Raw genomic sequence first — 144179 nt, 5'->3', positions numbered from 1 at the left:
GAGCTTTTGCCGACGCAGCACCCAAATTATGGATTGCCCTACCACTGCACATTAGGCAGGCACCTTCATTGACCACTTTTAAAACTTACTTATTCCCTGGCTTTTAATTCAGCATGAAGACTCTGTGTTTGTTCCTTTGTTTTATTCTTTTGTTTTTTTTGTCATTTTATTTATTATTCGTTGTTTTAAATATTTGACTAGCTGTATACAGCACTTTGGTCAGCCAAGGCTGTTTTTTAAAGGGCTTTATAAATAAAGTTGAGTTGAGTTGAGTTGAGACTTTAGCCAGGCTGACAAAGATAGCTCTATTGAGCCTAGTATCCACTTAACTATCAGCAGAAATTCTTGAATGAATTTCTTTACAAATAAAAACATAACTGAAAAAAAAAAAAAGTAAAAACAACTGTTGGATCCTTTGTGCAAGTTGCAGGGATAGCATGTTCAACAGTTCTAGATTCATTGGGTAATACCTCACTTGCAATTAGACTGCTTCTTTCTTTCTTTAGATCATGCTAAGTTAATTTTAAAAGATATTCTACCTCTGATCAGCACGTCCAAATTAGATCAGGTCGATTAATCTTTACTCGCAGGCTACCTACCACAGGCTTTTAATGTTGCTGTTGTCAAACCTCTCCTCAAAATCCAACTCTTGACTCATGGGTTTTAGCCAATTCGAGACCAATATCCAATCTGCCCTTTATGTCTGAAATCCTTGGAAAAAGTTTTTTCAAAGCAAATATGTGACCACCTGCACAAGAACAACCTGTATGAAGATTTCCAGTAAAGATTCGGAGTGGGCCTACATCATAGTACAGAACAGCACGGGTTCAGGTCACTAACAGTCTCTCTCACAATGCCTGCCTGATCCTGCCCCAGTTTGATTTATTTTTATCAGAAAGCATGTACACTAGTAGTGTACACTATAGGGTATGAGAATTCGCTATGAACATTTGGACACCACTACTAAACTAGAATGTGCATTTTCTTTCAAGAAAATGCCTGTGTAATTGCTGAAAACAAGCTGTCACAGCTTCTTGCATCTTAAACTACTGGAAAATGTAAGCACAGAAAGTTTGGAAGTTTTCCCAAACTCTCCAGCAGGTGACAGTAACTAAAACCTGATAGCTCAGCTTCAGTGTGGTTTGCATTTACTCACTGACAGCGATATTTTGCTATTGCCTACGTTTAATAATAATTTATAATAAGTTTAATATTTGCAGTTCCATAATTATCCAATTAATATACATAATTGGTAACTGTAATATTTTAGTATGTTAAGCATATCAGCAGATGGTAGAACTTTAGGGAATTTTAAACCTGTGAAATTACAGTTTTTGAGTTATAAAGATGAAAACATAAGGCCCCTTATAGCGCCCCCTGGTGGCCATTCTGCGTGAAATTCTACAAGGCTACATAGATTAATATTCTACAATAATATGCAATGTTTGGTTTCCTGGGTAATTGTATTGGGGAGCTATACCACTGAAATTCCCAAGACCCTGCCCAAACATTTTCAACAGCAAATTACAGAAAAACAGTGAGAAATGTTGCTGAATGATGAATCCGGGGTGGTCCAACTAACAGCTCCTTGCAACTGATATTACTGGAAAGTTTAATCATCAAAGTTTTTTCAATACTCTTTAGCAGGCGGAGTATAGTACATTGAGTTTGTTTCTTTTATATACATAGATTTACCATTTGCGTTTCCATAACTAGTTCTGTCTAACTATAATATTTAAGTATGTCAAGCATGTCAGCAGGTGGTAGAAATTTAAGAGATTTCACAACTGTGAAAATTACAGTTTTGGAGTTCTAAAGGTGAAAACATAAACCTTTCTTATAACTCTACATACATACATAAAGTATATGTATGCATGTAGAGTTAAAGTCCTCAGGGCAACGGTGGGAACTGTTGCAGAGTGAGTGATATAATTGAATTCATGGTGTTCCAAATAGACAATGTACCAGATTGGAAGAAGTTTTGATACTATAATATGAGGAATAGGAAGTCAAAAGAGTATTTTTCCAGAAAAATTATACTGCATTTACTTATGGTTTTAGAGTTAAAGAAGTTGAAGTCAGAAACAAAAACAGAAACAACTTTCCACATAGTGGCGTTGTAGAGGCATGTTTGTAGCATGTGTAGCATTCCATCATGTTGGCAGCTCTCCATAAAGTTTCATTGCTTTAGCCTTTGTAGTTCATGAAGTATTCACCATTTTTGAACACTCTCATGAGCATCTGATTAAAATCAAATAAAATAATAAAACAATTAATAAAAACTAAATAATAATAACTAGAAGCACTAAAAGTAATTAGTTCAAGATAAAAAAAAAATTGTTAAATGCACTGGAGAAATCTAATCTACTGTATCTTCACAACACCCCTCTACATCAATGTTGGCCCTCAATGTGCCACGCCTAGGGAGAGTAGCAACAGCGCTGAACTTTCTCCATTTGTAGACGGTCTGTCTTACCGTGGACACATGAACATCAAGGTTTTTGGAGATACTTTTGGAACCCTTTCCAGCTTAATGCAAGTCAACAATTCTTGATCAAAGGTGCTTCCTTGAAACCAGTAAACCCAAAACTAGTGTGTGTTTTTAAAGGGCAGGACAGCTTTCAGCAACACATCCAAAATCATCACACTGATTGGACCCAAGGTTGGCTCACTCCTGGCTCCAATTAGCTCTTGGAGAAGTCACCCTGCACTGTGAATGTGTGAATGTTATGTTCAATAAAAACATGAAAACATATATTGTTTGTGTACTATTATTTTCAGCAGACTGCGTTTTTGTATTGTTGTGAGTTAGATGAAGATCAGAACACATTTAATGACCAATTCATGCAAAACTCCACGTAATCCCAAAGGGTTCACATACTTATTCTTGCCACTGTAGCACCTCTTTCCTCAGTAGGCTTCACATTTGAGCATTGGAACCATGGTTCTAGCTGTTGGCCTTAAGGATTTATTTGCAATAAACAAGTAAAATAACAATTATACAATAATATAATAATAATAATAATAATAATAATAATAATAATAATAATGATATTATTATTATTATTATTATTATTATTATTATTACTACTACTACTACTACTACTACTACTACTACTACTACTACTAATAATAATAATAATAATATGTAGCTACATATAATATATAACCCCTAAGATACCAGGACACCTGTTATGGCCCATCTTCACATATACATTAGCTTTTAATTAAACTACAGGAGGTCTCCTGGTGCATGGCTGCCAGCCTTTTCTCCTTTTATCAGTGTGTCCTATTAAGATACTGCAATATTGTAAGATATTTCTTCAATGATAGTAGGTAAATCTATACATATTTTTCACCTTTATAAAGAGACACTCAGACACTCACAGAAGTTTTCTCAGTTTGATTTTACTTTATTAACACTTAAAGAGCACACATTATATATAATCCTGGGAAACCCAACAAGTAAATGAAATTTTTAGTACCTGTAAATTTCAAGTGAAAAATATGTCCACGGCCCTATTACCCAGTATAAGAAATTAGGTTCAACAAAGGAAACTTTTCCTTCCACTGTCAGGTAGTTTACTGTAATAATAGCAGGCTAATATCAATACATATACTTGTGTCAGTACAACAGAGCTGAATATGCACAACCAATTAAATACATAGTGCATTTTAGGAATCATGGATGTAGTACAAAATAATGCCAAATCACCATAGTATTTAAGACTACAGAACAAGAGATATTAAACAGATTAAATCTTTTAGACTTACATCTAAAATTGTTTTCATAGAATGTTTACATTCACTTGCTCTTTCCTGACACCATTACACCAAACTCCTGAATGGAGATTTCTTTATTTATGTATTGCTGAAGCTGGCGAGGTGTGATGTGCCCAAGACGCAACGCATCATCAATGGAAAACTTTTTCCCTGATTTTCTGTCATGAAGAACCGAGGATTCTCCCTTGGGGCCCTTGACTGTAATCTCCTCCCAGTCACACTCCTGGCTCTGCAGGTTGACAAACATCTTCCAATCGATCAACCCTAACTTGTATGCCTCCTCTGGTCGCATTTCTTTGCCTGTATCTGGATCAATGACAACAATAGACCTGCGAAGATGGCTCTCCCTCTGTTCTCTCTTCATTCTCACTGCTGCCAGACTCTTCTGAAGCTTCTCAATTTCTTCATCCTTCTGGAGGGTTATGCTTGAGAGCTCTGCAAGTTCCCTTTGTAGTGAATCAAGCCTCAACTCCAGGTTCTTACCGTCTTCCCTTGGTGCAGACTCAGTGATTAGTCGAGTCTCTTTGCTTGTGATCTCAATCTCAGAGCGAAGTTTGCGAATCTCATTCTGCAGCCTTTGGTTTTCTTGCTGGAGACGGTTACTTTCTTCCCGAATGTAGTCCAGTTCTTTTGAAGATTTGGTGTTAGAGAATTCCATTTCAGAGAGTCTGGTAGTGAGGGTTGATAACTCCTGGTCAAGTTCTCGTCTTCTCCTTTTCTCCTCTTCTAGAGTTCTTCTTAGGTTCTCAATTTCAATCTCAGCCTCCGGGTCCCTCTCAACTTGGACTTTCTCAGTGCGGACAACCCTTTCTTTGACATCTACCTTTTCCAAGGTGAGCTGCTGCTGGATGAGGACATTTAACTCCTTCTCAAGCAGGGTACGTTTGTGCCTTTCTTCATCAAGCTGCAGTTTGAGGATGGAGTGTTCTTTCTCCTGCTGGGGATCTTGCTGCAAGACTACCTTCTGTTTGACAGTCACCTTTTCACGGTTTTCTTTGTCAAGGATCTCCAGCTCATTAAGTCTGACCCGAAGCCTTTGGATCTCCAATTCTGCATCACGCCTTGCCTTGCGCTCATGCTCCAGTTCTTCCAGTTGCAGGTCCAGCTCAGTCCTCTGTTTCTGTAGCTGGTAAAGCTCTGTTTTCAGAATCTCCCTTTGTTTCTGCTCATTGCTGATGTTCTGTGTAAAGGTGTTGCACTCAGATCTAAGGAGAGGGTCTTCTTCCATCTTGACCACTTCTTGCTGAACAATTTTCTCACGGACCTGAGACAGATCTATCTTTCTCAGTCTGATCTTCTCTTCTTGAGCCAACCGTTCTCTCTCAAGGTCGAGGCGTTTTGTCTGTTCATCAGCCAGCTTTCTTTTGAGAGTCTCAATCTCCTCCTTAGTCTTGGGGTCTTCTCTGTACTGCAGCACTTCATTGACCACCTCTTTTGTCTGCACTTGGGGTTTAGTATCCTTCCATCTTTGAATTTCATCACGAAGTTGGCGGATTTCCATCTCAGATTTCTCAGTCTGGTGGGTTTTATCTACAATCTCATTGCGGAGTCTTTCCAGTTCTCTTTCAGTTTGTGGATCTATCTTGTATTTGATTACTTCTTTGATGATCTCTTTGACCTCTACCTGAGGCCCCCTATTCCTCAGCATGGTCAGCTCATCTTGTAGTGATCTAAGCTGTATCTCTGCATCTTTATAGCGCCTCTGTTGCTCTACAAGTTCAAGCCGGAGATTGGCCACCTCATTCTCAGCCTTTGGGTCTGGGCGGACAATTTCCCTAACTTTCTCCTGAATAACAACCTTGGACTTCTCCTCCTCCAGGCTGGTAATTTTCCTCTGAAGGTCAGCCTTTTCTCTTTGTGATGATCTTCGTTTGGCCTTTTCATCTTCATATTGCCTCCTCAGGTTTTCTACCTCCCTCTCAAAGGTAACATCTTTCTCTACTTTCAGCACCTCCTTGATGGAAATCTTCTCTTCTGCCATTGCTTTCTCCTTCTCCAGCCTTCGTAGCTTCTCCTGAAGAAATTTCAGTTCATCCTCCAGCTGTTTTCTGCTATCTATTTCTTTCTGCTTCCGATCAAGGAGCACCCGGTACTCTGTTTCAAGTTGGGGGTCATTCTGAACTTTAATTACCTCCTCTTCAGTTATCACCTCCTGTTCCTTGTTCTTCTCTTCAGCCAAGAGTGTCACCTGCTTTTGTATCTGAATCAGCTCATTATCTTTCATCAGCTTCTGCCTTCTTAGCTCATCCAGTTCCTCCCGTAGCTTGCGCACCTCTTCCTCCTGACCACGGTCTCTTTCTATACGCAAGACTTCCTTCACTGTGTATTGTTGTGCCCCTTCTTTAACCTCTGTCTCAAGACCACGCAGCCTCAACTTTAATACTTCAAGGTCATTCTCCAGCACATGGGTAGTGCGGCGCTCTTCTGAGAGTTTCTGCTGGACCTTGTGGACTTCCTCATCCAATTGTGGGTCAGGAACCTTTTTAATCAACTCCTTCTTAACAATTGTATCCTGGGGCTTCTGTCCTTCAAGGACATAGATTTCACTCTGGACATTTTGAGTTTCTTTCTGTATCTGCTCTCTCCTTTGGATCTCATCTTCCAACTGCTTCCTAATTCTCCAAGGCTCCTCTCCTGGGGCAGCAGCATTGACTGACTTGACATTTGTAGCCTGGATCATAGTGATCTCAGGTTGCTATACAAAGAAAAAACATATTCTATTGTTATATTTATGTAATATTAAAGTAATTGTTGTTAATATTGTGATAAAATATTTCACCTGTTTGAGAAGACTCTCTGCAAATTCAAGATTCTGCAGCCTTTGCTTATTCACAGCATTCACCTCAGTAAACTTGGACTCAATAGCAGCTTCCTGTAAGCAATTAAATAACATAGAAGGCATTCCTGCAGTGGTTACATTTACATTTAGTTATTTGGCAGAAGTTTTTATTCAATATATATTGTACATATTATTATACAAGGCAAATGCAGGTTGGGCATAAGAAGGTCTTGCCTAGGGACCCCTACTGAAGGTAGGCCACAGCCAGGATTCAAACCCTAATTCTACTGCTACACTATACAGCTGTGTTCATGATTCTCAGTGTTAATGGCTTATTTAATTCAATTCAATTTGTATAGCATCAAATCAAATCACAACACTTTACTTGACTTCACAATGTATGAAGAAGAAACCTTGAGCAGAACCAGGCTCAGGGTGGGCAGCAAAAACACTGCATTCTAGAAATATACAGCTCAAAGGCTAATGATACCTGCAGAGCCTTAAATGCAAAGCTACTGTATGTCTACTTGCCACCTCATGCTGCATGTATCTTTATGTTGTACACTGTCAAGAATTTTTTCTTCTTAATGTGTTTGACTTTAGTAGTTTTAGAAGAATAAAGAATGAAGGAAATTAGTAATCTGAAAAATGTAATAATTCAATTGAAAAATAGTTTTTTTCTCAACCTTTCATTTTTCAGCATAGAGGATGGCAGCAACTTGTGCCATTTGTACTTACATGAAGGTCATAAAAGCTTGAGTGTTATGCCTAACCTCTGCTTTGACTGCCAGAGCAGGTGATTCCAGTTTACTCTTCTTATACGTCTGAGGTACGAGTCCATCCTCAAGGTCAAGGATATATCTGAACGTATCTGTTTCTGTCTCGTAGTCCTACACAAGAGTCAGTAAAGCATTAATTAAATGTTAATCTTGATGTATTCATGCAAATAAGAGTAGTGATGTAATGGTACAAACAATGTAGAATGTCTTACTTTGACAGCTTGTTGGTACATCTGGGCATTTTTCGAGACATTGTTCAAGTCAGACTCCTTTCTTGCAATATCAGAGAGCAAATTCTGCATAAAACAGATAATGTTATAAGTTTTCTACAGCATCACTATCAGTTTATTCCACTCCAGAAGAAATATGCATAGTATAAATCGCATTTCTGTTCATCACTCTCACCCTCTGATTCTTGAGCTTGGTCTCCACCTGTCTCACATCATCAGTTTCACGGGGCTCGTAGTTTGGGATACGAGATAGCCAGCTGTTCAGATTATCATAATCATTGCGATAATTGTTATACGCCATCTTAGCTCTCTGCAAGCTTTGAGACCTGCAACACACAGCATAAAAAATACTTTGAGACAGATGGAGAGATATCTTAATAGACCAGTATGTAGTATGTGGGTATAAAATATTTTAGAATAACTATAAATGCACAGTACTTATGTAATTTCTCCTGTTTCTCCCAACCCCCTCACCTGATGTCAATCTGCCGGTTAAGGTTATTAAAGCGCTTGTTAAGCTTCTGGACTTCAGCTTCCTGCCTCTCAATGTCAGGGCAGTGCTCTTGGAATTTGGTGGCCATGTCGTCACAGCTGCTTTTGGCTAATCGCTGGTTCTGTTCTGTCTCAGTGATCACTGACCTCTTGGACCTCAGGTCTGAGGCAATATCCTGCCAGAGTAATAAATTATAAAAATGGTAAATTATAATGTTGACATGCCAATAACAGAACGATATAGTGTGTGTGTGTATATGTGTATATCTGTATAAAGAGCCCTGCAGAGGATGTACTACCACACTAACTGCTAATCCAGCTCTAATCTGCTATGATTGAATCTGAACCAAAAGTGACCAAAACTGATTTTAGCGGTTGATTTCAAAAGCAGAAATAATTTATTTGTATTTTTATTTATTCTTATATAACTGCTGCATTGTTGCTACTGATATGATATTGTTGTACATGCATTTTTTGTCCTGTATGACATTCCTATAATCCTATATTCCTACAATGAACACTGAGATATTATACATATTTCAGTACTGTACCTGTAGTTCTTAAATAGCCTGTATTGTGTTTATTGTTGAACATATTTGATATTGTCCTAGAGAGTTACCAACAACTGGTAGCAAATTCCTCATATGTGTTAGCCTAGGAAGCCAATAAATCAGATTATATTCTATTTCATAGTTTTATTAAAATCAAATGCCCTGTCTTTGGCCATAAACAGAGGCATGCAGCTATGTGGTTACTACATATGATTTTTCCTGGTGTCAGTATTTCCTGTAATACTCAACAGTCAAAGACTGGAGTGCACTTAGCACAATCAGTTTAGCAGTTTCTCACTATTTCTCTAATGCAACTTGTCAATGCAATGAAGACTTAATTACAAGACAAATGAAGTCAACTCAAAACAGGCCAAAATTTCCCATAAAGCTTAATTTTACTTAAACTTTAATTTTCTCTGCCTTTTGTTGACATATTTCTATGTTTGCTGCTCTACCACCATACATTTTTTTGTGCAGTACCACAAAACCATCAGCAGGAATATTTACTGGTCTCCCAAAAGTGTGGATCAAAAAACTGCTCCATAGCGCAATCACTGCAATCAGTGTAGAATATTATTTAATGTGTGACAAAAGAAGTAATGGTTTACTGCAAGCTCCCGCTGGGTTTTCTCCAGTGAGATGATGTCGGCTGGTGCAGCCTCTTCCCTAGCCAACCTATTCTCATAGGTTGAAATAACATTCTTTCCATTTTGAAGAGATGCTTCCAGCTGGTTGGAATTCTTCAATCTAAAACAAAGTAAAGGAACAGAATGTATTATTGTGTTGTATGTTTTATTAAGTGACTAAAAATGCCAATCAAGAAGTTCAATTTATTGTATGTGATTGATTCAAAGATTTCAAAACATTTTATAAACAGAAAGTCTTATACTGCTCCTACTTGTGTATACTACCTCCAGACATAACTAATAACACAGACAATGAACACTGAGATACTATACATATTTTCCAAACTATACATAATTCCCATACTTCTCCTGAGAGCACCGGAGAAGCTGTTCAATTTTGGTGTACTTCTTGTTGGCCTCATCCATCTTGCTGTGAAGCTGAGGAGCACTGGCACACTTTGAATTTGAGTCCAAGAAGCTCTTTGCTTCCTGTACTTTAGAGGACTTTTCTGGTTCAATCTTACTGACAGCTGCAGCAATATCCTAAAGGGAAACATCTGGATTACTGAATAGAATGAATATTCTCTCTCTGAGCTAAATTAAGAGATTTGGGGATGTGAAAAACAAAGTAGTTAAGTGGAGGTCAAACCTTCATATCCTGAAGACGGTCAGCGCTGTCCTGCAGTGGCCTGTTCTGCTCCAATGGCGGGCGCACTCGAGTGTAAATGGCCTTTTCCTGTTTGTCCAGATCACTGACAATTTTATCAAGACCGGCCATCAGCTGGCGACACTGCTGCTCCTGTTTGTCTGAGATCACACACAATGACACGGAGCAAGAAGACCTTCATTATATGCTTCATTTTTTCTGTGCCTGCTTTATAAAGTCTGTATAGAGTATACATATAATTTCAATTTGAAAATTTTGGCACCCAATTTCAAAGAGTTTTAAAGTAATGGAATTGTAAACTGTGATGGATGTTTACAGCAGACAAGTTCTCAGTCACATTTCTATCCGTTTATAATTTAGCTTCATTTAGCTTTCATATGAGAGCACTCTCTGTGCATTGCATATTTCTATAATTAGTTCTGAAACTAATTGGCAACACTGTAGTGTTGGAAGTAGGCCACAAGAATGCTTCATAATTGACTGTAATGTATAACAAAAAATAACATACAATAACTAATAATAACAATAATGACATACTTTATCGATTCCCTTGGGGAAATGAGGTTATAACTTAAGGATGTGCCTTAAAGTCTGCATCATTTCTTTAGAATGTTTGCAGCTTAAGAACAGTGACAAATAGCACAGAGTAAAACCAAGGCTTTCACAAAGCCCATGGGGCCTGGGTTGATTGTTCAGCCCTGTTAAAGTTGTGCTCTCAAATCACAGCTACTCATTTGTTCTTTAATAAAATATAGTGTAGTTATCAATAAGCAACAAAAAAGTTTCCAAAAAATTGCATGAAAGCAGAACTGGATGCATCCTGCACCTGTAGCTGTGCCAGTCCCACTGTCCTTCTTTAACTCATCAAATCGTTTCAGCAGAGTTGCCTTGCTGCTTGCCATCTTCTGTTTGACAGCCTTTTGCTGGCTGACCAGGCTGCAGGCACACAACAGAACATACTGTTAAAGCACCTGTACTAAATTATTTTCTAAAGTCACAAGTTTTTCCACACATGTATGTTTGTAAACACTTACTTGTCAGAGATAGCCACTGCCTCAGGGTCGGTGGGGGGGATTATGAAGCAGACAGCCGGGGCAGTAAGTTTATGTCCAGCTGCATCCTTCACATCCCACTTAGCCCCATTGTTCCGGAGAAGAATGTATCTCTCCCCGCGCAAAATCTGTCCCTGCACACATCCAAAAATTATAGTCTTTTATCTGCTAGAGAAACAGATCATACACATACAAATGAATGAACACATGTGTATCAAGTCATTTGCTACAGTATATTGTAGCGTGTGTGATCACAGAGAAAATAAATTTGTGTTTGTCAGGCCAGATGTTCTTTTCTACCTTTGAGAACAAAAACTATTAGGACCATTGTACTTAAAATCTGCCCGCATATGTCCAAGGTATCATATGCCCTAAATATCTGGTAGCCTCTTTCACTGTCACTTGGTGGCTGTGACTCAGATGTAGTGCGGTTGTACCAATCATGAGGTCGGTGGTTTAATTCCCAGCTCCTCCTGTCAAATGTAGAAGTGTCCTTGGGCAAGATACTGAACCCCAACTTGCCTCTGGTGAGTGTGTGTTTATGTGTGTGTATGAGAAGCAGTAAAAGTGCTTTAGGTGCCAGTTAGGTAGTAAAGTGCTATGTAAATGCAGACCATTTATCATTTAAATGCTCTGCGCTTGTGAAAGAGGCTACTAGAGTTTTGTATATAGTATTACTTGGTATTACTTGAAGTATTACTTAGCGTATATAGTTATATCAATGGCAGCTGCTTTCCATACATATTGATTTCAAAAACATGGACATACCTCATCTGTGTCAAACTCACACAGAGCATCAATGGGTAGCAGCTTCTGGGGGGTTTCTTTGCGGTACTTCAGTGGCAGAACCTGAAGGCTGCGTTTTTGAAGAGCCTTGACCCGTTCATCAAAGTTGTCCATGGCCTTGGCTTGGTCCTAAATACACGCACAAACAGGAAAACATGTTTTCCACTGGTGTAAAAAGAATCACACTGTCATCCATGATATCCATAATCAAATAAAGAAAAACTCACATCCAGCTCTCTGATCAGACCCTCAATCTGATAGACATCCTTGAACTCTGGGTTGTACTTCTGGTTGACTTCTGTGTCTAGTCGCTTTAGCAGGTCCTGAGTGTCACGTGCCTCCTTGTAGAACTGAACACACACACACACACACACACACACACACACACACACACACACACACACACACACACACACACACACACACACACACACACACACAAACAAATCCACATACAGACAGCGATGAGCTTCATCTGCTTAAAACTGAGCATATGTGTGCTAGTGAGGAACTTTGATCTGTTCCTGGTGTTTTACCTTATGGTACTCGTCCATTTGTTTAAGGTGGTTTTCCTCACAGATTAGCAGGTTCAGGTACTCCTTCCAGTCTGCATGGACTGCCTCCATATGAGCCTGGCAACAATGTCAGTGGAAATTGGATTAGTAAAAATTTTAAAATGTCATACAAAGTATATTAAATATGAAACATGTTACTGTTGACAGTATGCACAATGCAAATGGGTAGTTTAAGTATAATCACGAGGGGCATTTTTCTTCTGTGATTTTATTTAATTTACGGTGTTGTCCATTAGTCCAGTCCAGTATGCATATATAATAATATGCAGCAACCTCTCCAGGATGTACCCGGTTTTCAACCTGTGACAGCTGGGATCAGCTCCGGCATCCACATCAAAAGATATTATACTTATATACCATAACAGTGTATTAACTTATACAGAACCTGATTTGGACATGTTACAGCAATGTAGCAAGATGGACACAATTAGCTAACAATTAGCTCTGCACTGCAGAGGCTGATTAAACATATCAGCTCATATAGAAAATCAGAACCATAACAAATGGAGCACATTAAGCTTTCAGCTAATTTGAGAAGTACCTCAATAACATTCTTTCCTGGATGCTCAGAGGCAATCAGCTTCTCTCCATCATCATTCAGACTGGTGATGGTGGCCTCCTTGGACTCCAGACATTTACTAATGAAGTTCTGTTGGCAAGAGACAGATGTGCTGATCATGTTTAATTTCCTTGTGATCTATGCACAGCTTGTTTTCAAATGAGGTGCATGCCCACCCCCCAGCTACCTCGTACTGCCTCTGGCGGGCTGGATAATCCAAGTTGGTGTCACTCCAGTCATAGTTGATCCTCTCATCAGCCTGCTGATCCATCCAATACAGCTCATTGGTGCAGCGCTGCATGTAGTCCCGTAGACTCAGCAGGTGGTGCTGACGGGCAGTGGAACTGGCCTAGAAAGGTATATTTATCAAAATATTTAAAAACATAAGCAGTGCTAATCTGCTGAACTGCATTGCAAGTAAATGGTGGATTATAGAAAATGTATTTTTTAAATGAGTTAAAAAGCTGGGTATTGTCACATTAAAGCTCCTCGGTAACCTTTATTCGATCATATCACCCTCTGAATTGCAGTCTAATTATGACTTTACCTAATGCTCCTTAGGTGCCCCATTGCACTCCTATCAGATAGTGTTGTTTTTCAAACTACCACATCCAACATTATCTTATTCTGCTTCCTAAGCCATATGAATAATATAATATGAGGCCTAAGATTTACAAATGTCAGATTTATAAGAAAAAATGAATTTTGTTAACTTGTAGTGTTGTTAGCTGGAAGCAGCTACAAACACAAGCAAACCAGTAACAAGTAGCTGAATACACAAATGCACAAGAGCAGATATATATAATATATAAACACAAAGAGTAAAGAGTAAATACTTCTCAGTGAAGAGAATATGTGTCTTTGTGTGTGTGTGTGTGTGTGTGAGTTTATTACCAGCAGCTTGTTGTACTTCATTTGGAGACCACTGACATATTCCTAAACAAACAAAGGGTCAGAATGAGGGTTGTAGGAGTGACCTACACATTTACAACATTTACATATTGAACTCTGCTTTTATGGTCAACATAAATAAAATTGCTACTACTTCTAAGATCATAATCATATTGAATAAATGTATATGCTATAACAATAATAAGTTCAACCAATAATTAACTAACACAGTTCAATTACCATTACCACTCATAAAACCCAAACTTAAAATCCATTTTTATGGTCATTATTCATCATCAGAACTTGTACCTTGTCACCACTGGTGGAGATGTGGCTAGACAGAGCCTCCACTTCACTGTGGAAGATATTGTGTTCCTCTACCTCGTTCTCCACAGATGGCAGGTCCTGGCCAAAGCCCTTGTTGTTCAGGTTGTCCTAGGTAGGCAGACAAAACACTTCAGCTGACTCCACCACATGACAGTTTGGAGTTAACTTGGTCTGGTTACTACTGAAAAGTACCTGTCACTGATAAAACAGAAATATGTTTATGTAAAAAAAAGCATTACTTGTTTATAATGACTGAGATAAGTTCTTGCAGACAGTCTGTGTAGACCCAATGTTTGTTTTTTTTTTTTTTTACATAAACTTGTACAAGTGACACATCAACATATATCAAGAAGACACACAGTATCAAATTATACCAAATTAGTATCAGGTATCAATTTTGCATATTGTATTTAATTTATGAGTCAGAAGTCAGAAAACAGCTATTAATATGCACTTTCAGGTTAGCAGTAGCTCATGGTGTGGTAGAGCAGTCGTCTGCTGAACCCCAGTGTGAGTGGTTTGATTCCCGGCTCCCCCTGTCTACTTGAAACTCTGTAGTAGCGCCAATGTGTACTGTCTGCCAGCTGTCCAACCACAATTTCCCCAAGGGGATCAATAAAGATCAATTTCTTTATTATCATATTGGACAGAGAAGAGAAGTGGTTTGATAGAGGAAAAAAAATATGCTGGGGACTCCTGTTCATTTGCACAGCAACACCGTTTTCATTATTTACGCTATGTATTTAATGTTAGAGGATTGTCAAAGACGTAAACTGCATGTAAGGCATACAACCATTTTTATACATTTGACAGCTCATTAGGGTCAAACTGTCTTTCTGTGGAAGACCATGCTTATGCTCCTCTCCAGATATATGTGCACTGGCTGCAACAATCAGGGTCTACAGTACATGCATGCCATGAGCCCTACTGTCATCAATGTTTTTGACATCAATACTGGATACTACAGATGAATTACAGAGAGTACTATATACTGAATTACTATACTAGCTTTGGAATAGTGACATTTATCTAATTATTGAGACAAAAACATGCTCTCAGGTGTCAGGTTAAGAACGGTGCCAGGTCTCTTTGCTTTGAGGTGGTAGTTGTTTTGCAAATCAGCATCCTCAATTAGTATGCATCATGATGCCACAACTCACAATGAAGCTCATAACATGTATTTGATTATGTAACTTTTATTCTCTAGCACACCTGATATCACATCTGATAATGTCCAAACAACGTCAATCTGGCCTCTCATGACTTTTTCTACAAAACATCTGACATGGGGTGTCCCTCTGATGTACTCATTCCTGATCCTATCCATCCTCGCCACTCCCAAAGAAAGCCTCAACATCTTAAGCTTTACCTCATGTTGTTTATTCAGTGCCACTGTCCAGCATCACAAGTCCTGAACACCTTTCCTTTCATTCTCACTGATACTCTTTTATCACACTGTATGACATGCCTAACACAAATTACTGTTTGGTTCCCTCTCATTCACAAACATATCCTGTCTTGCTGCAGCTAACCTTCATTCCTCTACCTCTCTAGATTTACCTCCACCTGGTCCCTGCTCTTGCCACGGATCACAATGTTATCTGCGAACATCATAGTCCGTGGAGATTCCTGTCTAAACTCATCTGTCAGCCTGTCCATCACCAGAGCAAACAAGAAGGGACTCAGAGCCGATCCTTGATGCAGACCCACCTCCACCTTGAACTCTTCTGTTACACCGACAGTTCACCCCATCACTGTCTCACAGCTCTCATCCTCGTCTTGCACTACTCTAAAATACTTCTCTGCCATTCCAGACTTTATCATACAATACCACAGTTCGGCACCCTGTCTGGTTTCTCTAGATCTTAGAAGACAAAATGCAACTCCCTTAGCCCATCTCTGTACTTCTCCATCAGCATCCTCATGGCAAATACTGAATCTGTTGTACTCTTTCTAGGCATTAAACCATATCGCTGCTCATAAATGCTCACCTCTGCCCTTAGCCTAGCTTCCACTACTATTTCCCAGAACGTCACTGTATGGCTCATCAGCTGTATTCCTCTGTAGTTGCCACATCTCCTTTGTTGTAAACAAATTGGCACCAGTACACTTCTCCTCTATCTCTGGGGCAACCTCTCACTCTCCAAGATCTTGTTAAACAAACTACTCGGAAACTCTACTGCCACCTAACCTAGACACTTACATACCGTTCTTCCTTTATCAGCTTTAACCAATTCATTCTCTGCTCTGCCTTAGTCCTTTTCATCTTCCTCACCACCATCCTGTGTTTTCTGGCTACACTCTCCCTTACCAGTACTTTGCAGTCACTGATCTCTTTCCGATTACAAGATGTAGTCTACCTTAGTTCTTCTCCCGCCTCTCTCACATGTTATCCTATGTTCCTGCCTCTTCTGGAAGAAATTATTCACTACAGTCATTTCCATCATTTTTGCAAAGTCTACAGCCATCTGTCCTTCTGTGTTCCTGTGCTGAAGACCAAACCTGCCCATCACAATCTCATCACCTTTGTTCCCCTCACCAACACTGAAATCTGGACCAATCACCACTCTTTCACATCATCTCTCCAAACGTTCTCCTTTTATTTTAAATCACATCACATCTTAAATTTTCAGTTTCATCACTCTATCTGATACTCTTTTCACCTCCAGAACATTCCTGACAAACTCCTCTTTCAGAATAACTCCTACTCAATTTCTCTTCCCATCCACACCATGGTAAAACAACTTAAATCCTGAACCTAAGCTTCTAGACTTGCTACCTTTCCTTTTACTCTCAGCATCATGTCAACCAACTCTCGAGCCTTCCCTGTCACAGTCCCAAATTCCAAAGACCCTACTAACAGTCCTACACTCTTGCTTTTCCTCTTCTCTATCTGCCTATGAATCCACCGTCCTCCTCTCCTTTGACTAACAGTAGCCCAGTTTCCACTGGTGCTCTGTAGGTCAACAGTAACGTTGGCGGTCATGTTAACTCAGGTCACGACTGATGGGGTAAGGAAGTCATGCTGATGATTCACATGTTTGGTCTGAGGAATGTTTCATGTCGGATTCCTTTCCTGATACAACCATCTACAGTTAACCAGACTTGGGACTGGCACATGATATCACTGGATTGTGCCCCATTGTGGTTGCATTACCTTTCACAAAGTAAAATGATTAACCAATAAATTCATTGGAAAATTATAATGAAATTAATCGACTAAGTTGTTAATAATAATACAAAAATAGTTAGTTTTAAATACAAAAATAGTTAGTCGCAGCCATTACAGCAACTCATTTGATCTAGTGTTAATAAACACAATTGATTAGTGTAGCTTTAAGCAATAAAAAATAATGTCCTCCATTCGCTTTTATTAATTATTATTATTATTGTCACTTATATTTGTTACTCAAACAGTAGAAAAATATGAAGAGCCAATGAAATATGTATTGGTTTCACTAAACCATTTGTTTAAAAACCTAGGAATGATGGGCAGTAACAAAAGTAAAATTCAGTTACATACTACATGTGAAAAATATTATATAATTTAGGTTTGACATCTATTTTTATTCACAGTTGTTGCCAGTGACTAATGGGAAACATTTCACCAGACATCAACCATGATTTATGCAGGATACTTGACACATCATTGCCACAGTGGCATTCTATGTGAGTATAGAGACATGCTTCCTACCAGTTTCTCATCCATCATGTTGCCCCAGTTAACGCTGGGCATCCCCTCAGTACGGACCAGGTGGTATATCCGGTCATGGTCCTCTTTCAGCTTCATCACTCTCTCACGCAGTTGTTTCATGCTGATACACACATGCATTATAACACATACATACATATTTGTTTTCGGACACTTAATAGATAAGTAGTGTTCATTAAACTAAACATTGCCTATCACTCATGCATAGATCACACAGCTTGATTATGTACTTATGATATTTCTTTAAGAGTAGAATTCTGTCACTTATAATACATATAAATATAATACATACATACATTACTTCATATTGTAGTTTGGATATTTAATAATTATTGGCACATATTTTGACATATGTTCAATATATCCCTTATGCGGTACAAGAGGCCAAGAAGATGTGTACTACTCACTCCTGTCCTATCATCTCAGCTTGTGGATGCTGGAGACGCTTGGCATTTACTGCATCCTCGTCCAGGCTTTCCAGCAATTCCAGAGAGTTGAGGATTCTCTTGTTGGTGTCCTCCTGATATAGTGGCTGCTTCCCTTCATTGATCTTACTCACATCCTGCAGCAACAACACATTGTATGTAACAAAGTCAGCAAGGTGCAGTCAGACAAAGACTCCTAGGTACTAACTTAAGGTTTTAGCCTGCATGTGCATTCTTCTCTTTTTCTGGCTTTTTGGTTTTACAATTTATGTTATCTTATATACACTGTTTTCTCACAATACAATGAAAATGAAGGAGCTGCTCACAGCTGAAAAAAGTTTAATATCAAAATCCTCTTTAAAAAGATTGATTAATATAATGATTAATATATGACAGTGATTAAACTAATACAAATAATACAAATGTCAGTTCAAGTATTTTTATGAATGAATTGTTTTTATTTAAATGAGACTTTGAATGTTCTAAAACACAGTTATCAGTTACCTTGTTGAGGTTCTGCTCAACATCATAAATGTTCTTTTCCACTTTATCAGCATTCTTCTGCAGCTTCTCAATGAGCGTGCTCAGTTCTGTTGAGGGAGCACTGGAGAGAAACACCAGAGGTTGTTTAAGTACAAAAACTACTTACCTAAAAGTAGTTTACCTTACAAAGTAAAGTAAATTTATTAAAGTAAATGTACAATTCCAGATTTGTTTGACAAATGGTCATAATTTAAAGTAATTAATAAAGAATAAGGTCAAAGATTTCAGTTATGTCACATCATTGTGTGTAACAAAAAGTACAGTAACTTCTTTACCCTAAGGTAAAGAAGTTACTGTTAAAGCTGTCAAATAAATGTAATGGAATAAAAGTTAAAGTAATATAAAATGCTTCATTAAAGTATAAGTACCTCAAAATAATATTTAAGTACAGTACTTCAGTAGATGTACTGTAATAAACACATATCTGAGCTTTGTCTTACAACCACAATCAATCACTCTTTCCCATCTTAGCTTAAACAAGAGACTAATCTTGTAACTTTTAATCTGTAAGTGCAAGGTGCTAAAAATTGATCTGACTGGATGGAACTGGATATAATAGTTTTTGCCTTGACACTGTAAAAATACCACACAATATCTTGATCACGCAGATAATGATATGTCTATAATGATACATAAACTAATGTGTGGAAAGGAATAGAGAAGTAGGAAAAGCCCTTTTAGTGATCTGTGGCAGACAAAACGCTGTATATAATTACTCATAACTTCACATGATACCAGTTCAACCATGACACCAGAATATGCATGCTCCAGATGAACTCAGACAAAAACAATTAAACACAAACAAAACATTGTTGTGTGTGTGTACATGTGATGTTGTTAGACACAGCAAATAAAGTCTGTATTTGTTGATGTTAATTCACCAGTCACCTCCTTACTTTCACATCCACACCCATTCATCATTTATACACAAGTTATGTAACGCCTGCTGACTGTTAGGGCCCATCCAAATGAAAAACATCCTGAGGGAAATTACGTTAGAACACACACACATACAGAGCTCTTTCCTTACTGAAACCATCAGGATCTTCTGTAAGCACAACAATCATTTATAGACAGTATGTCCTAATCACATATATTTCTATCATAACTATGCACTTCAACCATAGTGCACGAGTAAAACAAGAAGTTTTCAAGTGATTTAATGCAAGACATACACACAGCTGCTAATAATATTTATGTTTTTGATGATTAACAGCACTGTTTTGTACAAAGCATCCATGCAGGAAAAGTCATGGTCAACGCAAACATGCTTTTGATATTGTCATAGATTCCAGGGAGGCCTAATTGTCTTGTTTTTGATTAATTTGATTCATGTTATGATGCTCGTGAGAAAAAAATGGCACTTATGCATTAGCTTGATAAAAACAACTCACAATTCCCCAGGACAAGGATCAAATTAAAACCACAATACAGCACTAAGTCATTGAAGCTGTTGCAGTCAGTGAGCATCATGGTAAAACCAAAACTTGCCTGGTCTCAGCGGTGTGGTTTTCTACCATATTGTAATTTTAAATCTCTTTGTGAACACTGTATCCTTCTTTTTATCACTTTGACTAGCTTTGTAGTTGTGTCCATGGGGCCTTTTCAGTAATGTCCTTATTTACTGTTTTACATGTGGGCCACACATGTGGGGTTACATCCACTTTCTCACGCCAGACCTTCAGTACCTCAATTAGCCCATATCCATGTGCTATCTGGGCACTGAGCTCACTGCTTTCACACACCACTTAAAATGAGAAGCGCAGCATGGGGAGAGGGAAGAGTGGAAAGCCTGTTAAAGGTTATATCTTATCTTCTTTCCTGCAACCAATTTAAGTTGCTGTTTTGGTGGCATAGTACATTATCTTTTCATCCTGAGAACTGGATGAAAGCATTTGTTTAAAATGAAAACAAGATGTCTCGAATTTCTCATTTCCAGGGTGAAAAATCTAAGTAATATTTCACCAGTGGAACAAACCTAGCAAAACACTAAAAGCAATAGAGACTGGGCTTAATGGAACAATTCTGTAGGGCTGCAAGCAATTCCCTATGCACAACCTTTCTAGAGAACAGCCTAATACTTATCAAACCAGATACAGCAACTTTACTGCACAGCCGATCGGCCACACCCTCGTTTGAGTTGGAGCCTCCATTATGCAATCACATTTACAACTTTGTCATTTCTGTCTTAAACACAGGTCATGCAGACACCATTCCATTTTCTTCACGCGAGCCTACATGCCAAGAATTCATATAGTCTAGTGGATAAAACTGTTTTAGGTAATGCACCAAGAAGTGCATTGTTTTCTATAGCTGTTATTAAGAAGGTTGTCCGGATAGTGCACGACAGAACACCTTGTTGTCGTAGTACATTTAGCATATGTACCATACTGCTTTGTCTGTACAACAACTATAATTTACTAAACTGTTATATGAATATATATTGTGTTCAATTCGTAATCCATTTTTCATCACAATTTCAATGCATTTATGTATACATTTTAACGCTTTATTTAATTAAATGTATTTATTTATTTTACAGAACTAATAAAAGAAAAAGTTACTTTACTGATAACTAACCTGCTACTGAAGCAAAGACAAACTAATGGTTTCAGGTAAAATTAGTACTGATAGTATGTCACTTTAAAGAGAGACATTGTTGCTTTGAGCACAAGAGAAGAGAAATATACAAGGAGAGCAAACTGTTTCTAGTAGACACTATAGTGGGCTGTAAAACAAGGTCTCTTACTTACGTTGATTTTTGCTGGGTTATAGCAGTTGACTTGCTCTTTCTCTTCATCATTTTGACAGGTAACCTGTCAACGGCTCCGGCAAGAAAATAATCTTAGCAGGACAGGTGAATTTCAGCGGTGTGTGAGTTCTCTACTCGTTCCACTGCTCCTACTGTGAATGTCTTGTTGCGTCAGGTATGTCCACACACCCTTCTCAATGTCAGAGCTTCTCCGCCCACAGACACTTTACCAGCAAACTGGACTTGTCACCTGAAGCATTCACTTTTTAGTCAACACACCCACCCTCTGTGTATCAGTCAGCCAGCAGAGGACAGGCGTGGCCACAGAGCAAGGCCCCGCCCTACAGCTAAACTCCCAGGTATTTACAACCTAACAATAGCAAGGTACATTACTTGATGGAATATGCTACAGTCACCACTGACATATGACCTAATTGCAAAATGGAATGTCCTCAAACAAACATATTTTAAGAACAGTATCTTAACTGCTCTCACTAAATACAGTTTTTTGCAATGTCACAAAAACAGTTGGAAAAAATACCAGATAATGTTATAAGTTATTTAACACAGATCAACTATAAAGTCCTTTTAAAAATATGGACACACCTTTAGTGTGTGTGGGTAGGAGAGTTTCTTGGGAGAGAGTGAGAGCATGTGTGGTAACCAGGACTGGCTGAACCAGTCAGACTTGACTGGTAAGACTTGACTCCTTCTAAGTAAAGGCTGTCTGTGTGTGTGCCTATGTGCACAAATTAGTGTGTGCTTGTTAGTCATTTTAAGGTGAGTGATAGTGATACCAGGACTCTTGGACGTCCAGGCGAACTAAAAAGAAATGGAACAACAATTTAGATACAGCTCAGGTCAAATGCCATGTAGCAATACACTTAACAAAGTGCTACTTTTACATAATACTAGCATAAAAAAATCTCAAGTGACTTTAGTTAATTTTGAATTTTGATTACTATATAAAATCTTTTAACAACAGCCTGTGACAGCCGCTGAACCTGTAGATCCACCTGGTTCTGATTGTACCTAGGTGAACCTTTAAGGCACCTTTCCCACCTTGTTAAAGCAGGCCCAGATTACTCAACTGTTAAAGAAGCCTTCTCTGGATCCCTCCAGAGAAGGCGACCGAATAAATGGTAAATGTTCTGCACTTATATAGTGCTTTTCTACCTAGCTGGTACTCAAAGCACTTTACACTGCATCTCATTCACCCACACCAATGGCAGAGCTGCTATGCAGCTGATCTGACTCACCGGGGGCAACTTGGGGTTCAGTATCTTGACCTGACCTGAAGCTCAGTAACTCTTCTGTCCTTATTCTATTAGACCTATATGCAGCCTTTGACACTGTGAACCATCAGATCCGTATGACTGCACTCTCAGACTTGGGCATCTATGTATCAGCTCTAGCCTGGCTTCGGTCTTACTTGTCGTGACGAACCTTCAACGTATCCTTGCAGAGGTGTGATTCTGACTCTCATAACCTCTCCACTGGTGTACCACAGGGCTCAGTCCTTGGTCCTCTTCTTTTTTCCATCTATACTTCTTCTCTAGGCTCTGTCATCAATTCACATGACTTTTCCTATCACTGCTATGCGGATGACACACAGCTCTTCCTGTCCTTTCCGCCTCATGTCTGCCTGTGTCTCTGACATCTCTGCTGGTGTGAAAGAAAGACATCTTCAACTTAACATTTCCAAGACTGAAGTTCTTGTCTTTCCTGCCAGACCGTCGACACAACACAACATCAGCAAATGGTCCAAAATGCAGCAGCACGCCTTATTTTCAATCAACCAAAAATGTCTCATGTCACACACTCTTCAGATGTTTGCATTGGCTCTTTGTGGTTGCAAGGATTAAGTTCAAAGCTCTGTCTCTTGCCTACAAAGTGTTAAACTCTACAGCTCCAACTTACCTCGACTCAACCATTCAGGTCTACATCCCCTCCCGTCCACTGCGCTCAGCCAGTGAACGACGTCTGGCGGTACCAGCACCACACGACAGTGGCAGCTCATTCCAACATTGTGGGATCACTATGCTGAACATAGTGATCCCACGATGTTGAAATGAGCTGCCAAAGTTTGCACGCTCAGCCACCTCACTTTCAATATTTAAAAAACTGCTCTTCCTATGCGCTTAAAAAAAATAAAAAAACTTTTCTGCTCTCTTGTACTTGCATCTCATGAAACAGAAACACTTTTTGATAGCACTTTGCTTTGATGTTTTTCTCCTTGTGCATTTTTACTTGCCTTGTTCCTCACTTGTAAGTCTTTGGATAAAAGCGACTGCTAAATGACTAAATATAAATGTGAAGGTGTCCTAGCAGATACAAATATCCAGCTCTCACTGCCACTCTCCACCTGAAACCCTTGTTGTGTGAGGGTAACCACCAACAACTAACGATGCAGTATGTATGAATGTTGCACTTACATAATGTTGAGGGACTCATGAAAAATTAAAAAACAAATGCCAATACTTTTAATCTCTGACATGGCTAGAGAAAGTTATGGCTAGCATGGAGCTTCAAAAATGCTGGATACCACATTTTCCATAATATAATTTCTGTTTGACGTTATTGTTTGTTTGTTTTTGTACTCTTGTAGAAAAAAGTTGCAAGAGGTGTCTTAAAAGTGCACTTAGTCACTTCCTCTAAGTAATGAGAGTAAAACATTGAGCCCACTAGGGCTTTCTCCTTACCTAAGCCTCATGAGGCATTTTTTCATATTGTGTTTAAAACTTTTTGAGACAATCACTGTAATTAAGTGATTTCTGTAATGCTCACTGAGACTTCTGCACCTGTTTACAGGTATTTTGGCTTACCCCTCATGAGCTAACTGCTCCAGCTTTCTCAGTTTTGAGAGGTGCCTCCTCCAGACTGCATGTTTCAGACCTTTTCACAGAAGTTTAATATGACTTAGATCAGGTCTTCTAGAAGGCCACTTGAGAATAGTCCAATGATTCGTTCTTAGCCATACTTAGGTTTTTTTTAGCTTTTTATGATGTTGGTGGACCAATAACCTGCAACTGAGACCGAGTTGTCTGACACTGGACCAGAACATAAACGAGCCTCCTCTATAAATCACAGTACATACAGTGTTTTCTTTTCTTTGTATGCTTCATGTTTGCATCTGTGAACATAAAGCTGATGTAACTTGCCAAAAAGTTCTCATCTGTCCAAAGGACATCACATTTGCACTTTTTAAACCTAGTTTATATATTATGGTTTATGGTTTATATGATCTTGTATCAATACAGCCCCAGAATAAAATATAAACACATAATATGGTCACTTAATTAATCAGTGTTATTCTTAGATTTCTGTTATTATATTGTGCAATTGTAAAAAAAAACTGTGATTTTAAATACAGTTTTTATGTTCATTTTTAATGTAATGAATATGAAATGTGTGTCACATTCTTTGTATGTTTACTACTAACCCTGGTGTTTGGTGGGGTTTAAAACCTGTAATATCAGAAAGACATTTTCATGACAATGACATTGTACTTATGCAAATACACAAATAAATACAAAAATTTTCATATGTAAGTTAAACACTGTTATCATACCTTGAAAAAAGTAAGGTTATTTTAGATGCTAATGTTTCTAAAGCTGCAGTAAAATTCAGAAATTCATTCAGGCTGTTGAGCAGATGCTGGTCATTCACAGAGTGGGGGGCTCTAGCTTGTAGTTGGTGATTGCCTTAAGCCCTTTCCAGACAGAGGCAGAGTCGCTGGCTGAGAGTTGCTGTTCCATTCTCTCCTCATGCACTGATTTTATCTTATGAGCTTTTATCGCCTCCTTGCTAAATCTGTTTTTGGCCTTTTTGTATTTGTCTTTGTCCCTGCTTTTAAATGCAGCCTCTTTCTCTGACCTCAGCTGTTTTAGTTTTAAATATACTTATGGTAACAGTGCTCTCATAATTTATCACCTATCATAGTTACTCCTTTAAGATAGGTCAGCTGTTTTAGTTTTACCTTGCTAGAATGATGCTGTCCTCACAGAAGTTAAGGTAGGATTTCACAGTATGAAAGGCTTTGAACATCCCCTGGAGTTCCGTGAAATACATCATCAAGAAATGGAAGTAATATAGCACATGTCTAAATCTGCCTAAGACAGACCGTCCACAGAAACTGAGAGACCGTGCAAACAGGAGACAAGTATGAGAGGACACTAACACACCGATGACTACTCTGAGGGAGTTACAAGCTTCAGCAACTGACATAGGAGAGACTGTACATACAACAACTGTTGTATTTAATTGACATTACTTTGTAGAAGCCTGTTCACTTTGACATTAATGAGGTATTTTTACGAAACTTTTTGTAAACTTTTATTAACCATGGTTGATTAATAATGTCAATAAAAGGATGAAACCCATTTCTGGGCTGAATACTTTTTATTGGTACTGTAGGTATCACCTCGTGCTAGTAGAGACACTGACCCTAGCCAACTGCAAAACTAGTGAAGAAACAGTCAGATGATGAGGGAAAAATGTCAGTGGCTTTCACCTGTAAAACCTTAATCTCATGGTCTTCCTCTTATGAAAAAAGTATACTAAAAGTTTATTTCTTCAAGTACACTAGTAGTGATGTAAGTATACTGCCCTAGCATACTTTGTGTATTAAGTATACTTATGGTACCAGTGCTCTCATAATTTATCACCTATCATAGTTACTCTCTTTGAAAGACAAAGCACCATGTCACAGAAGAATTTATGACACATTCTTAATGTGAAACATAAATTATTTGTTTCATGGTTTAAAGGTATGCTGGGTATGTCTGTATACTTGTTAGTATACCTTAAAAATACTTGAGTACAAGTGTAGGCCAAATGTACTTTTACAAATGTACTGGGGTGGCTGTGGCTCAATAGGTAGAGCAGTTGGCTACTAATCATAGGATTAGTGGTTTGATTCCCAGCTCCTTCTGTCAGATGCCAAAGTGTCCTTGGGCAACATACTGAACCCCAAGTGTCCTGGTGAGTCAGTGTGTGTGTGTGTGTGTGTGTGTGCAAATGGGTGAATGAGATGGCAGTATAAAAGTGTGTTGAGTACCAGTTAGGTAGAAAAGCACTATATAAGTGCAGACTTTTCTCTGTATTTGTCACTATATTGCAGGTATACTTAAATGTAATTGTGTCTTGTGTTGTTTCTTAAGTAAGTAAGTAAGTAAAGTTAACTGAAGGTATATTTAATTATCTTTAGTTTAAAAGAAGTATACTAATAGTATACTTCGATAATAAATATACTTGAAAAAACCTTTTCGCAAGGACATAGATGAAATGTGAAGAGTAAGTTCTAAATGTCTAAACACAGTCTCTGTCAAGATCAACAGAGAATTTAAAAACCAAAAACAATGTGATAAATAAAACAGACAAGCCAAAACTGCTGAATCAGAGGTTTTGAAAACCTGGGTTTTAGATCCATTCCTAGCTCTAGAGTTTCAATGATGCAAAGTCTCCTCATCCTCTACTTTTGTCAGATGCCCCATTAAAAACCTGTTTTCATAAGCTGAGTAGTACCCCTTATAACAAATAATCTAATCCTAATTAAAATATAAAAGCAGGGAGATGGTCAAGTCATAAAAATGAAGAGTGTGTTAAATGAACTTTTATTAAGGGGTTTATCTATCTGCAAAGTTCCCCTGCAGTTTTTAAGCAAATAATAATGTGACAGGGGTGGCCTGGCTTTGTGATGCATGGTAAAGCATTTCAGCAGGGTGTTGAATGGGAGGCTAAGCCATAACTTGAATGTCTGGCTGGACTGTTAGACTGGTGCAGCAACATTCTGATCATGAGCAAAGGTGTGATTCAGCTGTTAGGAGATCACCCCCAATGATCCACTAATGAAGGCATTAGTACAAAAGTATTAAAGTTTCAGACAAGTTCTATTAGTGTGCATGTAATGTGCTACTGATTACCACTGAGAGAACACTGTAACATCAGCAGTCTTTCAGCTGTTTCTGTTGCCTGGATAACTGAGGTGCCTCATGCTGTGCTGAGGAAGGAAATACAGACTTTCTCATGATACTTGAACTGAATAAGCAGAACACTTCAGCCATTAGCTTCTATAATAACTCTCTCATGCCACAACATGCTTGCTAACAGACAGTCTGTCAAAGTCATTCCCAGGTTAGCTGCTCCACCCAGTTGGTTTTGCTTAGTTACTACTAAATATGTCAAGCTGCTAAATCTGCTCAACTGTAGGGTTTCAATACCTGTGCAATAATTGCAGGATAATTGAGTGTGTGTATGTGTGTGTGAATGGGTGTGTGACGTATTTTAAAGTTTTAGTTTATTATTTATTTAGTTGTTCTTTTAGCTTACACCAAAAGGATTGCATTCAATTTCTTTGTACTTGTGCAATTACAGTAATGATTGTATTCTATTCTACAGGGAGGGGAAGTGTTGCCAGAAGACCTCACTCTGCACATGAGAAGCATGCTCTTTCATTTTATTGAAATTCTTTATAATTCAGGTGTGACTATTACATCCTTCACAACCTCCCCTTCCATTGTTTCACCTAACAAGCCTATTCAGGCCAAGGGTGAAGTAAAACCAAACCTGGAGCAAAAAATTGTGGTCTCCATCCAACTTTGTTCAGACTGAAGAAGCTATATATAGACATATAGAAAAAACCATTCAAATGGGCAATTTAGAATAACTGTTGTTCAAAATTTACCCCAGACTGGTCTCCATTGTCTCCAGCTCTCCTCTTTATGCTACAATTTCAGTAAGAGACAGATGAGGATGGCTGTCTTGAGCCTGGGCCCAGAGACTCATTCAACTCAGAACTAACAGCTTTCTTTGTGCATAGCACAGTTTTTGCATTTCTAAATGAATGCAATTAAATGATAACAGTTTTATAAGGTATCACAATTTCTCTTGCAGTGCTGCCTGAATGCTTGAAGGTCATGCGCATTTTCTCCCTTGGACTTTATGCAATGAGATGCAGAAAGTCCAACAACAATACAATTCAAAATTTCACTGAATGGAAGAATGTCAGCTTCTATACAAATGTTTTTAAATTCTCTCTCTAATACTCAGCCAATGCATTTACAGCTTCTGATTGGCTGAACACACCTGATCCAGGTAATCAGCAGTGGGTTGGGATGGAATAGTTCCAGAGGACAGCATAACAGGACAGCATAAGGGCACCAACATAGAACTACCAGCCCACCCCACAATGACAACTCACAAAACGCAGATATACTGGTTTTTAGAGTACTCAACCATGTTTCCTCACCTTTACAGGACCCATCTCTTTGCTCTAAAAGGGCACATAATCCAATTTTCACATAGTCAACTTATTGGGCACATCATCCTAATTTATCCATAACTAAGCCTTTAAAATGAGGTACATACTACAAAAGTGCTTTTATGCTGAAGCATGTGTGTCTGTAGCAATGCTGTAAGGTGAGAAAAATTCTCAAAATGGGTACAGGTATTTATATTGTAGTGATACCATGTAAATTAAGGTTTACTTACATGACATGCACCAGTGCAAGTGCATTCATGCCTTTGTTAAGCCCGTACCCACATTCCCAAGGTAGGTGTGACCAGAATAACTTTAAGGTGTGTCTGGATGTAACCAGAGCTTTAGTACCTGGTGGAGGTGGGTTGATAGCTGGTATGACAAGTATGACAACAAGACGCGGTAGACGCATTGTTGCCTTGGGCGGTGCCATACAGTGGTACAGCTTCTGAGGTGAATACTGAAACTGCAGGTGTGAGGTGACACATTTCACCTTGTGTGTTGATTCTGAAGTGCATTCAAAGTTTTAGTTTGGGAATAGGTGACAGCTGATAGAGGAGCAGTATGGTTACTTTGGATGGATCACATTGTTATGCATATAATTTTCCAGAAATAATAGTGATATTAATCCTGTCTATCTGATTCAAACGATTGAGTGAAACTCATCCTTTTACACTGTAATCATCTGTAATAGGCCTATGCATTTTTGCATAAATGTAGCACACCTGGCATATACTGTCTGGTATATTTTAATTAAACTGTCACGGCATTGTGCAAACATCTATTGTACTTCAGCTTGATATCAATGGTGTAGGAGCCTTTGGCATCTATGTATATTTAATTTAAAAAGTATACTGTATATCACTATTATTATGAATAACATATTTAATTCATAATTATGGATCTAGTTGACATTTTAAAGTGGTGACGAGGTTAGCCCCACTAAGATTTTCAAATGACCAAAGCAAACAACTTTGTTTTCAAACTGTAGGTTACTATCTCAAACCAGCTAGTGCATGTCTCACACATTAGGAGATGCACAAATGCTGAATTTTACTGCCTGGAGATGTCATTCCAGTTTCACATCACTGCTCAAATGAGCCAAACACAGACTGAGTTTAATCTGTGAGAAGAGTAAAGTGAGAAAGCAGCAGGTTCAAAATATGTTAATGCAGTCACTGTAGGTCTGGGGCCTGTTTCAGAGAGTGGATTTGGTGACAGCTCTGTATTTTTAACCCTGAGTTAGGGAAACTGAACTCAAAGTTACCCCCTAATCAGTCATCTGTGTGAGGACAGATGCAGTGATCTCTGTGATCTCTGTTCTCACATTTAAACAGGGCTTTCTTGCAGTGTGATGAATAGTTTTTTTGCAGTGTCTATATATATATATATATATATATATACTGAAGTATATGTATTTAAAGTTAGCTTTAAAGCTGCTGCTTCTGTGAGGTATTTTCACCAGACTTGAAGGGTGTGTGCTGCAACAGCTTGTCAATGGCAGGAGTGTCCCACTCTTCCGGTTTAAAAGAAATATGTCTTACAGCATACCCTGTGTTTCCTAGGCAGGCATTCCTACAAACACTCATAACACACATACATAAAAATAATGCCAAGCCCTTTGCTGCATAGCATTAATAAATAAGTCTGTTGGCAACCAGGCAACTCCACCCTCGCCTCAAATATGCGATTCACTCAATAAACAATTCACACACAAGAGTAATTGCTTGATTAGCCTAGAGACACGGGAGAAAAACACACCATCCACATAAAAAGCGGATGATGAGTCGCCTGGGTAGAACAGTCAGAGAAGTCCAGGAATCCAAAATCCAAATCCAATCCCAAAATGTTTTCCTCTTAGTACACACCAAACAGTCTGAAAACCACAGAGTAAATCCAATCCAGAAATCCACAATCTAAAAGAGATATGCAAAGAAAAGAGGTCCAGAGCAAGAGGGAGACCGTCAAAGCCAAAGGACAAGAGGCAGATATCCAGGGACAGGCAAAAGTCAGAACCACACTTACTTCTGATTGACTGGGCAGAGTCTTCAGATGAAAAATCAGGACAGAAAGTCGCTACTGAGAGAGACAGAGCAGACAACTTGGCAAAATCTGAGTGACAACCAAGAACTTATATTGGGGCAGACACAGGCGCCAAAAATTCGTCTGATGAAGCATCATACTGGACATTAAATAAAATGACCCAGAGCTCAAGACCAATGGTCAGAGTTGGAAAGTAGGTTGACTGAGCCTTTCGGTTTAGCTCCTTCTTCACCATGACAGACCAGTACATTGACCGTATGACTGCTGCCTAAGGATGGATCCGCCTGTCAATTTTACGCTCCCACCTTCCCTCACTTGTAAACAAGACCCTGAGATACTTAAAACTCCTCCACTTGAGGCAGGCTCTGTCCTGCCTAGAACCATGGTAAGAACCATGGCCTTTGACTGGGAGGTGCTGATTCACATCCCAGCTGCTTCTGGTGGCAGAGCTCTTGCTGAATGCTCTTGAGCCAGGCCCAAACTGAAGGAGCGACATGGTCTGCTTTCCGTAGGCCAACCACCTGCAAAAAGGAGCATAGAGGGCAGGTACATTGTGGATTGGGTGGTATCTGTGGGAGGGTGCCTCGGCGACCCAATCCCTGGACAAGGAATCTGGCTATTCGGACATGGAATGTCACATTGCTGGTGGGGAGAGCCTGAGCTGCGGGAGGTTGAGCGGTACCGACTAGAGATAGTCCAGCTAGCCTCTAGCATGGCTCTTTCAAAGAGGTTGGACCCTCTTCTACTCTAGAGATGCCCATGATGAGAGAAGGCGGGCAGGAGCTGGCTTGCTTATAGCTCCCCAGCTCAGCTGCCACGTGTTGGAATTTTCCCTGGTGGATGAGAGAGCCTATTCTTCAAAGTAGAGAGGGTGTCTGGGAGAGGAGCTTGATAACCAAAGGCTCTGTGCTTCCCATTCTACATGTGAAGTGTAGAAACTTGAAGTAGACCTTAACTCTGAGAGTGTTCTGCTGGGATAATATGGTATTATGAGATATTTAAGATATGAGGAAACCTAATTATTAAGGGCTTTATTTTATTTTTATTCTATTCTTTTTACAGGGAGCCAATGGAGAGAAGTTAATGTAGTTGAAATTTGATCTTGCTTGCTGAGTAGAAAATTTGAGGATATCCAGACTTTGTCTATGTCTTTTAAGCTTCTCTGAAGTTTGACTAATTGATTTGTTTCATCTGGTTTTAAAGATCTATATAGCTGGGTGGCATCGTGTTTCATTTTACTAAAATAACTTGAAGTTAAAAAAAAGTAATAATAAAGTAATAATAGAATTAATAAAAAATAAATAAAAAAATACCTCATGAAAACACATGCTTTTGAATTATGGTTCAACAGAAGCATTTTACCAAGCAAGCTACTGAAACTCGGCTTTATAAAAATTATGGTACCCTTAACTTAATATATTGTTTGTCCTCCTGCCTGGCAGCTCCATCTCCAACATCCTTCTACCAATATACTCACTATCCCTCCTCTGAACATGTCCAAACCATCTCAGTCTGGCCTCTCTGACTTTGTCGCTAACACAGGCAACGTGAGCCTCTGATGTTCTCGTTCCTTATTCTGTCTAACCTGGTCACTCCTAAGGAGAACCTCAACATCTTCATCTCTGCTACCTCCATCTCAGCCTCTTGTCTCTTTCTCACTGCTACCGTCTCTAACCCATAGAGCAGAGCTGGTCTCACCACTGTCTTGTAGACCTTTCCTTTGAGTCTTGCTGACACTCTTCTGTCACACAACACTCCTGACACTTTCCTCCACCCGCTCCAACCTTCCTGCACTCTCCTCTTCACTTCTTTTCCACACTCCCCTTCACACTGAACTGTTGACCCCAAGTACTTAAACTCCTGCACCTTCTTCACCTCAGCCCCCTGTAACCTAACGCTTCTACCTTGATCCCTCTCGTTCAGACACATGTATTCTGTCTTACTACGACTGACCTTCATGCCTCTTCTTTCCAGAGCAAACCTCCACCTCTCCAGCTGTTCCTCTACCTGCTCTCTACTCTCACTGCAAATCACAATGTCATCCGCAAACATCATTGTCCAGGGAGATTCCTGTCTGACCTCATCTGTCAGCCTGTCCATCAACATAGCAAACAAGAAGGGACTCAGAACTGATCCTTGGTGTAGTCCCACCTCCACCTTGAACTCCTCTGTCTGACCTACAGCACATCTCACCACCGTCATACTTCTCTCATACATGTCCTGGACAACTCTAACGTACTTCTCCGCCACTCCCAACAACCTCATACAGTACCACAGCTCCTCCCTCGGCACCCTGTCATACGCCTTCTCTAAATCTACAAAGACACAATGCAGCTCCTTCTGACCATCTCTGTACTTTTCATCAATCATATCAACATTCTCAAAGCAAAAATGGCATCAGTGGTGCTCTTACGGGACATGAAACCATACTGCTGCTCCATACTGATCTCCACCTTCTTCCTAAGTCTGGCTTCCACTACTCTTTCCCACAGCTTCATTGTGTGGTTCATCAACTTTATTCCTCTCTAGTTGCTGCAGTTCTGCGTGTCACCCTTGTTCTTAAAGATCGGAACCAGAACACTTCTCCTCCATTCCTCAGGCATCTTCTCACTCTCTAGAATCCTATTGAACAAACTGGTTAGAAACTCCACTGCTGTCTCTCCTAAGGACTTCCACACCTCCACAGGTACGTCATCAGGACCAACAGCCTTTCCACTCTTCATCCTTTTCAGAGCCTTCCTCACCTCATCCTTTCTAATCTCTGCTATTTCCTGCTCCACAACATCCACATCTTCCTCCCTTCTTTCCCTGTTATTTTCCTTGTTCATCAGTTCCTCAAAATACTCCTTCCATCTTTTCTGCACACTCTCCTGGGTTGTTAGCACCTTTCCATCTCTGTCCTTAATCACCCTTATCTGTTGCACATCCTTCCCATCTCTATCTCCATCCTTCCTTTGTGTCTAACTTGTCATACAGCTTATCATAAGCTTTCTGTTTGGCCTTTGCTACCTCCCTCTTCACTCTACGCTGCACTTCCTTGTACTTCTGCCTACTTTCCTCAGTCCTTTCTACATCCCACTTCCTTTTAGCCAACCTCTTCCTCTGGAAGCATTCCTGTACTTCCTCAGTCCGCCACCAAGTGTCTTTACCTTCTTTCTTCTTTCCAGGTGACACACCTAGCACCTTCCTACCTGTTTCCCTGATAACCTCTGCTGTAGTTTCCCAGTCATCTGGAAGCTCATCCTGACCACCCAGAACCTGTCTCAACTTCTGCCTGAATTCCTCACAAGCTTCTTTATTCTTTAGCTTCCACCACTTGGTCTTCTTTTCTGTCTTCCCTCTCTTCTTCTTCCTGACCTCCAGAGTCATCTTACACACCACCATGCGGTGCTGTCTGGCTACAATCTCTCCAACCACCACTTTGCAGTCACTAACCTCTTTTAAATGACCTCCTCTACATAGGATGTAGTCCACCTGCGTACTCCTACCTCCACTCTTGTATGTCACTCTGTGTTTCTCTCTCTTCTGAAAGTAAGTGTTGACTACAGCCATTTCCATCCTCTTAGCAAAGTCCACCACTATCTGTCCTTCCAGATTCCTTTCCTTTAAACAAAACCTGCCCATCACCTCCTCATCACCTCTGTTGCCCTCACCAACATGGCCATTAAAGTCTGTTCCAAGAACTGCTCTCCCTCCTCTGGGGATACTCTCTATGACCTCATCAAACTCAGTCCAGAATCTCTCCTTCTCTTCTAACTCACAGCCAACTTGTGGAGCATACCCACTGACTACATTCACCATCACCCCTTCAGTTTCTAGCTTTAGGCTCAATACCCTGTCTGAGACTCTTTTCACCTCTAGAACACTGTTTACAAACTCCCCCTTCAGGATCACTCCTACCCCGTTTCTCTTCCTATCCACACCATGGTAGAACAGTTTGTATCCTCCTCCAATACTACGTGCTTTGCTGCCCTTCCACCCTGCACACACAGAACATCTACCTTCCTTCTCTCTAACATGTCTGCCAGCTCTCTGCCTTTTCCTGTCATTGTGCCAATATTAAGAGTCCCTATTCTCCAACCTATGCTCCTGCCTTTTCCCTTCTATCTCTGACCACGAACCCTTCTGCTCCCCCCTTTCTTCGACCAACAGTAGTCAAATTTCCACCGACCGATCCGGATGAAAGACTTATGGATGATTCGCATGGTTATTTTGTCAATGTTTACGCCGGATGCCCTTCCTGACGCAACCCTCTCTATTTATCCGGGCTTGGGACCGGCACAGAAGTCACTGGCTTGCAACCCCTGTGGCTAGATTAGTTTTTAGACGTGTATTCTTGGATATTATCCTATTGGAGGACCCATGACCTGCAACTGAGTCCAAGATATCAAAAAACTAGAGAGCACATTTTGCTCCAGAATTCCTTGATAGTTCTGAGATTTCATTGTACCCTGCACAGATTCATGACACCCTGTGCCAGATGCAGCAAAGCAGCCCCACAACATAGCCATGCCTCCTCCATGTTTCACAGTAGGTAGTGTTTATATAATGTTTATATCTTTGTATGCTTAATTTTTGTGTCTGATGTGACTTTTGTCTCATCTGTCCAAAAGAGATTCTCACAGAAGCTTTTTGGCTTGTTAATAGGCATTTTGGCCAATTCCAGTCTTGCTTAAATGGCTACAGGCTAACCCAGTGAACAAACAAGACAAAACACTCTGTTTTTGTGACATGGCTTCAAACTTCGAAGAATCGGTCCATATCTGGTTTGTTTGTTTGCTTATTCAAAAACAAATATATCCACAATTTGTTCAGATCCTGAGAGGATTGGAGGAAGAAGAGAGACTTCTGTGTTCATTCATACATACAACAAGTGAGCATTGTGTGTGCTTTGTGCTCTGCTGCTACTTTTTTGTTGTTATTTTTTTCAATAATTACCTCTTTTGCAATCATTTTTTTCATATGAAATTTAATTATAGTTCAATTTGCCAAGCATTTAATTTTTTGTAATTGGCCTCATTGATCTTGGGCTTTGACTAGACTAAATTTGTAATTCCTCAATATGTTAGCAATATTGAGAGTTGTACTAATTTTTATACACTACATGTCTTTTTTTGTGTGTGTATCTGTGTAGTGATGCATATATACATAAGCCCTGGTATCAGCAGCAGCTAAAACCCTCAAAATCCTGTCAGCCCTGTCTAACAGCTTAGCAATTCAGAAGTCTGGATTGCTAAGCCATACAGATCCATCTCTGGTCACAGTCACCCCACACACATCTTTACAAGGGTAAAGACTTTGCCTCAGTGTATGGCTCAACAGGGTTCTCCTGACTCTCACATTCCGGACAATGTCTGGAGAATTAGGCCGAAACATTGTGCCATGCTATGCGGTCCCACGCGCAGCACACAGCAGGGGTAAGGAGCTGTGTAAAACTTGCAGAAGGCAAAATGTGGCACAAATGCACACTACAGAAATCAACAGTGTTTTATTTACAGTCTATCAGTAGGTCACATTACATTATTAGAAATGACATGTTGTGGCTATAACTCAAGTTTCCTGAAGAAGAAGAAGAAGTGTGATCAACAGAAACAATCAATAGTGAATTGTGCACAGCAGCTGGTTAGTGTAGTGGTAACATCCCTGCCTTCCATGTGAGAGACTGGTGTTCAAATCCCAGCTGTGGCCTACCTCCAGTAGAGTTCCTTAGGCTTAGGGAAGACCCTCCCTACCATTGTAAGTTTCTTTGGGGAAAAATGTCTGCTAAATGTAAATGAACATATACATGATAAGTTATAAGCTTTATGGTACTGTGCTGGGCTGATTGGCTACGCTTGCAATGAATACTCCCGACTATTACCTGCTTTATTCTCACATGGGCTTACACAGACATTGTGTGGACTTTGTACTAGGGTTCCTCGCGGGATAAAGTCAGTAATCTCCAAGCCTAATAACACATTATATGACATGACATTTGCAGATCACCTGGGTAAAGTCTAGAAAAGTTCAGGGTTCTAATGCGTGTGAAAGCAGCTTAAGGGCCTGATTTACTACATTAGATGCAGAGATGAGCCTGAAAGCAGCATTGCCATTCCCTGGGCATCAGCTGAGATCTCCCTGTCTGCATAGGTTGGGGCTCTCTTCACCTCTCCCTTAGCCTACAGTCAATGTGGGTTACCAGGTCGATTAGGCCAATAAAGTGTATGGGGAGATTGAGAGAAGCTAATTTGACTTTCAGTGGCTCTGTGAAGTCTAGCTACGGTTTCCCCTGTATTGCTCAGGTGGAGAAGATAGGAGGTAGATTACAGTTCCCTTTATTGCATCCACATTTTCCTCATGTTAATCTTTTCCTTGCATCTTAGTCCCTCCGACTAAAGACACTGTACATATATGGATGCAAGGAAAAGATTCCTCTGAACAGTAGCTGTCAGTCGGACTTTGTGGTTACTTTTGTTGGACTGGAGATATTATTTGTCCAAATTATAAGTAAGACACACATTTAACACTGTCTCCTTTGTGGGTTTTATTTCTTATAAATATAAACATCTGCTCATTTGTTAAAACCTGCTTCAGTATTTTTACTGTCCTCAGTGTGTCATTTATGCAAAATCCATTTTTTTGTAATTTGGGTACATTTATGACTCAGTATAGTGTATGTAGAGTATGTTAGAAGTGCACTTCTTCCTTTATTTATATTTTCCTGTTTGTAGAACCCTGTCTTTAACGGACTGTTCAGAAGGCACTTATCTACTTATCTATTTTATCTTTACACTGTAAAGTGCCTTGAGATGACTTCTGTTGTGATTAGGAGCTATACAAATAAAATTTAATTGGATTGAATTAATTCAATACACCCTGCAGAGGCAGGTGCAAGTCTGTCAACTTGACCCCCTTTATCAAATACTAGTGGTATAGCTGTAACATCTTGGCCAATTTTTATGCCTTAAATTTTTACTAGCAAGATTATTTTATTCCACACAGCTAATTGGGTGGAGATGTGTGTTTTGGGGTATTGCCAGACTGTATGTCAGTCTGAGTCTCTTGCACTGATTGTTGAATATTTGGCCATGCCGCCAGGCCGACACCATAGTCAGGGTCAGGTTCAGGTTCAGAGCAACTAGGGGGATTATCCTGACGACATTTTGGAACCTTCTGCTTCACTTGCAAAGCACTGTGATATTTTGGATGCTTTGGTGGTTTGTAGAATTGAACAGGGAACACTGCCAGTGTGTGTTATCAGTGACCCCTTAAAGAGTGTGATGAAGGTAGGGACGTTGTTTACTAAATTGAAAGATGAAGTAGAACAGTGTGATGAGGGTGATGGGGAAGATACGATGTAGCTCTCTCACGACAACACAGACACAGGTCGGTTCTTTATAACGGGCGTTTATTTCTTCTCTTCCTCTTGTTTCTTTGTCAAACTTTAACGCCGTGAGAACTGCATTTTGAACAGCATACAGTACATTAGCAATTAGCCATTTACACGACACCTAGCATGTTCGCACAACAAATAAAGACATTTTAAACACATGAAACAAAGTACATAAACAAATACCTCGTTGGCCGCTTGTCATGAAAAGAGTTCTTTGAGTCTTTGAGATGTCTGTCTTTGGCTTCAGTGGTAGACAACTCAAACTTAATGTATAACACAGCAGAGTCCCGATGGAGCCGTCTGCTCACCTGCAGTCCATGTGGTGAGATGCTCACCTGCCTACTCCCGCTGCATCTCCAAAGTCCCGCGAGACACATCACCCCATGATAATGTCCCCTAATCACGCCAGAGCAAGTGCTCGGCACACACAAGTACCACATTACAGCGAACAACACACTGTGACATCAACATTTCAACACAACTATTTTCATTTAACCATTTAAACAAAAGCAAACAATCTGCACCACACAATAAACTCAACACCATGAACCAACACAGAGGCACTTACACTCCCACCAAAATCACTCATTAACTCAAAATGGGATTTTCCTCAAAATAATATTAATTGACAATATTTCTTAGTTCGTGTGTGAATGATGTAGCCTTATATATCTGACTTATTTGGCCTCAAGTAATGTGACTACCTTGTGGATAGGCCTTTCAAGATAAACTGATCTAGTGAGTGTTTTTCCTTTATCAAATGAAGTGTCACTGACTAGTAGTTTCACCTTTCGCACCTTGCCGTCTGAACTTGGTTGAGCTTCTACAACTCTAGCGAGCTTCCACTCGTTTCTTGGTGCACTGTCATTTTGTAGAATGACGATGTCATCTATTTGTGAGTTCCGTGATGTCTTTTGCCATCTCTGTCGTTGTTGGAGGTTTAACAAGTATTCCCGCTTCCATCTTTGCCAGAATTCATCAGCTAAAAACTGCACTCTTTTCCACCTTTTGTGCAGGTAGAGATCTTCTTTGCAGAACTGTCCAGGAGGTGGCAGAATAACTGATGATTTAAGGGTTAGTATGTGGTTTGGAGTGAGGGGTTCTGGGCCAGTAGGATCATGAAGGTGCTCGACACTTAGTGGTCTACTGTTAATTATGGCCATTGTTTCATAAAGAAATGTCCTCAGACTGGTGGTGTCAAGTCTGCTAGCTGACTTGTCGAGCATAGCTGTCAGAATGCTTCTGATTGTTCTTATCTGGCGTTCCCAGACTCCTCCCATGTGACTGGCTGATGGAACATTCAGCACAAATTCACAACCAACTGCTCGCTGACGATCTTGATCCATCCCTTTGAGCAACTCAGATAGTTCCTTCCTAGCACCAACAAAGTTCGTTCCTCTGTCGCATCTTAATTGTCGCACAGGTCCTCTGATAGCTATGAATGCTCTGAGTGCATTCATAAATCCATCTGTTGATAAATCATCAAGTGTTTCTATGTGCACAGCTCTGGAGCACAAGCAAGTAAATAACAATCCGTATCGTTTTAGTTCTTTTCTTCCTTCCTTCACCATGAAGGGGCCAAAACAATCAAGGCCACAATAAGTGAAAGGAGGTGAAGTCTCAGTTCTCTCTTCAGGCAGGTCTGCCATTTTCTGAACCTCTGTTGTTCTTCTGTATCTCCTGCATTTTACACATTTGTAAATGTGTGAGGAGACCACATTTCCACACCCCAAGATCCATATGCCATTTGCACGCAACTCATTCATGGTCATGCCTCTTCCTTGGTGGTGTATGCGCTCATGATGATGTTTGACGAGCAGAGCTGAGACATGAGATTTCTTTGGCATTATTGCAGGGTGTTTTACTTCATAGTGTAGGGCTGACTTGGATAGCCGTCCTCCCACCCTGAGAACGTTGTTTTGGTCTAGAAAGGCATTCAGCTTGTTTAGCCTGTTGTGCTTGTTCAGGCGGCCTTTTCTCTGGGCCTGAATATTCTTTATGTCTTCAGCAAAGGCTTCTTCCTGCACTTGCTTAATGATGAAGATTTCCGCTTCTCTTCTTTCTTCAAGGTTAGTCGATTCATTTGTTCTAGACTGAGATCCCTTGAAGTCTCTGATAAATCTTTTGAGCTTGGCAACAGCTCTCACCAACCTAGACCAGTCAGAGAATTTAGTGAAGCGGTTCACAATTGGATTCAGTTCTCTTGCCTTGACTGCATGAACGTGGACCTTTCGAAGCTCTGGATCGGTTGCTTCTACTTCTCCCACCATCTTGTCTCCAGGAGGAAGCTTTTGCTGCCACAGAAAGTCGGGTCCTTTCAGCCAGTTAGACTCCTTCAGTTGGTCTGCAGTCAATCCTCTTGAAGCATGATCTGTGAAGTCTGACTCAAAAGTTTTAATTATGTCTGATGGATGGATCTCTTTGTCTTGAGTTCTACAAACAAAGTGAACTTCTCTCTTTAGCTGAACTGATGCTTGCCCAGCTGGTGTCACTTGTCGCACTATGATTCTGTGGCTGGTTCCTATCGCATCACTATCATCACTTGCTGAATATGAGCAACCAACAATACTCCAGCCAAGATCAGTTCGTTGTGCATATGGGTGATGTTCTTCACCAGACAGGATCTCTCTTGGGAGAAGGGCTCGTTGGCAGTTATAGCCAATGAGAAGGCCTACTTCACAGTCCAACTGTGGTGGGATCTTTTCTGCCAATTGTTGCAGATGAGGCCATTTTTGAGCTGTTTCAGAAGTTGGAATGTGTAACCTGTTGGCTGGGATGAACTCTCGTGTGAAAACAGGTGGCAATGGGATTCTTTTGTTTGAGTTGTATCCTCTCACCTGTAGATCAGTCAGTTTCTGACACGGTATGACTGTCGACCTGGCAGACATTGTGGATAGCCGCAACCTGACATTCTCTTTGTTTGCGTTGAGGTCTTGTGCCACTTCATCTAGGATAAAGGTTGTATCACTCTGCGTGTCTAAGAGAGCATATACAAGGACTTCATTTTGTGGCTGTTTGGTGGATGACACCCAAACTGGTAAGATAGGGGATGTCTGTGTGCTTAAGGCATCTTGTATGACTCTGTTAGTAATCGCTGTTGCAGCTCTTTCTGTTGTGTCAGCCTTGTCCTTTAAAGTGTCAACTCCGTTTTGGGGTATTGGCCTTTGACGTTCTTTGATTTTGTCATCATGCAGACATGTCGGATGTCTCCTTTGACACTTCTCACATGTGCTCTTGTTATCACACCTTCTTGACTGATGACCAGTCCTTAGACATCCAAAGCAAAGTTTCTCTGTGTGCATAAACTTCACACGATCTTGAACAGGTTTTTCAGCAAACTTTCTGCACTTATTGAGGATATGTCCTGTCCCTTTACAGAAGAAACATGATGGAACATTGCTTTGTGTTGTGTTTGTGATTAGCGTCTTTGCTTGAAATACTTGGTTTCGTGGATACTTTGGTTTCTCACTTTCCACACTCTTGAGCGCTTGTATTGAGGATATAGGATCACAAGCGAGGTCTGCTTCCTTCGATAGGAAATCGACAAACTCCTTGAAAGATGGATATTCTGCACTTATTTGCCTTGCTTCCATCACCTTACGATTCCATCTAGAAACCAACCAATCTGGTAATTTCAGCAGAATCCTTTGACTCTCAATGCAGTCATTGAGAACCTCCAATGTTTTAATGTGGGACATTGCAACTTCACAACTCTTAAGAAAGTCTGCAAACTCTCTCAACTCGCAGCCATCCTTAGAGCTTATCTTTGGCCATCCATGCAGCTTGTCTCTGAGGGCCTTCCCAATTATGAATGGATGCCCGAAACGTTTCTCCAGCAGCTTCCAGGCTGAGTCATATGCTCCCTCCGTGCCTAGTATGAGAAAACCTTCTACAGCCTTCTTTGCTGTGCCACCTAAGTATTTTCTCAGGTAATAAAGTTTCTCGTTCTTTGGAATGTTTTTTCGTTCTATTAATGTTTCAAAGGATAGTTGCCAGTCTTTGAATTTCAGGGGGTCTCCAGTGAATAGTGCGGGCTCTGGTGTTGGAAGACGATTAGCACTTATAGCTTCTGCTAGCACATTAAACAGATCTGACCTGTTTTGCTCTTGAGGTGCAAACACTGTAGCTGAAGGTGGCTGAGTCAACATTTGTGGATGAGGAGCCGGACCTGTAGCTGCTTGAGATTGAGGAATGAATGAGGGACTTGCACCAAGAGCTTGGGTTATGATTGGCTGAGTATGAGGTCTGAATGATGAACTACAAGCATGTGGGGTATGCGTTGTGAGTGGTAGAGAATGGGGTATGAATGGAGGGCTGGAGGCATAGAGGTTGTGTTTTGTACTTTCTGGAAACTGAGGCATGTATGGAAGATTTGAAGCACCAAAGGTTTGTTCTGTGAGTTGTGGGATTGTGTGGTTAGGAACTTGAAGCTCAGCTGCTACTCCAACATCATACAACAAGTCAGTAGTTTCAACTTTCTCTTCAACTTCATCATAGACCTTTACTCGAGCTCTTGCAGCGTTGAGTTTCTTTACCTCTTCCAGTCGTGCAAGCTTCCTGTGTTTGTCTTGTATTGCTTGTTGTCTGGCTAAGTTCTCTGATTCAAACTGTGCCAGCCGTTGTTTGTTTTCAGCTTCTAGCCTTTGGAGTTCCGTTTCTTCTCTTTCTTGTTCCTCCAATACTGCCAAGATCTCCTGAGATGCAGCAGCTTCAGCCACAGCCTCCATTCTCTTGACTGAGTGGATGCTAGAACGGGCAGAACCACATCTTGATCGATGAGACAGTGGACCTGATACAGAATCTGTGGAATCTAAGATTGAACCAACATCAGGCCAAGGCTCTTTGTGTGCATCTGCTCTATTCCCTTTAATCTGTCCTTCTGCACTCTGTATAATGACTTCTGAGAGTGACATGCATGCATCGACTCTGCGCCGTAAGTCTGGTTCAGGGGTTTTTAACCTACGTAACTCTTCATAGATTACCATTACTTCAGAACTAGCATGCTTCATGTTCTTTATAAGCTCATTCAGCTCATCCTCAGAGGCATTGTCATTCAACAATTCCTTTCCTATTCTTGCACAACACCTCCACCTCTCATAGATGATTTTATACCGACGTTGTATACCTTTCAATCTTTCCTCTTGGAGCTCTCTTCCCTTTTCTGTTAGGGTTCGAGTTCTTTCACTTCTTCGTAGTCTTTCTACTTCTGTTGCAGATTCAGTGTCATTAGCTTCAACTTCAGCTGGTGGTTTGACAGTTTTATAGTCGGTCTCGGTGCTTGTGTCAGACATCTTGAAATAACTTCAGTGGTGAATTGTATTCTAGGCTATGTGTTAGTGAAAGTATAGTTGATATAGCCAAGAAAATATAGTCCTGAGTTACTTGTAAATGTGTGTAGGGATCTTCTAAACACTGTTGAAATATATTGCACAAATACAATTACCTTCACACAAATATGAAATATAAAACCTTAATCACAGTTGAATTGAACTTAGAAAGACATTAAATCACTTAACAACTCAAATATATCGATATCAGTATAGTCTCTCTTTAGACTTCAAACCCTTTTAGTAACTTGTAAATTACTTGTAATGATATCACTTTACTTTAACATTTACTGAAATTCTTGAGCTTACCAGCTAACTATTAGACCAAGGTACTCTTAAACTTTGCCAAACATGAACACATGGACATTAATTTTATCTCCTTAACGAGAACAGTATGCACGGTTAATAGAGCTGAGTTCTTAATTACACTTTCCAAACTTAACCACTTCTCACACCACCTTACTTAATGGTTGTGGTAGAGCTCTTCTTGGCTTTGGTCTGAAAATGTACACTTTCAACAGTCTATTCACCGTATTTTGCAACCGATATGCCGACGTTGCGTTAGGGCCTCTGCTGATCTGATGCGTCGGATGCTGCGCCGTCATCCGCCGCGGTCCTGTCGTCTCTCCTACCCGTGTTGAGCAGTCGAGTTCTCACTGTAGCTCTCTCACGACAACACAGACACAGGTCGGTTCTTTATAACGGGCGTTTATTTCTTCTCTTCCTCTTGTTTCTTTGTCAAACTTTAACGCCGTGAGAACTGCATTTTGAACAGCATACAGTACATTAGCAATTAGCCATTTACACGACACCTAGCATGTTCGCACAACAAATAAAGACATTTTAAACACATGAAACAAAGTACATAAACAAATACCTCGTTGGCCGCTTGTCATGAAAAGAGTTCTTTGAGTCTTTGAGATGTCTGTCTTTGGCTTCAGTGGTAGACAACTCAAACTTAATGTATAACACAGCAGAGTCCCGATGGAGCCGTCTGCTCACCTGCAGTCCATGTGGTGAGATGCTCACCTGCCTACTCCCGCTGCATCTCCAAAGTCCCGCGAGACACATCACCCCATGATAATGTCCCCTAATCACGCCAGAGCAAGTGCTCGGCACACACAAGTACCACATTACAGCGAACAACACACTGTGACATCAACATTTCAACACAACTATTTTCATTTAACCATTTAAACAAAAGCAAACAATCTGCACCACACAATAAACTCAACACCATGAACCAACACAGAGGCACTTACATACGATGCAGCCTTGGACAGTTGACACACTTATAAAAGTAGTTTGGGCTGGAAGAGAAGGGCTTTTTCTCAGATTAACTGAGGCTAGTTAGACAACTGCTGCATCAGACCCTACCGGTGTTTAGTCAGGGTAAGACTGACCCACTTGACGTTTCATAAAATTGATACAGGAGATGCAAAGCCTATTAAGATGCATCCACAATAGTTCTGCTTCATTTTACAACAAAAGGTGCTTGTGTGACCTAGGGTGATAAGAATTGGTATGTAACTTCTGAACACCAGCCATCTCCAAAAGTTCTTTAATAAGCTGGCTTACAAAGTTGGCTCCCTGATCTAAATGGATACGTTTAGGGAATCCATAGACAGAAAAGAAGTCATACCAGAGGCGAAGAGCAACCTGCTTTGCTGACTAGTTCTTGCAAGGAAATGCATGCGCCAGTTTAGAGAAATGGTCTGTAACTTTTCTCAGTTTGTTCAGCAGTCCAGAAATCTATACAGACAAGTTCCATAGGTTCAGAAGTGCGGTACTTTCAAGAGGAGCACGATCATTGGGGTCTGAAGTCTTTCCAACCAAACAGCGGAAACAGTGTTTCACATGGTAGATAATGTCTTTTTCCATTCCAACCCAAAAGAATCTTTGTCTGGTCAGAGAGAGTGTACGAGCTTGCCCTTGGTGACCAGCTGAATCATGAAGGCCGTGGAGAACTTGTTTCTTGAGACAATTTGGGACAAGAAGCTGGTTGATTGTCATGTTCATTTGCTTATCCTTCTTAACTTTGTACAACATGCCGCCTCTGATAATGAGCTTGGGCCAATGTCTTAACAGTGTCAATACCCCACGAGGCTCCCTAGTGCGCTCACATCTGGTTGGTCTACTGTGGCGCTGGACATAGTAGAGCACTCTGCTTAGAACAACATCTTTTTCTTGAAGATTAAACAGTTCACTTTCAGCCAAAATCAGTAACCAGAGGGGAAGAAGGCACAACACCCCTTACTTGGCTCACACCACCAGAGCTATGAGCATCGAACACTGCCTGAACTTCATGAGCTGTAAGGGAACCCTGAGGAACCAATGAGTGAGCAGTCTCTGACTGGTCAACAATTAACTGACAGTTAGTAGTGCACCTAAAAGCATCCTGCACTGTCCTACCTGCCATTCCACTCATCTCATTTAACAGCGTGGTATATGGCTCAGTGACCAGGCAGTGGCCCACACATGACCGTACAAATGGCTCCCTGCTCAGTGCATCAGCGACTACATTCTTTGTGCCAGGAACATAATTCAGGTAAAAACTGTAAGGGGCAAGCTTTGAAACCCATCTCTGCTCACATGCATCTAACCTGGGCTGTGTCAAGATATATGTTAATGGGTTATTATCAGTCCAGACCGTGAAATGTCCCCCTTTTAGCCAGTGGCTAAACTTATCGCAGACCCATTTCAGAGCTAGGAACTCCAGACGGTGGACAGGATAGTTCAGCTGTGAATAAGAGACTGTCTTACTGGCAAAAGCTACAGGTCTGGCTACTTTTCCATCAGAAGGCAGCTGTGAAAGCACGGTGCCCAAGCCATCAAAGCATCAAAGGCATCGATCGCCAGAATGAACGGAGCATTGAAATCTGGGTGAGCCAATGTGACACCGTGCACCAAGTCATATTTGAGTGTGGCGAACCCTGCCGCGCACTCATCAGTCCAGTCATTTGGGGAGAGCTTCATGTGACTCTTTTTCATCCTTGGCTTGCGGCCTTTGCCCTTCTTCTTTTAGTAGTAATCTTCTGTGAAGATTAAACAGTGGCCTAGCCTTAGCAGAGCACCTCTCCAGAAAGTGATGGTAGTAGAGGACCATGCCCAGAAAAGATCTTATTTTCCTCCATCAAATTACTCTCCTGCACATCATTTATAGCCTGCACCTTGCCAGGATCTGTTTTAACACCATCCTCACATATGATGTGACCCAAAAACTTGACAGATCTGCGAAGGAAGTGGCATTTTTTAGGCGAGAGCTTCAGGTTATTGGCAGCGAGGTGAAAAAAGACCATCTGCAGTCGCTAAAAGTTGCAGGGCTGTTCGTCAAGCCTTGTGGCATTCTGTTATACTCATGAAGACCAAGAGAATGCTGTACATTTTTTGTCGTCCTCGTGTAGTGGCACATTGTAGAACCCTGATGTGAGGTCCATGGTAGAGAAAAATGCATTGCCACCAAGAGCTGCGAGAGCGTCCGCTTGATGTGGTAAAGGATTAGCATCCCTCACTGTTTTTAGCATTCAGCCACCTGAAGTCATTACAGATGCGAAGGTCACCATTAGCTTTGACAACCAGAACTAGGGGCGAGGAATATTCACTCTGGGATTTACGAATAATCCCCAATTCCTCCATATCATTCAATGGCTTGTCATTCATCAGGCGGATCCTGTGCACAAAATCCTTGGCCTCACCACAGTCAATTTTGTGCTTGGAAAAGATTGACTCATACTGTTGAATAAGCAGCACAAACTTATCTTTCCACTCCAGAGATATGAAATATCTAAATCCTGCAGGCCCATTTCATTCAGGGCACGAGATCTCCTCCTCACTCTTTGGTTCTGGTACTGTGTTGTTTGCATTTCATTTTATGGTGAGTTTCTTTTCAGTTGGGTTCAAAATCTTAACAGGGACCCAGCCATCACCTGATAACAAGGTGACAACCCTTCCTACCATCATTTGTGCAGGTCTAGACTTAGATTGGGTCGGTTCAATGACAACAGCGCCATTTATTGAAGAGGGGTCAGGTGGAGGCAATTTGGCCCACACTTAATGTTCAGACTTGGGCTGCTAGGTCAGACTTCTTTTGAGCTTAGCCCCGCCTAGCTTTTGTAATGCAGTGCTGACCTTCCATTCTGTAGAGCTTGAGAGCAGAGACATCAGACGTGGTATTTTGTCATTCAACTCACCAGTCACAGGGGATGGGGCGTCCTGGTGCTGGATGGTGAGATGAGCCACTTAATAGTGTTACTACCAAGAATCATCTGATCACCCTGGCCTGGCACAGCTAGTACAGGGATGACCACCTTGTAACCATAAACTGACACTGTGAGATCATACATGACAGATGGTGTGACAGGGTGACCACCACAACATACAATGACAGTTCTCAGCTGACTTTTTCACAATGCCAGGAACAGTCTTAGAAAGAACCTGACTTGAAGGTAAGAGCCAAATCTCTATCAGGACAGTGTCTGATAAACATGTGCCTAACCTCAACACTGGAATTGTCAAACGTTTTGCCCTGTTCTTTCAGACAACCACTGGCAACATCAGCAGCCCTATTCAGTCTCAGCAATTATTCATATGGATCTTCTTGTTCTTATGGCAAGGTGCTGTAAAAGTCAGCCAGGGGCACTGACGATCACTTGGTGAAGCCAAAATTCCTGTGCAAGAGTCCATAAATGGCCTTGGGGTTATGTCGGATATCAGTTTCTCCATTCCTTATTCGAAATCTCACAACATCCTTTGCCCTGCCTCTCAGGTGGATGAGTATTTCCTCTGCTTGATCTGTCTTTTGAATGCCACTTTTCCTGATGTATGTTTCCATTGACTCCACCCACTCATCAACAGTTAGTGTGTTGGAACTCTCACCACGGAATACAAGTGGGTCTTTGATTTCCCCTTGAGGAATTGCTGAACTTAGGTGAGGTCTAACTTGGAACTATAGTTGGGCTGTTTTTCATTGAGTGATCCATTTGGGCTGGCATTCACACTGGCTGTGTAAGCTGATGTGCTGAGGTGTGTCATTATACTATCTGCGAGTTGTTGGCCTATCTGCTGCACAATGGTGCTCATCTGATCAGATAGCGTGTCATTGTGGCAGGGAGGATCTGAGCCCGCTGTGATAGAGCATTGTGGCTGGTGTAACTCACCATTAGTCTCCCTGTTTTGTGACACACTACTGCTGTTGTCTATAGGAAGTTGCACAGTATTAGCATTAACTGCAGCGAAGTTCCCTCCATGATCACCCAATGTGAATGGGAGAGGCGTTCTTTAACCTCTACCTCTACCTATAGTCAGAGGAGTCATTTCAGAGCTATCGAACCCACTAAAACTCATGCTCGCAGAAGTACAAAATCAGTCCCGGAAAAGAAATACAGTTCACCTTCATAGCTTGGATAAACCTGACATTCACTTATACTAAGCCAAAGAGTGCAGCTCCTGGTGATCGTGCAGTTGAGAAGACATGTTCCCGGTCCAGCGTAGTCATGAACGAGTCACGGCACCAATGTGACCTGTGGTATCATGTCTTCTGTCTCTTTCCTTTTCTTTTTCAATAACCACTCGGAGCTGCTCTGGATTATGGTAACAGCAGGTTTATTCAGCAACCTGTTTCTATCCCTGTGTTGTGGGCAATCTGCTCGTTTGCGCTCCGTCTCTCGGGAAATCATCTGCGTATCTCAAGATAACCCATTCATAGTTCACATCTGTCTGCATTGTGATCATATAGTGGTCTATGTGTTTGCGAGTAAGATAAAAATAAATACAAACAAAAATTGTCCTAACCTTATTACAGTAAAAAGAAATTCATACAAAATAAAAACATATACCTACAGTGTAGCTTACACTGGACTATTCTCATATTTTCATTAACAATATGAAACAACTATCAGCCTCATAGTGCTGGTAAAACTTCTATGTACTTTTAAATAAAGTTAACACACTTTGCCCACGGACACATTCACAGGCACGTTACCTCTCAGGAAATCCTTCGTGCTTCTGAAGATTACCCATAATCCCTTGCATTTACTACCGAATGTAGGTACGATATTTTACCAACGGATGGCGAAGTACCCCTTTAGCTGGATTTAACCTGCATACATTTTAACTATGTTATACTTGCACATGATATTATTTGTCATCCCTCTCTCTATACAGGGGGAGGAGGTGGAGGTTGTGTCCGATTAAAAATACCTGGGAGTGTACCTGGACAAAAAACTGGACTGGACTAAGAACTCATCAGCATTGTACAGAAAGTCTCAGAGATGTACTTTCTGAGGAGACTCAGGTTCTTCAACGTCTGCAGCACCATAGAGAGAGGGATGACAGGACTCCCAGATTTCCTGAAATCCATCACCAGCTCCTTTGTTTTATTGATGTTGAGTTGCAGATGGTTGAGTCCACACCAGTCAACAAAACTGTCCACCTTCGGATGTTTTATGAGTCTGTGGTGGCCAGTGTCATCTTTTATGCTGTGGTCTGCTGAGGCAGCAACATGAAGGTGGCAGACACTATAAGACTTAACAAACTGATTAGGAGGGCTGGCTCTGTTCTGGGGGTGGAGCTGGACCCTCTAGATGTTGTGGCTGAAAGGAGGATGCTGTCCACACTCCTCTCAATCCTGGACAATCCCTTCCCACCCACTGCACAGTGTGTTGGTTGGCGAGAGGAGCAAATTCAGTCAAAGACTTATTAACATTAAATGCTCCACAGAGCGCCACAGGAGATCCTTTCTACCTGCAATCAATCTGTACAATTCCTCCCCCCTCTGTAAGGGGTGGGGGAAGTGAAATTCTCATATACTTGCTGTGAATCTATATATTTTGACCCAATTTCACTTATCTATTTTACATATTCTGTATATATATTGAGTTTTTCTGTATTGATGTTATTGTGTATTTATGTTGGTGTTGGATCTTTCCTGGTTATGGTTCCTTTTCTTTCTGTCTGTTTTGAGAACAATGGTAATGTGGCAAAATAATTACCCTCTGGGATTAATAAAGTTTTTTGAATCTTGAATCTTGAATCTTGAATCTTTGTGTTGATTACAGGAGGCTCAATGAAGTCAGTCGGAAAGATGTATATGTATTTTCTAGGACTGATGATGCCCTAATAGTCTACCAGTCTAGTCTTACACAGGCCTATTGGTTTTCTACTCTCGATCTTGCTGCTGGTGGAGGTGGACCCAAAAGTTAGCCATAAGACTTCTTTGCCACACGTTAGGGATTGTTTGAGTTTAATGTTTTAGATTTTATGTTGTGCAATGGACCTAGCAAGTTTCAGAGGTTGATAGACTTGATTCTTGTTGACTTGCAGTGGACTACTTGTTTAGTTTAGTTGGATGACATAATAGTATTTGACAGTTCTTTTCAGGAACATCTGATTTTGTTAAGTGGCATGTTGTCAAACACAAGAAACACAGGAAACCAGCAAAATCAGCCTAGATGACAACAGCACACAAGGTTTCTTTGGGGGCCAGCCAGGTTTACCATCGACAGCATTGTCAGGGTGTCCATACTGGAGAGAGGGCAATGCCATCAATTGGAGCTCATTGGAACTTGGATTTGGAGGATGCTGAAGAATGGCGAATGCTTTGTTGTCTGTTTCTGATCTAGTTCCTTCAAGGAATGTAAATGTATTCAATTTAAGGGAACACAGAAACCAGGGGTTCTCAATGGAGGGGGCTCGCCAAACACAGAGAAAATTTACCCTGCTTCAGAGAAGGAAAGAAGCTACTGTGCAGCTAATGTGGCTATATTCAATGAGACAGGAAATAAGACAGCAGATGTGTGTGTCTTAGAGCTAATTGTCATTCAGTAGACAACAAGTTAACACAGAAAGAAATTTTGTTGTTGTGGCTTAAAACAATAATGATACAGGACTAAATGGTAAACAGTCTGCACTTATATAGCGCTTTTCTACCTAATCAAGGTAGTGGCACTCAAAGCACTTTTACACTGCGTCCCATTCACACACAAGCACGCAAACTCACACATCGAAGGCAGTGCTGCCATGCATCTGATCTGACTCATGGGGTGACTTGAGGTTCAGTATCTTCAACATGTAGCAGGAGGAGCCAAGAATCAAACCACCAATCCTACAACTGGTAGATGATTGCCTTACCTCCTGAGCCATGCCACAATGTCACCATGTTAATATTAATAAATGTTCCAGTAACCAGCCTCCCCAATGTCACCCTGTTTATAATTATCAATGTTTCACTAACCATTACAATGGCAGACATCTCAGAAAGAGTCTCAGCCATGAAGAACTGGGCAGCACCAGACCCTGACATGAACTTTGGACTTTTGTTTTCTGTTTTGTAAGTTGTTTGCCTGCCACTGAGCAGTGATTTTCTGTTGTACTTTGGGTTCTTGTTACTTATTATTTTGTGTCCTGCCATATTGGTAGTTTTATGTTATTACTTTGTCATTGAGTGTTTGTCAGCTTTTGTAGTCCATTGACACCCCCCTTGGTGTCCCGTTTTTGTATTTTTTCTATAAATAAATCTTGTGTCCGTTCATCCCTGCCTCGCCCCTTCCCTTAATTGTGACAGTAAGACCAGACATACCAACCTGTGCACTTCCTAGTACACTAGTAGGCTCTACAACATTGACATGGGAACGTCATTGGGATTGTATAAGTATAACAAAATGGTGAAAATGAGAGCGTAGGTAGTCAGAACTGGATGAAGTAGATGCAATAGTCAGAGATAGAGCAAGCCCCTTACAATGCACAGAGGGTTCCACCCCAAATCCAACACCTTGAGACTCTATACTAAGCAGATGGAAGGAGGTCTAGTGAGCAGTAGAGCCACTATCCAAGATGAAACAACAAAGATACATGAATACATCAGGAAGGTGGCCCCAACAGATGACCTGATTAGTGAATACCTTAGGCAGCAGAAACCCAAGGAGGAAGAAGGGCAAGAACAGGAACCTTCATGGAAGGAGAAACCCCTGCATGGCATGCACCACCCTACCAGTGGCTGAACAATACTGGACTCAATGAAGTCTCAAGGTGGAGACACCTCCAAAGGTGGTTGAGAATGAGCAAGCTAAGATCTTGTGGGACTTTCAAATAAAGACCGACAAACTGGTGATGGCCAACCAACCCGACATAGTAGAAGCTGACAAACAGAAGAAGGCAGTAGTGATCCTGGAAGAAGTAACATAAGAAGCTCTAGAAATAACAAAGGCTGTGACAAGAGCTAGAAAGGATGTGGAATGTGAAGGCAACAGGGGTGGTAATTGGAAAACTTAGGGCAGTAACCCCAAAACTGGAAGAGTGGCTCCAGCAGTTTCCAGGTAAGCCAACATAGGACCCTCAAGCTCCCAGCCCTTTGGTAGGGGACCTAAGCTTAGAGTGCCCACAATGGACAAGTGGAGATTTCTTCTTTTTTTTTGTTACCTTGACACATGATTGGCTATCTGCTCCTCAAGTGCATCTAATTTCAGCAACACTAGCCAGCAATACTACACATCATTTTAGTAGCTGTGTGTTTCAAAAACCTGCCACCACGATAAGCAATATAAATATTCCTTTGCTTGAAATTACCATGAGCATTTGCAACAAATGATTTATGGACTGTTTAACAGGACTACAGTCTTAATCAGTGTATCTGGGGCATTGGAGGGATTTTTGTTAACCAGCTGTAACTTATTTACTTGTTTCAACAATCTTAGGAATCAAACACCTTCTAAAGGTCAGATCACAATGTAAAAAATGAGAAAAGTGACATCATATTCCTTCACTCTTCATTTCTGTCATTACACCTGAAACCTGACAGTGCGAGAGGGCCGCACCTCATACAGGTATGTGATGAAAAGCTTCTGTGTGCATAGACATTTTTACCTGGTTGTGTAAACCCGCTTTGTCAGACCTACAATAGTCTTTTTTTACCAGTGATAATTTGGTTTTCTGTGTCTGGCATTCACTTAGTCTGCAAGCTAAAGCAGAAAGTGCGAAACAATTTTGCTGTCAGTTTTCCGACCCTTATATCACAGGATCGAAACATTGTATCCCTCTCGCCAAAGTTCATTGTTGCTCTTTAACAACCATGACTGCAGTTACCTACAGAATGTAGCATTAAACAGGTTCTAACCCGTCAATCTGCCATTAAATTTGGAATATGCATATTCAGTTTTACTAATAAATTATTTTATGTGATTTTGCTGACATTTTCAAAATGGGTCATACCTTTGAAAAGTTGCAAACTATTTTTTAATGCAATGTGATGTTAAAACATTGGCGGCTGGAAAGTGTAGAAGTAAGCAACCAGGGTTTGAAAAGCAACTCTGGCCTACCTCCAGTAGGGGTCCTTGGGCAAGACCTCCTTACACTTACCCTGCTTACCCTTGTGTATCACTTATAAACACAGTGATGGCGACCTCTGCTGTCAGCTACTCAGCAGTGCATTGGCAGCTTACCTCTCTGGTTGTGTGGCTGACATGATGTTCATCTGTATCTTCACTTCAAAGTGGTCTTCCCACTTTATAAATCTACTCTAGGTTTTTTTTCATTTTTTTTTTAAAAAATGGGGAAAGGACCAAATTTCTCTGCCATAGAGTAACTTAAATATGGAGCGGATTTTACCACCTTTATGTACTGAAGTGGTTAATCCATAATAACATATATTTATAAAGTAAAATTTTCATAAAATGGAAACACAATTCCAATTATTGAGTACATGTGTTTTTGGTATATGTCAAAAGTAGATATTTAGCTTTAATTAAAACTCTAAATATTTGAATCTCAGTGAATTATTTTTTGTTTAACCTCTCAGTGTTACAAACGAGGTAACTAGTGGACCCAGTTGCAGAATGACAGCAAAACAACAGAGAGTGATTTCCCACACAAGATTTATTAACAGAAATAATAACAAAAATGCAGAACAGAGGGGATGTAATGCAAACAAAATCAATAGAACAAACCAAAATCTCCAAAGGAGAAACAAACTAAAGAACACTGCAAAAGGCAGGCAAACCAGGAACTCACTAGGTTATATAATAAACAAAAACCCTCACAGCAAAACACGATCCTAAAGAAATCAAAATCACAGCAGAAGCTGGGACAAAACCTAACACTACACATACAAAGCTGGACCTAGAAGAAACAAAAAAACGCAGCAAAATGCTGGAACAAACTACAGAGCAAACAAACTGACTAGACTAACAAAACTTACAAACCGTGGAGAACAAAGCTAGAGGTCGGGGAAAAGGTAAATGGAAGAGGCAGGGAACAAACGAGGTCGACAGCAGACACACTAGCAAATAACAAACACACAGACATGGACTTAAATACAAGACAAACTAATGATTAACAACAAACACCTGCTAAAACCCACACCTGTTGCCACTCCAATCAGCCAAGGCCTGGAAGTCAGGGAAACAGAGACCTCCGGGGACACTGCCTCAACTGGCTGGAGGAGGGAACTGTAACACTCAGCAACCTTGAATTTTTCCTCCCAACATTAGTACAAATGGTGACAATAAAATGATACAGGATTTGCAAAGCAAAACATCAGTAATATCAAACTGTTAAAATAAAATTTACAGCTCAAAGAGGAACAGCAAAGTAAAGTGGTGTATGACCTTTACTGTGGAGAATACTGCATTTGTGTCAACACCAAAAACAGATAACATCAACTTTTAGTGACCAAAAATGACAAATCTGTTTGTCATAAATAGTTGAGTAATATATAGTACATTGCACAAATTTAGAATTAAAAATTACTTATGTGGTTCTATTGTTAGGAAACAAACATACCTTTTAGATGTAGTTCGAAGGTAAGGCTGCCGTTCTGTATTGTTACGCTGGGCTGCCAAATTTTCTTGAATGTAGACAGTGAGATAAAACTCATGGTCCACCCTGACCTGCTCCGCATGCAATATGTCATGGTTGCAGTTCAACAAAAACAAAAACAAAAACAAAGAATTTCAATAGAATTTTCAATTCATTAGAACATAATTTTTTATTTGAGTAGGAAACAATATCAAACTAAATGAATATGCCATTTAGTTTGGATCAGACCAATCAATCAGATCAAAATTAATATTGAAAAAGATCAATCTATCTTTGCTAACAGGCTACATGCTTTTAAAGTTGCTATAGTCAAAAAAAAATTTTTTTCAAAGCAAATTTATGTCCGCCTGCGCAGGACATAATATCCCCTTTCCCCTACTTATTGCTATTAAAAGTCAGGCACTCAAACCACTAATGCTAAATTAATGTTAACCTCAGATTTCTCCCACATAGCCAGGAGAAACCCGGAATCAATCCACTTACCCTGGGGCTGATAGTGGACTGCTCTACAAACTGAGTTACTTGTCACCTCTTACTAAGTACAACTATAAATGGTACCAAAAAGAACATCTTTGCCTTGACATAGAACTGATACTTCCATACGTGCAAGTACTTCCATTAATTTCCTTCTTTGATGTAAACAAGTTGGTGATATCCAATTTGGTAAAAACTGTCATCTTGCTGCAAAAGCTCAAATGCAAAGGAAATGAGTGTAGTAGCCAGTGTACTGGCTTGGATATCTGTCCTTGATAGTGATACTATAATAAACAATGTAGGGAAAGAGTTTTGTCCCTATACAGGAGGAGGAGGTGGAGGTCGTATTTGAGTACAAGTACCTGGGAGTGTACTTGGACAACAAACTGAACTGGACAAAGAACTCAGCAGCACTGGTCAAATATTATATATAATTCAAAAGAATCTCCCTGTGGAGATTAATAAAGTATCAATTATTTAAAATATGATTTATAATTATTTTGAAAGATAGAAAAATCTGTTGCCAGGCTTTAGGTCACCACTGGGTCTTTCACCAAGCATCATGCATACATTCAAGATGGCCCAAAACCTTCAAAGCACACCAAAATCAAGGTCCTGGAATGACCCTTCCAGAGTCCATATCCTAATCCTTCTGAGAATCTGTTGTTGAAATGATTTGTGATTGTTAAAGACCTAATTAAAATGCCAGATGCAGTAATGCAACCCCCAGTAATGTGACTAACTTAATCCAAATGTTTCCTCTGATACCTCTTCTCTAGCACCTGCACAGACCTGAAACTGCAGATATTAATGGCGTCACACTGGTTGACAATATTTAAGCGGCAAGTATACCTTAGTCCTGACTTAGTGACACAATTTTCTTTTACATCAATGAGTAGAGGCTACGGGTATTTTAAGGAAACCCTTATTAAATAACAATTAAAGCAAGGAAGTTTAACTGTAGATGTACTTTATTTAGCAGATGAAAAAGTTAACAGCAAATAAAAACATGTTCAAAAATAATGAAATCAATAATACTAAAATCATTCAGAAATGTCTGTTCTTTCCCTATATTGCCTATAAATTTACTTACAACCTCGTTGGTATTTGAAGAATATGTTGAAGGGTATAAAAATAAAAAATGTAAAAATGAGTTGCTGAAAGTCTTTTGTTAAAGGCTGATCCAATCTTCAGTTTCTCTCTGTGATCTAGTCTCACCTTCAGGCCTGATGGCCTATAAGCCTCTAACAGTATCAACTAGTCAGGTGGCTCCTGGGATGTCCCCCACTGATCTCGGGGGAATCCTGGTTGTAGCAAAAATCTTGATGAAGGCTAACAGCTTCCCCCAGCAACTGAAAAATCCATGTCAACCAGCAAACCAGGGTTTTAAGATAATCTCTCCTGCATTTGGTAATGCTTACTTTACAATTGAGAGAAGAATTTTAAATTCAATTTTGGATTTTACAGGGAGTCAATGGAGAGAAGCTAACGTAGGAGAAATATGATCTCTCCCGCTAATTCCAGTCAGAACTCTGGCTGCAGCATTTTGGATTAACTGGAGACTTTTTAATGAGTTATTGGGACATTCTATTAATAAGGAATTACAATAGTCCAGTCTGGAAGTAACAAATGCATGGACAGTATTACTTGAGGCCAATACTAAGTCATCTAGGGTAAGAATGTGATTAGACATAGTGAGACATAGCAAATTTAAGTTTCAGATTCTTCTTGGTTAGTATTAGTTCACTTGGAATTTAGAATGGAGGTAAAACAACAGTTATTAGAAACATTAGGACAGTCTGCTACATACATTATTGTCTCTAAATAATAGGGCAGAATGCTCTTGAATGCATAATATTTGAAGAATATCTAAGAAGTGTGTGTGCATGTGTGTGTGTGTGTGTGTGTGTGTGTGTGTGTGTGTGTGTTTGTGCCCACCTAATGTTTGGTTATATTTGGTTCAGAATTTGCATATTTATAGATAGGCTATTACTTCAGCAAAGCAGAACTAGATGTAATTTCAAAATATTTAACTAGGTAATTAACCTTTATGTAAAGATTGAGTCAGAGATAAATTGAGTATATTCTATATATTTTAGTCTCTAGCTTTAAGGTGTTTTTACCTTTCCTCTATGAAGAAGACAACTTAAATGACGTGATTACCTCGAATTCTTCAGGCAGACAGTCTACTTGGCCAGCAGGTAGTATTTCTGTCATTTGACCTTGAATGCAGCGTCACTGATCCCCGGAGTCAGAGGCTCCGTGTGTTCCCACTACCCGGGGCTCTCACAGCTGTTCTGAGCGTGCAGAGACAGAAATTCTGTTAAGCAGATGGGTTAAGATCAGTCAGCAGTAAAAAGGCCATGTGTCGGTCAGATTAGAGTCGGGCAGACAGATCGTCCCGTTACAGGCGAGCAATGTCCGTGTCATTGATTTGAAGAGGAATGAGTGCTGACACATCCACACAGTCAGCGCAGGCTCGCTGAAGAGCGCATGGAGGGATGCGTTTGTGGGACTGCACTGTTTCCACTGGGAGGTTGAAGCAGAAGCAGCGTGAGGGATAAAGAGCTGCAACGCATTTGGATAATATGTCTCTGCTGAAGCAGCGGGGGAGGGAGCTAGAGCGTTTCGACGGGTTGTCGCTAATTTACTGGTACGTAAAAAGTCAACAGGCAGGTTTCCAACACTGAAAACATGGAAGGTTAAAGGTTTCATTGAACATGACTGAAGAGGTTTCAGTTCTGTGTGTTTCACTGATGGATTAGGTACTCGTAGCCTACTTTTATTTTCTTTTATTTTTTAAAGGTCAGACCAGGTGAAAGCACACCTGGTCGAGGTTTTGCAGTGCAGGCGTGTGTGCTGTCATTTGTTTGTCTTCACATCTGTCTCACTGAATGATAATACAATACAAAGAGATGTGAATGTTTCAAAATTCAACTTAAACTATTTTTTTTTCTTTAAATTGTATAGCTGTGGTTGTGGACAATTACCAATCAATTTAAAACACTGCTAATAAACACTAACAGTACCTCATAATAGGCAGTTGGATTTAAGTCTTGCAAGCATTGGATGAAATCTGTGTTTTTAATTTATGTTAATACTGTTGGTATAATGGTAGATAAATTAAATGTATTCTTAGACCCTGAAATGCCATATTTAGATTTTTGCATCAAATTTCATTTTGCTTTACATATGCTACAGTAAATGAAATACGATATGATAGAGTTTCATAAGCCTAATTATTTAATTACCTTATTATGAAAAAGTTAGTAAAAGATCAAATGTGAATGGTGCCAGGGGATAGTAGGTCAGTTTGGAGAGGGTGAGTTAATTTAGTGCCTACATTGTATCCTCAGAGGAGGAGTCAGTCAGCTAAATGTAAGTGCTGAGTGGACTGTTGGGGCTGGGTGAGCCAGGAGCATTTAAATGCAAGCTCAATGTTAGGGTCCCCCCAGATGATATCCATCTTGTGCTGCCTCTCTCACAAACAGAACCATCCGTAGTTTCCCTCATGATTCTCTCCTCCCAAAAGCTTCCAGAGTTGTGGGACTACTTTTTGATTTATGTCTCGGGAGCCCTAGAATTTAATCCTGACAGTGACGACATTGATTTGGGGCTGTTTCCTCTCAGGATGAACCCCACCATTAAAACCAGGTAAGTGTGACGAAGACTGGAGCTGGATTTTGGAGAGAGGATTATGATTCTTTGTGAGAGAATGATAATCTGAGGTATTGCTGCTGCTCCTAGAGAACATTCAGTTAAAGTACTCATATTTACTTGTTGATCAGTTAACTTCAGAGATAATATGCAATATGCTGAGCACAGGTGGATGCTTTGTAGAAAGAGAAATCTTTTGAAATTATACATACAAATCATATCAGATTTAGTTAAGTCAATAGTAAGATTAATTATTTAAGACTAATTTAGAAACATAATCAATATTGAGAATCAAATAAAAACTTTATTACAGTTTTATTTTATTCCAGTTTGTTCTACAGTAACCACAACAGTGCAGAGGGAAGTTACTGGGTGGTATATATAATTATTCTTGACCATCATGGCTTTTTTTTTTATTATTTCTGAATGGCTGCCCTGTAGTTTTAAATTTATCCATCCAAAAGCCATTGTTCTAATAGTTGTTTGTCTCAGAAAGTGGTTATATTAAATGCTCCAAATCAGACAGCACTCTGTTTGGCTGGTTAAATTACCTATATAATTTCAATTATGCTGGTCATGTAGGCAAAATACATGATATTAAGGCAGTGAGACAAATGGTGTACTGTACACTGTTTCTTTTGTTTTCTATCTCTGTCTCTTCCACATATATTTCATATTTTATTTTTGGCACTGGATATTCAGGGTAGATGGAACCACATCAGGCTAGTTAATTTTTCAAAGATATGCAGCAGGACAATGATCCAAAGCACAGTGGTCTAGACAAAGTCTGGAATTAAATCCAATTGGCATGCTGTGGCATGACCATAAACTGGTAACTTGTGTGTAGCTAAATTATTTATTGAAATAATTATTCATTAATATTCTTATTATTATATTATTATTAAAATTAATTTAGCCACCGTCTTTACATACACTAGAAAGTAAAATATTAAAAGTGTTACTGGAAACACCGAACAGGATACATAGAGAAACTTTATCAGCCAAAATAAGAGATGCTACTTATACCACATACTGTAGGCTTTCACAAAGAAATAGAATGCCCTGCTTATAATGTAGCACAACAACATCATTCTACTTCACTAACTTTACTGGTAGATAAATGGGCCAGGCAACTGTAGAATGGGATGTAATGAGGAGGATGTCTGTATATTAGGTACTGACAGAATCCAGATTAGCAATGATAGGGATATTGACTGAGAACATGAAGCAAACTGCAGAGGAAAGCAAGCAAGCTTAATTGAAGGTGGTGCTCTCCCACCATACCATCAAAAGGGTTTTCTAGAAAATTCTTGAAAATACAACATTATCATTATTTTTATTATTATAAGTTTTATACCTAGTCTACTGCACTACAGCTTTGACAGCAATCAAAGTAGATGTGGTGTTCACGTTCATGAAATACATAAATCAGGGGGCAGTAGCTCAGGTGGTAGAGCAGTCACCTACAAACCCCAGGGTTAGTGGTTCTATTCCCGGTTCCTCTTGGCTACTTGCTGAGGTGACATTGGACAAGACACCGAAACCCCATAGTAGGGCTAACATACCGTTTAGCAGCTGTCTAACTGCAATTTCCCCAATGGGATCAATAAAGTATTCATATCATTATCAAATCTCAGGTTTCTACAAGTTAATTTTGAGTTGAAATGATGAACAGAAGGACAAGAACAGGAAGGACAAGACGTATGCATTGCAAAACAGACATATATATATATACTAAATGTGTAATAAATGTAAAGATGTAAACGTAAAAAAAAGTCAGTATACCGTGGGTAACCTCACTGTAAATTACCTGGAAATCTCAGATATAGCACGTTTGTTTGATGAGATGTCCTTGACTAGATTTTTTTGTTGTAAAGCTTTCCACAGGATGTGGCAGTGGTGGCAGATGTGACTGGATGCACTGTGACAGGTTATTTACTTGACTCCCATACTGTGGAATTCACAGGCCTCTGGGGGCAACAAACATCACGTTAGTTCTGCTGTGACAGAAAAACAACGTGCTCTCATTAAGTCACCTAGCCTTAGTGTCTTTAACCCCTTGGCAAAAAAATGTATGCCCTTTATTCCTTTTTAGGCATTGAAAGGTCATTACTGAATAAATCTAACACAGGCATTGATATTTTATTTTTATATTTTTTAGACAGTTCAAATATATCCTGTAGAAAAGCTTAGAGATAGCCTAGAAATGTTGAAATATTTGTGTACAACTGAAACGTTGTATTTGAAAACATTTCTGATAGGGTTGTATGGCCTTGTTTGGGTTTTTCAAGTAAGATTTTCTGTGCAAAACCTTCACTGCCTCACAAAATTGTTGTGCATGAATAAATAAAACCATCATTTAAAAACTGCATTTCTGAAAATGATTTCTTACCACTTGTGATTCACTGTGACTGGAGAGCTACACTGCACCCATTCCATGCTTGAAAACAAACTTTGACAAGTTTTACAAAGTGAGATTAATGCTTACTGTTATGTGTTTTACATGACACGGCTTAAGTAATGACAGTTAACTTGTCGGATTTAAAAATGCATGTCTGCTTAACTTCCCAGGCTCTGACGAAGAGCAATTCACACCCAGTTCCGTAATGTGTTAATGTAACAGCATTACCATAAACAGTGCAGTGGAGTAGGCAGCTGATGTTTAAAGGGGAACCTACCCAGTTTGATTTTATCTGACAAGGAAGAATGGACCTGATTCTCAACCACCATTAATGGGATTTCACTTCTCTTTTGACTGTTTTTGTCACATTCCTTTTAGTCACAATTAATTTGCTAGGAATGACTTCATTGGCTTTGATTTTCTTTCAATAGAAGATGTGGATCCTTAAGAACAATGCTGACTTGCTTTGCCTCTGGGGAAGTTTGCTTGTTGTTGATTTTTTTCCCCTCTCCTTTCCAACCTATTGATGTTTACTTAGCTGACTTGTCTCTTTTGTCTGTCAAAGAGTGTCAAAGGTGTCAGTCTATTCTGTCTCTTCAATTTTAAGTAGGAAGAAGTGTATACGTGTGCTGCTGTTGTGTGCCATAATAGATGTAATTAGCTGAGCCAAGCTAATTGCCTTTCAGGCAAATCATGGCTAATGAAATAATTAGGAAGACCAGTGACCATCTATTGTGTTTGTAGTACGTATGTCTGTGGTGCTGCAGCATTCACTTCTTTTGTCTTCAGTGTTGCATCTTTTCAGTAGCTTGGAAGGATTACTGAAAATAAAGGTCCTGAACCAAATTTTGTAAAATCATATAATGTTGACATTTAATAATGTAATGTTATATAAAATACATTCACAGCAGTAATGATTTACAGTGCCCTTCATAATGTTTGGGATGAAGGCCCATTATTTGCCTTTTGGCCACATACATGATAAACCCAAAGCACTTTACATTTCTTCTCATTCACTTATTCACACATTCTGACACACACACATACACACAGATAAGTGCAGAGCTGCCATGTCAGAAGTTGGGCTGTGATTCAGCCCTCAGGCCACCCTCACGAAGTCTGTTTCTGATTGTTGTTTGGTCAGAGACACTCACATCAGTGACCAGCTGGAGGTCATGTTATAGGGCTCTGGCAGTGCTCAATCTCTTCCTCCTTGAACAAATGAGTCTCCTGGAATCTCCTCCATGCTCATAAGTCTGTGCTGGGAGACACACATTTTGGCAATGGCACATTTTGATGTGTCACCCTGGAGGAGTTGGACTGTGATAGATAGATAGATAGATAGATAGATAGATAGATAGATAGATAGATAGATAGATAGATAGATAGATAGATAGATAGATAGATAGATAGATAGACTTTATTCATCCCACGATGGGGAAATTCTTCTGTCTACAGCAGCAAGGTGACATTAAATAGGACAACAGTATAGAAAAAGCAGTATAGACTGGACAGCATCACTATTAACTACACAAGAAAAAAATACATTAAATTACAAGACAATTAAGTTAATTAGTTAATTACACACCAAACAACGATAATATAACCAAAAATAAAGTTAACACCAGTATAAAAGCAAATGACACAAACAACAACAGCAACAACAAATGAAATACACTGTGTAGGTACATAGTGTGTGACTGTAGTACTGTGTTGTAAAGTCTGATGGCTGTGGGGAGGAATGACCTGCGGTAGCGCTCCTTCTTGCACTGTGGGTGTAACAGTCTCGTGCTGAAGGAGCTGGTCAGAGCCTCTACAGTTTGGTGCAGGGGGTGGGAGGGGTTATCCATGATGGATGTTAGTTTAGCCAACATCCTTCTGTCTGCCACCTCCTCGATGGACTCCAGTGTGCAGCCCACGACAGAGCCGGCCTTCTTAACCAGTTTGTTAAGTCTCAGTTTGTTCCTGTCTGTGCCTGTACTGCCCCCTGCCCAGCACACAACTCCATAAAGGACTACTGAGGCCACCACAGTGTCATAGCCTTAGTCCTTAGCAGCTGTCTGCACACACCAAAAGACCTCAGTCTCCTCAGCAGGTGAAGGCGACTCTGGCCCTTCTTGTACAGAGCGTCTGTGTTGTTAGACCAGTCCAGTTTGTTGTTAAGGTGAACACCCAGGTATTTAAATGTGTCCACAGTCTCTCTTCTGAGCCCTGGATGTTCACCGGTGTATGTGGTGGAGGGGACTTCCTGAAGTCAAGAACTATCTCTTTTGTTTTGGTTGTGGTTATTTTCACACCAGCCCACAAAGTCAGAGATGACCCCCCTGTACTCCTGCCCCTCCCCCCAGAATACACAGCCAACAATGGCACTGTCATCTGAGAACTTCTGTAGGTGACAGTGGTGGGAGTTGTATTTAAAGTCAGATGTGTACAATGTGAACAGAAAAGGGGAGAGCACAGTTTCTTTCCCGTGCTGCAGCCTACCACATCACACACACAGTCACGCAGCCTCACAAACTGTGGCCTGTGAGGTAGTTGATGGTCCAAGCAGCCAGATGTTGGTCCACGCCTGCCACCTCCAGCTTCCTCCTCAGCAGTTTTGGCTGGATGGTGTTGAAAGCACTGGAGAAATCAAAAAACATGACTCTCCGGTGCTCCCAGGGGACTCCAGGTGAGACAGGGCCTGATGCTGCAGGTAGATGATGGCGTCATCCACCCCGATGCCTGGTCGATATGCAAACTGCAGCAGGTCCAGTGCTGAGCTCACCTTTCACTTTTCAATTTAAATTTTTAAGCCAGCCTAGTGTTAGTTCCTTTAATCCCAATATGTTCCAGTCTGTGTAATAAAATGTTGTGATCTATAGTGTCGAATGCAGCACTAAGATCTAACAAAATGAATATAAAGAGTCATCTGTCTGTCGCTAAGAGAAGATTGTTAGTGAAGCATACCAGCAAGTCAAGAGTAGGCTTTCTGAGTAGAAATGGAAAAAAAGCACCTGGTCTGTCCCTTATTGTAAACAGCCCCTTGCATTTCCAGTCCTGTCTGTTGTCAAGGCAAACTCCCAGATATTTGTACCCCTCCATTTCCTATCCCAAAATGGAGACAGTATTAAAGCTGTCTGTATTTCTCCTCAAGTCCATAGCCTTCTCTTTGGTCTTTGTCATGTTTAAGGTCAGGTGATTGTTACTACAACACTTTACAAAACACTCCATCAGGCCTCTGTCTGCCTCCTCACCGCCACTGATGCATTGCATGACTGGATGACAGGATTCAGTTTAGTACTGAAAGTCAGAGGTAGGTAGAGGTAGAGGTAGTCAACAATCCAGGAGACTGTGGGGGAGTCAACCGTCATCCTGAGGACCTTCTCTCTCAGCAAGACAGGCTGGATTATACAATCCAACCCTAAAGGCACTGGAAAAGTCAAAAACATGATCTTAACATTGCTGCCTGGTTCGCCCTGGTGAGAGAGAGCTGAAGCAGGTATGATGGCATCATCTACTCCAAACTGGGAGGTAATGGGCGATAGGCAGTGGCAGCAGACATGATGTCTTCCAAATCCTTGTCACAGGTGCTTTAGGATTCCACAGAGCTGATTAGCACAAGCCTTCAGGACTCTGGGGCTGACCCCATCAGGTCCTGCAGCCTTATGTTGGTTCAGCCTCTCTAGATTCCTCTTGATCTGGCTGCTGATGCAGTTGGAGTCCGGGATATGTTCCTATATAGAAAAAAATACAAAAAAAGAACAGATTTAATTGGAGCTACTGCAACAGGCTGCCAAGGCAGTGCCAACTGGTAACTCAAGAACAGAGAACAGAGACCAGAAAGAGCAACTAGAATAAGAAAGTAAGGAGGCTTGACTTAACATTTGCATCAAAATACGTGGCTTCATTCTTCACTCTGAAAACCACACATTTATGCCATAGACATGCAATGCTTTAGAGATGTTGAGCAGCTTTGACAATTAGATGTTTTAGCATGTAGGAATGAAAAACTGTAAACAATTCAAGTAAGTTTTTTAGAAGAAAAAAATACTGAGGGTGAGGATGAATGGAATATAAAGGTATGCAACAACCCTTCTATGAAACTTTGAAATGCCACCCACTTTGCATGCCTCTCAAAGAAAAAGCAGTTATGCCCCTGTTGAGAATCACAGAGACGACGCTGCTCAAAGTCAAACTAAAAAATGCTGGAGATCAAAATTAGACAACATCCTAAATTACCAAAGTACCAAGGTCACTGTAGTCCTATTTGACAGGAGTAAAATAATAGTATTTTACGCATATTTCTGTAGTTACATATATTCTGAAGCGCAGTTTAAAAAACTTAAATGAGATATTTGAAAAAGAACACTGATCAAAATTGGAGAACACTTTCAGGGTGGCTGTGATTGGGTGGTTCACAGGCGTGGTGGTTCGATTCCCGGCTGCCACGTCACATGCCAAAGTGTCCTTGGGCAAGATACTGAACCCCTAGTTGCCCCCGGTGAATCAGGTCAGCTGCATAGCAGCTCTGCCATTGGTGTGTGAATGTGTGTGTGCTTGTGTGTGTGAATGGGTGAATGAGAAGCAGTGTCAAAGCGCTTTGAGTACCAACTAGGTAGAAAAGCGCTATATAAGTGCGGACCATTTACCATTTAGATACCTCCTAGTTATTGGTAATTTAGCATGTGGTAGCAGTTCCTTCCCTGAATTTGGTAACCAATCAGCTAATAACTTTTCATGCAGACAATGCCCCTTGTCACACAGGGTACGGGTAAAGCAGCACCTTGAAACTGAAAACATTAAAATAGTGAAATGGCCAGCCCAGAGTCCCAATCTAAACCCAATAGAAAATCTTTGGAAAATCCTTGGGGACAAAGTTATGGTTAAGAAACCCACTACAATCACAGAACTGTGGAAGAGACTGGAAGAAGAGTGGACCAGAATCACTCCAGAGCAGTGTAAGAGACTAGTGACGTCCTGTGACTGCATGTGTGCTAAAGTCATTCGAAGCAAATTTTTCTCTGTAATACAGTTGCTCTTCTCAAATATATTGTGTTCTTTTGCAAAATGAAGTTTTTTTGTTGAAGTTCTTTGTTTATTTTATAAAACACTGTTCTAGTAGCATGGTATATCCACAACAAAAATTCCTTCAAATGTTGAGCAGTGAAAATGAGATTATTTCAGGAAAAATCAGGTGTTCAGAAATTGTTGATCTAATTTTGATCTCCTGTGGATTTGAGAATTTTCCCTTTGGCACAACCTGCAGCAAATGTTGTGCTGCCCTTTAAATCCTTTACATAGGAGGGATTATCTCATATCTCAAATTCAGTTCAATTGAATTTTATTTGAATGGGGCAAATTCACCCCCAAAGTCATCTCAAGGCATCTCAAGGTTTCTTCCTTTAGAGGAAGAAACCTTTTTCTTCCTTTAGAGGAAGAAACCTCCAGCAGAACCAGGCTCGGGGTGGGCGGCCATCTGCCTCGACTGGTTGGGGTGAGTGAAAGGAAGGTATGAAGGAGCACTTCTTTTGGATTAGGATTAAGGGAAGTTGAAAAAGGGAGTTCAGGGCTAGAAGCGAGTGTCAAAATAAAAGCATGGGACAGGAAGTGGAAACCAGGATCATGACAGAAAGCCAGCTGTTGAAAACACTAACAGACCTATTTACTCACATCTACTCTTTAACAAGGAGACATGCATTTACTTTAAGATTGTTAAAAAAGAACAGAGGTGTGAGTGTCAAAGAATTATCATTAACATTAACATCTTGTATTTTACATACAATATGCCTAGATAAAAAATATTGTATATTGAACACATTACGAAAAGTAATGACAGCCATGACAAGTTAGCTGCCATAGTAGTCAAGAGTTAGCCAAGCTTACATCTGTGCTCTCAAAGCCTGTCCCTGGAATCAGTACAATACCACAGCATTAGGTAAGAGCCTGGACAGTGTCCAATTTCTAATCTCAGCAACTGGGTAAACATCCGAAACATTGGTCTAGCTTTAGCAGAATTATAAGTGTGCAGTTGAAAACTGTTACAAGCTCAGTAGTTTCTTTCTTAGTTTAGAAAGAAACGTTGAGCCAAGATTCAGCAAAGTAACGGTAACATTACAGTTCTAAAGTCTGATGTACAGTGCTGTGAAAAAGTATTTTCCCCCTCCAGATTTTGTATCTTTTTGTTTGTGCTTAATGCAGTTTTGAATGATGATTTTATTTATACAACCTTAATACCATTCAGCATTTGTTTATTATTGCAGCAGTCCTGGGGAATCTGTTTTTTTTTTTATGTCTGTTTGTTAGATTTAATTGTCCTCTCTGAGGGTAATAGTTGAAACAGGTTATGTGCAGGATGGGATTAGTCTTTCAGGATGCTTCTGGCTTTTCTATGGCAGCGTGTCCTGAACAGCTCCTCTAAGGAGAGGAGAGCACAGCTGAGGATCTTCTGTGCTGTGTTTATGACCCTCTGAAGCTCTGTCCTTTACCGTGCAGTGTAGCTGCACTGGAACGCAGTACGCCAGTACACTCTCGACAGAACATCTGTAGAAGTACACCAGCAGTTCTTTGTCTAGGGTGTTGTTTTTCAAGACTCTAAGAAAGTTAAGCCATTGCTATGCCTTCTTGATCAGCAGTGTTGGTTTTCCAGGTCAGGTCATCGTTCAGGTGGAGGCCTAGAAATTTGAAGTCAGAGACCCTCTCCACTCAGTTAATGTATATGGGTTGGGGGTCAGATCTGTTCCTTTGGAAGTCCACTATTATTTCCTTTGTTTTTGTGGTGTTGAGGACCAGGTTGGTTTTGCTGCACCATGATGATACTGACATTGTCATGTCAACAGCTAACTTCACAGTAGAGTTGCTTGGGTTGGGTTTACAGTTATGTCTGTAGATAGTGTATAGTCTGTAGATAGGCGGCTGGTTAGTGTAGTGGTAACATCACCGCCTCCCATGTGGGAGACTGGGGTTCAAATCCCAACTATGGCTACCTCCAGTAGGGGTCCTTAGGCAAGACCTCCTCACGCTGCCCTGCCTACCCTTGTAATGTAATAGTATGAGACTCAGCACACATCTCTGTGGGGAGTCAGTGTTGAGGCTGAGTGATGGGTAAAGGTGAGGCCTTACTTTGAGTCTCTGTGGGCAATTGCTAAGGAATTCCTTAATCCAGAAGCAGGAGTGTGGGACACCAAGGTTTTTCAGTTTTCTTAACAGTTTGCTAGGGATGATTGTATTAAATACTGAGCGAAAATGGATCACGGTTGTGTGGAGGGCTATGGCCATAGCATCCTTTATCGGTTGTCCCTCCATTCAAAATAGTGGGCATCAAATGTGGGTGGAAGTCCATGAATAATATGACTTCTGATCAGTTTCTCGAAACACTTAACAACAACTGGAGTTAGAGCCACTGGCCAGTAGTCATTTAGGCTGCTAATGGTGGTCCTTTTTGGGATGTGAATAATAGTTAAGGACTTCTCTTTTCCAGAGGGGGGTGTACCAGGAAATGGTAAATGTGGTCTTATTAAGTAATCCTGATTAATGTTGGAGTAGACTTTATCAAGTAGGTTATTCCACCATGTAGCGTAGTGCACATGGTGATATGAATGAGTTAATTGTGACGGAAATGAAAAAAAAAAAATTCACAGCAATCTAATAAAAATTTTAAATTACTTAGCATATACAAGTGAACATAATGCTTTGTATGTGCTGTGGTTGTTATTGTTTTTAAAATGTTGCCACATTTCAGCAATTACTGCTACAATTTGATGTAAAGTGAAGAAATAAAGACACATTATTGCTGTTTTTTTTCTAGCCATCTAGGGTGAAAAGTCATCTGCTCAAAACAGTTGAGAGAAACTTATGTTGAGCTGCAGATTTAGCAATGTTAGCATTAATCTAGACCACTGTTCTGTAGAGTTGAGTAGCGCCACAGAGTTGGTGATAATTTTGTGTTATGCAACTTTAAAGCAAACCATAAAAAGCATGAATTAAGAGAGCATTCTGTGCACGAAAGATTAGACCATTTGTTAATTCCTTAACCTAAAGCAAACGTGTTTCCAAAAATATATTAGTGTAAAATGTTTAACAGTAGACTACAGTACATTGGAGAATAATCTGTGCTCTCTATTTGGAGTAGCCATCTTATAAAGGCCTATTTTTAGCAAATTGTTGTGTCATATGGATTTGTGTGTATTATCCGTTTGCCATAAGCTTATCATCTCTAGCAATAGGTATTCTTCGTATCTGCCTGCAGCTGCACTGAAGCAGGACAGGGAATACGTAAAGCCAGTGAATAACGAGAATCAGACCTCTAGGCTTTTCCACAAAGAAAAGGCATAGGCAAAGGTTCAAATGCCTCTGGGTTTTGCCAGGTATGTTTTCAACAGTTTAACATTTTCACAGTCTGTTTGGCTAAATTTACTCACAGATATTTCCTGTGCCTGCATGTCTGGGATTATAAGGCTCTGCTGATCTGATGTGCTATTCTTGGATATGTTCTCATATATTATGCTTGGCAGTGAGAATATTGGTTACTTGTGTTTGTCAAATTTTACTACAATATGTAGTAAAAGTAATAGATGCTTTTAGTTCAAAATGTAAAATGTCAAACCTAATTAAGCCAAATGAATAATTTAAAAGGTAAAACATTTAATCATCCTATGTGCCCTCAGGAGAGGGAGGAAATCAAAAGGGCAATGACTATTATGAAATTTGGCAAATTTCACAATACACACATTTACATTTTACACAGCAGTGAAGCACAGATGCTCACAGACCTAAATGACAAATGAAAATAATAATAGATGCCAACTGAGGATTAAATTGCTGTTTCTAAATGGAAAGTGGGGCATTAATATGTTTAAAGGCATCTAAGTCCCTCCTGCTCTGTTTCAGTTCTCTTTGGCTCAGCTAGTGGTTGTTAATGGTGTGGGTTGGCACAATAATATACAGTATTTAATTTCATTTTGTGCTAGGATTGTGTGCTCTTATTTTGAAACTAAGCAATAATGTTTAGATCAAATCTGCCTGCAAAAATCTAAGAATAGTAAGCTCCCATTCATATTAACTGTGTATATTTGGGTTTAATTAGAGAAAGAAGTATTAAATGTACTATTTTCATTAAAGATGTCACGCATTTAAAAACATCAATGTAACTGGATATGTTTTGCTCGGCACTATCTCCATGTAATTCTAGTTTCAAGCAAAAAATAAATTCTCATAGTAGTAAAAGGCACAGAAATGTCTGTGTGTGGTCTCAATAACGTGGAACAGACAAACGTCGTCAGATTCTCTGCAGCCTCACTGGTCTACATACCCTTCACGACTTTAGTTATGTAAGGGATTAAACGTGTGGGTGAAGGTGGAGATGTGTAGAGCGGACGCTGTTAACCGGCATTAGACGCTGCCCGTGTACACAGATCATCATGTGGCTGAGGGCTGAAGGCTGAAAGCTGGGAAAGCTGCCTGTCTGCCTCCCCGGAGAAGAGGGCTCCGTGTCAAGATGCCAACCTTTTCGGTCATGTATAAAGGAGCTGTCATCATTAGCAGGTAAAAAACGCGGGCGGCAGCGTCGCGTTAGTGCTGGATGCTGAGTGCTGAGTGGATGTTGCGTGGGAGTCATCTGTATGGCTTCACGCTGACGCAAATGTTAATGGGAAAAACAACAAAATGAATTTATAAGACTCTGGGCTGTTGATTCTGTGTTGAAGCAAAACGCTTGTGCGCTTCGTGCTGTGGAGTAATGGACGGGCTGTGTCGGAACGCGTTTCCTGTGGGTATTAAGAGCAGCTCATTCTTCATCAACACTTGCACAACCTGGCTATTCCTTACAGTGTGGATGTTGACTGGAGCTATTCTGGTGACAGTTCAAGAGAACAAGACAGACAGCACACCATCTGTCAGTCCAACTGAGTAGTTTACATGAAGAGAAGTCTGATCAGACCAGTAATAGCATGATTCCAAATCATTTACTAATGATTAGTGCTGTTCTATAGAACACTTTGTCTAAAAAACATCAGAATCAGAAACCTTAAAAAGGGCTCTTACAGTAAATAACATGTTAAAAGATGAAAGATTCCCACACACTGTCTCCTTTATGAGTAGCCTATATTTATAGAGAACTTTGTAGCCACTCTGTTCCAGATTCAATTCAATTCAATTCAATTCAATTCAATTCAATTCAATTCAATTCAATTCAGTTTTATTTGTATAGCGCCAATTTACAACAGAAGTTATCTCAAGGCACTTTACAGTGTAAGGTTTAAGACCTTACAGAAAATATTTATACAAAAAACTAAAGAGAAAACCCAACAATCCCATTTGAGCAAGCTTTAGGCAACAGTGGAGAGGAAAAACTCCCTTTAGAGGAAGAAACCTCCAGCAGAACCAGGCTCATAGTGGGCGGCCATCTGCCTTGACCGGTTGGGGTGAGTGGAAAGAGAAGAGAGAAAAGAACAGCAGGTAATAAGACAACATCATAACAGATAACATCATAACATGTTTAATCTGGCAATTAGTTTAAGAGTCACATATTTCAATTGTAACGGTGAAGCCACCTTTGTTTAATGTATTGTCGTCCTATAAATATGTCTTTAAATATACAGTATGTTTTAAGTCTGCAAGCAAATCCTGTGTATGATAAATTAATCAAAAAAAGAAAGGGAACACTTTTTAATCAGATTTTAGCATTAAGTAAATTAAACTGCTGGGATATTGATCTGGTCAGTTAAGCAGCTGATGGTATTGTTAATCAGTTTCAGCTGCTTTGGTGTTATTGAAATTAACAACAGGTGCAACACAGGGGCAACAATCAAACAACACCTAAAATAGGAATGGTTTTACAGATGGGAGCCGCTGCCATTTTTCCGTACCCATCTGTACTGACAGTTTTTTCACTAGTTTTGCATTTGGCTAATATCAGTATCACTACTGGTTGCATGAGGCTATACCTGGATCCTACAGAGCTTGCAAAGGCAGTTCAACTTCTCCAAGATGGCACACCAATATCTGCCATTTCCATGTCTCCCAGCACAGTCTCAAGAGAATAGAGGAGATTCCAGGAGACAGGCAGTTACTCTAAGAGAGCTCGACAGGGCCTTAGAAGGTCCTTAACCAGTACAAAATGACCTCCAGCAGGCAACTGGTGTGAAGGTCTCTGAGGGTGGCCTGATGGGCCAAAATCCTCCAGTGGGCCCTGTGCTCACTATGCCCGGCACCATGGAGCTTGATTGGCATTTGCCATAAAACACCAGAATTGGCAGGTCAACCACTGGCAACCTAAATCTAATAGAACGCCTCTATGTTTCAGACTGTCCAGGAGCTCAGTGATGTGCATGGGGGCCATACTGAGTACTATTTTGAGTTGCTGCAATAAAATTTCAGCAAATGGACTAACCTGCAGGATTTTTTTTTTTACTTTGATTTTCAGGGTGTCTTTGAATTCAGCCCTTTGTAGGTTGTTAATTTTAATTTCCATCAAACAATGCAGCATCGTTTGGTTCCTAACACATTATCCAGTTCATATCAGTAAAAATTTCCAGCATTGTTTTTTTGGACAGTGTATTGTGTATGTACTGTATATTCTACTCTATAGTCTAACTCTGGTCTTTTTAATAATCTGGTCCAGATTTGAAAAAAAAAAACTTTAACTTTAACAAAAGCTCAGGATATCACTTGAAAGTCTTCACGTCACTCAAGCCCAAATATACAACTTGCTATTGTCATGTTATCATAGTACTGAGGTCATGTAATAAAAACTGTACATGCTCTATTCAGTAATGAACACTGTAGAAAAATAACAGTTTGACAAAACAATAGTGATAGAACTTTGAGCTTTAAAATTTGAACTTAGATATGTGGGATATGTGTCAAGATTCAACACATTCTTAAATTACATACTGTGCTATTATTCATAAGTACAATATATAAGTTTGAATGTTCAACATGTCCTCAGTTGGCATTATCTTTGGATTACAGGAGTAAGGTTGCCGAGTTAGTGACAAGTAGAGAACACTCTTCTGCTAAAAAAACTGATAAACCTTCTTGTTATTTGGGTGACAAGCAGAGAGAGAACTGTGTGTGTGTTTCACATTCCCAGAATTAACATAACAACATCTTTAATTTACTATGAGTGTTGCTAATGTTACAAATAGGTAATTTAAGGTGTGTGCTGGTGTATCTTGTCAATGATTAGTATTTTACATTATGCTTTGTACAGTCTGTGCAAAATTCTTTTTTATAAATTTAATATCTACTTAAGCCAGTGTTAGATGGATTAGCAAACTAGAATGTTCTGTTGTTGTGCAGCACTGTTACATAAGAGTAGAATAATTTATGCCAAACTCATATACTGTACTAGAGACTTTAGAGTGGTTATGCTCTGACCAATATGCTTTTCATGTTTTTATTTTATCTTATTCAGCTGATGTTTACTGATCGTGGCTCAACTTCTAGTACCCTCCTTACCTCCATCAATAAAGCTGAACTCAAAAGAAAGCTCATGTGACTGTTTCTGCAGTTTAAAGCTCCCTTGTTAGAAACAGTATTATTTCAAATATCAATCACTAAAGAATGAGATGAACAACAGTGAGGGAATAAAAGCTGACTTTATTATATTATACTAATACTTAAGTGAGTTTGTTCTCTCAACATATTGTTCATCATTTATCCAAAGGCAGTCTTCAGTCTTTTTGCCCTCTTTTTTGCACTATGTAGCGGTAACCTAAAGACCAAAGCTCAGTGTCTCTGTGACTCTTGCAGTACTTTGATGCTGCCCTCTGAGGAGGTCAGGACCACAGGCTAGATCTTCATAAATCATCTTATATGTGAGAACAACTTTATTATTGGACGTTTTAGCACTTAAATAACTAGGTATTGGCAAATTGTGGTGCAGTTTTCACAGGGGATCTCTTTGCAGCTCTGTAGAACTTTCTTGCCTCTTTTACTTCACTTCAATTCAAATCAACTATCCCCAAGCACTCAGAGGAGAGGAAAAACTCTCTTTAATGGAATAAACCTTTAGCAGAATCAGACTCAGATTGGGTGGCCATCTGCCTTGGGGTGTGTGGACAGTAGAGAGACAAGAGAATAGTAGACAATAATAGGGAACAGATAGGGTACAATCAGGGAGAATGCCAGCAGTTTACTGGTGCATCCAGCCAGGAGCACCTGAAACATTCAGACTTCTCCCATGATAAGGACCTAGAAGAAGGATAGAAGGCACAAGGGAGAGAGGGAGAAGGAAGAGAGAGAGAGAGAGAGAGAGAGGCACACAGCCTATGTGCTTGTATGCTTGGAAGAGGAAAACAGAGGGTTAGATGAAGCATTTATTTTCAGAATTAATGGTGTGTCATCTACAGGACTTTAAGAGCTTCACTTGAATACTGGGCTTATTAGTTCGTAGAGACTGAAACCTTTGTATGAATCCCCTTCTAATAATTGAATGTTAGGGTGTATAAATGCATTTTAAGTTTATATTTAAAAACATCTACTGAGTCGAACTGTTTGATGTCAGCAGGTAGATTTTTCCTAATTAGAGGGGCATGGCAGCAAAAGGCCCTGCAGCCAGCTGACTTCTTTTTAACTCTGGGGACAGATAAGAGACCTCCATTCAGAGGGCAAAGGGTGCAAGGTGGAATATAAGGGTTCAAGAGATCAGGTATGGAGGGGATTTTAAATGTCATCACAAGCATCTTAAAATCTGATCTGACTTTGATGGGGATCCAGTTGATTTAGGTCAAATTCGAGCAGCAGCATTCTGAACCATTTGTAGACTTTTAGTGCTAGAAAAGGGGTATCAAACTCAAATTGGCAGTGGGCCAAAATTAAAAAGGGACGAAGTCGCGGGCCAAACTCAATCTTTATTGAATGCAATCGTGCATGTTTTCCCATCTCTCCAGATATGTAATGTTGAAACTTTTCATATGGAAGCAAACTTTAGTCTTGCATAAACATTGAATCTGGAGCAAGAAGAAATGAAATTAAATTTGAAATAAAACACACATCAGTGGTATTCGTTTCTTATTATGTCTCTATCTGTAGTCTTTCGAGTTCCCTTTTAATGAAAATCTTTTCTCACAATAATAATAATAATAATAATAATAATAATTTACTTCAATGAAAATGCAGTCTTTCAACTATTAACAGTCCATGCCTTGGAGTAGAAAAAGTGCATAAAGACAGCATCATTCAAGCATCATTCAAGCATCATTCAAGTCATACTTTGACTTTAGAGGTTGGTGCGCTTTCCACGTCAACCGCAAGTGGATTACTGAGCAGTTCAAATCTGCATTTCTGGGCTTCCAAGTCGGCAAATCGTCTTGTAAACTCGGAGCGGATTTTTTGTATGCGCTGTATACTCGGGGGGCCGCTCTAATACACATTTGATATAATCTCGGTGGCCAAATATAATTACTCTGGCCTGAGTTTAACCCCTCTGTGCTAGACTGTAGCAAGCCTGAAAACAGAACATTATAATTATGTCTGGATGACACAAAGACATTAATTAAGGTCTCTGCATCTTCCATGGGAAGATGAGCCCAAATGTTACGTAGGCATCTTTAATCTAACATCTTTAATGTGGTGTGCAAAAGAGAGGCAAGGATCAATATGACTCCAAAAAATCACACAGTTGTTAGGAGTTCAGGGTAATTGATCTAACTTATGTCTGTGTCATTGTGGGCCGATGACCAGCATCTCAGTTTTATCTGGACTGAGGAGTAGAAAATCATGTGAAATCCAGCTTTTTAGCACCGACAAGCAGGACTCTAAATTAGTAATGGTAAGTAACAAGTAAGGGTCATCAGCCTTCACAGGGATGTAGAGCTGCGTATCATCAGTATAACAGTGGAAGTTAATTCCATGAATTTGTATAATTTGGCCTATTGGTGAAATGTAGAGAAAAAACAAGAGAGGGGTCAAGAGCTGAGCCAAGCCCTGTGGTACTCCATATTTCACATTGGTACATGTTGACGTGGTGTTGTTGTAAGAAATTAGATTGTGTTCTATCAGATAAGTAGGATTTTAGTCATACAAGAGCCAATCCAGAGACACCAAATTTATTTTCAAGTCAGGTAGGAGCATACTATAATCTATGGTGTCAAAAACTGCACTAAGGTCAAGGAAGAGAAGGAGAGATGTTGAATTAGAATACACATTTTTTAGAAGATCGTTTGGTAAGTGCAGTTTCATGTTTTGGTTTCCTGTTCAGCAAAATTAATTCAGAATTTCTCCACTCTTCACTGTTGCCTGATGCCTGCTCAACTGGGATTGTTGGGTTTTCTATATAATTTTTTTGTACAATTATACTACATTAAAACCTTAAACTGTAAAGTATATTGAGATGACTTCTGTAGTGATTTGGCGCTATACAAATAAATTGAATTTAATTGAATTATTTTCTGAAAGTATTAACATCTGAAACATCAAACTTTGCTGCCTGTTGACTCTGTTCAGATCACAGAGTACCTTCTAAAACCAAAGCTCAGAGATATACTTACAGTATGTTTTACCAAAAAGACTGTATCTGTCCAGAGTTATAGAATCAAGATTTAACAAACTTGTTAGGGTTAGGGTTGCTTTCAATTTAGATGGAAAGAAAGAACCACACTCAGAAAACCACACCAACACTGTTAGCTAGCTCCTGGCTAGTTCACCGTCCGCCGAGTGCAAATAGGCTCCATCTGAACGTTTTTTCGGGGACACAACCAAGTGATGGATGGATGATGAATGGCTGAGTGGGAGAAACAGGATGAGTGCTGTTCCTCTTTTGATAAGTTTGCGGAGGAGCTGACCTCCATCTTTTACCCTTCTGCACATCACTGAGAAGTGTCGGCAAGGCCATCAAGGCGAGTTGGCAGGACACGCTCTACCCACCAGGCTGAAGGAACTCATCTCCTTGGCGGTGGCAACTGGACAACACTTCACGGAGGGGCAGACGGAGCTGCGACTGGACAGGCGCACCTCTCCAGTTCGTTCCCCAGGCTCACCTCCAGGCCACTCCTCCTTCCCCTCTGTCAGTCGACCCAGAGGACCAGATGCAGCTGGGTTGGACTCGCCTCCCCGCAGCTGAGAGACAGCACCGACTCATGGGAGGTCTCTGCATCTACTGTGGGGAAGCTGGTCATTGTGTGAGACATCGTCAATGTCTAAACGCCAGCGCTCATCAGTCAGAAGGGAGATGCTGACGAGCTTCACTTCCTGTACGTCCTCCCATCTTCGTCCAGTCCTGTTTAGAGAGCAGTTTGGCGCAAGCTCCTCACCCAAGCTTGACGTGTTCATTGATTCTGGCTTGGAGGGGAGCTTCATTGATGACTCCTTGGTTCAGACACTCGAGCTGAGGGATCCCATCGTGGTCAGGGCATTAGTCTAGTTAGATTCTAGTTTGCCTGCCTTTTGCAGTGTTCCTTAGTTTGTTCCTCTTTTTGAGGTTTTTGTTTGTCTCTATTTTCTATTTCATTAAATTATGTCTGTTCTGCATTTGTCTGTTATCATATCTGTTAATAAATCTCTCACTCTGCATTTATTCTTCTGCGACTGGGTCCGCTAGTTAACTCGTTCGTAATAAACACAAATACAAAATAACATCAATATAAAAAACTTGATGTTGATCAGTCTCTGGCTATACGTGCTCCTCTGTCCAACCAGCACACTATGTAGTGGGAGATGGGAGGGATTGTCCAAGATTGAGAAGAGTTTGTACAGCATCCTCCTCCCAGCTACGACTCATAGATGGTCCAGCTCCACACCCGGAACAGAGTCAACCCTCCTGATAAGTTTGTTCAGCCTCTTCATATCTGCTGCCTTCAAGTTGCTGCCCCAGCAGACCACAGCATACACATTGCCATTGGTTTGTAGCCAGTGATGGGCCTTATGGCCCTCCACACTTCCACAGTGTTATTCTGTTAAAGGTTTTGTTCCAGTTTTCTCCTATAAGCCTCCATTCCCTCCCTGACCTTGACAGACAGGAACCTCTCTGGGCTCTCTTCGCTGCCTCCCTGTCACAGGATCTGAATGTCTTATTTTTGTCAGTCAGGATGGCTTTGATGTCTTTGGAGCTATAAAAGCTATTTGCACATTGTTGAGAAAAAATCTGTCAGGATGACTGTAACTCCTGTCACTCGGCTACGGTATTTTAGTTTCATGTTAGATTAACCAGTTTTAGCCAATTTTTGACTGTGAAAACAAACAAACAAAACAAATAAGACAAAAAATGTCAATGTCAGTTATTTATCTAAAAAGAGGGGAAAAAATGACAATGTGAAAAATGTGTTTTTGTTATAGGAAAAGCACATAATTGCCTTGTAGTAAGTTTGTGTTGAACTTATTTTTTGTCTTTCCTACCTTCTCCTATATTCTCATTATCTCTGACAGGACACTAATGGGTCCATATGGAGTAGACCGGGCTGTTCATTCCATGGAGTTTACAGACTGTGAGAATGGCCTGGGTAAGTCACGTCTCCTCACTGACCAAGACAGAGACCAGTATTCCTGTCCCTGCAACTGATACGCCCAACAAGTATATACAGTAATTAAACACTTATGTTTGTTGGTAGGGATATGTGTTCCTTCTGTTACTTGTGACTGTTGTTCTGTTTAAGTGTTCAGTGTGATCTCACAACAGCCTAATGCCGTTAACATAATTTTTTTTTAGTTTGTTTTTTGATAATATATTTAGGGTTAAATCTCAATTTCCATACATCTGAATAGCCAAGAATCAGTATAGTGTCAAAATACAGCCAGACCAGATTTCTAACATAAGTTCTACATTGTTGGAAAACCCTCTTAATTCACATAAAACACTATTACTTATTATTTAAACAGGAAATCAGCAAAATAGTCATTTAACAATAAAAAAAGTCACACAAATATTTTGTCAGACTGCCTTTTAGTATAGCACTTATTTACTGTGACATTGTTTTGATAAGCTTCTGCACAGTCATAACATTTATTCCCATCCAGAACTGCATTAATTTTTTGCCCAGATTTTGTATTGATGATGGGAGAGTCGGACCGCTGGGCAAAGTCTTCTTCAACACATCCCAAAGATTCTCTATGGGGTTAAGGTCTATTCAATTCAATTATATTCAATTTTGTTTGTATAGCACCAAATCACAACAGAAGTCATCTCAAGGCACTTTACAGTGTCAGATTTAAGACCTTACAGAGTATAATTGTATAAAAAATTATATAGCCACCATCCCATTTGAGAAAGCTTTAGGCAAAAGTGGAGAAGAAAAACTCCCTTTAGACGAAGAAACCTCCAGCAGAATCAGGCAAATGGTGGGCAGCCATCTGCCACGACCGGTTAGGGTGAGTGGAAAGAGGAGAGAGAAAAGAACAGCAGACAACAAAAACAACAACAAGCAGCAAGAACGTTGGGCAAAAACGTTTTTTGTACAAAGTAAAGGAGATATCCCGGTCAGAGATAACGCCAAGATTTCTTACAGTGTTACTTGAGGCTAATACTGAGTCATCTATGCTAAGAATGTGATTAGACGTAGTGTCTCTGAGATTTCTAGGACCAAACAAAATAACCTCTGTCTTGTCTGAATTTAGGAGAAGGAAATTGGAGGACATCCAGGCATTTATGTCTTTTAAGCGTGCTTGAAGTTTGTTTTTGTTGATTAGTTTCTTCTGGTTTCATAGATAAGTATAGCTGGGTTTCATCTGCGTAGCTATGGAAATTTATAGTGTTTCCTAATAATATTGCCTAAAGGGGACAAGACTCTGTGGTGGCCAATCCATGTATGAAAATGATGTATCATGCTCCCTGAAACTCTCTTTCACAAGTATAAAACTAGAACATAAAAATAAATAAGTACTATAAAAAAAAGTTTGACATTGCCCAAAACATTGTTGTCAACTTCAGACATAATTAACAGACACCTCTGCTAATTATGCCAGTTGCCCCAGCTGCACTCCGCCAAAGTCATCTATGAGCACAGCTTGTTGATCTTTGCTAACGTCAGCAAAAATGTGCTTCACCCATGGACGCCACCTCAAACTTGTCATGCTTTAGTTTTGAGGACAGTTAATCACTGCAATATCTCCACACCCTTTTTTTAAAAAAAATACTGTCACATGGATTCTATTGATAACAAAACCTGCCGTTAAGGACACCGGGTGATGTCTCTTCATTATATTATCCATGTTTGACGATAACGTATACAGAGCAGGAGAAATTTTCAGATTACAAGTCTGCCAGGAACAGCACATAGGTCACATTGTGCTGACTTCTTTCACGGTAAATTATAATTACAGCCTAATAGCTTGTAAAAGTAATAATATACAGTAAATATTGATGCTGAGTGTTAAGTCAAGTTCATGTTTTGTTTAGCTGAACCTGTGACTGGGATTGCATGTCCCTGGCTTCAACATCCCATCAAAAATGTCATGCAAATGTCCATATTATGCCCTTTTAGGGCTTAAAAACAGATACCTGAAGTCCCCCAAAAGGTGAAAATGTCATTTTCTTTAGGAAATGCTCATTGCAGTTGGTGTTATGGCTTTGTCTCCATGGTAAGAGCCTGACAGCAGCCTTAAGCTAAAGTAACTTAAATACAGTGGACCTACACCAGTTAGGTACAGTAAATACAGTACAATACAGTACAGCAATGGACAATCAACCAGAACATTAAAACCAGCATGGGCACTCTGTGTACGCAGCAAGTTATAATTCACTATGTGTTTGACCTGTCAGTCATAGCCAACTTTATATTTTCAGCATTTTGTGCTACAGTAACTGTTCTGTAAGATTAAACCAGATGGACTACCCTTGATGCAAGTGAATGAGTATGTGTCAATGTCTTTCCTTGAACCACTTTAGTCATTACTGACCACTGCCTAACATCCTATAACTTGTCAGGTACCAGTATAACATATGAATCAATGTTGTTCACATCACCTGTCACTGTTTTTAATGTTCTGGCTAATTTTTGTCGATGTTAGTTATTGGAGAATGAATAATCATTTGGTCCAGTGGTCAATCTATTCACTTGAATTTTTTTACACTTCACACTGTGTTTATGCACCAACCAAATGATATAGCGGCCTCTTTTGAGAATGGCAGCGGAAGCAGGTGAAGACTGGGGAAGTCTTGCAAGGTAAGTCTTGCCTGAGGACCCCTACTGGAGGGACCCCTCCAGTAGGGGTCCCTCCAGTAGGGGTCCTCAGGCAAGACTTATCAATGTTTACCTCTCCAGCCGCGATATTCCCCAGTCTTCACCTGCTTCCGCTGCCATTCTCTAAACACTAGAGTACATAAAAAAAGAAATAAATATTGAGTGCAGAGTGTTAAGTTCTATTTAAGACATATTGAATAATTATTAAAACTGTAACTGTAATTAAAAACTGTAAAGTGAGTTATAACAGACATGCTGTGTCAATTTGTTGTTCAATTTGTTTTCAAAAAACATACTGAAGTTTAAGCTCTTTATAAATCACATACGACATTTAAATATGATATTGTACTTTTGTAAGTTCATAAACTTGCAGTTGCTGATCAATGACCCTTTCCTCACCTCACTGAATATAACAATACTAATACTGTTGCAGTACTGCAGAGGTGAATTACAGATTAAATTTCGCTTACTGTGCTCTTAGCTGAACTTACAACACAACAGTAAGTACAATCTGCTTGCCCTGAAGACTTTGTAACAGTTTGGGTCTGCGTATAGCTTGAGGTCACAGAGAACAGTCTACAAGAAGCGAATAGATTTATTGCAAAATAAGTGTTTTTCCTCTTCTCCCATCAGGAATTAAAGTGATCGGTGGAGTGAAAGAGCAAACTGGAGAGGAGTTTGGAGTCTATGTTAAACGAATTTTACCAGGTGGCCTTGCTTCAAATGATGGTAAGTACTGTTATTTGTGGAAATACTTTCTGTTGTTGCAGTGTCCCAGGTTTTTCTACTGTCCACTTCTGTGGACAGTAGAAAAACTGAAGTGTTTTGGGCATAATGACATTATGTCGTCCACAGCTGTGGCACTTTCCCCAGCTACAGGCTTAAATAAAACTCGCAGTAATATGGTGCTCAGCTGGTATGCACAGGACTTAAGGAGCCTTGAGCCATCTGGGCCCGCAGCCTTCCTCCCCTTGATCCTCGTTAGTTAGGTTTGTGTTACAGAGTGGTAACTTGCTCCAGGTGCTGAGGAGGGAGGCTGCACTGAGAAGGCTTGGTGGAGGCAGGGCTGGGCAGCTGGGTTGGGTCATGGGAGGACTCATGCACATATTAGAATATGACCTTGGACAGACATGTGTTTAATTATGTCACTGGTTAGTGGAGTAATACAACTGCAAAGCGGTAATTCTAGTTACTCATGGAATTGGTAAATCTGAAAGGGATAACAGAATTTTTGTTGCATAGTTATATCTCTTACTAACTAAAATTGTTAGGCGTAGATATATACCAGGTGTTTCTTAGGTGATTATTATTCTTTATCATTTTGAAGTAAGTGTTAGTTTAATTAGGATCATTCTTTTCTCCGCTATCCTAAAAGTTTGCTGGATCTCATGGAGACATTTTACAAATAATTGAAATCAAGTTATTTTGAGCAGTTTTGTTGGACCTCCTTTAGCTTTGATTATGGCACACATTCACTGTGGCATTTTGATAAACTGTTGCAATGTCACAACATTTATTCTCGTCTAGAGTTGAATTCATTTTTTGGCCAACACTTTGTATTGATGACGGGAGAGTTGGAGCACTGCACATGGCCAATCAATGTGTGAAAATGATGTGTCATGCTCCCCTGAACCAGTCTTTCACTATTTGAGCCCAATGAATCCTTTCATTGTCATCTTGGAATATGCCTGTGTCAGTCAGCTGACCTTATTCTTTTAATGCTTTGGACAGTTCTTAACCCAATTGTAGTAATTTCAGCAGTCTCCTTTGATGTTTTCTTTGCTTGATACATGCTAATAATTTGACCCTTCTGAAACAGATTAACATCTTCCATCTTCCATAACTACAGGATGTGTCTTCCGACATGGTTGTTTTAGAAATGAGAAGCCACTCACTGCATCAGTTAGAGTTAAATAAGTTGATGGTAGCTGAAATATAATCATCAATACAGTAATTATCCAATGGGAGGCTCTTACCTATTTGCTTGGTAAATCCAGTCCAGTTTACCAATATTATCACAACATGGCCCTTCAAAATTAAAACATGCTGTACTCTTTGCCGAGTACAGTGCAACTGCCACTTTTTGGTCCTGATGAAGGCAAAGCGCGCCTACTAAACAGTAGGCCTTCATTTTCAATAGTTCTTTGATGTCAGTTTGGTGTGTCTCTGGCATTAGAGAGACACATGCTGCTATCAAGATGTCTTTTAACGAAAAGTCAGTCTGTACTTCAGCAGGCCAATGCCAGGCCTCAATGTCTGAGTGTTGATTGACTGCAATCAACATCTGCCTGAAGATCAGTTATCAGCAACTACTCACTGCTGCACTGATGAAATCTTATAGCCAGTGAGAATGTTTCACTTGCAAAATTGCCACAATTAAATAAAGTATTCATTATTATTATTATTATTACTTCCTGAATGATTAAAAAGTTTAATAAGGAGAAATACAATGTAATATAGTGGTAAATGTGCAAGTAAGATAAGTATTAGATAAGGTTCAAGAGAATAAACAAATTCGTCCTTCAGCTTCCAACTCGTGGCTCACTGACCAGATCCGTGAACAGCACACGGTGCTCAGGAATGCTGAGAGGAAGTGGCACAAATCCAAGTCTCAACCTGCTCTAACTGATTATCAGGATTTGCTTCAATCTTTCTCTCACAGTGTCACTAGGGCGAAGACTGAATACTACCAGGACAAGCTCAGCAACACCACAGACACCAGAAAGCTGTTCTCAACTTTCAAGTCTCTTCTCTACAATCTGTAATCTCTTCTTTTTTCAATCTATACTTCTTCTCTAGGCTCTATCATCCATTCTCATGGCTTTTCTTATCACTGCTATGCAGATGACACACAGCTCTTCCTGTCTTTTCCGCCGGATGACTCAACTGTCTCATCTCGCATCTCTGCCTGTCTCTCTGACATCTCTGCCTGGATGAGAAAAAGACACCTTCAACTCAACATTCCTAAAACTGAACTTCTAGTCTTCCCTGCCAGACCTTCAACTCAACACAACATCAGCATTAACATTGGATCCGCGGTGATTGTCCCTACTAAGTCTGGGGGTCATCATTGATGATCAGCTGACGGAACACATCGCCACAGTCTAAGTCACAGTACACGACCCAACTCATTGTACAGGTGTTGATCTGATCTCGCCTGGATTACTGCAATGCGTTACTGATGGGTTTACCGGCATCCACCACCAAACCCATCCAGATGATTCAAAATGCGGCAGCACGCCTCATTTTTAATCAACCAAAAAGGTCTCATGTCACACCGCTCTTCAGATCTTTGCATTGGCTTCATGTGGCTGCAAGGATCAAGTTCAAAGCTTTGTCTCTTGCCTACAGTTGAGTGGTCAACTCCACAGTTCCATCTTATCTCACTTCAATCATTCAGGTCTACATCCCCTCCCGTCCACTGCGCTCAACCAGGGAACGTCGGAACGTCATCTGGTCATCTGGTGGTACCAGCACCACACAGTCGACACCAAACTGTTCAGCTCAGTGATCCCACGATGGTGGAATGAGCTGCCTATCTCTGCACGCTCAGCCACCTCACTTGCAATCTTTAAAAAAACTGCTGAAAACAGAACTATTCCACATCTTCCTTTGCACTTAAATTAAAAAACAAAAAACAAAGTCTTTTCTACTCTTTCGTTCTCACATCTCTTGGAACAGAAACACTTTTTTGATAGCACTTGATGTCAGCTTTGATGTTGCTTCTTCTTGACTTAGATTTTGTTTGCTTGCCTTGTTCCTCACTTGTAAATCGCTTTGGATAAAAGCGTCTGCTAAATTAATAAATATAAAAGTAAGTGTAAATGTAAACAAATCACAGAGTGGAGTTTTAAATTGTGCTTAGGAAAATGTTCCAACTTTTCTGTAAGTGTGTAAGGTGTGTCGATTAATTATGCTATCTTTTATTCCTTTGTCAGTGGATGTTTGGCCTGTTTGTATCTATCTCTGCTTTAATTCCAACCTGCCAGAGTTTTGCTGTATTTCTGTGCAGTATGTGTGAATTATCTTGTTTAGAGATTTTTGGAGAACAGATTCTGCTACCTCTTCTTTTTCATGATAGTTACTGTACTTTGTCTGTTTAGTAAATATGAAAGCCTGGTAGCTGTAATGCACTGTCTGGGACAGAATAACTGAACCAGTTTTTAGGTAAACGGAGGGTAACAGAACTATAACCACTGTTTTACACTGTTTAAGTTGTTCTTGCATATTGTTGTTTAGTTTCTTTGAAAAGAGTATCATCTTAACTAACCTTTACCCTCAACAGGAAACCTATTGCCAGGTGACCAGATCTTGGAGGTGAATGGTGACAGTCTTGTAGGAGTCACAAGTGAAAGGTAATCTAATAAAGTTTTACTGGTTTCATCATTTAATTCAATTCAATTCAGTTGTATTTGTATAGCGCCAATTCACAACAAAAGTTATCTCAAGTTACTTTACAGTGCAAGGTTTAAGACCTTACAGAGAATAATTATACAAAAAAATGATACAGAAAACCCAACAATCCCATTTGAGCAAGCTTTAGGCAACAGTGGAGAGAAAAAACTCCCTTTAGAGCAGTGCTTCTCAATTATTTTCTGTTAGCAATGTTTCTCAGGTGAAAAGGGGCAGTTCTAGAGATTTCTTTGCTGTATGAAGTGAGGGAGATATCCTGGTCAAAGATAACTCCGAGATTTCTTGCAGTATTACTTGAGGCCTCTAAGTCATCAAGGGTGAGAATGTGATTAGACGTGTCTCTGAGATTTTTAGGCCCAAACAAAATAAGTTCTGTCTTGTCTGGATTTAGGAGAAGGAAATTGGAGGACATCCAGGCCTTTACGTCTTTTAAGCATGCTTGAAGTTTGACTAATTGATTAGTTTCTTCTGGTTTCATAGATAAGTATAGCTGGGTATCATCTGCATAACAATAATGGAAATAATAATGTTTCCTAATAATATTGCCTAAGAAGGACATATATTAAGTGAAAAGAATTGGTCCAAGCACAGATCCCTGTGGGACTCCATAGCTATCTTTGCTGTGCATCATTAACATGAACAAACTTGTTTGATTGTGTAACAATTTTAATGTTTTTGTTTCTGTTTCTGTTTCACAGAGCTGTTGATGTACTAAGAGCTGCCTCTGCAACCAATCATATGCGCCTTCTTATAGCCAGAGACGAGGAAGCAAAGTAAGCTGATTTGTCAACGCATACAACACCTTTATGCGGTAGCACAAGCGCAAGCAACTATTATCCTGCAATAACATGCTACAAGATGCCATATTTAAACAACAAAGACTGTACACATGCATGCATGAAGAGACTCTGGTACATGCAAGAATCACACTTCAGCTGTGGAAGATTGAAGCCAATAGTGACAAAGCCATGAGTAACAGACTTTAGATCTTGGATGCATTGGGTAAGATTCTCATGTTGGCAATTTACATATTTGTATTAATGACAGTTGAAACATTCATGTCCACTGTAGTTTCAAAGTAATTACTTACTGTACATTCATTAATTATACATTTCCAATGTTGGTGTTAATGGTGTGGTATCCTGGAGTCCATATCCTTGTCTTTGTACTGCATTCAAAGGAGTGACAGCAGACTTAGAGAGGGGAGAGAACTTAATGTAAAGAACCTAATGTACGTACATAACGTAAGCTCCTGATGAGATGAGCCATGTCTGTGCTCCATGATTTAATTAGCCTGGTGGATTTCGGCCTTGAATATTTGTAAGAGCCTTGAAAAAAAATAATAATGAAAAGAAAACACCACTTCAGTGGAAACAGCGCCCTGAGAACAAGAGGCAGGAGAGCTTGATGGCCTAGGGGCGCCAGGCCAGGAGACAGGAGAGCCCTTGGCGGATGGCCTGGAGACTGCAGTAGTACCGCAGACTGAAGAACCGACTGGGGGGTGTCCGGTAGATTGTCCGGCAATAGCAACTGGAGAACCGGCTGGGAAGCTCTGGGCGGACGGCCCTGAGGCTGCAGAAGGGCCGGCATCTGGAGAGCGCCTGGCGGACGGCCTCGTGTTTCGGACTCTCCAACATTCTTCCCAGTGTTGTTTCCAGTCTTGTTCCATGTTTGAAAATGTGAATGCTAACACAATGTAGTCATAGTTAGAGGCAAGTTTGAAAATGGGTGGACAGACTCTTTGCAGACACGTTTATAAACAATGAAGTTTGACGTGCTACTAGTTACAAATGGTAGCAGTGGACATAGCTGAGCGGCATATCGGTGCTACTGCAGCTACTCAGGTTTCCTTAAACAAGACTCCGTAACCCTGTAGACGCCGATACGTCTGGCAGCTGTCCAGGCACAATTTCCCCACGCTGGATCAATAAAGTAAGACATTATTACTCAGGCCTTCATAGCTTAGTGCATGCTACTTTACCACCATCCGCTAGTGCCATAAAAATAGTTTTAAAAGTTTCACACAATGTCTCTGACACGCTGACTGTCCCATTGTGTAGTTAGCCTGAAAATTTCTCCTGCTTCAGTGTAGGAGACAAGGGTACATTAGCCATGTTGCATTACTACACAGCTAATATAGCTACATTTAACAAGCAATCCTAGTGAACAAGACAAAACACTTGATGTTTGTAACAGTTAAATATAGATAAACATCAAAGTTATTGAACAATAACCAGATTTAGGTCACAGACGTAGTCAGTCCATCTTTGAGCCAGTCTGAGTCAGAAAGTGAATTCAGCAACCACGAACCGTTTGGAACTTCGCACACATTATGGTTTGTCCACTCCATCAAAAACAAAAAGAGAGAATGGGAGAATGGGAGGAGGAGGGAGACCTCCCTACATCCATCAAGTGAGCGCTGTCTGTGCTTTCTGCTCTGCTGCACTTGTTTTGCTGTTTTCAAAGTGACTATGTTTAGTGAGGGAAAACAATGCCACAAGGCAAAAGGTTGTCGTGGACAGTGTTTGGGACAACCCTGAGGAGAAAAACACAGTCTGGTGAAAATAATAGTACACCAACATTATATGTTTTTATTGAACATAACATGAACATACTAAACATTCGCAGGGTGGAAAAAGTATGTGAACCCCTAGCCTAATGACTTTTCCAAGAGCTAATTGGAGCCAGGAGTGACCCAACCTTGAGTCCAATCAGTGTGATGATATTGGATGTGTTGATGAAAGCTGTCCTGCCCTTTAAAAACACACACCAGTTTTGGGTTTACTGGTTTCTAGAAGCACTGCCTGATGTGAACTTTGCCTCGTAGAAAAGAGCTCTCAGAAGACCTACGATCAAGAATTGTTAACTTGCATGAAGCTGGAAAGGGTTCCAAGAAGCCTTGTTGTTCATGTGTCCACAGTAAGACAGACTGTCTACAAATGGAGAAAGTTCAGCACTGTTGCTACTCTCCCTAGGCGTGGTCGTCCTGTAAAGATGACTGCAAGAGCACAGCGCAGAATGCTGAATGAGGTAAAGAAGAATCCTAGAGTTTCAGCTAAAGACTTACAGAAATCTCTGGCACATACTAACATTTTTGTTGACACGTCTACAATAAGGAAAACATTAAACAATAATGGAGTACATGGGAGGACACCATGGAGGAAGCCATTGCTGTCCGAAAAAAATATTGCAGCACCTTTGAAGTTTGCAAAAGAGCACCTGGATGTTCCACAGCACTACTGGTAAAATATTCTGTGGACAGATAAAACCAAAATTGAGTTGTTTGGAAAAAACTCGAAACACTATGTGTGGAGAAAAAAAGAAAAGGCGCAGCACACCAACATCAAAACCTCATCCCCACTGTAAAACATGGCGGAGGAAGCATCATGATTTGGGGCTGCTTTGCTGCCTCAGAGGCTGGACAGATTGTTGTCATTGATGGATGGATTAGATTAACATCTCATTGAAATATGTCAAATTATTGTTGATTATTTTTTACGAGTGGGACAGAAGTGACTTTTTTGGACACTGGGTTCATGAACTTAGTGTAAAAGCACTTTACACACATACACATACACACAAAACAAATTGAAATATACACAAAATATAGAAAGAAAAAACTAATTAGGTATTGAAGAGAGAATGCCACATAAAGATATTATGTTAGATAAAGATTATAACACAAAAAGCAAACTAAACTACTCAAATAAGGTATTGTGCTGAAACATTACAGACACATATGTATATGTATGATACACAGATGTACATTTGTATTGTAAATAGATGACTTAAAATAGTTTTAATAGAAAAAAATCAAAATTTTAGGCTTTTCACATATGAAAATGTTTTTGTTGGTGTTATGTTTCAACACCTCTAAAAATTGTCCTAAATGTTATTCAACGTTTGACATTATGTTAGAGCAAGGTGTTTTTTATCCAGCCAATCTCTAAAGGAAGGAAGCAGGACCACTAGAGGGGAGCAGCATGCGGTATCATCTTCAAAAGAGCCTAAAAAAGCAAATTCATTACACCAACTATATTCTTAACATCTCTCTTTTTGATTTTTGACAAAGGAGAGAATTTGCTGAACTGCTGGAGAAATATGGATCTAATGGTAGCACAGGATCAACACGCAACTCTCCTATCCAGCAAGGTAAGCAAATTCCTGCTTAGTACATTCTATGGTGCATTGCAAATTATTTTTTCCAGAAGTATTGAGCATATCTCCTGAACCATTACATTTATATGCAAGTTCCATGTTCACACTGTTATAAGTTCAGCATAAGAGAGATCCTGTTCCAGGAGGCACAGATGTGCAAAAGATGCCCATGTAGAAGGGAGCAACCCTGGTAAAATTACAGTATGGTTATTGAGAATGGTAAAGTCATAAATAGTTACAGAACATATATTAAGAACATAATCATGGAGGACAAAAACAACAAAACAACCTTTCTGTATTTGACAGAGTAGCCTAAAGGGTAGATTGAATAAGTCTTCCTAAAAATGGCTTATGACAGTGCACTTGCAACTGCCAACATCTGCTTCAGTCGGGAAAGGAGGCACCCAGCTGGTACTGATTTGTTAAAACAGGGCTTTAGCATGAGCAGTGAGACATGAATTTAAGGCCATTCTACTGTGATAATAGTAGACATTGCATTCAAGGCATGGTAAAACTATTATTTAGTATGGACATCTGACAAGCAGTTACAATGAAGTATAATGGTGTCTGAAGACCAGCATTGTCTGTCTTACCATCTTAATTGCAGTTCAAAAGCTACAACATGTTGATAAATACAGATTTCAGCACCTGCAATGTAATGAATTTGTTAAAGAGTCAATTGGCTGCCTTAGAGTACCACAGCCTAGAATATGGTCATTAGTTTATTGTTCAGTCCAGGTTACTGTCCAAGTGGACCAAGGGTTAGATGCAGGCTCAGTTCGAAAATGTGTTAGAACACATCACATAGCTGAGGAGTACCGGCTTTGAGTCTTCTTGGACTGACTCCATTCAGGTTTGCAGCATTTGTGGGTTGAAGAAAGATCTGAATGGTCCTCAACGTATAAAGGTGGTGGCTGGGTAATGTCAGTTAGAAATTATAAAAAAAACATGTTAACAACTACATTAAATTCATTGGCCTAGCTTTTAGATAAAGAGATAAAGATAAAGATAAACTTTATTGTCATTGCAACATCGTACAACAAGATTAAGGTGCCGACCAGTCTGTGCCATATATAAAATAAAAAGAAATAAAAACAGAATAAATAATTACAAACAGTATAAAAACAAAACAAAAAACAAAATAACCATCAAGTAAACAAAGAACCTCGCATTCGCGCTCCAGCTCTCACTCTCACAGTTCCGTTCTATAGTCCGTTCTATATAGTGTTTAATGTGGTTATTGCTACGGGATAAAAACCTTTCTTGAGTCTGTCAGTCCTAGTTTTGATTTACCTGAACCTTCTCCCTGATGGCAGTAGTTCAAAGATAGAGTGTCCAGGGTGTGTAGTGTCCCTGAGAATGTTCTGGGCTTTTTTGAGGCGGCGGGAACTGTGAAGTTCTTCTAGAGGGAGGAGAGGGCAACTGTTGATCCTCTGTGCAGTTTTCTCTGGAGAGCTTTCTCTGAGCCACTGTGCATCTGCTAAACCACAGACAAACACAGTACGTGAGGATGCTCTCAATGGAGGATCGATAAAAGGACACAGTCTCTGGGAGATGTTGTTCTTCCTCAGTACCCTTAGGAAGGGCAGTTTCTGCTGGGTCTTTGTTATCAGCTCAGAGGTGTGTACTCTCCAGGTTAGATCCTCCTCTATGTGGACCCCCAGGAAGCGGAAGTCTGACATCCTCTTCACACAGTCCCCACTGATGCTTTACACAAGCAAAGTAACTATGAAAGTTTACACGAACAGTGAATGTGTATGAATCATAATAATCAGATTGTCCCTGATGAGCAAGCCGAGGGCGACGGTGGCAAGGAAAAACTCCCTGAGAAGGCAACAGGAAGAAACCTTGAGAGGAACCAGACTAAGATAAGATAAGATATTCTTTATTGATCCCACATTGGGGAAATTCGATTGTTACAGCAGGTCAGTGCAAAAAAACAACAGTAATGTGCAAAAAGAATGAAAGGCTGTTTGAAATGTGCAAAAAATACAAAAGTATTGAACATTTTACAATTTACAATTATATACACTATTAAGACTAAACATATATAATATGTTATACGTAATAATAAAATAAAATAAAGTAAAAAACAATATAGTCAGATGGGCTATGGATGCATGATAACCGGTTTTGCATCCATAGCCCATCTGACTGTATTGTTTTTTACTTTATTTTATTTTATTATTTATTATATATAAACAGGGAGCCCATCCTCATATGGGTGATCACATACTATGTCCAGTAGTATAATACAATAACAGTTAATGTCTATAAGTTATTGTGGAGTCCAGTTAGTTATTGCAAGCTCTGGTAGACTTGTGGAGGGACCTCAGTTCTCGTCCTCCTGAAGTCAATGACAACTTCCTTTGTCTTAGACGTATTAAGGAGCAGATTGTTCTCCCTGCACCACATTGTTAACTGTTCCACCTCGTCTCTGTAGGCAGACTCATCCCCCCTGAGATGAGTCCCACCACTGTGGTATCATCTGCGAATTTGACGATAATGTTGCTGTGGTGAGCAGGAGTGCAGTCATAGATGTACAGGGTGTAGAGCAGGGGGCTCATCACACAACCCTGTGGGGAGCCAGTGCTGAGACTAAGACCTTGGAGGTGTGTGGGCTGACTCTCACTCTCTGACTGCAATCAGAAAGGAAGCTCTTGATCCAGGAGCAGGTGGAATATGGAAGTCCGAGGTCCAACAGTTTGTTTACCAGTTTGTGGGGAAGAATGGTGTTAAATGCAGAGCTATAATCCACAAAGAGCATCCGCACATAGTTTCCCTGCTCCAGGTGGGACAGTGCCGTGTGGAGGGCTGTGGCTACGGCATCCTCTGTGGATCTGTTCACCCTGTACGCAAACTGGTGTGGGTCGAAGGATGGTGGGAGTTGATGTGAGGTGAGGTGATGTGACCCCTTACCAGTTTTTCAAAGCACTTCACCACAAGGGTGAGTGCAACTGGCCGGTAGTCGTTGAGGCTGGTGATGTGTTTTTTCTTCAGTGTACCTCAAAAATTCACAGTTAAACGCCGTCTATTTAACAGCCAGTCAGCAGCAAAGTTCACTAGCACCTTCTCTATGTTGAAGCAGGGTATTTCACGTGATCATGATATTGTCCGCCTTTTCAATAATATTTGTGCCTCTGCACTAGAGGCAGCTGCTCCCTTAAAAACTGCAAATATGCCCCGTAAAAACACCAACAAACAGCCTTGGATAGATGTCAGCATTCGTAGCTGTAAAGCCAAGTGTAGGAAAGCTGAGCAGAGATGGGACTTCAAATGTAAATGTGCCTTCACAAGTGCCTTATGAAGCTATGAAAGACTCACTACTCCACCACAATAAGACAGTAAAGAATGCCAGAGCTAAATACTTCTCAGACCTGATCACTGCTCACTTCCATAATCCTAAATTTCTATTTCAGACTATTTTGACAAGTTAGTAAACCCAACCCCTCCCAGCATTCCAGCTGAAAGTGATGCAGATTGTGAAAAGTTCTTAACCCATTTTAACAAAAAAATTGAATCAATTAGAGCTTCTGATATGCCTAACTTCTCACCAATCATAGTTTCACACCCCTCTAGAGAATGTATTTTAAGCCGGTTTCCTCCCATGTCCATATCTGAGCTACTACAAACTGTCTCTAAAATGAAACCATCTTCCAGCCCAGTTGATGCCATCCCAACTAAGTTCTTAATCTTGATCATTGATTCGCTTGCTCCCTCTCTCCTGAATATTTTCAATACTTCTCTGTCCACTGGAAATGTGCCACATTATTTTAAAATTGCATGTGTGCAACCTCTTTTGAAAAAAATCTGGATTAGATCACTCATCCCCTGAAAACTACAGACCAATCTCCAAACTACCCTTCATATGAAAGATTTTAGAAAAGTACGTGTCTAAACACTTATTTCTAGCTGCAGACAGCTATAACATTTTTCATGAATGACAATGTGGTTTTCGCAAACACCACAGTACAGAGACCGCCCTACTAAAGGTAACTAATGATATTCTGTCCTCTGAAGCTGGTATGTGCTCTATTCTTGTCCTCCTTGATCTTGGTGCTGCTTTTGATACAGTAGACCACCACATTTTGTTGGACCGACTAAAGCACTGGGCTGGAATAGAAGGTACTGCAATGGACTGGTTCTCTTTACACCTGTCCAATAGATCGTTTTGTGTTACCGTTAATGACTGCAAGTCATCTTTTTCTCCTGTAAAGTACGGAGTTCCACAAGGTTCAGTGCTGGGTTCTTGTTCTCTTTGTACATGCTCCCTCTGGGACATATTCATAAACACAGTGTTTCTTTTCATTGCTGTGCTGATGACACTCTGTAAGCTGTACTGTCCCTTTAAGATCTCTGGCCACGGAGGACTGAGTTCCTTACATGAGTTTATATATGAGATAAAAAGCTGGATGGCCCAAAATTTCCTTTAGCTGAATTCTGACAAAACAGAAATAGTTGTTATCACCAGTATGTTTTAGGATTCATTTTAAGATTTCGAAATTAATAACTTTTAAAAACCCTGCATTGTGTTTCCCCCAGCTATACAGGTGCTGCTCAAATAATTAGAATATCATCAAAAAGTTGATTTATTTCACTAATTCTGTTCAAAAAGTGAAACTTGTATAATATATTCATGCATTACACACAGACTCATATACTTTGTGTTTTTTTTTTTTTTTATTATTTACTACTTGCATTAGAATCCATTTTGTATGCAGGACTCTGCATTTATCCTGCAAGAAGCAGAGTAATCATCAGATGGATAAAAACAGAAATTGGAAAGGCACACGGCATCTACTAGACTACAGGGTAGTTGAGAGGGCTACAGTTAAAGGCACTCCTTTAATGTAGAATGTGTACTGCACACTTTTGAGAATATTGAGCTGAAGCCTGACTTTACAAAATTACATTGAAAAATCCAAAAGCACTGGCAGAAAAATCACAATTATTTTTTTTTCCCGAATCGCACAGCCCCAATATGAACTACTACTTTAAAGAATATATGGCATAGCTGCATACAGTACAGAATTGCAACATAAATAACCTCCCCACTATGAGACTGACCTTGATTGGCTCATGTGGGTTTGTTGTGTTTTCTATATAATTCTGTTTACAGTTATATTTTGTAAGGTCTTAAACCTTACACTGTAAAGTGCCTTGAGATGACTTCTGTTGTGACTTGACGCTATTCACATAAAATTGAATTGAATTGTATTGAACTAATTCTGAGGACAGGAAAAAAAACAGATGTGTGGCAGGAGTTCAATAAGTCTGGGGGATATTTGGACTGTTTTCAGGTGTTGTTGAGTCTCTCAAGGATAAGAAGTGTTTCCCAGGACTACACGAGAGCTTCTGTTTGAATGGGTTTGAAAAACATTAAATTTTTATGTCCTGCATTACTTACTACTTCACTACTTTATTATGCCACAGTTCAACACATGACCTTGTGTTTGTTTACTAGTGCATTTCTAATTTGGTGATAACTTCACAACTTGACTTCACTTTTTTCACAATTATTTTGACTCACTTTTATTTTGTGTTTCCTGTTCATTTTTGCCAATCCAAAGGAGGTCGCTACCTAGATAGTACATCATCTGGTTCCTCATCTCGTTCCCAGAGTCCTTTGTTGTTGAGTCCAGCAGGCTCACAGAACATGTATAACAACAGTGGGCCCATGCTTCGCTCCCTCAGGTAAAAATTTAATACATTTTTACGAGAGTGTATTGACACATTGTGGCCAGCACATACTATTGTCCTTACTACTCTTGCAGCAGGGCAATTGAGAAATACTGTACAAATATTTCATATAATTCCAATTTGTAAATTTCCCACTGTGATGAATAACTTATCTATCTACCTAAATAATCTACACCTAGACACTGTATCTAGCCATTCCAGAACATTTGGTCACAGAATATAGTGGTTCAACAATTATTGTGAACAAAGACAAGAGTAAGCAGTTTTCTGAAATTTGTTTTTCTTGGATGGGATGTCGTGTTTTTTTATATATTTTTCAACAATGTTCTGGGCTCTATTTTTAAATCAGGCATAGAGTGCAGGCAAATAGAGGTGTAACAAAGAGTGCAAAGCAAATACGTGAGCTATACACCTGTTATTTAGCATACATACTGAGGTTTTGTGCACACCTATTGTAGTTTGGTATTTTGGCAACTCTAATGAACATCCTCATTTTGAAATAATTTGCCAGGATTAATCATGTTAAGCACTGTCCTCCAGTCACCTTGTGCAGCAGTAATGGTGTATCTAGATTCCATGGAGTTTTTAATATTTTAAATGTACCAAATCTGATTGTTAACTAGAAACAGTTAAATGATGTCAAACATCTGTTTGCATAGTAGCCAATATACAATACATGCCAAAATACATATATTTGTGATATGTTTGTATCTTTGTGTTGTCAGCCACCCAGGTGAGGGAGTGATTCAACTTCTTTCAGTGGCACGTTCTGGCAGTTTAGGTATCACCATTGGAGGAGGCTCCAACAGGCCTGATGGGCCTGCAGTCTTCATCCAGGAGGTGCTGTCTGGAGGAGACTGTCATCGGGTAAGAAAATAAGGGCAACAGCCTAAAATAGTCAATAATAACTAAATAAGAACTAGCTGTTACCTGGGGAAGTCTTGGGAATTTAGTGTTCACTGGGGACCAGAAAGACATCCAGCGACCCTTGCTTCTACTGCTGATTAAATCTCAGCCAGCACCAGTAAACACAACAGCTCCCATTTGCTTGTGCTAAGGTTTTTGACCAAATCTGCCATGTACAATGGCCAGGCACTCACATTTACTCCACAGGTAAAACACAGCTTGTTGAAACATCACATACTATAGACATAATTTACTAATTTATATATACTGTACTACTCAATCATCACACCACCATACATACATGCTCACGAGTGGAAATTCTGCGCAACTGAATGCACACTGTGTGTGGCGCATAGTCCTTATCACAGAGCTACCTGGAGAGGTTTAGACCCAGACTCCCAGTTCTAGAACATGCGTTCTGGATTTTGTAGAACCAGCCCAACCACTTGTGCGTGAAGTCAAGTTGTGAAGTTGTCTCCAAATTCTGAATTAAGGCTTTGCCCTTGGTATGCTTATTGTATCTCTTCCCTCACCAGAGGATCAGTTCAATACAATTCAATTCCAATTTTATTTATATAACCCCAAATCACAACGGAAGTAATCTCAAAGCATTTCACAGTGTAAGGCTTAAGTCCTTACAAAGTAAAATTATACAGAATTATATAGAAAACCAAACAATCCCACTTGAGCAAGCAGTGGAGAAGAAAAACCCTTTTAATGGAAGAAACCTTTCAGGAGAACCAGGCTCAGGGTGGGTGGCCATCTGCCTCAACTGGTTGGGGTGAGTCGAAAGTGGAAAAGTGGAAAAGAACTGTTGGTGGGTTTGAAGTACTCAGCAGAGATGGAGGCCTTAGGCACAACCTATCTCCTATTTATCATGCTGCCCTTTCATAGATCCTCAGAAAGATGAGGCCCAATTCACACCCACACCAGTTGCCATGACTCATCTTCCAGATAGTAAATTAAAATGGTCAGATAAAAGAGGGTTTTGAGGAGGAACTATTAAATGGCCATTCATTCATCTCAGTTTTTTGACCACAGTTGTAACAAGTAAATATGTTTTGGTATATTTTGTGGTGATGACATTTATATATCCAGTAATGAATTAGATTTAAAAATTTTGTCTTTAGTTTTTTACTATTCTCATCATCTTAAATTGAGAGCATGAATTACTATGGAAGTACAAACATGGAGTCTACTACAAGTATGCCATTCAGTGGGCCTACACACAGAACTGCTTGTCTTCTGGCTAAATACGTGTATCTGGACAAAACATTGAAACCCAAGCATCCTAAATGTAGCAAATGGTGTTCTTACTGTCCCAGAGCCTAAAAACAGACACTACAGTAAGTGTGAATGTCAGCCATAAATCTAGGACACTGCTTAGGGCTTCACCCTGCGGATGCTTTCACACACACACACACACATACACAAATGTTTTCACTAATGGTTGTATTCTTTAACACATAGGACTCTGAGCGGGTATATCTGCTCGCTGACTTGGGGAAAAAAGTCCAAGGAGTGTCTCCTGGGCCTCTCTTCTGATGACCATATATAAAGATTTCTCAGTCACTTTACTAATTGTCAGCTTCCAACAATGTCATTCAGAGTTTTTTTTTGACTGGCAGTAGCTTAGAACATCAACACAAATTAGCTACACTTAACAATATGTAGTGCTACATGTTTGCACTACACTTCTATAAACTTCTTGTCTGTCACAAGCTGGTAAACTCTTCATCCACAACCAAAATGGGCATAGTTATTCTCCAGACGTTTCAACAACTGAACTCCAAACTTATCTGCTTCTTGACTGTTTTAATTGGGCTGACAGGTAGAGTAGGTAGTCACTGAACACCATGCTTTCAAACTATATGAATTTAAAATGACTTTATAAGCAAATGATGAAAATTCCTTTATCAGCTACATGTATTTACTATAAGCTGAATTAAACAAGAAATGAACTGATTTTAAAATCACTTTTTTAAAGAGGAATGGAGACAAAACTGTCCCCTGTGGAGCACCTGTGATGCAGACCACAGTGTCAGACACACAGTTCTGCAGGCAGACGTACTGTGGGCGGTAATTCACAGAATCAGTTTTTTTGATTTCTCTCCCAGCAGTGCAGGCCAGATGGTACAGATGTACAATGAACACTGCTGATACTCATATTACACCGGGACAATAATCATAAACCAACTTACACAATGTACATTTTCAATACTGCCATCTAGTAATATCCATATACTGTACATACTCACACTGCTACATATACTGTACTTACATGTATATATTTTATTTATTACTGAACTGTTTATACTGTCAGGTTTCATAGCCTATTTATCTCGGACTGTGCCAGTTTAGTCTTTCGTCTCCTTTGGTCAGACTGTCTTTCTGACACTCTAGTATTTAAGCTGTTGTAAAAATGCAATTTCCCCATTGTGGGACTAATAAAGGTTTTCTTATCTTATCTTATCTTATGGTGTTGAATGCCCTTGAGAAATCAAAAAACATGATCCTCACTAAGCCCCCAGGCTTGTCCAGGTGGGTGTAGGTACGAGATAGTGGTGGTGAGCAGATGTATGATGCATCATCCACTTTAAGTTGGGATCGATAAGTAAATTGGAGAAGGTTAAGTGAGGGTTTGACCAAAGCCTCTCAAAAGCCTTCATAATACGTGAGGTCAGCGCCACAGATCTCTAGTCATTGAGGACACTGGGACGTGGCGTCTTATTCACAGGCGCTACACACAACTTTTTCCACCCAATAGGAACTCTCTCCAGATACAGACTGAGGTTAAAAATGTGTTGGAGAATGCCACATAGCTGTGCAGTACAGAATTTCAGCACCATTGGGCTGATTCCATCTGGCCATGTAGCCTTTGTGGGGTGAAGCCTGCTTAGCACTCTTCTCACCTGATCATCTGAGATCTTTTGGGTGGTGGCTGAGTCGTGTGGGGGAGGTACTGAGAAGCGGGAAATGAACGGCAGGGCACTCTGAGGCTCAGCCAGGAATTGATTATTAAATTATTAAAGTGGAGCTGTAGGAATCTTTAACATTAGCATACATCAGGTCCAATGTCCTCTCCCCCCTGGTGGGGCAGCTCACAAACTGGGTAAATGTTGGAAGTGTCTTAGTGAGCTAAGTGAGATACAGCAAAAGCCACACAGAAATGGTTTAACAACAACAAGGTGAATGTTCTGGAGTGGCAGAGTCAAAGCCCAGACCTCAATCCAGTAGAGAATTTGTGGATGGACTTGAAAAGGGCTGTTCACACCCGATCCCCATGCAACCTGACAGAACCTGAGCAGTCTTGCAAAGAAGAATGGCAGTGTCCATATGTGCAAACTAATTGAGACTTATCCAAACAGACTCCATGCTGTGATTGCAGCCAAAGGTGCATCTACTAAATACTGACCTGAAGGGGGTGAAAATGAATGCAAACTCTGATTTTACCTTACATGTTTTAAATTATTTGACATTAATTTGTAGGAACCTGTCTTCATTTTGACATTATAGTATTATTATAGTATTTTTCTGATTTTTTTTTTTTATCAAAGTCGCCAACTTTTATTGACCATGATGTTTCAATAAAAGGATGAAACATCCAAGGGGGTGAATTCTTTTTATAGGCACTGTACAAACGCTCAACAGAAAAGCTACCACCTGCCAGTCTGCCAGCAACAGCACAGCAAACCACCATGCTGATTTAGATTTATTTCATTATAAAAACAATGTTGGAATGCTTTAACTATATCGCTTGTTCTGTTTGGTAGGAAAATTAAAGAATTGGGGAGTCACCTTTAAAATGTTTACCACAAGTGCAGTAAAAAAGAGATCATACCGTATTTGGATAGGTGCACTGGCACAGGCTGTATGTACACACACTGCCCACTGGGCATGAATCAAAAGTCCTATTTAACAGAGTAGACTACCAAAAGAAGCCTATGTAGGGTACCTGTATGGTTCTTCAGCTCAGTGTCTGTCACCTGTTTGTGTAGGATGGACGTCTGAGGCCTGGAGATCAGCTCATTGCCATTAACAAGGAGTCACTGATTGGTGTGACCCACGAGGAAGCCAAAAGTATGCTGAACAAAGTCAAGTTCAAGTAGGTGGATCTTAGATATACCTTTCTGTGCGTGAAGTCAGAGTTATTGTGTGATTGAACATCTGCACCAGACACATCACTTTTTCATGTAATACTGTATTTATGCATATAACACATGTATATGCTTATGTGTTGTGTCTCCAGTCAAGACAGCATGGTGGAGATTGCCTTCATCCCAGGTAAAGGACTCTTTCCAAGCAGCACCTCTCTCCACAATGGAGTGCAGCGAGCTGCAGGCAACAGCTGCAACTCTGGACGATTAAAAGTTCATATCAGATCACCAGAGGTCAGCACCACTATATTATGCAGTCCTGGATATTCCTGGAAATTACTCTTTAGGAGTAATAAGTATAGAAAAGCAGAATAAAATATTTCTTCACTGTTCGTGCCTTCGTAGCTTGTAAGCGGGAATGCTGTTAGTGGGTGCTGAGCAGTACCTGGTGTTCCACAGGAATACTGTTTGGAGTTATGGCCATGGCCATGGTTCATTTTTTGATTGCCAGACAATAATTTTTCTGATGCTCCCAGATTCCTTTAAATGCTGGGCTGTCATCTGTCTTTTGCGCAAAGTGCCTTTCATCTAAACACTCTATTATAAATACCTGAGTGAGTGTTACTCAGATGATTGTCACCTGCTGCTCTGTGAGATTCATAATTCCAATTCATAATTATTTAAATTAAACACCTGTACCTAATATTCAATACAGTTTATTTATATAGTGCCAGATGACATCAAAAGTCATCTCAAGGCACTTTACAGTGTAAGGTTTAAGACCTTACAAAATATAACTGTATACAGAATTATATAGAAAACCCAACAATCCTGCTTGAGCAAACAGTAGGAGAAAGGGGAAGTTTAAGTCTAGTCTTAAAAGTAGAGAGAGTGTCTGCCTCCCGAACCTGAACTGGGAGCTGGTTCCACAGGAGAGGAGCTTGATAGCTTATATTATATAAGGCTTATAATGGTGCTTGGTTATTGGTTTGCAGCATTTTGGATTAACTTGAGGCTTTTTAAGGAGTTACTGAAACATTCTTTTAGTAGAGAGCTACAGTAGTCCAGTCTGGAAGTGACAAATGCATGGACTAGGTTTTCAACATCACTTTGTGACACGATGCTACTAATTTTAGCAATGTTTCTCAGGTGTAAGAAGGCAGTTCCAGATATTTTTTATGTATGAGGTAAATGAGAGGTAAAGGAGATATCTGGTCAAAGATAACTCTGAGATTCTTCACAGTATTACTGGAGTATTACAATGGAGGGATCCTTTGACTTTTGGTTTCTAATATGCACGGTGAATTATGGGATATTATTGATTTTGGTGTATTGGATTTGGTGTTCGGTATTATACATATCCACACAACACATTAGAAGATTGCAGTCGAGTTCTAAACACACATTGATTAAAATGAAAGCAATAAAGATGCACATCTGAAACATGTGAAACTTTCTAAAATATGTCATTATTAAGGGGAAGATTGATAAGACACACAACAGACATATACTGTATATGCAGTTTATTAAAGGTACATGTATATGTTGCTGCAAGTAGCGTTTCTGTCGTAAATACATCAAGGCAAAACGGCCAAGTTTGGCAGGCAATGAGCTATTAAACTTTGATTATCATTAACATTCTGTCATGGCATTTTTACTTGTTTTCCACAATTAAACGTGTTTTCTGTGCAGCTCTGTACAGATGAGCCAGCCCAAGTGTCCTCACCTTCTCCTGACATCTGTCCACCAGATATTCATATTTCAGGTACAGTAGAAAACCTAACTACACACTATATTTTCTTCCATCTATAATTAAATTCATCACTCTGCCTCTGCTGCTCAGAGCTGTGTAGGGATCCAGATTCAAAGCTTGGCAGTGACTGGTAGTACTAATAACCAAGTCATATTTACAGGAAATCCTTTATTTCATGTCAAACCATATAGCTCAAGTTAGATTGAAGTATAAGTCTACCAATATTTTGTATATTTCTGTCAGTGGGTTTTTGTTTGTCAGCCTACTAACAAGTAATTTGAGCATATTTAAGCCTAGTTTTAAAAGCAGACACAGTCTCTGCCTCCAGAACCTGAACTGGGAGCTGGTTCCACAGGGGAGGAGCTTGATAGCTAAAGGCTCTGCCTCCTATACTATAACTGGAACTGGAAATTATGGTGGTATGAAGGTTTTAAGATATTATGGAGCTGGTTTATTAATTGCTTTATAAGTGAATAGAAGTATTTTAAATTCTATTCTAGATTTTACAAGGAGCCAATGAAGAAAAGCTAATGTAGGACAAATAGGATCTCACTTCCTAATACCAGTCAGAACTCTGGCTGGAGTATTTTGGATTAACTAGAAGCTTTTTAGGGTCTAACCAAGACATCCTATTACTAGTGAATTACAGTAGTCCAGTCTAGAAATTACAAATGCATGGACTGGTTTTTCAGCATCACTTTGAGACAGGTTGTTTTTAAGTTTAGCAATATTCCTCAGTTTGAAAAAGGCAGTTCTAGATATTTCTTTTTTGTACAGGGTAATGAGGCCAATGTCATGTCATCTAGGGTAGCATAAGACTAGATAACGTGTCTAACGTTTTTGGCCCAAACAGAATAAACTCTGTATTATCTGAATTGAGGAGTAGAAAATTACATTATCTAGGCCCTTATATTTTAAAAACATGCTTGAAGTTTATATAGTTAATTTGTTTCGTCTCTTAATTTGTTTTATCTAGTTTCATCTGGTTACATAGATAAATATAGATGGGTGTCTTCTGTGTGTTGTTTGCGAGTGTTTCCTAGTAATATTGCCTATATAAAATAAAATGAATTGGTCCAAACACAGACCTCTATGATACTATCTGATAGATTTAAAGCAGCCTAGTGCTGTTCCTTAACCACATGTTTCAGTCTGTGTAATAAAATGATAGTATAGTGTTAAATGCAGCACTAAGATCTAACAAGATGAGATTAGAGAGAAGTCCGTTGTCAGACGCTAAGAGAAGATTGTTAGTGACTTGGATTGGTGCTGCTTCTTTACTATGCTGTACTTTAATTCCTTACTGAACATCTTAATGTACATCTATTCAGTGGCAACTAGACTTGCTTTAAGTTCTTGAGTACATTTCACCTTCCATCCAGTGGAAGAAGCATGCTTATAAACCCTGTGGAGTCACTGAGTTCTAAGCACTCAGTGACTCTTGTTTTCTTATTTACTTACTGAAAAAAGGCGCTAACAAATGCATATTGTTTGAGTAATGTTGAACAGTTAAAGACTATTAAATGACACTTTAACGCTATGACACTAGCGGTAGTTTTAATAAAAGTGCTGTGACTGACTGTTAGTATTACCGAACATTTTTTATAGAAGTTTTAGCTGTGACTATTAAGAGAGAGACCATTGTATTACCTGATCAGATCTGATAAAAATAGGGATCCACCATATACCCAATGCACATAATGATGCATGTTCGTTATATTATTTTATGTTTCACTGCTCTGATTTGAGGGACTTCAAGGACAAATCTCTGAAATCTCCACCCAGATTTGGCAGGTGTTAAATCTTTGGCGCCTGACAAGGATGAGTGGAGATTTCAGTGATTTGTTCTAAAACTTCCTAAAATCAAACACATATTAGATAAACTGAGCTCATCTGAAAATGAAAAATGGAGAACATTTGCTCCCTTACAGAGATTGGGGATTAAATGTAGAGGGGGAGTATGGGATTTAATTAAAACTGAAACACAGCAGGAGACCTCAGACTACAAAGAATTGTGAGACATCCCACACAAAAACTCCCATTTTACTAATATTGGGTATAGTTTATTTTCCCCATTTTGCTTTAAGAAGCTTACAAAGCAAGAAAAAGCTGTACAAGGAAAATTAAGATACATACCAGTTTTTTTTTTCCTTTAATCTCTTCCTAAATACATCTGTGCTGTATGCTGTTTTAGAAAATTATAATTAAAATCTCATTTTCTCTCCATTTACAGAAAATCTGAAAAGTTTTTCATGTTGATGTATACTTGTAGTGAGGTGATGTCAAGAAACATAAGCAGCTGTATGGCCTTTATTAGCAAGGTTAAAAAGTAAGGTTGGTCATGTTTAGAAAATGACCAGCGTGAACTTTGTGAATGTTAGAGGACCTTTGCTATCATGAGTACAATAATAAGCACACAGTAAGAGATGTGGAACACTGTTAATAATGTTTAATTTCATATTGAATTCCTCATAGGCTTTCTGTAGTTATTACAATTGATAGTTGGTGAATAAAACCACCACAACCTCCTCATCGTGTGTACATTCTATATTTACATTTACAGACTTCCTTTTCCTCCAATATAGTGTCTTTCCTACTTCAATTTCAGAAACCGCTTATGGTGTGATACAGGGAAAGTCAAACTAAAGCTATTTAGGATTGTATGAGCAGTGGAAGAAGCCTGTCTGGATTAGGCAAAATGTAGAGAAAAAAAATACATTCGAAGATTACCGACCAAAAACTGTCTATTCTGTATGCTAAACAATTTAGTTTTATTTAAAGAAAGATGTAAAACAGACCAGCAGGTCATTCTCAGGCCCCAGTTCAAAGTAATTCGACAGCTTGCTCCAATCCTATTGTCCTGGATTACCCCAGCTAAGTATAGGACAGCTAGGTGCTGTGACCACTTGTGTGTGTGTGTGTGTGTGTGTGTGTGTGTGGCGGGGAGGGGGGGGGGGGGGGTTCTGTGGGTGGGATAAGGAGGGGGTAGTGACTACAATCAGCTCAAGCCCCTAGCAACAAGGGCTGTGCGGGCACAAATCTGGGACAGACATACTCATCAAATTAATATTGGGCTGTAGCTGTCTGCCATCCCCTCTCACACAGTTCTCCCTCACACCCATCGTTATAATCGTCCATCTTTCCTCTACTTCTTTTTAATCATCTGTTTTTCATCCACTCCAACTCACACACACACCTTTCCTGTCACAACTACCCACTTCCACCAAATCCACAGACAATAGCTGTCCTCCCTCTCTGGTTTTTGCAAATTATCCAATGATAATAATCCTGCAGTTGTTTATTAGGTGTAATGTGACCTCACACACTGTCCTCATTCTATAAAAAGACCAACAGCTCTTTGTTTGGTGCCTTATACATTACATTGTCACACTTTTTACATCTTCTTCCTCCTTCCTCTGCTGTCTTCCCTCCTTTCTTGTGTCTTCTTGTCTTTCTCTAGGTTTAACTAGCCAGAGATCACCAACAGGGGCCAAACCTAAGATAACACTGGACCCCTACATCCGCCTCAAGTCAGAGAAGTTAGACCTGGTGAGTTTTATGTATAATGAGATTTATGAGTGAAGGCAATGAAAATCACATTTGTGATATGCTCCATCTCTGTTTAGCTTTGACTCAGGTGTAACTAGCTGCGCTAGACTACTGACAGACACATGTCTTTCTTTTACCTGGAGACAAGACATTCCACTATTATACTGATGTCCCACCAAATAAATGTAAAAAAATGTATTTCAACTTCTGTCATTTTATTTCACTATTATTATGATGGCAAAAGAGAGGGGGGGGGGGGGGGGGGGGTCACCAAAAGGAGTTAACCTCTGAGGGGAATAACTCCACACCATCATTTAATGACCTGACCAGCTGTTAAGCCAGATGTCAGTAAAATTATTTTTCATTTGGTTACAAATGGGGCCGAGCTCTGTATAGTGTCCAGCTGAGTTAGGTGAGATCTGTAGACAGCATAGGACTCACTGAATGTTCTGTTTGAAGTATGTGTTTATTATTTTTCTACGTTCACTTTTATAGGTTTTTAAGCAAATTGACACCCCATCAGCTCATTTACTCTCTGCTCCCACTTTTATCCCTGTTGTCCAGTGTCCCATATTTGCACGGTCTCTGGCCGTCTCTTCCCTGAACATGTTTGCATGCTTCGATTTTAATTTTGTCCAAATTAAAAGTCAGCTGTAGGTTGGTCCTAATCCTAATCCAATTCATTTAAAGAGACAGAGAGACAGAGAGTTTAAATGTTGATTACAGGCACAATTCTTTCTTGAGCCACTGGCCCCTATATAGAAAAGAAAAAGAGCAAAGTATTTTTAGCTTTGAGAGCTACAGTAAAACTGTGGGTGAGCAGATCTTGCAAGAACCAGGCTCGGGGTGGGTGTATACTATATTTAATAGTTTAAATATGGAAAGATATAAAATATATAGATGTTACAAACTTAATTATTGTCAGCTGTAAAAACCAGAGATCACTTCATCCTAAGAGTAGTTGTACAATTAAATACATCTATAAAGTGCTGTATTAATATGATTTTATTAAAATACAAATATTTTCTATATATTAAATTCAATTCAATTCCATTTAATTTGTATAGTGCTTTTTTCAGTTGGCATTGTCTCAAAGCAGCTTTACACAGCCAAAGAAACTATAGAAGATTACATGAACAGTGAACAGATTGTCCCTGATGAGCAAGTCAAGGGCGACAGTGGCAAGGAAAAACTCCCTGAGAAGGCAACAGGAAGAATCCTTGAGAGGAACCAGACTCAACAGGGAACCCATCCTCATATGGGTGATTACATGCTATGTGTTAGGCAGCAGGCAGTTCAGTATAATAGTTAAATATATAAAACCTAAAAGATAGTGTATAGAAAGTAAAGAAGTGGTAGTTAGTTAGAATGATTCCAGAAAAGGTGTCACAGCATCCACATCCTTTCTAAAGTCCAGGCTACATCCTTGTTGTCAGCTCCATCTCTTATTAAAAAAGTTACATAGCTCACTGCAGAAACATACAAACTTTTTTACAGCATAATAAAACAGAAATATATGTTTAGCTGACAGTTTATTGGTTAATGTTGTGATGACCAAACATTTTGTCCCACATTTAAAGAGAATTTTTATTTATATTTTTCTCACTTCTTCAAGTGGTGTGCTTCTGTCCTTATTTCTGTCTCGGGTTGTGCCTGTCTATCTTAGGCCTTGTCGTTTCTTGGGTTGGATGTCACAGAAGAGAAGAAGAAGAAGTTGAAGCAGAGTCTCACCACAGATCCTCAAGGCACTGTGGCCTATGGAGGTGAAGCACGCACACACAAATGTTCATTTTTCTATATAACATTGTGACTGACATAATGCATTCCATACCTCCAAGCCTAAATCTAACCTTAACCTAATTCTAACTTTAACCATAAAATCACATCTTGACAGCCCTTCAATTTATGAAGACCTGTTAAAACATCCTCAAAATAATTGTTTTGAACACATTCTTGTCTGCACAACCATAGAAACACACATACACAAAGTCAGGCACACTTCAATTTGTGTGAATAACAAGGTAAAGGATCTGTGATGAAAACCAAATCACAGGCTGATGTCACTTCATTGTGTCACTTGTGTATGGCGTCAAAGTGCATCAGAAATATGAATTTCCAACAGGAGCAAATTAGCCTGGAATCTTTTCCTGATCCTCCTTTTCCTCCACTTCCTCCTCTGCAAGACACTTAGCACCTCCGTGCTCCTTTTCCAGACACACAGACAGCACACCCATCATGAATCCTTGTTTCTACAACTTGATTGGAGTCTACCTGTGGGGAAATTCAGTTGATTGGACATGATTTAGAAAGGCATACACCTGCCTATAATAGTCCGTGGTCTGATGAAACACAGATTAAACTCTTTGGCATGAATGCCAAGCATAATGTCTGGAGGAAACAAGGCAGCGCTCACCACCTGACAAACACCATCCTCATAGTGAAGCATGGTGGTGGCAGCATCATGCCGTAAGGATGTTTTTCAGCGGCAGAAACTGGGAGACTGGTCAGGATCGAGGGAAAGATGAATGCAGCAATGTACAGAGAAAGTCTGTTCCAGGGCACTCCAGACCTCAGAATGGGATGACGATTAATTTTTAAACAGGACAACGACCCTAAGCACACAGCCAAGATAACAAAGGAGTGGCTATGGGACAACTGAATGTCCTTTAGTGACCCAGCTAGAGCCCAGACTTGAACATCTCTGGAAAGATCTGAAAATGGCTGTACACCAACATTCCCCATCCAACCTGAGGGAGCTTAAGAGGTTACACAGTTTGGCATGTCATCTTTCTCCCATCACAATTTAATCTCACACACCCCCATGTGCCATTGTGTGCCACACTACCAATCTGATTTAAAACCTGTTATCTATACCAGCAAATTAATATGATTCAGTTTAAGTAATAAAACAACAGATAATGCATAATGCAGCGCTTCAGCTGCCTTGCCGAACACATTCCCCGTTAATCAAGTTTAGTTTATGATGCTGCAAGTTATTATGAATCTAGTCCTGACGATGCCAAGTAATGTTGAACCATATCGTTACAACGGTGTTCGCAAATATGCACTTTGCTGATAAACTGAGTTCTCACGGAGCTTTGGTGACTTTGACGAACAAGAAAAGAATGTTACCGTCTATGTGGAAACTTCACCTGTGCAGATTCAGATGGAGCTGATTGAGCTGCAGTGTAATGACTGAAGGTAAAGTAGGACACTGCAGGACCCGCACAGTTTATTCACTCCATTCCCGCAGAAATGTCCCAGCTCCGTCCACATGCGGCTCGAACCTTGTTTGTGTTTGGTAGCACAAATCTTAGTGAGAAGCTGTTCTCAGTGATGAAGACTAACAAAACAGCACAAAGGAGTCGTCTCACTGGTGAGAACCTACAGTCAATCCAGAGAATCTCCACAACACAGAACCTCACACCAAATATAAACGAATTTGTTGACAAAAAAAGATGCAGCTCTGATAAAATGACATAAGAGCAAAGACTGAATGATTTGATTTGTTATTGCTGAAAAGCACAAATTTTATTTATATTTCCAGGTTTTCTTATGCAGCATGTTCACATTTTGAATTTGTATAATTTTGACAGGATATATTTTTATGGAGAGTAAAATCTTTTGGGATATTTCAAATTTAAGTTTATTTTTTATATAAAATGACATAAGATTAAAGAGATTTGAAGGTTTGTTCTTTTAATGTTTACTTTATTTCTAACTTGTATAATTTAGACAGGATATATTTTTATAGAGAGCAAAATATTATAAGTTATTTAAGGTTTATGTTAAAAATTTGAGTTTTAAAAGTTTTAGTGTGTTCAATAAATGTTTATCCTGTTCGGCCCACGACCTAAAGTGTGTTTTGGATTTTGGCCCCCTGTGCAGTTGAGTTTGACACCCCTGCTGCAAATGAATAATTGTACCATGCGTCGTCAACTAATACTGATGCATTTATTCTGTTATTCTGTTCAGACTTTGTGGAGGCCACCAGGAACATCTTCCAGGAGAACCTGGAGGGGCTGGGTTTAGGGATGGGCCCCTTCATGTTTTCCTATCATGAAGCAGCCAGTCTGATGGACACATCAGCCTTCCAATCACCTGTAAGGACTTCTCACTGCCTCTCACACACCAGCAACCTTTCAAGGCCTCTAAACAATTAAGTGACTCATAGAGAGAACAGAAGTTAAAATGACAAGAACACAAAAACATAAAGAGCTTGGATTTACATTTACATACAAACCAAAAGTCATATAACACAACTGCGTTATATGTTTGTGTATGTTTATGCTTCTGTCTGCAGACATATGAATCAGAATGCAGCTACAGCAGTGAGGAGATGGAACAGTTTCAGACAGAGGTGAAACAGCTGCAGACCCAGATGAAGCAGCTTAAGGTGAACACGCACACACATAATTAGAAAGTAGAATTACCATATAGCGGTCGTATGCCTTTTACTAACCAATAACATTGTAGATTACACGCATCTCTGTCCAGACTCATATTCAAATGAGTTAATACATGAGTCTAGGCAGATGTTTGTTCCAGATGTAATGAAATTCCATCCAGCCATTTCTGATATAGCATTGATGAGAATAGGACATACAGGAGGTCACAGTGACCTTGACCTTCAGTCCTGCAACACAGTGAGTCATGCACTGCAGCTACTTCTTTGGTCCATCAGGATGTTGTGCAGGTAATGGTTTGTGTATTGTAGAATGGTCTCTATCGTTTTCTGTGTGCATTTCTCTACCACAACCTCTAGTGAGTCTAATCTCATTCCAGTCACTGTGCAGGCTTTTTGCACCCATTTGTCCAGCCGCCGTGCTTCCTTCTGTTTTATGCTGCCTCCCCAGCCAACTGCAGCATAAAACTGCACACTGATTGTCCAGGTGCACACCTAGATATTTAGACGCTGACACCACTTCAATGGAATGTCTGCACCACAGGAGGGGCTTTTGACCTTTCATGACTATCTCGATTTAGAGTGTTCTGCAGGAGTTTTGTGAGTCCAGTCACTGATTTTACAGTCCTCTGTACTCCTGGACAGTGTGTACAGGAATGGAGCCAACCCAGTCCTCTGTGGAGCCTCAGTTTAGGATCTGCTTAGGACTTTACCAGAAAAGTAGTTCCTCAGCCTGACAAACCATGGCCTTTCTGTCAGGTAATCAGTGGTCCAAATCAGTGGTTCCTTTCCATTCCTGATACATGCAACAATTGCAGTATCATCAGAATACCTCTCAATGTGGGAACACTCAGAATTGTACTTGAAGTCTGCTGTGTACAGTGTGTACAGGTATGAAGTTTGTATGTTCTTCCAGATGAGACAAAACATGGTGACACATGTAGAAGATAGTGTCCTCCACACCAGTGTATTCCCTGTAAGCAAACTACAGGGGCTCCATTGCGTATTTAACCTTGAGTCTTTGTAGGTGCAGAATCCTCCTCTCCACTACCTTCAGTACCTTAAGGCATGAGAAATCACATTCACAATAAGAATGGGATGAAGATGAGGTCACTACAACCTTCGCCTATGGCCTTTAGGCACTAAAATGCAATCACTGAGTCCAAGTTGACAGTTTGCCAAAATCGAAGGAATTCCCTCCAAGTGTTTCTTAGATATCCTTAGGGAATGAAAGTTAGGTTCAGATGGAAAAATGAAATGGTGAAATATGTGATCTGTAACAGGTCATGGCGATTGAGAGCTGAAATCAAGATTCAAGATTCCACTGACCTGATAATGCCTGTGAAGTCCTGCGTTCATCTGCTTTCTCTCTTGGCAGGTCATGCTGAATGACATGGAGCACAGCAAAAAGACTCTGGAGGAGGAATTGCAGAAAACCTCAGAGGTGAGACACCACTGGCTCCTTGCTGAGGTGTCCTTGGACAAGACACTGAAACCCTATAGCAGTGCTGACATGCACTGTCTGGCAGCTGTCCAACCGCAATTTCCCCAAGGGGATCAATAAAGTATTATTATTATTATTTTTGCAGAAGCTCAGATATTGAAATCAGCTAGTTGAATGTCAATGAGAATTTTTTACATTAACAGTTATAGGTATGTGAATAATCTCTAGATCTCTATCTCTAGAACATAGCTACGTATGACATTACTTACCATGCAACACTCTGTTGTTCTTCCCAGAAAGCATGTTTTACTGTGGAAGAAAACACCCGCTTGAAGAGTCGCCTGCAAGCAGCGGAAGCTGAGGTAGTGCAGCGGCAGACCAGCGGTGCTGAGCAGGACTATGAGGAGGTCATCCAGCTGCTAGAGGCCGAGATCAAGGACTTAAAGAACCAGCTGGCCAGCAAGAAACAAGCTCGAGGAGTGGAGGCCACCAAGGTGAGTCAATAGCCTCCAATTTATCAGGTACTGTAACTCTGCTTGTATTTTTATCAAATCTCAACATGCAAATTCCCTCTCCAGCTTGAGTCTTAAGCAAAGGTCTAAATGGAGGAATGACGTTAAGCTGCATTAATGTTTGGTGCTACAGTTGTGGCTATAGATATAGTATCCTAAAAATACCAAGTTTTAGGTTTTAATAAATAGTTAATTTGTCAGGGTTAAGTTTGTTGGATGGATAATTAAATACAGATAAACAGTAAAATCAACTGTGTAAAAAAACTCAACAACTGACTGTGTAATATTGTGTGGAGTTTAATAAACACTGAGCTGAGCATTTCTGCTCCTCTGTCTTATTCTATCCATTCTCCATCACAAGCTGGAGACTCTGCAGCACTGTACTCCACTGCCTGCTTTTATAGAAAGACATCAAGCTGCATTTCCAACAGTCCTGATGACTGAGCCTCTGAGATCGGCCTCTGTTTTCAGTAGCAGTTTGCTTTGATACAAAAACTTTATATTAGTTTCCACCCTCTCACTCTAAGGCTTTCTGCCTCACAACCTGTCACTTTTCACCTCAGATAGCAAATCTTCTGGCTGTACACTGTCTCACAGGAATAAATCAGAAGACAAAGCGTGTGAGTGTGTGATTGTTTCTCAACATTCCTTACTGAGTACCAAAAAAGTGACTGCTGCTGAAACATGTAGTAGATCCAGTACCATTTACCATGTACAATGAATTCTCATCATCCTCTCAGTCAAACTCCCACACATGCACTAAACACTTATGACTTCTGAAGAGTTGATTGCCAAGTTTAAAATTCATAGACATAAATATTGGTATGATGTGTAGATTTAAAGCAATATCTTATTTTATAAATTGGATCACCAAGCATCTATTCTTTATTCTGTGTAATAATAGTAGCACTACTGTACTGTACAAATAAACAAAAGAAAATGAGACAAGATTTTGAATATTAGATTTATGTATCTGTTCATTGACTTAAATAATATTGTTTTTATCTGGGATTTTTTTTTTTCGTTTCGTTTTTCGGGACGTTTTCAGATAACCTGAACAATTAAGTATTCCCTTATGGTTAGAGAAATGTTGTCCACTTCTGAAGCAAAATAATGCACAGGATGTAAATGGGACAGTTAAGGTACATTCAAGATTCAAAGATTCAAGATTAAAAAAAACATTATTAATCCCAGAGGGAAATTGTTTTGCCTCATTACAGTTGTTCTCAACACAGACGGAAAGAAAGGGAACCACAACCAGGAAAGATCCAACACCAACATAAATACACAATAACATCAATACAGAAAACTCAATATACCTACAGTAAAGTAAATGAATGAAAATGGCTTAGTATTTATAGCCTATTGTGGAATGACAGCAAATATATGACACTACTATCACTTCCCTACAGAGGGGGGAGGAATTGTACAGATTGATGGCCACAGGTATAAAGGATCTCCTGTGGTTCTCTGTGGAGCACTTAATGTTAATCAGTCTTTGGCTGAACATGTTCCTCTGTCCAGCAACACACTGTGCAGTGGGTGGGAGGGATTGTCCAGGATTGAGAGGAGTTAGGACAGCATCGTCCTCTCAGCTACAACATGTAGAGGGTCCAGCTCTACACCTAGAACAGCCAGCCCTCCTAATCAGTTTGTTTAGTCTGTTACTGTCTGCCACCTTCATGTTGCGGCCCCAGCAGACCACAGCATAAAAGATGACACTGGCCACTACAGACTCATAAAACAGCCGCAGCATGGTGCTGCAGACGTTGAAGGACCTGAGTTTCCTCAGAAAGTACATCCAGCTCTGAGCCTTTTTGTACAGTGCTGATGAGTTCTTAGTCCAGTCCAGTTTGTTGTCCAAAATTGCTACATTGATTACAATATTGTCTTCTGTTGTTGTATTGATTAGGCAGAAATGATTGAGTGGGTATGTCTGTGTGTTTCTGTATGTGTTAGGAGGAAGTGCGGGAGCTGAACAAGAGGTTGACAACAATCGACTGTCAGCTGAAGATGTCAGAGCAGAACAGGAAACACCTGGAGATCTCCAACAAGAAACTACTGGGATTTGCACAGGTACAACTCTAACTAGACACACATATGTTTCTATATTCACTCCCTATTTTAAATAAACTTTGAACTCATTGAGTAGAGCAAGCAAGGAGCAAAAGAAGGAGCAACATCTTGTGGATGAGTGTAAAATTATTTATGACTGCACAAGTCAGGAATGCTGAAGTAGGCGGACATGTTTCTTTGTCAGTTATCAGATATCTGGTAAAACTCACAAACAGAGAGGCAAGTTGCAGTTAGCATAAAAAAAACAGATAGATCTGGAAGAAAACTCTAGGAATTCATACAATAAAGAATTATTTAATGTATCAATGATTTCAGTGAAAAAGGAAGAGGCAGCATGAATGCAGAAGTATCCAGGAGCATTATGTGTGCTCTGTTTCAAACAAATATTTCAGAACTTATCTGATGATGTTTCAACATATAACAACAGAGATATTTTTACTGAATGAGTGTGAGCACAATAAGCTGAAGGTAGTTGCATTGTAGGCCTGGAAAAGTATCACCAGGAAAGTGTCTGGCGATGTTGATGGACTTCAGTTATGTCTGAAACCATAAACTACCACCTACTCAATAATATGTTAGTTTCTTCCACACTGAGTGTACTAAAACTAACACTAAAAAACACTAGTTGCCTATACTATGGAAAATTCACTTTTTGGTCATTTCTTTACACAAATATGACTCTCTGCTGCATGTAGACACACACCAACCACACCTTACCATGTATACACACACACACATATATATATATAGTGTATAATTAATGATACTTGAATCTGTATCATTAATTTTCACATATTGCTGTCTAGTTTCAATATAACTGATCTATTATGTCAAATGCCTTCTGTAAATCTATAAAAACACCCATTAAACATTCATCATTTTCAGTTGTGTTTGTTACTTTTTCCACCATTGCCATTATTGCATGTGTAGTGGTTCTGTTTTCTCTGAATCCATATTGGTGTTCACTCCATTCATTTACATTTAGATTTACATTTAGTCATTTAGCAGACGCTTTTATCCAAAGCGACTTACAAGTGAGGTGACATGCCAAACTTCCTTAGTCTCCTATGGAAGTACAGCCGCTGTTGTGCCTTCTTAACCAGCTAGGTGGTGTTGAGTGTTCTAGTGAGGTGAGACCTCCAGGTATTTGGGGCTTCTCACCCTCTCTACTTTAAGCTCCCAGATAAACAGTGGCTGATAAGTTCTCCTCTACTTTCTCATGTCCACTGTCATTTCCTTCATCTTGTCCATGTACAGGGTAAGGTTGTTGTCATTGCACGATGTTATCAGACTGGCCACCTCCCACTTGTACGCTGCTTCATTCCCATCCATCCTATCACTGCAGCTTCATCAGGCAACCTTCAGGATGATGTTGTCCTTGTGGGAGGCAACACAATTATGTGTGAACAGTGTGTAGAGGATGGGGTTAAGAACACACCCCTGTGGGGTGCCAATGTTTATTGTGGTGATAGTGGAGGTCCTGTTTCCAACCCTAACAGACTGTGGCCTGCCAGTCAGGAAGTCTCAGAGTGTGGCGTCTAGACCAAGTATAAACATTTTCTTGGTTTGTAGGGGGATGACCGTGTTGAATGCAAAGCTATAGTCTATAAAGAGCATCCTGATGTAGGTGTCCTTATGTTCCAGGTGGGAGAGGAAAGTATGGAGGGCAGCGGTGATGGCGTCTGAGGTGGACCTGTTGGGCCAGTATGCATACTGCAGGGGGTCCAGTGCCTCCGGCATGCTGCTTTGAATGTGGGCCAGGCCCACTCTCTCAAAACACTTCATAATGATTGGAGTGAGTGCTACTGGCCTCAGGCAGGTTGGGGGGCTCTTAGTCACACAATTAGTCTCACATTTAGCATATGTCACAACTCATAAGCAGGCTAGGTCACTGCATGTAAAACAGACAGCACTCTGAGCTAATCAGTAATTCTGTGGCAGTTTTAAACATATCTCTGTTATGTCAGCCTCCAAATGGATGACAGGCACACTGCAGCTCTCTGTACACTTTCAAATACTGTACAATACCTGCCAATACCTAACAGCTATATGAGTCTTTCCTCCACCCCCCTTCTCTAAAATTTCCTTTTTTCAGTGGTTGAATTATTGCACGTTTTTATTGTTAAAGCAGTAACATATTCATGGACATATTTTACAGTTTTAACTTCTCCTTTAAAAAAGTACAATTAAGGACAGGGAATGAGACTTTTGATTGAGGCATGGTTTCATCAGGCAATGTACTGGTAACATTACATTGCACTTAAATGCAGGAACAACTACCTATAGAAGAAGATTAAGTAGTTACCCCCCAATCATTCATGCACTATTTTTAAGCAGAAGTAGTAGTAGTAGTAGTAGTAGTAGTAGTAGTAGTAGTAGTAGTAGTTGGTGTTGTGAGCAGTTTGTTAAAATTTGATGTACTCATTCACCATGTTGTGTTCCACCATTATAGGGTTCGACTGTTGCTGTTCTTTATGGACACAGGGACAAATGAGTTCTTAAAATGACTCAGTCTACAATGTGGAAATCTGAATATGAACTTTTACTCTGTAATTAAGTGAATTGATGTAAGATGGATCATTTAAAACTGAAACTACATTTATTGTTTGAATAACTGATGTAATAGGACACACCTGTCACATGTTCCAATACTTTTCCTCTCATAAAAAATGGGTATGAACAAAAGACGCTGTGTTCTAAGTTGTGTATCGGATGCACATGTATACACACCTGTGAATAAAAGCTGAAATGTTGATCTTTTGTCTCAAAATCTTTTGGTCAAACCCAAATGTTTTCAGTCTACAGCAAAAAGAAAGGAATTGGCCTCACTATTCCAATATTTTTGGAGAGGAGTGTATATTTATAATTCACAGTACATTCAGCACAGATCTTCAGATCAGCCTGTCACTGAGAAAGGTCTACCTCTAAATCAGGCCTTTTTCCTGTCTGTAAACATTTTATTGTGTTCTGCCTCTGTGGCAGAAGTCACAGGAAAACCTTATGCTGCTCTGGTTCAGTCTTACAGATAAGAAAACTCACTTAATTGGTACCTCATGTCTCTGCAGAACGTCCACAAAGTGCTAATGACACCCAGCCTGTTTGGAGGAGAAGGCGGGTAAGAGATCCTAAACATCCACTGCTCAACATTACAAAATTAATTCCCCCAAGCTTTGCAGTAATTAAGTATGGGTCAGCTGTAATCCCTTCTCCTGGTGTGTGGATTGTGTATGTATCAGGAGCAACAGGTCATCTCCAGCCACTGACAGCCCTGACATTCCATCACCGCTTCCTGATTGCGCCGTCCAACTGGCTGTGGAGGCCAAAGAGCTGGTGGAGGGAGTCTGCAGATTCACTGTTGATGATCAAGGTACAGTGCAGAGTCCAGCCTGGAATACACTACAGCAGGCCACTGTGTTGTCTTGTTTTCCTTGCTGGGAAGTGGTTTAGGGACTGCAACACATTATTTTTTCAGATTATCTGTATGCATGTTTACATGAAAGGACTATAATTTAAGGAGACTTGCACTTTTTGTACCAGGAAGTCATTGCTGAAGAATTTCAAGTGCTTTGAGTGCTCAAGTTTCCAATAATTCACAGATTCACATTAAAACATGATATACAACTCCCATTTCACTTATTTATCTGAATGCAATAAGATTAAAATTAAGTCAATTCACTCAAAGTTTTATTTATCTGACAAAAGTACAAAGAAAAGATTTTCAGTGTTTTCACTGATTACCATCAAGGTGCAAATAGATTTTCAATAGGAAATGGATCTGGTGAGCTGTTGTATCACATCTCAGCCCCAAACATTGGCCCCAACTACAAATGGTATTCTGAGTGTGCATGTCTCTAGTCAGTATGAACTATAATCTATGCGAAATGTAATACATATAGCATTTAATATGTGATCTATATAAAAACTTTTAAACACTATATTCCCAACTAAAGTCCCAACTTTAGGTTTTTGCATTTTAGAATAAGTCCTAACATTTCTAGAAATGGGGTTTGTACGAATTGTGAAATATGCAGAAAAGTAGCAATATAATAATAAAGCCATCATGTTCATGAAAATAATGATATGATGATAATGTCAGTATTATATAGTCAAAGGGTTTTCCCATCCGTCTGTGGTTGACCTGCAGCATCTACGAGTGCAGCAGAAACAGCATCAGCCCCATGTGTCAGCCCTCATCATATGTGAGCAACAAAGAGCCGGAGAAGACACTGGGAGGCCCTGGGCAGGTAGAAGAGGCTGAAGTCATGACTGACTACACCCCAACCACCAGATACACACAATGCCATCAAAACATAATCACCCAGAAGGTTCAGCATGTCAGACTCAAATGAGAAGAAACGAGAGAACTCAATGTACAGAAGACTCTATGAGAAGTGCTTTGCCAAATAAAAAGTCTGATGGAATTCTCTTTTGTGTTATGGTAACACCAAGTGGTGTTGGAGGAGCTGCATGGCTGAGTCCAGAAAACACGTGCTACTGTGAAACTTGTTAGCACTCCTCTCTGACTCTTTTCACTCTCTCTCTCTCTCTCTCACACACACACACACACACACACAGACTTTCTTTATGGATTGCATGTAAAGGTGGCCTAATTTGTTCTAAGAATCTTCCTATGTCATTATAAGTCTACCATCTGCCTCCCTCTCACAGCATCCTTTGTTTGTTCTTCCACAGAGGTACTGAACTGTTGAAAAAGCTAGAAAGAAAATAAGGTTTTTCCATCACGCTAACTCTCCTCGTATCCATAGTCATTAAAAGGTAAAGAATGAAGACTGAAAAGATCATGGACTTGATGAGCAGTGTTTCAGCTTCAGATCATGCATGGTTCATGTTGATGTGTCTCCTGCACCCAGGAGAGGCTATACTGTTGCTGTAGCTCCAGTTGTGTACACTTGTGTTTGGTAGTCACAAAGTCTAGAAACACATCAGCCATAGGCTCCATGTGGATCACTGATTTTATTGATACAGACAGATTAAAATGCTTTTTTATCAATCTGATTCTCCTGTCATCAAGGTGTGGCCTCATATTTCTTCTGTTACTGTTTTATATTACAACTGATATTATATAACTGATGACTAGAACTGATGTTTCTGTTTAGAGAAAACAGATATTTCTTCCCACTAACACAATTTTCCACAGAGCAGTCTTACATGTAAAGAAGACTGAACAGGGTAGCCTAATAGCCTAAATCAACTAAGACAACTGAAAACAAGGCCTTTAGTCACTATGGTATATAGTATAAATCATTGTTTGTGGTTAGGGTGCCCAACCTTTGCTCAATGTGTCTATCTATAGACCTTTATTTACAGCAAATATTGCCCCTTCTTGATTTTTATACTTTTTGAATATTTGTCACACTTATATTCAGATCAATAAACACATTTTATTAATAGACAAATATAACCCAAGTAAATAAAAAATCCAGTTTTTAAATGATGGTTTCATTTATTAAGGAAAAAAACTGTCAAAACCTAAAAGTAATTGTTCACTAAACCTAATACCTGGTTGTCTCACCCTAGGTGCCAATAACTGCAATCATGTGTTTGCAATAACTGGCAATGAGTCTTTCACATCACTGTGGAGTATTTTTGGCCCAGTCTTCATTGCAAAGAACTTTGACTAGACCACTCCAAAGCCTTAATTTTCTGAGCCATTCAGAGGTGGACTTGCTGGTACAAGTAATTGTCTTGCTGCATAACCCATGTGTGCTTAAGTTTGAGGTCACAAACTGATGGCCAAACATTCTCCTTCAGTTCATTTTATGCCAGATGTAACGTATGCACACTTTCCAACTTCTACTTTTTTCTTCAGTCCACAGCATATTTGGTCTTGAGAAGAATCAAGATGTTTATGAAATGACGAACAGTAGAGTTCTTTTTGGTCAGCAGTGGATGGACCTCTACCATGGATTCCATTTTTGAAGTCTCTTTTTTAATTGTTGACTCATGATAATTGAGGCATGAGTCCCACGATATTTTAGATGTTGTTCTGGGTTCTTTTATGAATGGTAAATGGTCTGCACTTATATAATTATTTTCTACCTAACTGGTACCTAAAGTGCTTTACACTGTGTCTCATTCACCCATTCGCATACACACACACACACTCACACACCGATGGCAGAGCTGCTATGCAGCTGATCTGACTCACTGGGGGCAATTTAGGGGTTCAATGTCTTGTCCAAGAACACTTTGGCATGTGACATGGCAGCTGGGAATCAAATCACTGATCCTATGATTGGCAGACAACTGCTCTACCTATTGAGCCACAGTCACCCATAATACTGCAGCCTCACGCCGAACAATACTTGATACTATTGTTCCTTTTGAAAAAGAAGGTAGTGAATCAGAGGAGGCTGGTTTGATTCACAAATCTACAGCTTAAAGCAGACATCAAGTAGGCTGTAAAGGAGCTGGCGTTCCACCAATTTAGATTAATCTTGGTGTTTCTTAGGAAGGTCGTTTAATAATATATATAAAAAAATGTTTCTGTAATGCTACGACCCAATATTATACAGCGTTAATAGAGGTAAATAAGAACATACCCCAAGCTTCTTTTTAGCACTTCAGCCAGGCTGACAAAGAGTCATACCTCTATTGGGGCCTAATATACCCTTAACTCTCAGTAGTAATTACCTCATGAATTTCTTTACAAATAAAATCATTACTATTACAGAAAAAAATCTCCCTGCAACTAGCATGGATGGACTTGCATGTCCAACAACACTAGAATCATTTTTAAGACCTCATTTGTAGATTGCTTTTTCCCCATAGATCATGCTGAGATCATTTCAATAATTAATTAATCTACACCATCAACATGTCTCCTAGACCCCATCGATTAGACTGCTCAAAGGTGTTTTACCTTCAATCTCCACATCCATATTAGATCAGATCAATCTATCTTTATTAACATTTACAGGTTACATACCACAGGCTTTTACGGCTCCTGTAGTAAAAACGTCTACTCTGAAAATCTACACTTGACTCAGGGATTTTACCCAAGTATAGATCAATATCCAACCTGCCCCAAATCTTTGAAAAGTAGTTTCCACCTGCGCAGAAAAAAGCTGTCTAAGTATGACCTGTATGAAGACAGGAAATCTTCATACAGGTCATACTTAGACAGCTTTTTCCTGTCTATGATTAGATCATAGTACAGAAACAGCACTGGTCACTAATGATCTTTTCTTAGCATTAGATAACAGATTTCTCTCTACAGGTAAATCTCCTGAATGTCCATTAATGTTTTTCTACACCTCAATTCAGACAAGACAGAGTTTATTCTATTTGGTCCTAAACACCTCAGAGACATACTGTAAGGATTCTTTAGCAGGAGTTATCTTTGTCCAGGATAGTTCCATTACCTCATATAAAATTTACAACAGCTTTCTTCTAGCTGAGGAATATTGCTAAAATTTGGATCATCCTGTCTCAAAGTGATGCTCATAGTACATCCCTGCAGAACACTTCACGCTCAGGCTGCAGGTTTACTTGTGGTTCCTCAAGTTTCCAAATGTAGAATGGGAGGCAGAGCCTTTAGCTATCAAGACATCCTTTTTTATAAAGCTTGTAGTTAGGGATGGCTCAGGTGACTCTGAATGTATAAATAAAATAAATTGAACTGAATTAAAATACATTTTTGTTTATTAGCTCTGAGAATTATTCCGATATGAACAGAGATCAGTCATATCTCCTTTAAATGGCTCATGTGTTCTTTAGTTTGTGTTGAAGTCCTTAAATATCATATCAAACGTAATATGGAGGTGTCACAGTGCAGATAAAAGTCCAGACAGCCTGTGGCAGCTCTCTTTCGGGTCTTGTGAAAACCAGTGGTCCAACAGCACATGACTGTCTGTGATTAGGGACTAGAATGGTTTATGGAAGGAGAAGGGGGGCGAACCCACACTGCTTGGGCTGTGGAGGTGTGAGTCGTAGGAACTGGGCGTCATTCCCACAGTGCTGTCAGTCTGAGGTGTCTCCTCACACAAGAAGTCATCCTCGTCCTCCTTTGCACCCTGACAGGCACACAAACAACGCCATCAGGGGTTAAGGGACCATATGCCAAAAGAAAATCACAAAAAACATGCAAAATGTTTAAATATTGACTAAATCAAATGACAAATTAGTTGACATCAAATAATTAACAAACATTTTAATACTATTTCTGATAATGATTCCTTCCCACAAGTAATCCCAAAAGTATCTATTTGGTTCCAGCGTCTCCATGGTGAGGTTGTGGATGTGTTTTTGTGCTGTGTAATATTATAGCAGTAAATATTATAGGCGCTGACTGTAACAACCAAACAAAAAAAATATGAAATAAATGAAGAGAATCCCTAACTTTTTACAATGTGCACCTTGTGAGTTTAAACGATATAATGGCAGTGTAAAAGTTAACTGCTGAAGGAATCTCTAAACACTGTTCACTTGTCTGTTAACTCACCTGTTGGCCTGTTTTGGCAGGAAGTAGCTCTGTGTCTGCCAGTTCCTCCCAGACCTGGTAGAGTGGCTCAATCAGGTGACCAGACCTGTGTGTGTACACACACACACACACACACACACACACACACACACACACACACACACACACACATTTTTGTCAGTGTGAGGACACTCATTGACATACTGCATTCCCTAGCCTCCTACTGTCGCCTAGGCCAAGTTAATCCATTCTGTTTCAATTTTAAATTTTCACTTACTGTCTAAACCTAACCATACACAGACACACAGACACAGCTTGTTGTGTGTTAGTCATACTGTTATGCAGTTTGAGTTTTCAATCCAGACATCAGACTACTCCTTGTTTTTGGTGTATTAAGTTTACTTTCTCAGAAACTAAGTCAATGGTTACACTGTGGAAGAGCCAAACTGATTAAAATCGCTAATCGATGTCAGGGTCATGTCCTAGGAAAACCTAAATTCTGAGCACATAATAAAATAAGATTAAGGATTACGTCCTTAAATCACTGCGTAATGGTAATCACAGAGACTTGGCTGGATGATGCTGTCCCACGATGTGGGGAGCTAGCACGACGCTCCGTTTACCGAGCAGAACCAAAGCCCAACTCAGGAAAAAACAAAGGTGGAGGAGTATGTATATATGTTAATAAAGCCTGTGTATACTTCTGTGGACATTATAAGGACACATTGTTCTCCTGACATCAAATACAGACATTTTTACACACCGAGAGAGTTTAATGCTATTGTCATCACAGCTGTTTACATTCCGACATGGGCTAATGCTAAGCTAGCCCTAGAGGAGCTGCATGAAGCTATTAACAGCCAGCTGAATACATATCCAGAGGGAGCTGTGATTGCAACAGGAGACTTTAATCATGTGGACTTGAAAACTGTGATGCCAAACCACATACAAACATACATTTCCCAACCAGAGACAATAACATACTGGATCAAGCTTAAACCAATATCCCAGGAGCTTATAAAGCTGCCCCATCGCCACACCTTGGCTTATCCAAACACATCGCCATAGAAATGACTCCATCCTACAGACCTCTCATCTGTAGAACAAAACCAACTGTAAAAACTGTTCAAGTCTGGAGTGAGGAGTCTACGTCAGCACAGACCTGGAGAAATCTGTTTTGGCCTACATAGCCTTCTGTACTGATGCTGTGAATTGTAAATGTTCTGCACTTATATAGCGCTTTTCTACCTAACTGCTACTCTAAGCGCTTTTTACACTGCGTCTCATTCACCCATTCGCACACACACTCACACACCGATGGCAGAGCTGCTATGCAGCTGATCCAACTCACCGGGGGCAACTGGGGGTTTCGTATCTTGCCCAAGGACTTTAGCATGTGACAGAAGGAGCTGGAAATCGAACCACCCATGATTGGCAAACAACTGCTTTACCTATTGAGCCACAGCTACCCCAGCTGTGCTAACCACCAGGACCAACAAGGTGATCCCAATCCAAAAACCATGGCTTGACAGGATGGTGCGTTCTCTGCTTAGGGCGAGGAATGCTGCCTACAGGTCAGGGGACAGGCAGGCTTACAGTAAGGCCCAGAAGGAGCTGAAGAAAGGCATTAAAGAAGCCAACAAAGTGGAAACTCAGACAGCACCACCACCCACAGAGAAGCCGGTATTCATCCTCAAATGTCACCAAGTGAGATCCACTCTAAGAAGGATTCATATACACAAAGCAGCAGGACCAGACGGAGTGACAGATCGCACAGAGGTGTTCACCAACATCTTTAATCTGTCCCTGCAGCAGGCTGTAGTCCCTGAACGCCTCAAATCCACAACCATTGTTCCCCTACCCAAAAACAAACAGTAAGGTGTCTGAATGACTATCGCCCAGTTGCTCTGACATCCATTATTATGAGTACAATCACAATTGCACTCCACACAAGCCTGTCTCATCTAGATTATCCCAACACATGTTAGGATGTTATTTGTAGATTTCAGCTCTGCATTTAATATAATAATGCCCTGCAAACTGGTGGACAAGCTGACCAACCTTGGACTAACCACCACACTCTGTTCATGGATTCTGGACTTACAACATACCACAGAATGTCAGGGTGGTTAACACACATCATCCATTCTCACCCTGAATAAAGGAGTACCACAGGGCTGTGTGCCCAGTCCAGCCCTTTTAGCCCTATTAACACATGACTACAAACCCATTTACTCCTCTAACACCATAGTGAAGTTTGCTGATGACACCACAATTGTGGGATTGATATCAGACAATGACGAGAAAAACTACCAAGAGGAGGTTCAACATCTGGTTGAGTGGTGTGTGGAAATTGACTTGGTTCTGAACAACACCAAAGCCAAGGAGGTCGTTGTGGACTACAGGAGAGCAAGAAAAACAACACCTACTGTTTTGCACTTGACCGATTAAACCACAACCTTTCAATGTGCATATTTTACACCGTATTTGGTAATGGGAATTTTCAAATAAAGATTGCCTCACAAAACCAAATTTAAAGTTGTTTGTTGAAAATCTTTTGAAAAACAAACGTCAGTCAGTGTACCTCTTGAGCAGGTAGGGGTCGAAGGGAAAGAAGCTGTCTAGAGGGTTGGTGTTGGCAGTCATGTTGTCTCCTCCTGCAGAGCTGCGCAGCACTGGCAGCCCATTGCGATTATTCCTCTCTATGACGGTGTAACAGAACACCACCTGATACTTCCTGTAAATTACCCAGCGGAAAAAGTACCAGCAGCATTATGATTATTTAAAGTGACACTGGAAAGAACAAATTAAATAAAATTAATGTATTAGGTTTTTACCTCTAAAGCTAATAATGGAAAAAAAAAACAACATTCAAACTAAATATAACAATTTCTCCCATTAATCACCTGACAATCCTTTAATTTCTCTTGAAATATGGGGGATCATGGACCAGACCTCATATGTTGGATTTAATTATAGTATTATTATTAAACTTTAGATACGTATTTGGGAGCTGCACTTTTATATAATGTATGTTACATCCTTCATATGGTTCATGCAATAACATAGGGTCAGAATGTACCTGGTGATGGCAGCAAACATGTTGGTGACTGAAGGCAGGCACACTTTAAGAGGGTTCAGCTGACACATCACTATCCTCTCCAAGTTCAGCCTCTGCAGGTATGCCAGACCTGACACACACACACACACACACACATTTGTATGGCTATTATTATGAGGTCGCTCACTGACATAATGTATTCCCTAGCCCCTTACTATAATGTGGGCCATGCTAATCCTCTCTGTATCAATTTCTAATTTTTCACATGTGCTGCCTTAATCTAACCCTAACCATCACAACTGACTGCCTCACCCTAAACTTTACACAAACCAAAACCTAATTTCTAAACCAAATCCTAAAACCTAGTCTTAACCCCCAAAATGCTCTTTAAACACACTTCTAATTGTGAAAACTGGATAAAATGTCCTCACTTTCTAAAAAATGTCATCTCTCCAAAGATTAAAAATTCATGCTGCTCCTCACAATGATAGAAACATACAAACACACACTCACGCACACCGTGGTGGTGTGATGTCATTGGTATTCCCTTCTCGTCTGTTGGTATGAATAGGTTGCAATATGAAACCAGTCATCAGGAGTGTGTATTGTACCTGTCTTCAGGTTGTTCTCCAGAATGGCTCTGTGTCTGAAGATGAGTGTGTAGAAGACAGCCTGGCAGGTAGTGTAGAAAGGCCCATGCAGACTGACATCACAGCAGACCTGTTTTCCACTACTGTCCTGATTGTCAATGTAGTGATGGATCCAGGAAACCAGCAGGTCCAGACATGCCTGAACAGTGCTGTGGTAAAGAGCAGAGAGACAGTTGACCTGGTTGACTGTGTTTCTGAGACAAGGCACCTGTTGTTTTCCTAGGTAGTAGCCCACATACAATAGAGGTGAAACGGCATTTACAACATGATTCAGATTCATGTAAAGTAGTTGTGCAACATGACAACAGTGGTTACTGTCACATCTGTCACATTGACATTTGTTTGAGCAAGGTAATTGAGTGATCAGACATAATAGTACAGTGGAGAAGATATAGCGAAATTCCTTGAATGAGGGCGACCGAAGAAGGTGGTCAGCCACATAGCTCAACTAGTCAGGTCCTCATGCTTAATCTGACCTCACCTTTACTACAAGCCTAACTATTTACATCTGCTTAAAGCTTTATTTAGGCTTCTGTGCTAAATCTACACAGAGTCTATGCAGCAGGCTAGTAGCCTATGACACCGCAAGCTTGGTGTGTTTGTGTCGCTCTGCAATCACCTCCGCCAAACAGTGGTTTTGGGGATCAGGGGATGAGACTGCCTTCTTTAATCAAGAGCAAGACTTTTTCAATTTGGGAGCATACTTTGATGATTTTCTGTTCAGATTTTGTTATGCTTTCTCATTTATAGCTGATTTAAAGAAGATTGTAAAAGTCCAGGGTCCACATATTGCAGATAAAAAGCACTGTTGCAGCACTTCATGCTAACAGTTAGCCTGTTAGCATCCTCGTTTTGACCCTCCCCCATGACGTGATTGGTCAGTTCCAGGTTGACTTTTATTAGCTGGGGATTTTTGATAGAGTCAGTCAATAAAGAAAGAAAGAAGACAGAGCGAGCGAAACATTTAGAGAGCAAATGTTTCGAGAGCGAGGAGAAAGGTCCGAGCAAAAGCACAGGAAATCTGAGAGCACAAATACAGATTTATACACGAGCAGAGCAAATCTGAGCATGAGCAGAGACATTTTGAATGCGAGGGAAGGGTTTGGAGAGAAAACATAACAAAATCCAAACAGGAAATCATCAAAGTATGCTCTGTGTCATCAAACTGTGCTCTTTATTAAATTAAAAGAAAACTGAAACATTTTAAACTAAAATAAAATTCATGCTGAAACTGAGTGGACCATGTTGGAGTTGGAGCTAATAGATGTTGGACAGCAGTTAATTTTACTGAAATTACTACAATGCACAAAATAGAGAAATGTCTGTACAACCACTACAATGCAATGAATCAGGTTTCGTTGTATTTCCTGTTTCTTTTCCAACATCTACACAAACTCGCTGTTCACAGCAAACGAAATCTGTACAATTCATGTTGTAAATGTGCAAAACAAGAAAAAGCTCATCAATATCTTGTTTTAACAACAAAAGTGGTCCGTTACATCGGAAAGTCCTGTGATCTTTGTATAAAAGTGCTAAACTCACAGTACGGGAATGAACTTGGCTCGGGCCAGAAAGCTTCCCAAGTATCCAGCAGCAGCCTGGCGGAGGACAGCAGGCTGGGACATGTTCTGCAGGAACTTCCACAGGTGATCCAGGAAAGCCTCTGTGAGGGCCTGAGACAAGCAGCACAGAAAAAACACAGGGCTCATATCAAAAAGAGGAAAAGGTGTATTTTAAAGTAGAGCAACTAATTAAAGATGGCAGAAAAAAAAATTCCATTCTTTGGAGGGGGACACCTTGTACTGTAGGACACCTGACAACCTGGATTTGAAATGTGACTGTCAGCTAGAGATGGAATGACAACTGTTGAGTTTAAGAAGAGCTTTGTCTGATCACACCTATCGCTAGACACACTCACATAGTATAACTAAGTAGAGTTACTGGACAGTTGTTTAAATAAAATGGTGTTTGAGGGGGACAGTGATCCTGTTTCCTACAATACACACACACACACACACACACACACACACATACACACACACCTCACACACACAGTGTCGGGAGTACTGACCAGTCTGAAGCTGCAGAGGTAAAAGAGCACATACTGGACGTGACAGGAAGCGTGTGTTGTCAGAATAAGCTTGTCAAACACACTCAACAAATCTCTGTACACCTCCTTAGTACTTTCCACATGGAGGGAACCTAAAAAAGGAATCAAGATTCCCTTTATTAAGCAAAATATTTTCTTTGATACAAAAAAGGTGACAGTGTGTAAAAGTCTTTTAAGTGAGTTTTATTCAGTCTGGGTCTCTAAAAAGTCTTCTTTCTCATAACGGTTGGTCTCATGTTAAAAACTGTCGACTAAACACTAGTCCCGAGTGAAAAAGCTGTAATTCGTTACCATCAACATGGCAGACATCCTTAATGTAAGCCATCAGCACTGCCATGAGTGTGTCCAACCTCTCAGCCACTGGATGGGCCATCACAGTTGTCCTGCAGGACGGATCTGCAGACACCTCCTCATCCTGACACACACGCACGTGCACGTGGAGAAAAGGTGTGAGGGAGGAGGAAAGAGTTGACTTTAATTCACTTTTCAACCCTACAGGAAAGGTTTTATAAAAGTACACTTCTGTCTGCTCTGTGCAGGTGTGTGTGTGACCTACAGTCAAAGCTACAGGTCCAAATTTAGATGGATGTAATGTTTATAATGCAAGTCACTGACAGATCAAAGGGAAATATTATACAAAGTAATTATACGAAATATTTACGTTTAATAGGATAGAACTACAAATAAGCCTGAAACAACCGGGAATTTGTCATTATTTAAAATTCCTATACATGTTTGCTGGAATTCCACGCATTATAGGATTTGCAGGAATCATTACAATTATGTGCAATACCATACCAAAATTCAGGCTGCTGTGTGATACACTTTTTCATGATTTGCTGCTAGCTCTAGCAGCACTAACACTCAACGTTTCAAACAGGACATCAGTGATGGTTGTTACCATGGCAAAGAGTCCCTCTTCAGTCGGCTCCTCTGCCTCCTCAATGTCTGACCGTGATACACTCACCTGAAACATAACACTCTGTTACAGACCAGAACTAGCTATTACTTTAAACTATATTTTATTAATATACAATAATTAATATACAGTAGGCCTTGACAATAGTAACTTATTGTCAAGGCTTGTAGAAAGAGACCCCATTGACTTTATAGTGTTATATAATATTTATACTTTATAAGTTATACTGTTTTATATTTAAACTGAAATACTGACTTTTTTCTCCTCTGGACACCATGAAGCACTTTAGATTCACTGTGTTGTTATACCAATAGAACTACTTAGAGCACTCACATCCAGTTTGAGCATACGTCCGATGATCAGCTCCAGTACGTCTCGTCGAATGGATGGTATGTACACTGTCACCCTCAGGAGGTTGTGGACATAACACTCCTACAAAAGTTCAACAGTGGCTATTGATGTAATGGCTATTATTAAATTTCACTCACTTGGTATTGACCTTTTGATTGCCTCGCCACAGGCTAAGAAGCCTGTTTTCTGGCAGATTAGGTCATTAACATTCACTCATTCAATTGTCTCTTACTAGGGTTCTGGAGGATTTCTGTATGAAGGGGAAGTTCTCTTGTAGAATAGGCATCAGAAACCGACTTGTGCTGAAAAAAAGACAAACAAGAACAGTGGTTATTCATTTGTGATTGGGTTAGTTTGTGCAGTTACTTACTTAGTTACTCAGGTCCACTAAAACTAGGAGGGAGGAGCTTAAATTAATATTAATATAGCTCCAACCTCGAACCTGCTGAACTTTTCTTACTGTACTATACTATGAAGCTGCTCTCAGAAGGGCTTCATAGGGTTGAGATCCAATGGCTAAATTGACCAATTTATTAGAGACAGAATACCAACTGACTAATTCTTCATTAAATTGTTCCTGCTATTTTAAGAGTAGTGCTCTGGGCCATTGTCCTGCCGTAGCACTCCTCCAGCATCTTTGCTGGTGGAGGAGAAGAAAGTGTGTAAGTACAAAGAAAGCTCTTTGTAGTAATGTAGGGTAGTAGTTTTACAGTAGCAGTTTTACAGTCCACACCACTGTAGCATATTCATAAAGCAAATTACCTACTTACTCAACAGAATGAATAATTTGCTAGTTCAAAATTCAGGGACAAAAATGTATAGAAAGTGACTTACGAGGGAACGTATCTAGTGATGAGCTGCAAAGCCTGGTGACACTGACTGAAGCTTTTGGGAAGGTCTGAAAAAAAAACATTTTTCAGTGTTTATTTATATTTTCAGTATGTAGTACTGTTCGCTAAAACTACTGTGCTTCATAGTCACACCTCAGTCCTGTAGCTCTGATCTCTTAATCTCCCAAAACATCCGATTACAATCCTGGTTAATGTAGAAAACATGCTTACTACTGTACTGAACCAAACCAAAGCAGGTTTCTGACACATCAGTACGTGCACATTATATCGCAATAAGAAATAGTTTGACACTTACTCTCATCTTCATCATCTGAATCTGAGATGTCCACTCCCCCTTCACAGATGGTCACTCTCTCTGGAAACAAACACACACTTTCATTTTCCATGAGTCACCGATGAACACAGTCACTTTAGTAGTGACTTTATTTACACTCCTAACTAACTAACTTTTTACAAGTACATCTATTGAAACACCAAAAGATCAAACCTTCCACTTTAAACATATTTAAAGCTTAAATCTAGTACTTTTAGTGAAGCTTCCTTCCTTTAATTCTAGCTATTCACTCTATCACTGCTGCTGAGACTCACCTAGTACCAAGTGCTTCATATCAAGGATGATGTTAGCAAGTCAAGAGCTGTGCTTCACACTGATTAAGTCAAGCAAGATTGTGACATGCAGGGGCACAGGGCCATTGATTTTGTGTGTAATGTGTAACAGAATGTGTCAGTTTTATTAAATTAAATGTAGGAAAAAGTTAAATGTGCAAAAAAAAAAGTGATGTGATGAAAGATAATATTTGCTTAGATCAACAGGTGTCATAACCCACAGTGCCTTGCAGTTTGCTTTCTATAGGGTTGTGGACCCAGTAAGGGGAACATACTAGGAGTGAAGTGGGAGACCACCATCTTGAGGCAGGGACACAGGTAGACAGTCTGTGCTGAGACCAGATTACTGAGGAAGGCCATGTACTCCTCCACCACAGCTTGGCTCCGACCCACCCACGGAATCCTCTAGAAAAACATGCACATGTGCGCACAAAGAAGAGCTTCAGTATAATTCAGATTATTAGTTTGTTTTTGAATTTATGCATATTGTGAGTTTTTTTCTGAAATCTGAATCTGAAAAAAGTTGTTTGTTTGACAACAGATCTGTTGAATTGAAAAAAATAAATGTAAGTCACTTAAAACATTGGTGCAGAATTAATGAAATTACTTTCAGATTAATCTCCAAATTAGTTTAATTAGTTTTAATTAATCTGACATTTCACTTTTTTCAGATATTATTTTGACAATATTATTTTGTTGTCATTCAATATGCTAAAATAATATCTGAAAAAAGTAATTATGTCTGTTGTCCTTTCTCCCAGTCTAATACCGGACTGTGCCTAATTCATTTTCTGTCCATCATTTAACTAGTTCATGAACTACCTGCCCTAACAAAAGCTGAAATGCAACTCCTAAATGTTAATTTAGACAGTATTCATTCAGTCAGACACTGAAATTATGGTTGGTACCACTAGCTAAAACTAATGCAATAAAATCCTCTTCCATGAAGGTGATAACAAATCCTTTTGTTGAAACTGATTTAGAGTTTTGTTAATTTTAACTTTTTTGATCCTGTTCAACTGTATTCCATTATTCAGACAGGTGTTTTTGTTATATTGTCCATTTCATTCCATTAATGAGGCCAGGTTAAATAACACTCTGTTTAATGCAGTACAGTTCAACAGCAGCATAAACGTCTGTCTTTAAAACGATCACACAGGTAAATGAACAGCTCTCATGAACATCATCAGTTTCAACAAAAACTAAACATTACAACAGAACAAAACACAACAACTCCCAAAACCCATGAAAAACACTGCTGTCTAATTGGACATAGTGATTTAAAGGAGTCAAATTATACCGCTTTTCAGGCTAAAGAATATTGGTCCTGGATGTTCCAAGAATGTGGAGATCACCTCCCCTGGCCTGTCTAAAAATGTGTGCCTCAAGCTTTCTGGAAGAATGAGATGTTTTGGGGTGTGTCGCTTAGAATGCAAATGAAATGCGATCCCATACGCTACTTTTTAGAAACATATACGATGTAGCAGAGTTTGGGTTACCGCGTCCTTCTTGTTGCCCTGGTAAGGAGGAAGTCACTGACTTGTGGATTCAGTTTGACTGAGCAACAAGAACGGCTTCATCATATCACAATTAACTTTGTTTGCAAATAGCAGTCTTTATGATAATGAAAACATAACATGTTATGCCAAGCTTCTTCACACTTCTTTACATTATGTACCATTAGTGGGGTAAAACCACCACAAATATTCATAGTTACAGTATTTGAGCATGTACCCACATTGCTCACCAGCTGAATATTAATTCACATCAGACTTTTTACAGAAATAATAAAGTATTTATAGACATCACCAGTAGGTGCATTTTACAATGTTACCAATGTTGTGTTTTCCAACCTAATAACACAGACCAGGGGTTCTCAAACACAGTCCTCATGGACCACTGCTCTGCCTGTTTTCTAACTATCCCTGCCCTGCCCAATACAGAATGGATCAGGGAGTCTTCAGTACAGTAAAGAAGAAACAAATCAAAGATGTCAATAATAGCAGTGGTAATAGAACATTTTCTTAAGATAAAAGTAATAACACTTTATGTACCTGCATAGCAGTCTAAAAAATGCAACCAAAATGCGGAGACAGTGTTTGTGCAAACTCTGTAAAACACCATAAAACAGCATAAAACACCATACACTCTCTTCAAGCAGTGGTACAGGAAAAAGTCAGCATCTTTCAAGAAGACTTAGATTTTTACGCAAGACAACTTGCATCACATACATCAAAGTACTCCACTGCGTGGCTGGTCAGTAAAGGCCTTAAAGATGAAAAACTAAGGACATGGCCCCCTTCTTCACCTGACTTAAACCCTTAAGCAGGAAATTAACAGTGAAGGTAAACAGTACACCTCTCTGAATAGTGTCTGGGAGGCTGTGGTTCCTGCTGCACAAAAAGTTGATTGCACTTCTAACATACTTGGTGTGTGTCTACATGCAGCATAGAGTCATACAAATGACCAAAAAGATTTTGCATAATTTGACCCCTTTAAAACTTTGCATCTCATTCAACAACTCGGGGTTATACTACTAAGACTGCTGCATTAGACTGTATTACAACAAAGAATTATATTAAGTGTTTGATACAAGCATTTGTTCTGTTCAATACTCACCAAGATAGTATAAATGAGCTGTTCATGGTCCTTATTTAGCTGAGTCACACAACTTCGAAATTCCTGCAGCCAGTTGATAATCTGAGCATCCTGTCAGTAAAGAGATCATTGAGAGGCACAGTCACATGACAAGCACTGCCACCCTCTAACCCTCTGTGTCTAAGCCGTGCCCATCATTAACTCCCAAATATCAAGATGCATAAACTGTGATTCTGAAAAACAGTTGTGAAAATACTGAAGATACCTTCTTAAGATATTTGCCCTTTATACGGGAGACTGGGGTTCAAATCAAAGTCATAGCACACTATTCCTAAATGAGCCACGCAATTTGATGTATCATATGTCTGAGTTTTCTCCAAGCTGCAGGCGAGTTTTGTTGCAATATATTGGGTGGAATAATAATAAACAATAATAACAATTTTAAAAAGTATTCAGGATTAGTTATTAGTTGTTATGGGCTTCTTCGTTACACAGAGGCCCTCTAAATAATAGTATAATACCATAATAGTGTTACAGTTATCATACTATAAAACTATAAAAAATATGAACATCTCATACTGTTGCAGCCCTATGCATGTTTTGGGGTTAATAGGACTATATGTATAAACTGGTGTGGACGAGACGTCCTGTTGTATTAGTGATCCCGTCCCGATCACCGTATATTACCTTAATCTCCAAGTCAGCCAGCTGATGTTTCAGGAGTTCATAATCACTTAGATCTCCCTTCAAACAACAACACAAACAGCAAATCACACACAGAAAGATGCCAAATAATTTATCAAAATGTCAGCGATCAACAAAGACCAAAGAGAAATGTGCGATTTCAGACGATGTAAGATAAGTATGTTGATGTCCCAGTTTGTTTTCTATTAAAGACTGAAAAAGAGCGGGGTGGGGGGGTTACCTCTCACCTTTTTATATTTAGCTAACGTCTCCGTAACACTTCCCCCAAACCTGACAGTCTTCACAGGAGGAGTGTTTAAAAAGTCCAGACCGTCCATCTCCATATTTCACTGCGCTTATGGAAAAAGCAAGAGCTTGCGGAGCTAAAGTTAGCCACGAGTCATTATCACAGGTCGTCCCCCACAGTCTAAGGTTTAAGGATAACGTTAATGACGTTCAGAAAGCTTTTACACTTTTTTGAAAAGAAATTCCCGACTATGCAATAAATAAGCAGGCGCATGGGTGAACTCAAGTTTCTTAAGAGGAAGTGAACCCCATGTTTACGGAAGTGATTACGAAACACAAGTGTTACATTCAAAGTCTTCCCACGAGCTCCAAGCATGGGCTACGTTACGGATTCCGGGTGCGAGACAGTGGTTGACGGCTGGCTTCTGTCTCCCTCTCTCTCCCAGTTTCCTTTCTATTTAGTTTATATAACTACTTTCAGAGAAGATTGTAGCCTTTAATATATGGAGAAAGCACTGATAACACATGCACAAATCTAACCTGTGTCTTTTATTGAAAAAATTTAGCCATTTGTTTCTCGTTCTTTCTTGTTTTTGTCTTTTTGATTTGTATTTTCTTACATAAACTTCATCATGCAACTGTTGTTGCATTATTACTCAAGTTCACTTTTAGTTTTATTTATTTTTGTGTGTGTGTGTTTATTAAGAGTGAATATGATACTGTTACTTCTTTGGGTTTGCACATTTTGGTGACTGTGCTGCACTAGAATCAACACTGACAAACAACATTTTTGCTGATCACCTTACCTATGACCAGGATAGCTCCTTTACCTCTTCTCTGTAGGAGAAATCTCTAGAGCTGCAGTCTCACACTTGAGGAATATTGCTAAAATCAGGAGCATCCTCAAGTCTCAAAGTGAGTCCATGCATTTGTTACTTCTAGACTGAATTATTGTAATTCACTATTAGTAGGATGTCCCAGAAACTCTCCATTGGCTCCCTGTAAAATCTAGAATATAACTTTAAATACTTACACTCACATGCAATGCTCCATATCCTAAAGATGTCATAATATTATATGCTCCCAATATTTCAACACTCTGAGTGCAGGTTTACTTGTGGTTCCTGCTGTTTCCAAATGTAGGATGGGAGGCAGAGCCTTTAGCTATCAAGTTGTAAAACCATTTCCCATTTCAGGGAGGTCTGGGAGGTAGACACCTAGACTAGGTTACTGGTGTGTGCTGCATGTTGCTCCTGCTCTCTGTCCTCTTTCCACTTACCTCAGCCCATCAAAGCAGATGGGTGCCAATCCATCCACACCAAGACTGGTTCTGCTGGAGGTTTCTTTTGGTAAAGGGATTTCTTTTCTCAAAAATTGTTGGGTTGTAGTTATAGTTGTAATTTTATATTCAGTAAGGTCTTAAACCTTACATGGTAAAGTGCCTTGTGATTACGTTTGTTGTGATTTGTCACTATATAAATAAACTGAATAGAAAACTGAATACTTGCAATGATTAACAATCAGCTATATGAATTTGAGTCATAAAATATATGCATTTAAAAAATCATACCAATGACATTCAATGTCATTCAAGAACATTTTCATATTTCAATGTTTGTTTGCAGTTTTGTCTCTCCATCAACATTTTCACATTGTTTTTCCTCATTTAATAAAACCAATTTACATTTATGCAAATATTCATGGTGACTACATGGCAAGGATTGGTGACTTGTGAAAATTGTACTCCACCTTTTACCCTGCTGTCGGACAAATAACGTACTAATAATGTACAATGTCATATACAATACAGGTTGTCACAATAAATGTGTTAATGCCCTAAACACTGAAAGTTGTTTGGATTCTGCAGCCTACTTAGATCAATAATGTAAGCAGAATGTATGAAAATAGAACACAGCCACAGGAGAAAACAATAGTGTTCTAAAAGTTACACACTTGTTATCACAGTGGGTGGGAACGAGGAGGCCTGTCACCTGCTTCACTTTTTTTCACAACAGTATTTCTGTATTTACCACAACCAACACTCATCAGCTCACATTTTCTATTCCATTTTCTCCTGTAACATGGTTGGTTTAAGTGGCCACAAGAATCAGTAAATTCCAACTAATATATGTTATCAGAAATCATAATCATAGCATTTAGTACTAGTCTGACCATAAACCTTAATCCACATATGCTGGTAGGCAGATCCAAACACATTAACTGCTGTAACCACAGAAGATAATTCTTCTCCTTCAAAACTACCCATTGTTTTGCAGCTTGCTAAAGTTCAGGCTTTAGGTGCAGACGTTATCTTTGTCTCTAGTATGTTGTTCTAGAATGTTGTTTTATTGTTTTTCATCATGCTTTCCCTACCCCTCAGTTTATGATTGACATACTTACATCTGACCCCAATCCCAGTCTGCAGCCACCTTACACACATCCTGAGTTGTTCATTGCGACCAGCTCTGTGACTTCCTTAGTGGTTTCTGGCCATTCATGTGTTTTCCTTATTTGTGTTTGTCTGTTGTAAGTTAATCACATGACTGAAGAAAGACTACTGAATTCCTATTCGAGTTGCTGTCCTGCATATTTATAAGTTACTGTCACAAACATTGTCCAATCCCTTACTTGAGTTACTGTAAGTACATTTGAGTCTGCTTATTCAAGAATTAAGATTCAAAAAACTTTATTAATCCCAAAGATACACTGCACGTCCAAAAAAAGTAACTAAGCAAATAGGTGAGAGCCTCCCATTGGATAATTACAACCATGTTTGACGACACATCCTGTGGTTGTGGAAAAGATGTTGATCTGTTTCAGACTCAAATTATTGGCATACATCAAGCAAACTACTAAATATTGGGTTAAGAACTGTCCTATGAAAGAAGGTCATGTGGTCCGATAAGTCCAGATTTACCCTGTCACAGAGTGATGGGCGCATCAGTGTAAGAAGAGAGGCGGATGAAGTGATGCACCTATCATGCCTAGTGCCCACTATACAAGCCTGTGGGGGCAGTGCTATGATAAATGAGTTGAATAATTAGCTAGGTAAATTACATTTTTATATTCATTATAGTCTACTTCATATCCAGCATAAGTTAATAACTAGAAATTAGGATGGATGTAATAGTCACACCTGTGGCTACCTCTCTTAACACCTAAAAATTTAAAATGAAGTGTGTCCAACCTGGTGCAGATGTGAATTGGGCCTGATCTTTCTGGCATGGATGAAAGGGCAGCATGATAAATAGAAGACAGGTTGTGTCTAAGTCCTCCACCTCTGTTGAGTGAGGGGGTTGATATGAAACTACTTTTTACTGTTTTTCAGCATGCTATCTAAATGTTGTTTGTGTCATCAGCTAATATATATTTTGATAATAAACCAAGATAATTCATGTACAAAATAATTATATATATATATATATATATATATATATATATATATATATATATATATATATATATATATATATATATATATATATATATATAAGAGAGAGAGAGAGAGAGAGAGAGAGAGAGAGAGAGAGAGAGAGAGAGAGAGAAAATAAATATGTATATATAAATAATATAATAATATAATAATTGGGTCTAAATCTTAGTCATGCTGAACTTCACATTTACCCTTCACATGTTTAGTTGAACATAATGGTATTTATTGTTAAGATAGCTCTGTAGCTTGACACCATACACCATATTTTATACACCATATAATATGTGTTAAAGAGCTAACTACAGTGTGATCTATAGAAATTAATGACTGTTTAAGGTCAACAAAAATTCCAACCATATATTCTTTTTAACAATGGTAGCAGTGGTTTCTCCACTAATCAGTGCTAGTGCTGTGGAATGGCAGACCCAAAAAAGCACGACAGAGACAAAAAAGAAACAATAAAAAGGGACATTACATTAACAAAGATAACCTCCCCTCTATCTTATTACTCACACTGAAGAATGAAACTCAAATGATGTAAGATCTTTCTGGATACTAAAATAATGCAATTTCTTTAATAATACTTAATTACATGTCATTAGTGGACCACCATACTAGTGCGTTGTGGTGTATTATCTATGGTCCATGATTTTTCTTCAAAACTTATTTTGCATATTTGCATATTTGAACTCCTGATGCAATGATGCATTGATAGCATTTAATTGTGTTACTGAGATCAAGGCCTCTTTTAGAAGAGAGAAGGTAGAGCAGATTACATTTAGTATTGTATATAATGTCACAAAACAATTAAGTAAAACAAATCAGTCATTACTTACATATATGCACTAGTGACAAATATTGTTAACATTAGCAACTACAACTTTTGTGTTGTAGTTGCTGTGTTTGGGTGTGTTTGTTTATTTTGCAATTCATTTCTGTATTGACACAAATTCAAAAAACACAAAACCAAGAAAATCTTAATATAGATAGGTTAATAATAGTGTAATGAAGTGTACGTATAGTGAAGTCCAATGAAGAATGATGACATGAGTAATGGTATAAATGATTGTATGATGATTGTAACTCTCCCTCCCACTTACAGAGGGAGGAGCTGCACAGGTTAATGGCCACTGGGAGAAAGGACACAAAGCTCAGGACACTGCAGGGCAGGCTCTCATCTGTCTAGGCTGCAAGGAACTAATAATAAACATTGTCTGTGGGGAAGCAAATGAATAAAACATTATTAAATTTAGTGCATATAATAGAGTTTCAGGTATGTAGTGGGCACAAACTAAATTAAGTGTGTTTTCAGGTAAGTTGGCTGTTGTTTAAACTGCAGGCTTGTCTTTTAGTGAGACGTTAAACGTAGTTAATCATTATCCAGTGATAAGAGATTTTTAGTGCCATAGCCAGAGGTAGTTCCACATTTACACTATGGCAAACTGAAAGAAAATAAAGTTATACTAAATATACTATAGATCTAGTATAGTATTGCATAGGACTGAACTCGTGACTGAACCCACAAACCTCTTTAAATTAACAGATTAAAAACAGGACTATGATTAATTTTGTACATACAAAATTAATCATTTTTACATGTTTATTTTACTGTATTTCATATTGATCCAACATTAAACAATATATGAAATGGTAACAAAATAAACTGGACCTGTTGTTGTTTCACTTGAATTGATACATGGTATTGATTGAAAGATTCTTTGACTACAATTAAACTGGTGTTTCTAGCACAGTAAATGGGCCTTTATAAAAGTCTTAATATTACAAAGGTAAATAAAGAAGCATAGTCCCCCTACAACAAATAGCTGTAAATAATAGTTTGAAAAGACACTGGAACATTTTAAGGTGAATGATAACAGTTTTTAGGGATTTTAGGGGGAATTTAATTTCAATAAATCCAAGAAGAGGATTTAAGAAGAAAAGAGTTTTGTATTTTGGTATAAAGTTGTAGACTACTTCATTAGTGGAACTTAGTGTTTTAATTAATGCTTCTTGCACTAGTTTCTTTCGTTATTTGAAATTAAAAGGCTGTGGTGCAACAATGTTCATATTATACTTCACCTGTTGCTTACATTATGTAGATGTAGGTGAAATCTCTGTGGTTGTATGCGGCATCTCTACGTCACAGTCCGTGACCGCAGGGACAGAACTGTGCGGGATATTCTCTTGCGGGGTCATCGTTGCCATAACAACGGCTACCGGCAGCCCGGACTTCTGTGCGCGAGGGGTGCGGGTGCTGGAAGGCCCTCCGTTCCTGCGGAAGGAGTTCCTGATGCTGCTCGACATGCGGCTGGAAAGGCGCCTTACGGCCCCCCTGATGCCGCTCAAAGGGTCCTTGTTGTTCTTCAGGAGCCCAACATCATCCTCCAGCTCCGCTGGGGGTACCTCGATGTTCCCAGAGTACCAGAACACCCACCAGATGAGACTCAGGAAGATGACGATGGCGCCCGCGTAGATCAGCAGGTCATAGAAAAACACGTTGACAAACACCCCGACGAGGAGAACGACCAGTCCCACGATGTCAAAGACTACAGCGAGCCAGAAGCAGGACACGCATCGGCCCAGGCCCCGATAGTCAGGTTCCATTTTACCGTCCGGTCGGCTGGATGACTTCACAGAGAAGCGGACTTCTTTGACGATACCAGCTTCATTCGGTTTCCGAGCAGCTGTAAGGTGAGCCAGGTGAGACAGGTGAGCAGGTGAGACAGGTGAGACAGGTGAGCCAGGTGAGACAGGTGAGCAGGTGAGCCAGGTGAGGCGCTCCGTGCTGCTCAGGTCGCCCCGCTAAGGCTCACGGAGGAGGGGCGTGGTGCCCGTTGAAGGAGGGGCTGAAAGCGTTAGGTCACCTGTTAGGCTGGTATCAACTTCAGTGACACCTGTGCTCACTGCACAGCAACAATTCCACAGCTTCTCCTTAGAATATCAAAGTCATTTCCAAAGCACAGTCCATCTCTTATTTCAATCAAAGCCCTTTTCTCGCCTAAATCCAACCTGGCATGGGAATCTGGACTTGTTGATGCTGTGTACTGTAGCTGTAGAGCTGACAGTCCAGCCAACATTAAATAATATTATGGTTTATTGTTGGGTGTATTTCAATAAAGTAACACAGACTACAGGTATGAGTTGTGGGAGATACGTGCAGCTACGGTACCGAGCTTTGTAGTTGGGGGTGTGCAAAACTGGACATGAGCGAAATATGAGAAAGACATATGGACACAGTGAATTTGCATGTTCAAATGGATCCATGCAAATAATTGTTTAAAAAAGAAAACAACAGTCAGGTCTTTCAGATGGAGACTGTAAGGGAGATTCTCCCTTTATCTTGTTTTTGTTGTTTATACTGAAGCTGAATCGTTGGAATCATTATATTTTATTATCATCATTACAATTCATTACAGTCATTAAATAAACCTTTGTCAACAAATACTCAATGTCAGAATTTTTGTTGACAAAATTCACACTAATAAAAATATTTCACAAAGGTCTGCAGCATAGGTTAAAATTTGTGTGTAAAAGTGAGTGATTGTGTCGACCTCTGCTCACACTCCTTCCTCATTAACATGATCTCAGCCATTTGAACTGGTGGCAAAATACAGATGTGGACAAAACTGTTGTTACCCTGCTGTTAAAGAAGGAAAAAAACAAAACAAATCTTCACTGACATACAGCGAAACTGACATAAGTAATAATAAATAAATATTTACCAAATATTAACTTGACAAACACCCCGACGAGGAGAACGAAAATCAGACATTGTTCAGACATCAATATTAAAAAATAAAAAATACAATCTACAAAAATGATGGTACCTCTAATTAAAAAAAACTATATAAACTATTAAAAATAAATATTTAATAATAAAATTATTTTGGCCTTTGGGACATGTTAAACAAAAGCCTAATAAGCATCACATGTGTCTTCAAACTTGTAATTAGTCGGTCTGCCTATTTAAAGGGTCAAAGTTAGTCACTGTAGTGTAGTATCATGGTGTGTACCACACTGAACATGGACCACGGAAAGCTGAAGAGGGAGTTGTCTCAGGAGATTAGTAACCTTGAGTATTTACACACCTCTAAGAAACTTAATCACAGACAGACCAGGTCGGCTCTCTTTGTTGTCAATCAATCAACTGTTTTGATTTCACCCTGTCATACCAACCTGGTCCTAAGAATGGCAGAGCGGATGCCTTCTCACGGGTTCACATTCCAGGTAAGGCTGATTCTGATCCAGATTACATCTTACCCTTGTCAGCCCGCTTTGGAGCTGCCCACTTGGATATCGAGCAGGAGCTCCTGGACGCCTTGGTGTCTGAACCCGGTCCTTCTTTGCGCCCTGATGACATGTTCTAGTCTGTGTAATAACATGTGTGTATTTCATCCATCTTAACATATTCTGTGTATATATTGAGTTTTTGTATTGATTTTATTTTGTATGTGTTGGTGTTGATCTTTTCTGTTTGTGATTCTTTTTCTTTCTGAATTAAAAGTAACTGTAACAAGGTAAAACAATTTCCCTCTAGTATATTAATAAAGTTTTTTGAATTTTGAATCTTAATTGGGACAAACTTCCTCTAAGCAACTCTTTGTATCCCTTTCCCCAGCTTGCCTTGGTCCCTCATTCTAGGTTTAGGTACTAGTCAGACATTAGAGAAATAGTCTGCTAGTATAGAAAGTAGGACTTCGTAAGACAAACAACATTATTCAAAGATATTGCTGGGATGACAACTTGTGCTTTAACATTTACCTATTATATTTATGATGAAAAATCTAGAGTAAAAGAAGCAGGTGAAAAAACTACTTGGCTAATTAATGGTGGCGCTGAGTCAAAACATCTATGTAGAGTGTACACACAACACAAGACCAAAGAAAGCTGTTCCAACCATTTATTTTCAGCAGTTATAACTCATGGCTAGATAATTGGATGATTTTATCTATACGTATCACATTAATATTGAACATAATTCAACAATAAAATGGATGAATAGGGTAATTGTTGTAATTGTTATTAATGCATCTACAATCTTGGCTTAGTCATCTTCTGCTTCACTACACACAACAATCTAGCACAGTATAATAAAGAACAGTAAAGATTAAATTCAGCCATGCCAATGGCTGAAATTGACCAAAATAAAAAGAAATATCAGAGCTGACGAGTCTATATTTTAACTTACCTTGAGGCTCTCTGTTCAGGCCTGGTAGCTATATTTTACTCTTGGCATTCTTTCATTCTGCCTC

The 144179-nt window shown here is 39.8% G+C and overlaps 4 protein-coding genes across 7 annotated transcripts; 1 reads left to right on the top strand and 3 right to left on the bottom strand.

Annotated features, from left to right (window-relative positions):
- Nucleotides 1-3388: 3388 nt before the first annotated feature.
- On the bottom strand, nt 3389-21769 carry ppl (periplakin). The gene is made up of 22 exons (XM_026351392.1): nt 21531-21769; nt 18739-18838; nt 18217-18371; nt 17792-17912; nt 14080-14205; nt 13774-13815; nt 13067-13228; nt 12862-12969; nt 12282-12377; nt 11973-12095; nt 11728-11874; nt 10942-11093; nt 10734-10843; nt 9890-10047; nt 9605-9783; nt 9223-9361; nt 8046-8239; nt 7747-7897; nt 7554-7637; nt 7336-7452; nt 6563-6655; nt 3389-6478 (listed from the first exon to the last, which is right to left on the bottom strand). The coding sequence occupies exons 1-22, from the start codon at nt 21578-21580 to the stop codon at nt 3806-3808; spliced, it is 5280 nt and encodes a 1759-aa protein (XP_026207177.1). The 5' UTR covers nt 21581-21769; the 3' UTR covers nt 3389-3805.
- Nucleotides 21770-71257: 49488 nt separating this feature from the next.
- Nucleotides 71258-121051, top strand: si:dkeyp-72e1.9 (syntaxin-binding protein 4). 3 transcript variants are annotated; one of them, XM_026365533.1, is made up of 21 exons: nt 71258-71391; nt 79213-79286; nt 82596-82691; nt 86248-86317; nt 87074-87148; nt 90448-90527; nt 96104-96227; nt 96959-97100; nt 101138-101244; nt 101389-101530; nt 102929-103001; nt 106450-106538; nt 108205-108301; nt 110514-110641; nt 110842-110934; nt 112322-112387; nt 112684-112881; nt 114859-114975; nt 118041-118090; nt 118221-118342; nt 119120-121051. In XM_026365533.1, exons 1-21 carry the CDS (start codon nt 71345-71347, stop codon nt 119176-119178), a joined length of 2049 nt encoding a protein of 682 aa, XP_026221318.1. In that variant the 5' UTR covers nt 71258-71344; the 3' UTR covers nt 119179-121051. The 3 variants fall into 3 exon arrangements, with proteins under 3 accessions (XP_026221318.1, XP_026221236.1, XP_026221402.1); XM_026365451.1 differs by having other exon boundaries at nt 118212-118342; XM_026365617.1 differs by lacking the exons at nt 118041-118090; nt 118221-118342; nt 119120-121051 and adding an exon at nt 116620-117078.
- A 717-nt stretch (nt 121052-121768) lies between these two features.
- Nucleotides 121769-135811, bottom strand: rrn3 (RRN3 homolog, RNA polymerase I transcription factor). Its single transcript, XM_026358123.1, has 17 exons — nt 135497-135811; nt 135252-135308; nt 134586-134675; nt 132242-132371; nt 131656-131715; nt 131344-131407; nt 130742-130811; nt 130492-130590; nt 130141-130206; nt 129531-129654; nt 129201-129331; nt 128672-128802; nt 127091-127278; nt 126501-126609; nt 126003-126155; nt 123440-123524; nt 121769-123011 (listed from the first exon to the last, which is right to left on the bottom strand). Exons 1-17 carry the CDS (start codon nt 135590-135592, stop codon nt 122862-122864), a joined length of 1803 nt encoding a protein of 600 aa, XP_026213908.1. The 5' UTR covers nt 135593-135811; the 3' UTR covers nt 121769-122861.
- A 3280-nt stretch (nt 135812-139091) lies between these two features.
- On the bottom strand, nt 139092-141730 carry si:dkeyp-72e1.6 (transmembrane protein 238). Of its 2 annotated transcripts, none has more exons than XM_026378534.1 (2): nt 141007-141730; nt 139092-140141 (listed from the first exon to the last, which is right to left on the bottom strand). In XM_026378534.1, exon 1 carries the CDS (start codon nt 141529-141531, stop codon nt 141019-141021), a length of 513 nt encoding a protein of 170 aa, XP_026234319.1. In that variant the 5' UTR covers nt 141532-141730; the 3' UTR covers nt 139092-140141; nt 141007-141018. The 2 variants fall into 2 exon arrangements, with proteins under 2 accessions (XP_026234319.1, XP_026234236.1); XM_026378451.1 differs by having other exon boundaries at nt 141018-141730.
- Nucleotides 141731-144179: the final 2449 nt, after the last annotated feature.

Source organism: Anabas testudineus, chromosome 8 (assembly GCF_900324465.2).
Source record: "Anabas testudineus chromosome 8, fAnaTes1.2, whole genome shotgun sequence".
Taxonomy (NCBI): Eukaryota; Metazoa; Chordata; class Actinopteri; order Anabantiformes; family Anabantidae; genus Anabas; species Anabas testudineus.
This window is presented reverse-complemented; position numbering and strand designations above follow the sequence as displayed.

Coding starts and splice junctions, on each gene's coding strand:
- rrn3 (XM_026358123.1), bottom strand. CDS start 135,592: ATGGAGATGGACGGTCTGGACTTTTTAAACACTCCTCCTGTGAAGACT. Junction 131,716..132,241: donor GGTCTCCCACTTCACTCCTA/GTATGTTCCCCT, acceptor GTTTGTTTCCAG/AGAGAGTGACCATCTGTGAA. Junction 123,012..123,439: donor CTGCCAAAACAGGCCAACAG/GTGAGTTAACAG, acceptor TGTGCCTGTCAG/GGTGCAAAGGAGGACGAGGA.
- si:dkeyp-72e1.9 (XM_026365451.1), top strand. CDS start 71,345: ATGCCAACCTTTTCGGTCATGTATAAAGGAGCTGTCATCATTAGCAG. Junction 79,287..82,595: donor AGACTGTGAGAATGGCCTGG/GTAAGTCACGTC, acceptor TTCTCCCATCAG/GAATTAAAGTGATCGGTGGA. Junction 118,091..118,211: donor CTGTTTGGAGGAGAAGGCGG/GTAAGAGATCCT, acceptor TGTATGTATCAG/GAGCAACAGGTCATCTCCAG.
- si:dkeyp-72e1.6 (XM_026378534.1), bottom strand. CDS start 141,531: ATGGAACCTGACTATCGGGGCCTGGGCCGATGCGTGTCCTGCTTCTGG.
- ppl (XM_026351392.1), bottom strand. CDS start 21,580: ATGATGAAGAGAAAGAGCAAGTCAACTGCTATAACCCAGCAAAAATCA. Junction 13,229..13,773: donor TGAAGTACAACAAGCTGCTG/GTAATAAACTCA, acceptor ATACCTTTCTAG/GCCAGTTCCACTGCCCGTCA. Junction 6,656..7,335: donor CTCTGGCAGTCAAAGCAGAG/GTTAGGCATAAC, acceptor AATTGCTTACAG/GAAGCTGCTATTGAGTCCAA.